The 104,625-nt window shown below is 49.1% G+C and overlaps 1 protein-coding gene across 1 annotated transcript; it reads left to right on the top strand.

Annotated features, from left to right (window-relative positions):
- The first annotated feature begins 17,294 nt into the window (after window positions 1-17,294).
- Window positions 17,295-77,200, top strand: LOC106992529 (uncharacterized). The gene is made up of 8 exons (XM_077956733.1): window positions 17,295-17,448; window positions 19,248-19,373; window positions 34,079-34,215; window positions 34,753-34,894; window positions 71,571-71,713; window positions 75,378-75,613; window positions 75,782-76,096; window positions 76,238-77,200. Exons 3-7 carry the CDS (start codon window positions 34,163-34,165, stop codon window positions 75,904-75,906), a joined length of 699 nt encoding a protein of 232 aa, XP_077812859.1. The 5' UTR covers window positions 17,295-17,448; window positions 19,248-19,373; window positions 34,079-34,162; the 3' UTR covers window positions 75,907-76,096; window positions 76,238-77,200.
- The last annotated feature ends 27,425 nt before the right edge of the window (window positions 77,201-104,625 follow it).

Genomic DNA, 104,625 nt, shown 5'->3' with positions numbered 1-104,625 from the left:
TTCCTGGGAGCAACTTGATCATGATATATTGTTGTATTTATCATTACTGGACTTGGTTTGCTAATCATTTATTTATGATATTGGTATCTATGTTCATGAGTATAATTGACCCATAATTTTCCCTGTTTGTATAATGCTATTTTTGTTTAGTTTTGCTCTCACAGTTACACCAGCCTTCTAGTGAACTAACGTTCTATCTACGCATTGGAATAGTTTGTATAACGAAATTATTTATTCCTTGACTGCTTTTTAGAACTCACCCTAAAGCCATCTGGCATCTGGGCTTGATTTCAATCTCTCTGTCTCTGTCTCTCTCTATAGATTTTTTTTTTTTTGAGACGGAGTCTCGCTCTGTTGCCCAGGCTGGAGTGCAGTGGCGCGATCTCGGCTCACTGCAAGCTCCGCCTCCCGGGTTCACGCCATTCTCCTGCCTCAGCCTCCCGAGTAGCTGGGACTACAGGCGCCCACAACCGCGCCCGGCTAATTTTTTGTATTTTTAGTAGAGACGGGGTTTCACCGTGGTCTCGATCTCCTGACCTTGTGATCCGCCCGCCTCGGCCTCCCAAAGTGCTGGGATTACAGGCGTGAGCCACCGCGCCCGGCCGATTTTTTTTTTAAGCTCAAGCAATCCTCCTGCCTCAACCTCCCAAGTAGCTGGGACTACATGCATACACCATCAGACCTGGATAATTTTTAAACATTTTTTGTAAAGATAGGTTCTTGCTACGTTGCCCAGGCTGGTCTCGATCTCCTGGCTCCAAGTAATCCTTCCACTTCAGCCTCCCAAAGTGCTGGGAGTATAGACAATAGACATCAGCCACTGTACCCAGCCTGTTTTACATTTTTATTGAGTGGCTGCCATGAGCTGACTTTTTAACAAATTAAGAACACAACAAGAAATATTTTCAAAGAAAGGAAATACATCCTCTCCTGAACTCAAGTAAGCCTTATGCTTTGATGAGTCACATCCCTGGGTCCCAAGGTTACTGCATCTTCTAGTTCTGGTTTCTTCATCTCAAGGAACACTTACTTGCATCTGGGGCTCTTCAAGAACTCCCTGGCCGAGAGGACTCTTGGCAATGGTGTATGTTGGGCCTGGTTCATCTGTGTGCCGGGAGGGAGACTGAACCTCAGCATACATGCCAGGAATTTTAGGGCAGGGATCCCCAATTTCCTCCTTTCCTGCATCATCATCTTCCTGCTTGCTATTGGCTCATTCCCACCGCATGCCAATTTGCTGCAATTTCTCCCATCTGGGAAACAGCCTTCTCTGACGCTGCCTCCTCCTCCAGACACTGCCAGGCATAGGGCATATTTGGAGCTGGAGCTGGCAGGGTGGCAGGTGGGTTGGTTGCCTTATAGAGAATGGTGTTGTGGCTGTCACTGGAACATTTTGTGTTTCCTCTTGGCTCTTTGGGGATCTGCAGGCTGCTCCAGGTGAAGCTTGAGTTCCTGAACTGGGGGCAGGGGTGGAAAGGATCACAGCAGGGGAGGCTCAGGCTCTTCAGGCCATTTATTGCCCATGAAAGACTCAGGGGAGCCTGGAGCGTGTCCTCACCTGGTCTCCAGATAGGATCTGACTTCCCCGCTGCTGCCAAGACCTCTGGGGCCCGTGGGAAGTGGGGCTCACCTCCCAGGCACAGTGTTACCTCCTGGGCCCAGAGGAGGTGTGTATTAGGCTGTTCTTGCATTGCTATAAAGCAATACTAGAGACTGGCTAATTTATCAAGAAAAGAAGTCAGATTGGTTCATGGTGCTCTAGGCTGTACAGGAAGCACAGCAGCGTCAGCTTCTGGGGAGGCCTCAGGAAGCTTCCAGTCATGGTGGAAGACAAAAGGAGAGCAGGCATGTTACATCACGGAGTGGGAGCAAGTGAGAGGATGTGTGTGGGGTGCCTCACACTTTACACAACTAGATGATGTGGGAACTCACTCATTATCTTGGGGGCAGCACCAAGGGGATGGTGCTAAACCACTCATGAGAATCCACCCCCATGATCCAATCACCTCCCACCAGGCCCCGCCTCCACTACGGGGATTACAATTCAACTTGAGATGTGGGCAGGGACAATTATCCAACTCTATCAAGGTGCTGATGCAGCCGAGGGGGCCTTTCTGGGACACTCCTTGCCTCGGAGAGACTGAGCCATTGAGGGATGTCAAGTCCTAGATAATCTAGGATTGGCAGAGCAGGAAGGAGGGAGACTCAATTATGTTGACTTCCAGGGGCAGGTAGACAAGGGCCCTTACCACAGGCCACGGACAGCTGCTGTTCTGCTGACCGGCCAGGGCTCCAGGTTAGTCTCCAGAGTGCCAGGGTTCACCGATGTTTCCCCAGTCAGTCGGGCTCAGAGAGCCCAGGCCTCAGGCCCCCGTCTGAGCTGGGAGTGGTATGCAGCAGAAGCACTTTCCCAGGCCCTGCCTGATCTCCCTATCACTGCAGCGTGGCCTCCTGGGCCTCACCTCCCTCCCTTGTCCCGCGGAGACACCTCCTACAAGAAGCCAGGAGAGCAAGAAGGACGTGTGTGTAAAGAGCCCAGTGCGGGTAAGCGCTTGTAAGTGTGGCTCCCAGTCCTGTGCCTCTGCCTGGGATGGTGGCAAGGCAGGCCCTGGCCTTGGTTTAATCATTTGCTAATCAGAGTGAATAATTCAGGTTCTCTTAACCTCCCAGGACTACCGAGAGAAACACATGGCAAAGTGAAGACTGCGTAATCCAGACCCAGGGCCAGCTTGGCCCCCAACCAAGGCATTTCTCCTCTGCTACCTGCTGAGCCCTGGGATCCACTGCCCTCTTTACTGGGATGGCTGCCTTTGGCTGTTAAGGGCTGGCACTTGAGTTGCCTCCCCTGAGGAGCCCCCAGCCCATCTGCTCCAGACAGGACTGGCACAGGCTCTCCCCGTCCCTGCAGCCCCGCGCCCCCGCCACCCCAGAGCTTATCACGTTCTTTTTTGCCATCTTATCTGTCCGCCTGGGCAAGAATGAGGTCTGATTCAGACCTGAATCCTTGGACTCAGCAAGAATTTTTAAACAAATGGATGCACAAATGGCTGGGTGAGAGCCAGTGAGCCGTGAGCGGAGCCCAGCTCAGGGAGGGACAGCAGAGCCACGCTCAGGGCTGGCAGGCCCTCACTGGGTGTGAGGATGCCCTGGGTTTCCAAGCTTCCAATCACACTGGTGTTTAGCTGAGGGCGACCCCAAAAGAAGCCCCAGCCCTGAAGAAAGGTGGGTCCTCAGGTCACACTCAACATCCCTGTGCTGCACTGGGCTCATCTCCTGGGTGTCCTCTTTCTAAGTAGCAATAACTCGCATGGACTGAAGGTTGAGCTGTGAAAACGAAAATGCCTCTCTATTGGTTTTAAGATCATCCCTTGCGTAAGTCACATCACGAGAGCTGCTCTTGGCACAGTCTCTAATTCCTCACTTCTTCGTCCTGCCTCCTGCTCCGTGGGCTTCCTCCCCAGCCATTCTACCAACGACCCTGGCCTCGAACCCCCACCTTGTCAAATCCACGCTCCCCATTCTCTCAGGAGCATCACCCTGGATGACCACACCCATAGCTCCCCTATTTCATGGCCTTTGTAACCCCATTCTGTGTGGCTTCCTGCTTCCTTCTCAGACTCGGTGAGGTGCGTTCCATCTTCCCAAGGTCCTCAAACTCTGTGGGCCCTCATCTTATCTCCCCGGACAGCCCATCCATCACGTGGCCTCCAGCACTGTAGCCTGTGTGTGCCGGGCCCTCCAAGGAGCTCAGGCACTACCTGATCCCATGACTTGGACGTCCAAGAAATCTCCCCAACTCGATGAGGCCTAAACTTAATCACTAATTTTTCCCTTGAAATCTGTTCTTTCCGGGTCTTTCTCAAGTCTGTGTGAGCCACCTCTGTCCACCCAGTTTCTCAATGCCGAATCTTAGAAACTGTCCTGGTTCCTCTTATTCCCTCACTCTCTGCATCCAGCTCATTGGCAAGTCCCACTGGCTCTACTTGCACATGTACCCCCAATCTGTCCACGTCTCCCTCCTTACTGCCCGGGTCCCCCGGAGACGCAAGCTCCCTTAAGTGCAGAGATTTATTTCGCTCACTATTATGGACCGGACCCTGCACCTGGCCGAGTGCCCGCTGCCAGTGAGTTCTAAGTTCCCTGTTGTTGAATGAATGGCTGAGTCTCATTTCCTCTAGCAAGGAGCCCTGCAGAGTAGGAAGAATGGGGGTTATACTCCCTCTTTAGAAATGGGGCACAGAGAGACCTGACGCAGGCCACACCCCAGGTCCTGGGAGGAAGTGGGACTGGGCCCCACTTCCTCTTGGGGCATCCCAGTGTGGCCATTGAGTTATGTCTAAACTAAATGGTGCCCTTCCCTGCCCTTGCCTTCCCTGTCTCAGCACAGGGCACCCCACACCCAGGATTTATTCTTAGCCCAGTCCTCTCCTTCCATACTCATCCCCTGTGGGGGTCACCTGCCTCTGGTTTCTCGGCTCTACTGGCTTTTTCCATCTCTGCAGACATTGCCCTGGTCCCCACCTGTCATTTCTCACCTGGATAGATTACTTTGCTTCTCTAATCCCCTCTCCACAAAGCAGGGTTTATGTGATCTTTTCAAAACTCGAATCAGATCACGTCACTTTCCTACTTAGAACTCTTCAATCTTCTCCTGAGGCCTGATGATAAAATCCCACATCAGACACGGCACTGCTTACCGTGCTCTCAAGACATTCCCTGTGTCTCCCACCTCCACCCCTGCTTGGCTGGCTCACCTCGGTCTCACCTTGCTGGGCCCTCAGACCGGCTTGGGACCCGCCGCTGCCCAGGCCTGGGGGAGCTGCTTCTCCGATGCCTGTGGCTGCGTTGAAGAGCTGTGCCTGTGATTTTGGTATTTGTTTGAGGTGCTGCCGGGCAGTCTCCTCCTATTCCAGTCCCTGAAATTATTGATGCTTCCCAAGTTCTGCCCTTCAGCCTCGACCTCTCCCTGGGCCCTCGGCCTGGATACCTGACTGTTCACTTGAGAGCTCAGCGGGGATGTCCAGCAGGTATCCCAAATGGAACATTTCCGAAAACTTGATTCCTGCTCCCTGCCCATGCCCAGCCACATCTGCTCCTCCCACAGCCAGTGCCAGCCCAGACACCTCAACATACCCCGTCCTCACGCTTGCAGTCAGTTTTCACCCGCGGCTTCCACCTTCCAAACACACCCTGAGTCCCAGGGACCTTCCAAGCACATGTGACACCCAGAGGTTACAACGTTTTCTTTTTCTTTTTTTTGAGATGGAGTCTTGCTCTGTTGCCAGGCTGGAGTGCAGTGGTGAGATCTCGGCTCACTGTAACCTCTGACTCCCTGGTTCAAGTGAGTCTCCTACCTCAGCCTCCCAGTAGCCAGGATTACAGGCATGTGCCACCACACCCAGCTATAATTTTTGTATTTTTAGTAGAGACGGAGTTTCACCGTGTTGGCCAGGCTGGTCTTGAACTCCTGACCTCATGATTCGCCTGCCTCAGCCTCCCAAAGTGCTGGGATTACAGGTGTGAGCCACCGTGCCCGGCTTGTTATAACTTTTTCTAACAACCCCTGTGCCAGGGACTGAAGGCTTGTATCCTCCCAAAATTCATGTGTTGAATTCACCCTAAACCCCAAGTTGTGGGCATTAGGAGTGGGGCCTCTGGGTGAGATTAGGTCATGAGGGTGGAGCCCCTGTAGGATTCCTGACCTTCTAAAACAAGAAGAGACACCAGATTTCTGTCTTTCTGCATGAACCAAGGAAAGGCCAGGTGAGGACCCTGACCATGCTGCCACCCTGATCTCGGACTTCCGGCCTCCAGAGCACGAGAAGGGAGTGTTTTGTGTTTAAGCCACAGTGGTACTTTGTTACAGCAGCCGAAACTGACCAAGACATCCTTCTTCTGTATGGCAGAATTATTATCAGTCATCGTCATGAGATAAAACTAACAATCATGTCCAGAAAAAAAATGCGGAGTGTAAAGTGTCTTAAATTGAACTTTGTATGTATAATCATGCCATGATAAAAGTGAATACTCTTTTCTTTTTTTTGAGACGGAGTTTCGCTCTTGTTGCCCAGGCTGGAGTGCAATGGCGTGATCTCGGCTCACTGCAACCTCCGCTTCCCGGGTTCAAGCGACTCTCCTGCCTTAGTCTCCTGGGTAGATGGGATTATAGGTGCCTACCACCACGCCTGGCTAATTTTTGTATTTTTAGTGGAGATGGGGTTTCACCATGTTGGCCAGGATGGTCTCAATCTCTTGACCTCGTGATCTGCCTGCCTAGGCCTTCCAAAGTGCTGGGATTACAGGCGTGAGCCACCTGGCCTGGCCTAAATTTCATTTTTAAAGACAGTATTTAAAATCAGTAATATTTCATGTATGAACTAATATGTATATTTGTCAAACAAAAAAATGTTATACCTTGAGGTTCACAGTTTTATCACTTTACATATTTTAAACACAAATAAAAATCCCAAGTGGTCCCATAGACTGACAGAATTGAAGTAACTGGTGTTCTGTTTCCTTGTCTTTATTTATTTATTTTTTTATTTTATTTTATTTTTTTTTGAGACAGCGTGTCTTCCTCTGTTGTCCAGGCTGGAGGGCAGTGGTGCAATCACAGCTCATGGCAGCCTCAAATTCCTGGGCTCAAGTGATCCTTCTACCTCAGTCTCCGCTACCATACCTGGATAATTTTTATTTTTTATTTTTGCAGAGATGATGTCTCACTATGCTGCCCAGGCTGAATTGCCACCTCAGCCTCCCAAAGTGTTGAGATTATAGTCATGAACCACCGTGCCTGGCCTTCCCTTGTCTTTATAATTGTGCTGTTAGTGTTTATTTTAAATGTCCTGTTTACTTGAAGTGGTTGGAGACCTGATGAGGCCCATGGTGACTAGCGTGATTCTGAAACCTGTGAACTTTGGTGAGAGCCGGTGCCCATGTGGGGCCACCCGTGCAGCTGGGAGCCCTCTGAATTAACGTGTAAGTAGAACACAATGCTGACGAAAGGAAAAGTGACAGCAGCACAAGCTTGAGGTTCACACTGTGTTATTAGAACTCAACAGTGACTGCCGCAGTGGTAGAAATGAGACAAATGGAACAGTTTTTGCAGAAGGATTTTATCAATGAATATATTATTGTCTGCACATGGTGATATTATGAAACCAGCAACTTTTCATCGGTGTCATTGGTGGTGTAAATTCACTGTGGACCGTGTACCCGTTACTGCCTTCACCTGGGCAGGCCGTCTCTGCACCCTCCCTCCGTGCCTGCCTGTGGGATCTGACTCCTTCTCACCGTCTTTCCTGCTGCTGCGATGGCCCCAGCCCCCACGATGCCTCCCCAGGTTCCTGTCATTGTCACTGTAGTGGGATGAATTGTGTGATTACCCCCCCAACAATTCATATGGTGAAGTCTGAACCCCAGGACGTCAGAATGTGACTGCATTTGGAGATAGGGGCTTTAAAGAGGGGATTAGGCCAGGCGCGGTGGCTCATGCCTGTAATCCCAGCACTTTGGGAGGCCGAGGCGGGCGGATCACAAGGTCAGGAGATCGAGACCACGGTGAAACCCCATCTCTACAAAAAATACAAAAAATTAGCCGGGCGCGGTGGCGGGTGCCTGTAGTCCCAGCTACTTGGGAGGCTGAGGCAGGAGAATGGCAGGAACCCGGGAGGCGGAGCTTGCAGTGAGCCGAGATCGCGCCACTGCACTCCAGCCGGGGGACAGAGCGAGACTCTGTCTCAAAAAAAAAAAAAAAAAAAATAAAGAGGGGCTTAAAGGAAACAAGACCACATGGGTGGGGCCCCGATCCAAGCTGACTAGCGTCCTTCTGAGAAGAGGAGATGAGGACACAGATACCCAGAGGGAAGGCCATGTGAGGAGACGGAAGAATACAGCATCTCCACACCAAGCAGAGAGTCCTGGAAGGAACCAGCCCAGCTGACACCTTGCTCTCTGGCTCTCAGGTTCCAGAACAGAATGACAGGAGTCTCTGTCAGCTGGTGGCATTTGCTGCAGGGTCCTGAGCTGGCCAGTGCATCACCTAGGAGGTTCCCCAGCCTCCCCTGCCTCCCACCAGTCCTTCCTCACCACAGCAGCACCGTGCTTCTCGGCTCCAACCACAGCCCGCTTCTGCAGACCCCTCCAGGGGTCCGCAGTGCCCTGGCAGGAGCCACAGGCCCCACTTGCTCCACTCTGGCCGCTAGCCTGCTCGTGGGCCCCAGGTCTGCCATGCTCCTCAAACACACAGGCCCTCCCATGGCTGGGCCTCTGTCTTTGCTGGTTCCTCAGCGGGAATGCCGGTTCCTTGATGTCCACATAGCCAGCTCCCTCATGGACTTCTTTGTCCCAAAGCCACCCCTCAGTGAGGTCTTAGAGTTCACACCCCCTACCCATGGCCCTGGCTGTCCCCTTCCTACTTACTGCATGGAGTCTCGTTCTCACATGCTTTGTGAGCATCCTGTGTGTGCCGTCGGGTCTCAGCACCTGGACCAGGGCTGAGCACAGAGCGGAGCAGGGCGTGGTTTGGGGACAGTGACTCTCCCAGGATCACTGAGGATGCCAGCCCTGCCCCACTCTTGAGGGTAGGGGGTAGCCTGGAGGCACATTAGCCTCCATCCCCAGGGCCTCGGAGCAGATTTACAAAGACAGCCAGATTGCAGACCTAGCTCCCCAAGGCCTGGCTCTTCCCATAGGAAGTGAGATGGGATTTTGGAGAAGAAAAGTGGAGAAACTTGAGGGGCTGTGGCAAGGATATGGGGTTAGTGAAAGTTTCTAGAAGTTACCCCACCTGTGCAGACATCGGGACACAGGAGAAGATGGAATCTTCACGCCAAACAGAGGCCGGAAGGAACCAGCTCAGTTGGCACGTAGCTGGGATCAGCCAGGTATACCTGAAATCTAGACAGAAGAAAGGCTTTGGGTGGGAGAGGGGCAGGCCTAAGTCACTGCCCACTTCACCTTGGGGCACACAGGGCGGGGCAGAGTGCACAGCCTTTGCCGAGTCACCAGACACACTTCAACACCCGGCCCCAGCCAGGCACCCCGCGGGATTACATCAGCAGCCTCAGTTTCTTTCCCTGTCCCTGGCCTTTTCCTATGCGTCCTCCTTACGGAGACCACACTTCTCCCAGGAGGGGCCTGACCTTTAAGCCCAGGCCATGCTGAATTGCCAGTGGTCTGGATAGGCCCTTTGAAAAGGCAGGCACTTCCAAAGCGTCATTTCAGGGTTCCTGAGAAGGGCTTTGGAGTCAGACGCGTGGGGTCCTTCTGCAGGTGAAGAAGGCAAGTTCTTTCCTTCTGAGCCTCAGCTGTCACCTGGGGAGGGGCACACCGGCCGGGCAGGTACAGGGGAGGGTCAAGGATGGTGCGCACGAAACTCCTATCCTGTGGTCTGTGCTGAGTCAATCTGGGGATGGCACTGTCTACAAAAACAGCGGCAACAGCAGCGATGACAAACAGAGGAGGCAAGTGGGCGTCTCCAGGCCTGGGGTCCTGGCTGTTGGAGACCAGATGACTGAAAAGACCACAGGAACCTGGCACGGCCACCTCCTCCTTCCTGACAGCTGCTGTGCCTGATGCCTCGAGGCCAGTGACAGTGCTGGGGCTCTGAGGACCCCAAGTGACAGGGCTGCTCGCTGACCACACGGCCATTTCCCCTTAAGGACCTGAATACAGCCCAGCTCTAGTCAGCCTCATGAAGGGAGGCAGGAGCCTCCTCTCTGCTGGCTCTCCCCTCCCCAGGAAGGGACCACCCTCCTGCGGGTGCAAGGGACCTTCATTTCACGGGCAGCCTGTCTATGCCCGACAGAGCTTGTGGTCAAAGCGCCTTTCATGAAGGCTGCCATGTGTGTTCAATGTGTCCAGGGCTGTAGGTCTTTAAAATCCTATGAGATAAGGGACTCCTTTTATTAACGTCAGAGCCTGACGGATGGGACAGAGAAGGCCAGAATTCCCTTTGGGAATCTAATTCCATTAGAAGTGAAGAGATTCTCTCTTGCTGGTGATGGGGTGCTCATAAGAATGGGGGGTCTCAACGGAGAACCTAAATAGTTCTGAGGTCCCCTTGACTGATACTTGAAGATGATGATGGCCTGTCCCTGAGGAGCCTGGAGAGACATCAGATCCAGGCCATGGTGATGCGGTGAAGCCCTCTGGGGTTGGGCCCTTGGAGGGCCATGTGGGTGACAAGCATCTCAGCCTGCCTGTCCCAGGCTTAGCTCTGAAGTTCTGTCACCCTAGCACGGTCTGCTCCCCGCAACTCTGCACAATTGTCCACACCACCTGCCACCAGGCTAGCTACAGCCGTGAACATCCCTTCTGCCCTGGCTATGGGTCCATCCCCCACCCCCCACTTTTGATCTTCCTGATGAGATCAGGATGAGGGCTCCAGGGACGGTGTCAATTAGGCCCATGGTCAGGCCCTTGGTGCCCCCTGACCCTGGAGTGCTGCAGGGGGAGAAGGGGAGGGTATGTGTCTCAGGATTTAATGGCTTCTAATAGACCGGAAGGCAGCTGTGCAGCCTCCAGGGAGAGCAGCTCCTCTGCCACGGGTCTGGAGCAGTTGCACAGCAAGTTCTAGATTCCCAGGGGGAAAAGTTGTCATTTAATGATGCCTGGATTAAGGAATTATTTAGTACACTTCTTTGAATCCTAGGTCTATCATTGTGTGTAAAGCTCAGCTTGATGCTCCTCCTAAACGGGGTTTAATGCCACGTGTGCTCTCGTGGAATGCAGTTTTTCCCTAACAAGATGCTTCCCAGATCACCCACACCGTCGACTGTCCCTTTGGTGCAGTTGTGCTGACTGATGTGTGGAATTCCGCCGAGTGAATGAGCCGCATTCTCTTCTGTGTGGCACCTGGGATGTTTCCAGTTTTGTTCTGTGAATGCCGCTATGAACATTATTGTGCACACATACTGGTACACATGTGCCAGAGTTTCCCCGGGATATATACCTAGGGGTGGCACTGCTGGGCCTTAGTTTATGTGTCTGGTGCACATTGATATGCCAATTATTTTCCAACATAGCCGTACCCGTGTGCACTCCCACTAGCCGTGCAGCCGAGGTCCACACCTGCATCCTCTCCCTAGCACCACTTCTCTTTTGACCCATCAGTTTCTGCCAAATGAGTGTAAAATGGAATTTCACTGGGCTTTTGATTTGCGTTTCTCTGACCACTAATGAAGAACGATAACTTTTCTTATGCATATTTCTTCTGTGAAATGCCTGCTTGTGCTGTTTGTGTGTTTTGCTCATTTTTCTTGAGTTTTTTTTTTTAATATGGATTTTTAAGAGTTCTTTATTGATGCCCTCTTCAATCACCTTTTCATCTCCTACTTTAGTTTTGTGCCTGGTTTTTGTTCCACTTGATTTAGGGACTCCCTGTTGAGCTGGGGGAGAAGTTTACCCTCCAGCTTCTGGCTGAAGGAGCCACACAGTGTATATGTGGTATGGGCCCAGGGAGGTGCATCTGGGCTGGCACCTGAAACTTCTCCACCTCCTCAGAGGCTACAGTGAGTGAGGGAAGTCAGCAAGGGAGGCCCTCTGTCAATGCAGAGACTGAGCACCCAGGGCAGACGTCTGCTTCCCTGCCACAGTGTGCCAGGGGTGGGACTCTTATTTTTTTACAAAAACATTTTAATAACTTACAGGTGAAAATTTAGTTAAACAAATATTTTATTATTTTATTTTACTCAGTTAAACAAATATTTATTAAAGTTACGCGTCTATGAGGTTGAAGGTGTGGAAAAGTCCCATAAGGTTTGTCAGGCAAGGTGGCAGTCCCTTGTCCCACCTCGCAGTTTCTGGCTCCCTGGAGGACTCCAGCCTCAGCCGTTCTTTTGATGATGTGTTCATAGCTCTAAGTAAAGTGCTTGCATGGCTAACTTTGACTTTCCGGTTTCTGGTGTTACCCTTTTACTCCCCTCCCTGGAAGGTGAGAAAGTAGGCAATACCGCACACAGATTCCCCACACTTCCAATCCCCCTTTATCAACAACACAGTTACATCCTAATTCTGGGCGGCTTGAGAATACTAGCGTTCCCACACTCCTAGGAAAAGACCCATTATTCTATAGCCATGGCAACAAGCAGCAGCAGAACCGGTTTAAAACTCTTTCAAAAGCCTTAGGAAACATGTTTTATAGCCAACCAATCAGTGTCAGTATCTCACTGAAACTCAGCCAGTCAGGGAATGAACTACTTGACTAAACCCAGGAGGGCCAGCCAATCATCCACATTCTCTTTCACCCAATAACCTTCAAGGGATGGGTGATGGCATCATCTCCCACCCGGTGGTCCACTGATTCCCGCACTCCCAGCTCTGCTGCCTCCGGGAGGCTGCCTGAGCAGCCGTGCTTTCCCTTGCCTGAGTTGGCAATGAGTTGAGCTCTGCTTTTTATTTTGGAGTTGAGGGTGGTCCCATCATCGTTGACAAGATTAACACCCAGTGCTTATATTGTGACTTTGTGACTATGTTAGGGCCTTTCACAGCCAAGCCCATTCCTGCATAACTTTTTGGTTTTACCTGCAGTTGATGATTGCTTTCTATTTTTCGTTTACTTCATTTTATTTTTCTTTCTTGCATAACGTTTTTGTTTTATTCAGAGTGAATAATCATCTGTATATTTTACATTTATCTTTGTTGTGCTTGTCGTTAATTGATCCCCAAACTCCTCTCCTGTTGCTGGCACCCCTTCCTGTTGGAGTAAATTTCCTCTCATGGTGTTCCAGTACATTAGCTGTTCCGTCAATTGCACTGTCCTGCAAAGTCTCCCTGGGAGCCCCTGATCTCCCAGCTGCCCTGGCCGTTCTGGCCCTGCGGCTCAGCCATCGTGGAGTCTATGTTCATTGCTGGACTGGAGACTGTCCTCAGCTCTCTGTCCCACTGGACTTCTGTCCCCTGCAGCCCTGGCAGGATGATGCCAGCCTTGATGACGTCATGCCGTTGATTTGGAAAAGCTCATTTCCTGAAGGGCTGGAAGGAAGGGTGCATGGGAGGGCAATCCGAGGGCCTGCATGTCTGAAAATGTCAGAATTGTTTGGCTGGTGGTACAAGCTGAATTGTGTCCCCCTGCCTCCCAAACTTGCATGTTGAAGTCCTAACTCCAGTACCTCTGAATGTGACTGTATTTAGAGATGGGGCCTTTGGAGGGGTAATTAAGGTAAGATGAGGCTATTATGGTGGGTCCTAATCCTGTCTGACTGGTGTCCTTATACGAAGAGAAGATTAGGACACAGGCCATACAGAGGCATGACCTCCTGGGGACACAGGGAGAAGGTGGCCCTCTATAAGCCAAGGGGAGAGGCTTCAGGAGAAACCAAACCTGCCAACACCTGGATCTCAGATGTCCATCCTCCAGAATTGTGAGAAAATAAATTTCTGTTTAAGCCAGTCTGCAACACTTTGTTACAGCAGCCCTGGCAAACTTATACAGCTGATATAGAATTCTCTGATCAAAATGATTTTTTTAATAGAATTTTGAAGGTATTGCTGTATGTATATATATAGGTTTTCTTAAAACAGATTTTAGAATTACTAACAAGACTCTCTGGCATTGTGATTCCTGGATTATTATATCTAACCCAGGTCAACTTATTTATTTATTTATTTATTTTTTTGAGACCGAGTCTCACTCTGTCGCCCAGGCTGGAGCGCAGTGGCCGGATCTCAGCTCACTGCAAGCTCCGCCTCCCGAGTTTACGCCATTCTCCTGCCTCAGCCTCCAGAGTAGCTGGGACTACAGGCACCCGCCACCTCGCCCGGCTAGTTTTTTGTACTTTTTGTAGAGACAGAGTTTCACCGGGTTAGCCATGATGGTCTCGATCTCCTGACCTCATGATCCGCCCATCTCGGCCTCCCAAAGTGCTGGGATTACAGGCTTGAGCCATCACGCCCGGCGGGTCAACTTATTTTTATGTCTCTCCTGAAAGCTCATAGGATTCTCTGTTTGTCTTCAGTGCTCTGAAGTTTGAAATGTGGCTGGGCGCAGTGGCTCGCATCTGTAATCCCAGCACTTTGGGAGTCTGAGGCAGGAGATCACTTGAGCCCAGAAGTTCGAGAGCAGCTCAGGCAACATAGCAAGGCCTTGTCTTTACAAAAAATCAAAACATTAGCCAGGCATGGTGTGTAGCCCTTTGTAGTCCCAGCTGCACAGGAGGCTGAGGCGGGAGGATTATTTAAGCCCAGGAGTGCAAGGCCTCAGGGAGCCATGATCATGCCACTGCACTCCAGCGTGGGTGACAGAGTGATACCCTATCTCAAAAAAAAAAAAAAAAAAAAAAAAAAGGAAATGTATTGATGTCAATCTTTTCTATCCCAAGTATTTTTGGTTTAAGTTTGCTGCCTCCCACTCCAACCACCAAACTTTTCTCCCCTGGCTCCGTCTAGGCTGTGGAGAACTGCAGCTCTCGGAAACCGAGGCAGGGCTTCAGAGCTGGCAGGAGAGAGTCATGGGGCCTCTCCTGCTAAGTGTGTATGGCCCAGGCTAGGTCCTGGTGATTGCTGTCTCCTGCTGGCATCTGATGAGACATCCAGGTCCTGCCTTGGTCTGTGGTGCCCTGGCACTTGACACGTACTCTGTGTCCTCTCTGCATGGGACCCTCTGTATGGGACCCTGAGACCACAAGCATGCACCTGGCCATGCTGTTGCTCCTCTAGGCACAAGGCACTGAGGAGGCTGACTCAGGCCTTCTCTGCTGCCTCCTGGGGTCTCTACAGGAAATGTTCTCACAGCTCTGGGGTGCCCTGAGCTTGTCTGGTGGTTGAGTCATGCCTACTTTTGCAGCGGTGCTGGGGTGGAGGGCTGAGGGACAGGAGGTCTTCAGTGACCGAAGCTCTGTGGCTCCCCTCCCTGCTCTCCTCCACCTTAGCCCCGGGTCCCATCTGCTCTCTGTTGGGGAAAGAGCAGGTGAGGTGGTACCTTCTGTTTCATGGCTCACGTGGGGACCTTGTCTCTTGAAATTTGCTGAGAGTAGATCTTAAATGTTTTCACTAAAAAAAGGAAGATAACTAAAAAAATTTTGCTGTGCCACAGAATAAAAAGAACAATTGCTGTATGGTTTAATTTATATACAGTTGTAGAAAATGCAAAGTAAGGTATAGTGATAGAAAGCAGCTCAGGGGTTGCCTGGGGACTGGGAGGAGGTAAGAGCCAGGGGCATGTGGAAGCTTTTGGGGACAATGGTTGTGTTCATCGTCTTGATTGTGATGGTGGTATTTCACAGGGGTGTAGTGAAGGATACCAAGATACTTCACCCCAAAATACACTTCTTTGGTATATCTTGAGATGGGCATTCAGAGAGGGCCTGCAGACAGAAGTAGCCCTGCAAAGTTGTCTTTTGTGGGGAGATTTGCATCTCTACAGAAAACCTGTATTGATACAGCTGACTTTATCTGAGCTCTTCCTTTGTCCTGTCTAGGAATGGTTAACCAGGAGTTTGACACCCTTAAAGATCTTAAATAAACATTTACCATCTATTCTCTCTGAGGAGGGCTGCAGCCTGTGAGGCCGCATCTACACAACAAGACCACCTCTGGTAGCCAGGCCTCCTCTTCTCCCACTTCCATTACCTGTTCTTGGCCGTGGCTGGGGCCCCCATTCTTTCTGTAACCTCAAGATGGTATAAAAGCATCAACCATGTGGCCATTTCTTTGAGTTCTTGTATTTTGTGTGACTCCCATGCATGTTAATAAATTTGTGTGCCTTTTCTCCTATTAATATGCCGTTTGTTAGTTTCCTTTCAGTGAACCTTCAGAGAATGAAGGGGCAGTTTCTACTCGGCTTCTACAAAGGATGTGTTAAATTTGTCATCAGACTTCCTAAATCCAGAGGCAATTACATTTATAACCTTTTAGCTTCTTTCATTTTGCTAATATTTCCACATCTCTCTCTTCCTCAATAATGTTCCTATACTGCTATACACAAACATATTTGATCAGTTTAGGCTTTATCTGTAGACTTATTCTGGCAGAAGTTGAGGATTTGAGCTCTCTTACACCTCCACTCTCTTTCATCCACACCCTCCCTGTTTTCCCTAGTACAGGAGTCCTTCCCTTATCAATGGCTTTGTGTCTGAGGTTTCATTTTATCAGTGGTCAACTGTGGTGTGAACATATTCTGTTGCTACTCTTGTGCTTTAGGTCATTATTAAGTAAAATAAGGATTACTTGAAGGCAAGCACTGAAATACCATAACAGCCCATCTGATAAGCAAGATGGCTACTAAGTGACTTAATGGGTGGGCAGCGTCTGCAGCATGGACGTGCTGGGCATAGGGAGGAGGATTCATGTCCTGGGTGCTACTCAGAATGCTGTGCAGTTTAAAACTCACACACTGTTTACCTCTGGGATTTTCCATTTATGTGACAATACCTATGTCATTCACCTCACTTCAATTCATCATGTAGGCATTTTATCATCTCACACGATCACAAGAACGGTTAGCATAGTACAGGAAGATATTTGGAGGGAGAGAGAAGGAGAGCACATTCACATAACTTTTATCACAGTCGATTGTTACGACTTCTCGATTTTATCATCAGTTATTGTTGTTGACGAAGAAAGGTGACTCAGAGCAGTCTAAAGAATGTAAGGTCTGCCGGGCGCGGCGGCTCACGCCTGTAATCCCAGCACTTTGGGAAGCGGAGGTGGGTGGATCGCCTGAGGTCAGGAGTTCAAGACCAGCCTGGCCAACATGGTGAAACCCTGTCTCTACTAAAAATACAAAAATTAGCTAGGTGCGGTAGCACACGCCTGTAATCCCAGCTCCTCGGGCGGGCTGAGGCAGGAGAATCGCTTAAACCTAGGAGGGGGAGGTTGTAGTGAGAGGAGATCACGCCACTGGACTCCAGCCTGGGCGATAGAGCAAGACTGAGTCTCAAAAAAAAAAAAAAAAAAAAAAAAAAAAAAGTAAGGTCTGTAAAACTGATCAGGCCCAGGGAGGCATAAGCATGAGATTTCAGGCACAACCCCTGCACCCAAACCCAGGGTTAATTGTTTAAAGTCATTCTAGTTTCTCTGTTTTCTTCCCTGTAGTTTCCAGACTGGCTGGTAAATTACTGAAAATGTTACCAGTTGCACAATGTAGCCCTCGCCCATTATCTTCATGTTCCTGGAATTTGTGATACAAAAAGCAGCATAGAGCCAATCAATAGGTTATGTCAACTAAAGAACTGCCTGTCCCATCTTTTTTCCTTTAAAACCCCACTGTAACTGCTGCTATCAGAGCATATATTCAGGGAAACTTGAGTCTATGTCCTCTGGGTGGCAGTCCTCAAACTTGTCCCAAATTAACTCTCTACTCATATTAATTTTGCCTCCGTTTCTTCCTTTGGGTCGACATTTCACAGTGACGCCCCCTTGCCACTGGGCACTCTTGGACGTGGCACTCAGTACCAGGATGAACCGATTGAGTTCCTTCGGCTCCAGAGGTTTCCCTGGGCACAAAGAGTGAGTCCTCTTGAATCCAGACCTCACTTCCTTTGAGTTGAGGTCTAGATTTTGTTTTCAAACTCTCTCTTTCTTTTAAAAGTGAGGGCTTTCACTTCTGTCTCTGGACAGGAGATTTGGGTAAAAACCTCTGCAGAGAACTTCTGCCTTTTCTGCCTCTACCTCATGGCAAAAGGTTTGGGTTACAGCATTGGTAGTCTAGCGTAAGTTCTTTCATTGTATTTTTTGGCCTAAAATTGCATAGCACCCTTTAAAAATTGCAGCTGCTTCCCATTATTTGTAATGTGGGCTTGTGTTTTAATTTAATCAATTCCTGCTGGTTTTAAACGGAAAACAACATGAGAGTGAGTTCTCCCACTCCCAAGTTAAGAGACACTGCCTCCCTCCATACTGACTGGGGACTCTAGGTGACTAGAGACTTTATGGAGGTGTTGAAATGTTTGTCCATGATACGTAGCAGCCTTATAGGACCTCCCTTCGAGAAAAATATCTGCAGGGACTTTTGGCTTAGCCAGAAGGTGCACATAAAAGGGCTGGTCACCTGGCACCTTGAGTGCTCTGCTGCCGAAAAGTGATGAGAGATTCCGAGACATGTAAAAAGAGTGAATCCATCCTGGCTAACACGGTGAGACCCCATCTCTACTAAAAATGCAAAAAAATCAGTTGGGTGTGGTAGCATGTGTCTGTAGTCCTAGCTGCTTGGGAGGCTGAGGCAGGAGAATCGCTTGAACCGGGAGGGAGAGGTTGCGATGCGCTGACATCGCACCACTGCACTCCAGCCTGGGCAACAGAGCAAGACTCTGTCTCAAAAAAAAAAAAAAAAAAAAGAATGAATCACGACTTTGAGGAATGGCACTCACAGAGCAGCACACTTCAGCCCAGTACATTGTTCCAGCCTTGGTCACTTTTGAAAGGAAATTTCTAAAATGATGTCAAAGCTGATTGTCAAAGCTGAGTTTTCCCTTAAGGATCATCCCCCGGCCCTCGGAAACACCAGCTGTATTTGTGTAGAACACCTGTGGAGCTCCACCTTGGACCCACGCAACTCAAGCTCACCCCAAGTAGCAATGGCCAAATTGGGGGTCTTTCGACATTTCTAAATTAATATATGTGCACGCACAATGGGAAAATGCAGGTTTTAGAACCAGACGAATGAATGGGAAGCCTACTTTCTGATTGCCCTGACTGCAATCTGGTAATAAGAGATTTGAAAGGATTTTCTAATGAGCTGTATGGTAAGAGCAGGCTTAATTAAAAGCTGATTTTCAAACTATAATTTTTTCCTTTCTTCCTTTTCTCTTTTGGATACTGTTTCTGGGAATTGCTTTTTAGTCCGCGGAATCTGCTTTTCAAATATGTTTGGTCCCTCTGTTTGCTTCCTTTCTTGTTGGCATGATTTTTGCTGACAAAAATGTAAAACTTCATTGGCTTTTAATTTTATTTATTTATTTATCTTGAGACAGAGTCTCCCTCTGTTGCCCAGGTTGAAGGGCAATGGCTCGATCTTGGCTCACTGCAACCTCCGCCTCCCAGGTTCCAGCAATTCTTATGCTCAGCCTCCCAAGTAGCTGGGATTACAGGCACCCGCCACCATGCCTGGCTAATTTTTGTACTTTTAGTAGAGATGGGGTTTCACCATGTTGGCCAGGCTGGTCTCGAACTTCTGACCTCAGGTGATTTGCCCATCTTAGCCTGCCAACATTGGCCTTTTAGAAACCTTAAAATCTCCCCAAATTGGCTCCTCTAGGACTTGGTCTGTTTCCTTCCATTTCTGCTCCTCCTTCCTTTTGCCATATTAGATACCACATGAAGAAATCTGGAGGAGATTTCCAACAGCCCTGAGCCCTCCTGAGGAACACAGGAAAAGTCACCACAGGCCCTTTGCGAGGCCTTTTGCTTTCCTCGTGGAGTCCCAAGAGCAGTGGGTATGTCCCTCTGAGGGCTAAAAGTCTGCCCTCTTTTGCTTTGAGTTACCCGATCTCTTTGGCTTTGTGGGCACCAGGGGTTCCATTGGATTGCTAGAGGGAACGCGGCCTTTGTGTGTGTGACGGCTGGTGAGTGAGCTGTGAGAGCTGCAGTTTTGGAGGTGGTTGCAGCAGTTGCAGTGAATGTATTTACGACACGGATTACTTGTTTCTTTGTGTGTTTAGATAAGAAAAGTGTGGTTTGGATACTTGGACGCTGTGGGAACACTCACCACCGAGGGATAGGACTCCCCCGGGGGCTGGGCTGACGGCAGAGGGGGCTGGTTGGTGTTGGATCGCCCAGCAGTCTCGGGCGAATGTCTTGTAGTGAGGAGCTCTGCGGAAGTGTTGCAGGACCTGGTCCCATCAGGTTTTCCTCATCTGGGGGACATGGGATTCAATGTAAAGTGGGATCCTTGATTTCGGAAGATCTAGATGCTCTGCCTTTCAGCTGGGCCTGCTTTTCACATTTGTAAGTATTAGGCCCTGGGAGCGACACATGCTTTGTGGGCTCTGTTCATTAATGAGCTCTACCCTGAGCTCAGTGGCCCAGTTGGAAAACAAAGACCGAATTAGAAGCTACCTATCTAAATGAAATTGGTCTCCTTATCAATCCTGTGGTGAATACTTATGGTTTTGTGTTCCTGTGGGATTTATTCTTAATCTTTCTCTGACAAAACCAAAACCCTTCTTGAAAATATAAATTCTTTCTCTGTGTTTCAAGACGTTAATTTGTTACCCTGTTTTCTCCAAAACCCAGTAAGGGCTTCAGCCATGTGGGACAGATAAATTTTAATTTGTTCCATTTACAGAGGCACAGTTTAATCCAAGTGTCCTTTTAAACTAGAGAGTTTTACTTGCCTCATGGCTAAAATTTTAAAGTCAAAGCCGTACAATTTTTGTGCCTATCTCTGTTTTTATGTTTACATGTGTACATGTCTGTGTGTATGTTGCCTGCATGGTACCAAACTGACTTATAAGTGCATGAGTACTCACATATCGCGTGCCCAAATGCTTTCAAGTTTACATGACTTTAGCAATCTTCGGTAAATAAAGCTAGCTTAAACATTGTTGGTAAAGCAAAATAGAAATGTCTTCAGAATTGTAGACATTTTTTTGCCCAAGTCTACTGGTGAACAAATAGATACTGTCTCAGCTAGATGTTTTAAGGTTGTAAAACTGTAGCTTCTGTGATACTTTTTATGCTTCTGTGATTTTTTCTGGGAGCTAAAGCTGTGAGGGCAGGCGGCTGGGCTTCCCTGGAGTATTGTGCACATCTTACTGTGCGCTGACATCTTTGGTGTTGAGCCTTTAGATTCTGCGGTTTAGGAGGTGGCCGTGGTGAGAACCGAAGTCATATGGATGTCCACAGTGTCTAGGTCACCAGCTGTGTGGCAGAGCCAAGCCCAACACATCCTTGCTGGCTTCTGCCCCCTGGTCATGCTGGGAGGGATCACGTCCTGCAGGCATGGTCTTCACAGCTCCGTCCTCTGTCCTGGGCTCTGTACCTGATACATAACAATTAAAATTACTTACTTTCTTGGTTTTTCACCAGAAATTACAGTTGCCAAGAGTTAAGACTGTAGCTAATATATATATAATTAAAACTATTAGATGTAAGAAAAACAATTCTATAAGCAGAATGTATATGAAAAGTAGGAGGCCGAGCGCGGTGGCTCACACCTGTAATCCCAGCACTTTAGGAGGCCGAGGGGGCGGATCACGAGGTCAGGAGATCGAAACCATCGTGGCCAACATGGTGAAACCCTGTCTCTACTAAAAACACAAAAATTAGCTGGGTGTGGTGGTGGGTGCCTGTAATCCCAGCTACTTGGGAGACTGATGCAGAAGAATGGCTTGATCCCAGGAGGCAGAGGTTGCAGTGAACTGAGATCACGCCACTGCATTCCAGCCTGGAGACAGGGTGAGACTCCATCTCAAAAAAACAAACAAGCACCCAACAACCAAAAAACAAAAAACAGAAAAGTAGGATATGGTTTTGGTAAGGAAAATTATAAGAAAGACAGAAAATGATAAGAAAGACAGAGAATGTGTTACTTTGTTAAAGAAAAGGTAATTTTGCCTAGTTATTTAAAGGTTGTTTTAAATGGAAGATTTATGGAAATCTTATTTTGTGGTCAAAGCTGATTAGATAGATCTGTTTGTAAGGTTTTATTAAAATTAGGTTTAATATTACTAATACATTAATACAAAGGTTGAGTTTGTTTTTCTTTTGAATAAGATTCTTTTGTAGTATTAATAAGAGATAGTAAAAGATTTTTATACACCTTTCGAGTAAACTGAAAACAAAAAGACCAAATTTCTTTGCCAATTGCATCTTTAACCAGGGCCACATTAAGTTCTATTTCTTCTGGGGGAGGTTCTTTTGAGCTTCACAGCAGCCTGGGAACCCATTTCAGTGTCAAATCCTTCATGCTACTTGTCATTTATGGCCTATTTTTCAGCATTTCTGTTGTGCATGACACCCTCAGTCTTTCAGCCTGGTGGGATATACAAACTAGATGATAAAAATCAGTTGGCACGGGAGGCTGAGATGAGCAGATCACCCGAGGTCGGGAGTTCGAGACCAGCCTGGCCAATATGGTGAAATCCCGTCTCTACGTCTCTACTAGAAATACAAAAATTAGCCAGGCCTGGTGGCACATGCCTGTAATCCCAGCACTTTGGGAGGCTGAGATGAGCAGATCACCTGAGGTCAGGGGTTCGAGACCAACCTGGCCAACATGATGAAACCCCATCTCCACTAAAAATACAAATATTAGCCAGGCCTGGTGGTGCATGCCTGTAATCCCAGCTACTCGGGAGGCTGAGGCAGGAGAATCGCTGGAACCTGGGAGGTGGAGGTTGCAGTGAGCTGAGATCGCACTCCAGCATGGAAGACAGAGTGAGATTCCGTTAAAAAAAAAAAAAAATTAGTTGGCAAGGCTTACAGGGACTTTTAACATTCCCTGGCCTAAGGGTCTTCTGTTGGTGTCACTTAACTTACATGCTTCCCCATTTGGAAAGTGTCAGCTTTCTGTCTTTGGGATAATAACAGGAAAACCCACCCACCTAGATGAAGGAGTGGAACGAGCTCTCCTTAAAGGTGACATTCTTCATTATTGCCAAGGCCTTATAAAGCTTCTGACGAAAACTTCTAAATTAATTAAGGATTATTTTAACAACGAGCTCCCCAGAGACGAAGTCATCAAAGATCATGGCTTCCAATTTTATTCCAATTTTATGTATCGGAAACGCCATGAAATAAAGAACTTCTTTCAACCATTTTGGAAGGTACCATATCAGGTATTGTTAATCAATCCTTGTGCAGTTCAATGGCATGGACTCACAAGTTCACATTCCTCATTTTAAAAGGGCAGCTCTGCCTAAGTGGACATCTTCCATCATCAAGATCTCTAACTGAAGCTGGCCCATGGCCAGGTGCCTTGTGCTTCAGAGCAGGATGAGAAGTGGAAACTTGGTTAGAAAAAATCACTCAAAGGGCAAGGTGGCTGCAAGACGTTGGAAAAACAGATCACTTACAGCATTTGACTGATTACCTTCATGAAAAAGAACTCTTGCAAGTCTGGATTTCAAATGGTTTTGTTAATATTTGTTCTTAGTTGTGTATTTTTGATCCTTAAATTGATCATGCCTTGTATTTCTAGATGTCTAAAGGCAACAACAAAAACTAAAATCATGATGGCTGGATGCTTAGAAATGATCCAACACACCGCTGCTCCTTTGTATGCGATGGCCTGACTGAGATCTCACTGCTCTGTCCCATTGTGTTGACAATCCACTTGGCCTTGAGGCCTCACTAAGTTCTTAAGCTATAGTACCTCTCCTGTTTCCCTCCGACACAGGATTAAATTACTTGGGAATGAAACAAACTTACATTTAAATGTTGGTCATCAGTGCTGTTTCTTTTGAGATGGAGTCTTGCTCTGTCACCAGGCTGGAGTACAGTGGTGCTATCTTGGCTCACTGCAACCTCTGCCTCTTGGGTTTAAGCGACTCTCTTGCTTCAGCCTCCCAAGTAGCTGGGACTATAGGTGCGTGCCACCACACCCAGCTAATTTTTGTATTATTTGTAATTGTAATATGTTGTAATATTTGTAATTTTGCACCCATCCCCAGGGCTAATTTTTAAAATGCATTTTGAGGTTTTAGTAGAGATGGAGTTTCACCATGTTGGCTAAGATGGTCTTGAACTCTTGACCTTGTGATCTGCCCGCCTTGGCCTCCGAAAGTGCTGGGATTACAGGCGTGAGCCACTACGCCCAGACGCCATCAATGCTTTTGTAAGAGAAAGATCTCAGTCAAAAGGGGAAAATGAGGAAGAAAAATGACTCAGAGCAGTCTAAAGAATGTGAGGTCTGCAAAATGTATCAGGCCCAGAGAGACATGAGCGTGAGATTTTAGTCCTGCACCCATCCCCGGGGCTAATTTTTAATATGCATTTTGATTTTTTCTCCCCTGTAGTTTCCAGACTAGCTGAGAAATTATCTATTATGTTACCACAACTTGCACAATGTGATCTCCTGTCACTGTCTTCATGTTCCCGGAATTTGTGATACAAAGAACAATGTGTAGCTAATCAATAGCCTTTGTTCAACTTAGGAATTGCCCTTTCTTTTTCTCTTTAAAATCCCACTTGTAACTGCTGCCAGTTGGAGCATATATTCAGGGCAACTCGAATCTGTCTCCTGAGTTGCAGTCCCCAAACCTATTCCAAAAAAAGGTCTCTACTTATTTTAACTTTACCTCAGTTTCTTCCTTTAGGTTGATATTGGTATTTTTTTCTTTTTTCTTTTTTTTAGACTGAGTCTCGCTCTGTCACCCAGGCTGAAGTGCAGTGGCCGGATCTCTTCTCACTGCAACCTCCACTTCCCGGGTTTAAGCGACTCTCCTGCCTCGGCCTCCTGAGTAGCTGGGATTACAGGCATGCACCACCACATCTGGCTAATTTTTGTATTTTTAGTAGAGATGGGGTTTCACCGTGTTGGCAGGCTGGTCTCGAACTCCTGACCTCAAGTGATCCACATGCCTCGGCCTCCCAAAGTGCTGGGATTACAGGCGTGAGCCACTGTGCCCAGCCCTTGAGTCACTGTGTCTGGCTTAGGTTGACAATGTCAATCACTTATTGTGCCTAATTTATAAATTAAAGTTTATCGTAGGTATATATGTACACAAAAAAACCAGAATATATAGGGTTCAGTATCATCTGCAGTTTCAGGCATCCACTGGGGGTCTTGCAATGTACACTCGGTGGATAAGGTGGGCCTACTATAGTTATCGCCATGTTTTCTCAATGAATTTTCTTGTTTACAGATTATATTATATGATGATGCAAATATTATTCAAAGCAGAGTCATATAATATACTATAGTTGTATACATATTTTTCACTGAAATTAGTAACTGGTTTATCTTTATTTTTCATTTGCTTAGTTTTCTCTGTACTTATTCTTTTTATACTTTTCCATTACCTTTCCATGACAGTTTCCACAAGGTCAATTATATTGGGTGGTCTAATAGTCCTAAGTTATATCCTGGAGGTCTCCAGCCTTCTTTCTGGGCTGATTATTCTCCAGGCCCACTGTGCGACTCTCTTATGGTGAGTTCCTTTACTCCCATCCCTGGACTGCTGGGATGGAGCCCCTGTATCCCAGACCGTAGGTCCCTCTTCCTTGATGTATTCCCTTGGTTGGATATCTCCTCTGTAGTTCCACTAAGGTTGATGGGGGTAGAATATCAGAGGCGGGTGATGGATGGCAGCCCTCGCCGAATCTGTCCTTAGAGCCACCCTACTTCACTGTGGACCGGTTGCCCTCTGGCTTCCAGGGTTGTCCTGTGGGGTCTTCCTTGTCCTTGGTCCTGGAGGTTCCCTTTATATTTCTCCCACGAAGGGTCTCCGGTGTCCTGAATCCTGGGCCTGCCTGTTTCTTGGTTGGCACACATTCTCCAGTATCTTCTGATAAAGGAAGCATGAGATAAATGTTTTAGGACTTTACTTATCTGAAGCTATCTTCATTCTACTCTCACAGATAATAAATAGGTGCCTGGGCATGGAACTCTGGTGGGAAGTAATTATTCTCTAAGAAGGTATTGCTCCCTGGTTTTCTAGCTTCTGTGTGTTTCTGAAAAGTCCAAAGGCGTTGCTCAGTCTCACTCCAGTGTATGGGACCTGCTTTTCTCCTTGCTGAAAACTCGTAGAATCTGATTTTATCTCCGTGATCTAACCTGTCTCAGTGAGGTGACTTAGGCTGGCTCCGTCTTCATGCATTTCGCTGGGTACTCAGCAGACCCCCCAGTGTGGGAATCTTCGGTGCAGGGGTTTTTCTTGTTTATTGATTTCCTTTATTCTGTCTTCTGTGTTTTTTTTTTTTTCAGAACTTTTTTTCCAGTTATTATTTGAATATGCACACTGTCTTGGGTCAGGTTCCCAGAAGCAGACCCTTAGATGAGGTTTGTGTGCAGTGACTTTGAGGGCAATGGGTGAGGGAGTCGGGAAGCAGGGGAGGGAAGAGGTGAGATTTCAGGCAAAGTCCCGTGGAAGGGCCTTCGGTTGGTCCGGCAGGGAACTGGAGTGTGAAAGCTGAAGCTATATACAGTTCAGCGTCTTCCTGCCCTAAGGCAAGGGAGCTGGCTTTTACATTCCTGCAGCTGGCTGTTACTGCCTAAGGCCATCCAGGGGGATCTAGGCTTCCAGCACTTCTAGTCCCAGTGGATACAGGCCAAGTGGCTCTGGTGGCTGGAGAGGAGTCCTGCAGGAAGGTGCAGCTGCAGAGCTGAGAACAGAGCACCCCAACGCTGGGAGAGGGGAGAAAAAGTCGCAGACGAGTGTGGGCATCCAGATAGGTCAGTGATGATGCTGGCTACACAGCCTCACTTCGCAGACGGGTCCTCTATTCAAAACACGGTTTTCTATCCTGCTTTCTGGCTCTTTCTCTCCTTTCTGTGAAATATCCTCAACTTTTTATTATGCCATTGCCTTTATTAATTTAATCTTTTTATTATTCAGTTTTTAATTTCCAGGAGTTCTTTCGTTTTCTGAACATTCTTTTTTAGACCGCCCTTTCTTACTTCCTGGCTGTAATACTTTCTGTGTCTCTTGGAGGCTATGGTTAGTGGTTTTGTTTGCATCTCTCTTTCTGTGTGGGTTCCCTCCAAGTTGCTAGTTCTCTCTCTGTTGATGGACGCTTTCCTCGAATGTCTGATTCCTCTTGACTCAAGAGCAGGAGTGAAACCATTGGCTGGGTGCTGCGAGTGGGCAGGTGGGGCGTGTGGAGCGATCTGGAGGGGAGAGGCTCTTATGAAGACCCTGTGTCTTTATCTTTAGGTCTTGAGTTCCTTTTTCGTCTCCTACCTGAGGGGTAAAAGGTCTGGCTGCCGTGTTCTGGGAGCCAGGAAGGGGAGGCACGCATGCAGACAGCACATGGCCCCGTGCAGGGAAGGGCTCTGGGTGCTCTCTGTGCCTATCCGCCTCACACCCTCTGCTTACCAGTCTTCAAAGGGGAGCCTCCAGTCATCTCCAGGGGGTGCGGGGAGGGGAGGGTGGCGGTAAGGGTAGGGGCGCTTCCCTTGCCAGTTGCGGAGTGGAAGGGGGACTCTCGGTGGTCTCACTACTTCTCCAGCAGTCTCTAGATCTTATCTTCACCCCCTGGCCTTGGTTACAGGAGCTGCTGGTGCTGCTGGTTCTGGGCAATCTGAGGGGTCTGCAGGGTGAATTGCGCTGATTCTTCGATTCCTTCACTGCTGACTCAGGAATTCCTTCTTTCAGTTTACTTCCCACCTTTCCCAGTGTTTGCTATTGCATCTCTCCTGTTTTCCTTGTTCTTGTGGATTTATGGCTTTTAAAAAATGTCCGTACTGTGTTGATTATTTTGGAGTGGGGCATTGGGAGGAGGTGAAATCAGGGGTGCATGCTCAATTAGCCATCTGAAGCCAGTAGCCCTTTGTCTCCTTGTCCTTCAGAGGCCATGTAGTTCCTGGGGGAGCAAGTGGGGCCGTGCCCTGTGTCTGTGGAGTGGCGGAACTCAACTCAGCGGCTCCTGCTCTGTAAGCCAAGCAGGTGTGGACACCGCTGGACCTGTGGGGCGGTGAAAGTGCATGCACCCTGTGCTGGGAGCCACGAGACTGACTGGCCTGTGTGGAAGGGTCCATCCAGCCTAGGGGAGGGAGGGGCGAGAGGATGCTCCAAAGAGTAGGAATGGTTGAGAGGGTTCTGGGGAGGGGGACTGGAGAAGATCAGAGGGATGGCGCCCTGTGCTCGTGGGCCACTGTCCTCATGCATTAATTGGTGTCTGTGTGGCGCCTCGTACCTGGCACATGCTTGTTCTCCTGACTTCCCGTTTCTCACCACAACCTGAGGCTGTTACTGTTACTCCCCTTTTAAAATGAGGCGGTACGGGTCTAGGCAGGAGCATCTACAGAGCTAGAAGGTGGGGAGGGATGCATGCCCAGCTCCTCGAAGGCCTCCTTGATGTGCTTGGGGACAACCTGGAGGCAGAAGCATGACAGTCCCAGGGTGGGTGTATGGGATTGGGGTTTTAGACAATTGTTGAGTTATCTGTATGATTTTAAACACGTTGCCCAACTTCCCTTTGTACATCCCTGTGGTGAGCATTTATTCTTTGGCAAAAGAAACACTCAGAGAGGGGAACAAGTTTGTAAAGAATACAGTGATTCCTGGAGGCCTGCAGGGGCTCATTAAAAACAAGCCATGGTTTCATGACATTCAGTTTCCCTGGGCAGTTATGCTGAGCCTTAAGACCCAGCGCTCTTAAATAAAGTACGCTGTGAGTTCTGAAAAACTCTGGACAACATTTCTAATTATGTTGCCGTGGAAAAAACAGGAACAGGGCACCACATGGCAGGGCGACCGCAATTAGATCGACCCAAAGTAGGCCAGGCTTCTGCACCCACAGCTTGGGCGAGGAGCCACATTGGATTCAGACGCATTTTCTGTACCATGGCTGCAGGGCTCTGTCTGTGACTGTGACAGTTCATTTTAGTCAATGGCCTACATCATGGCAGACGGATGGAAAAACAAGCTGGGAGAGAGACATGCGTTGCTGAATGAACAGCTACCTGAATGGTGACCAGACCAGGAAGGTGAGGCCTTGACGGCACAGAGTAGGTCTGTTGTGCCCACAGGGAGGATGAGCTGGGTTTGCCATGGAGCTCAGACACAGCGGGTATGATGTGAAATGTAAGCTTTCTCAGAGGTTTATGGTACTTAGACTACAGACAGGCTGCTCAGGGCCCCAGAGAAGTTAATCCAAAAAGCCTAGGCTGAATCTTTTTCTTTCATAGTCATTCCTCACTCACTTTCCTACCAGCCCACTCATCCATGTCCCCACTGCCATTTACCCATCTACCCCATCAATGCACCCACTCATCCACCCGCCACCCATCCATCCAACTATCCATCTGTCAATCCACCCAACCATCCATTCACCCATCCATCCATTTACCTACCCATTCATCTACCCATTATCCATCCATGCCTCCATCCTTTCATCCACCCATATATCCATTATCCCCCCATTCATCCATTCACCTATTATCCACCCACCCATCCATCCATCCATCCGCCCATCCATCCACACACCCACCCATCCATCCGTCCACCTATCTATGCACCCATTCATTCATCCATTATCCACCCATTCATCCATTCACCCATTATCCATCCATCCATCCATCCATCCATCCATCCATCCACACATCTATCTATCCATCCACCCACCTATCTATGCACCCATTCATCTATCCATCCATTCACCCACCCACCCACTCATCCATCCATTCACCCACCCACCCACTCATCCATCCACTCACCCACCCACACACCCATCCATCCACTCACCCACTCATCCATCCACTCACCCACCCATCCGTCCATTCACCCACTCACCCACTCACCCGCCTGTTCCACCATCCTCCTGTCCAGCGTCCCAGGCACTGTACTAGGTGCTGGAGAGCTGGCACATGAATCAGACACAACCCCTGCTTTTAAAGAGCTCATAGCCTATTCATGCATTAGAGTGGGGAAAACAAAGGAAAGAGAGAGGGCATTGTAGTGGGAGGTTTCTGGAGTCAAGCGGATTGTGGAAAAGGACAGCCACTGAGGAGTTAAGCAGGAAGTGCCATGGCAAGATTTGAGGGTTAGGACCCTGTCATTAGCAGCTCTGGGCAGGCTCAATTGGAGAAGAGCCATGAGAGGCTCAATGGCTGGCAGTGTGTTTCAGTAGCCTCCAGGAGGGATGACGTGGCCTGGGAAGCAGAAGGGGAAAGGTCAAGGAGGGCCACGGGGCAAGATCAAAGATGTGTAGGATTGGTTGAATATTCCAAAGGTGGAAGCAGAGATCAGTCTGAGGCTCTGGGAAGCACTGCGACCCTGGAGGCCAAAACATCATTATTGCCTGATTATTCCCCAGGCCTGGGGGCCCTTGAATCTTCCTCCTCCCGCTCTCTGTGCCTTTCTCTGCCCACTTTCCCTTTTCTAGAATTGTGAGAGCCAGAAACAGCCAAGGGTCGGGGAGAATAAGTGAATTTCCTGCTTGTAAATCACCTGAGAGCGCCGACCGTTCTTTGCGGTTTCACCCTGACCAGCAGCCATTTATCTGGATAATGCATTTATTTATTGCCACTCCACCATTTTGCATTGAGATATATGTGCAAACCAAAGTGCCAATGATTTGCAAACATCAAAGGTAGGAGAAGAAAATGAAATTGGGCTTATTAGATTATTTGGTATTGAATTCAATGTCTGCAGCTCCTCATTTTTCTCCATCACCCGCCTTTCCTACAGATCAGTTTACAAGACTTTTCCTGGAAATACCACTTAGTATCAAAATCTGTGGGCAGAACCCAGCTGCAGGATCATTCTCCTAGTAAAAGGCGGTGAGATGCTGAGTGGATGGTGCCAGGCTTGCGTCAGGGCGGCTGTGCCGGATGGATCTCCTGCCTCCACCCCTCAGACCCCACAGTGCTGGGGCAGGAGCACAGACACACGCATGCACACACACAGTGATCTGGCCCCAGAAAGCCTCCTGGGCTTGGGGAGATCACAGGGAGAGGCTCTGTGTTCTCAGGAAAGACTCTGGGCATGGCACCTGCCTCTGCCTGTGTGAGGATCAGGGCTACCATCCTCTTGGAGTTGAGGCGTGAGTGGACCAGCCTGAAAGGATGTCCACAATGTGTCTGGAGAGGTGGTCACTGTCCAGCCACCTGTACAGGCAGCCGCCCAGCCTGCAGCATGCTAGCTCCTCTCCTCACTCCGAGGGGCCTCCTCGTCCACTTGGCTGTCCTTTGACCAGGCTCAGCCCCTCACTGTCCTTACCCCTCCCCAGTGGTTTCTCCTCTGCCCCAGGCTTGATCCAGTCATGACATCGCATTATCCCTATTAATTTTTAATCTTTTAAAATTGCTTTCAAAGAAAAGTTTACCCGGCAGGGTAGAACAACTTGGGGACCAGAACATGGAATGTTTAGGCTCGAACTTGCTTTCTCTCCCCAGGCTCCGCCATTCCTGGCGGGACCCTCTCTGGTCTCAGTTTTCTCATCTGTTAACCGGGGTGATTCTTGCCCTGGTTACTTCTCCAGGCACTGGAATCATGTGAGGGAACGGACGTGAAAACACTGTGCTACGTTCCCACACATGCACTCAGCACTTCCCCGGCCTCAGCCCAGTTTCCGTGCTGTGGGACTTGGGGCAGGTTGCTCAGTCTCTCCGGGCTTGGGGTTCCTTGTCTGTAACACTTCCTCCAAGGGGCTGCTCTCAGGAGGGGAGGGAGTACGTTTCACTGTGAGCCCACAGGCTCATGCCTCACTACAGGCCGGCCGCATGCTGAGCCCTCCATAACTGGTGGTGATTATTATGCATTTAAAAAAAGACATGAAAACATGTGGACGTTGCAGGATTGAGGAAACGTGAATACTTTACGAATCAGAAAGGAATTTAGGGAAACTGGGATCCTGAGGGGAAGGGCCCTTTTCTTCCATGTGGAATCTCTTGTCCTGCCTTTGGGGTCAAAGGAGCAAATGAGCTTCAGGAGAGAGACCAGAGGGATTCTTAGGACAAGCACTGCTCGGTAGTCCAGCTGCCCTGTGGAAGTCCCCGCTGCCCTGTGGCCTGTCCCAGTGCTCCCTGCGGTCCTCGGACCTTGCACCCACCCCACCCCGGGGCTGGCGTGACCTCGTTCAGCAACTTAGGGACTGCAGTGAGTGGTGGGTGTGCAGAAGCCATGTCCCTCCTGCCTGCCAGGAGTCTGGGCTGCTGGGCAGCCCCCATGCACCGGCACCTATCCTGTGTCAGCCATTCACCTCCTCCCTGTGCCCCCATAGCCTTCCCTATCCGTCCCTGTCGCCTGCAGGAAGCCAGTCTAATGAGGGCACTGGGCTGCCTGCTGGCGTGGCAAAAACCACACCGTCAGCATTTCTACAGCGTCTCATAAATTCACAGAGAAACTCCCTGCAGACAGAAGCTCAGCAGTGAGGCTGTCTGCTTGGAGACGTGTATCCTCCTGAAATTAGAGTGGAAATCAGTTTCTGAGTGGTCCTCCATCCCACAGCTTCCTTTTGGGAAAGGCTGAAGAGGGACTGAGGAAGGAAGAGGGCAGGGGACAGTCGCTTGGACATCCAGGCTTGCCCTCCCTTCCCACTCCCTTTCGTCTTCCCCTCCTCCTCCCTCTGCCTTCCTCCTCCTTCCCTCTTTCTCATGTAAGGGTCTGGATTACTGTTTAAGAACCTTGAAATACTCTACGAGAGTGAACCCTGGGATTTTGCCCCTGCGAAGTGTCTCAGTTCCTGACATGGCTACACCTAACATTTGTGGCTTTCTTACACATTGCCACTTGGTTCTGGCTGAAAACTTGGAGGTTTTGGCGTCAGAGGGACATGGTTTATATTCCCAATTCTTCCTCTTAGTGGATGTGGGGCCTGGGCACGTTCACATCCGTGCACACAAAAATGCCCAGCACACCGATGGTGCTCAGTGAAACTGTGATGTCACCCTAACTCACGCGTCTCTCTGGAGCTCCTCACGAGCACCTTCCTTTTGGCATAGCAGGGTCATCTGATGTCTGAGGTGGAGCCAAAGATCAACAAAGCTGGACAGTAGTTAAATTGGTGAGAACAGATTTCTTCAGTAACTGCTGACAGTGGGGGAAGAGCTGAGCTCCCTTTCGGCCTGTGCAAAGAAGGGAAGAAGGGCCTTTTGCTGCCTGGTTTCTTCCCTGGGTGGGTTTGTGTTCCTCACAATTGGTAGAGAGCAGTGAGGCAGCCCCTGTTCTTCACAGAGAGGGAGCTCTGCCCTCATGAAAGCCCCCTCCTGCAGAACCCAGGCCTGGGAGCTCCAAGGTCACAGGAGTGTGTGTGTGTGTGTGGCAGGGGCGGGGGTGGGGGGTGGGGGAGAGAGGGCCGTAGAACATTCTGGGTCCTACAGGGTGTGGGGGCTATTGTGGGTGCTGATGAGAGCATGCTGGCTGGGCTGTAGTGGGCACTGTTTGGTCTGGGCTGCCCCACTTTGCTGGTAAGTAGAGCACCACGGAGCTGGTCTGAAGTGCCCTGGAAGCAGGCCTGGGCCTCTCTCTTGGAAGAATACTGTAGGCTGTGCATGGTTCCAGCGTGCCGGGGTCTTTTGGGACCTCTTTGGCAGTTACTTGCCTGGGCCTTTGGAGGTGCGGCCTCCATGAGGGATGAGGGCTCCTCTGCTGTGCCTGCCAGCATTTCCCTGAGTGTTCTCATGGGTCCGATTCTCAATCAGAGAAGCTATTCCCCTTAGCTCTGCTCCTGCCATGCCAGCATCCAAACAGCTGAGGTGTGCAGGGGCAGGGCCAGGCATCTATGCTGGCACAGGAGCTGCCATAGATCGGAGGTGCTGGGATGAGCTTAAGGCTGTGACTGGGCTCATACCTGCTGGCGGATGTGGGTGCCTTCGGAAAGCAGATGTGGCGACCGGGCCTGGAAGAGGGCAGAGCCAGCTGGTTAGAGTGGGGTCCCAGCCACTCAGGGACCAGAGGACCTGGAACAGACTAGGGGCCAGGAGAGCCAGGCTGAGGGGTGAATGCTGGGTGAAGGGACCCTCCCTGCTAGGTTGAACAGGCCTGACCAGGGAGGGCTCAGTCCCTGAGAGTTCAGTTCCTGCAGACCCACCCAGCCCCAGGGTGGCGAGTCTCAGGCTGTAGTCAGGCCAGCAGTCCAGGTTCAGGTTCTCAACGACTGGCAATCCAGAAGGAAGTTCAGAATATCACATGTCAACTAAACACAGCTGGACCAGGATTGGGGAGAAAGGGCCATTTAGGGCTCTGGATTTCCTGATTAACCAGGAATGTCCCCAAACTATTTCAGCTTCTTCCTTGTTAGAGACATTTCCCTGGTTCCCAAGGCCCTTTCTTGCCTCTGCATCCACTAATAGGATGCTCTCCAGACTTTTGAATACAGCCCGGTGGCCACTGCCTGGGCCTCTGGCCACAGGGGGAGGAGGTGGCATCAGACCCACCCCAGGACCTCTGGTAGGACCTTATCACTTGTTATTCCCTCCTCCTCAAAGTGATGGCAGGGAAAATTCTGGATCACTAGTACTCAGGGTATGGGGAGGGAGATTTTCTGAGCATTTGTTAGTTATTTTCTCTTTCTTCTAATTGCTGGGGTACAGGCTGGACCAGGCGTCGCAGGCTCCTTTGCGTGGGCTCCCACTCCGAGGGACAGGCAGCTCCCCGCCTTCCACCAGGTTCCCCTGATGAAAAGGAGGCATGCCTACAGGAGCTGTGCACGTGCAGATGCTGGCTGCAGGTTGGGAGCTTCCCTATCCTGGAGTTTGTTCAGCTGGGAGCCACGTGCCTGCAGATGTCCTGGGTGGAGATGGGAAGTCTCTGATTCCCGGACACCTGCGTAGGAATCCAGACCTACCCCAGGCCTGCTGAATCAGCACCTCCATATTGGTGGGGGGCTGCCCAGCAACTGCACATCCACAATGGCCTTTAGTCTTGGGGGCTGGGATTGGCTGGTGGCAGGCTCTCTCCCAGCCCTGCATGTGTGGCTGGCCTGGGCTGGGCAGCGTGGCCGCTGGGCCTGGTAATGTTCAACCTTGAACCGAGCCCAGTGTGGACACAAGGAGCCCCTCCTTGGCCGCTGTGGGGTGCACAGACGTCAGGGGAGCCACACCTTTCCTGGAGCATGTCTCCCGCGGGGCGCTGGCTGACCCTGCTGGGCCCTCTGCTGGGGCTGGGCTGGCATTGTGCTCCGCCATCTGTCTCTTAAAAACACCATTTCTCTTCAGAGGAAGTGATTTTGCCTTTAACGTCTGGATATTATTGTTGTTTCTTCTAGGGTTCAGCAAGGACCTCCTTCTCTTTCCTCAGCTGCGAGGGCAGTGTCTTGGGGACCGGTAGTCCATGACTGGCTGAGGAGACTGCCCTGGGCCACCTGCCACCATCACTGTGGTTCCCTGTCAGCACCCTGTTGTTCTCAGGTCAGTGGCCTAGGTTTCAGGCCCAGCTCATGCTGGCTGGCTTTGGACTATTCTTCCTCCAGACCTCAGTTTCCCCAGGTGTATGCATCTGCCTGTGTGTGTTCTCAGGATGGAGATGCCTTGGTCTTCTCTGGGAACCCGGCTTGGCTGGCTCTCCAGCCCCCACTGCCCTCCTCAGAGTCTGGTCCCTGCCATCTGAGCCTGGGTCTACTTGGCTGGAGAGGCTTCAATTCCATGGCTGTGGGGTGAAGTGGGTGGCCCAGCATCAGGGCCCCCAGCGGTCAGGCCTCGTTGGCAACGGCACAATTCAGCACCCTTCTCCAGTGCTTGTGATGTGATCTCTTCCAGGAGGCCTCAGACGGGAACCTGCAAGCCCCCCGGGGTGGGTGAGCCGTCGAGACGCCGTCTATATGTGGTTTAGACGGACAGACCCCCAGGAGTCAGGACCGCTTGGTGGCCTGAGGCTTGAGCAGCTACTCCCTGTGTCACCTCAGCTTTCCTGACTCAAACATTGGGATAATAAAAGCGCCTCCCCCAGGAGCAGTAAGATGTCCTACGCCTCTAGACGCCAGCGTCTGGGTCAGGGCCCAGCTTCTTCCTTATTGGTAGCAGGGCCTTTTGTATTTGGGCTGAAATTTCACAAAATCTATCATTCTTACCCCAGCTTGGTTTGACCCGGAGTGGGCAGTGTGGTGGGGTGCAGAGAGTACAGCTCTCAGGACAAAGCTGACCGCGCCCCCAGGCTGGGAGTTTGCTCTGCCCACGTGAGGATCCCCAGGTACTATACACTAGACCCTGTGGCGGGTGCACAAGAAATAGTCACCCAGTGTTTGAACCAATGCCTATATGCTGCTGGTGCCCAAAACAAATGGGTACAAACCAGAAACCAAGATGACCCCAAACCTTCCCAGGCCTTTCCCTGGGCTTCTGCCTGGCCAGCCCCCACTCACCCTGAACTTGCACACTGATCTTTTCACTTGTGAGGCTTAAATCCAGACAGCCCCATCCTACTCTGCGCTGCCAGGGTATCAGTCAGGGAGACCCAGGGACTCCTGAGAGCAAGGAGCAAGCTGTGCCAGGCCCAGCAGGGAGACGGGATCTGGGCAGGCAGGGATGCAGCAGGCTGAGGCCACTCTGCACACCACGCAGAGGGGAGGGGCTTCAGGATCAGGGGGGTGGGGTCGGAGCACCCCCACACTTCCTGAGTGGCTGCCCCCAGAGGCTTTTGTTTAGGTGTCTCCCTCCCCTCCAGCCCCGCCCAAGGAGGGCAGCTGCGGTGCCCCGTACTTGGAATCAGGCACTCTGTACATGGATAGTGCATGAGGCTTAATAACTGCTGCCTGATCTTCTGAGGACAGATGGTTTTAGTGTCTCAAAATCTCCTGGGTCGAATGACTTTTCAAGCCTTCGGATAGGAACGCTAACCTTCTAACCTTGATGGAGGGGCAAATGCAGGGTTTGACTGAGTGACAACATAGGCAGTTTAGTAAGATGCCGTGCCTGGTACTCGTCCTATGCAGAGGAATCAGCGGCTCCCACGGAAGGAACTTGCTCTGTGAGCAGTGTGGAAATATCATGGGAAGCCAACTGAAGTGGGGAGGTGATACGCGATGAGGGTGGAGGGTTCCTGGGCTGGAGTGCACCAGAACCCTTGTTTGTTGATCCTGTTAGTAGTTCTTATGGTGATCTTCGGATGGATGCACTCAGACAGCAGAGACGCAGGAAGGCTTGGCTCCTTCTTGATGAAGTGAAGTGTTGTGGGTGTGTTTCTTTCACTGTGTTGAACAATGGAACACAGTGAACCCTGGGACCTGCTGACAATGACGGGTTACTTCTCTGCACGAGGCAGAGAAGGCATACCTTGGACTCAGGACTGCAGGCGCTGCAGGATGGGGAAGGAGAGGGAAGGAGAGGGATGCCTGTAACAGAAACGGCAGCTGCTCACTGGAACACAGTGCTTAAAGCTCATCCTAACATGGCTTTCTGTTCCAAGAAGGGCGGATACCCTGGAAGTCAGTGTCCCCTGCTATGGCCTGGATGTTTGTGTCCCTAAAAAATCCATATGTTGAGTCCTAACCCCAGTGTGATGGTATCAGGAGGTGGGGCCTTTGGGAAGTGATTAAGGCATTAGGGTGGAGGCTTCATGAATGGGATTAGTGCCCTTATGAAAGAGGCCACAGAGAGACCCCTCGCTCCTTCTGCCATTACAGCTAGAAGGTGCTTTCTGTCAACCAGAAAGTAGGCCCTCACCACACACCATCTGCTGGTGTCTGGATCTTGGACTCCCCAGCCTCCAGAGCTGTGAGAAACACATTTTTGTTGTTTCTAAGCCACCCAGTCTATGGCAGTTTGTTGTAGCAACCAAAATGGACTAAGGCAGGACTTAGTCAAGGCAGGATGCAAGCTAGAATCACATGGGAGTGTTATTGCAATGCAGATTCCCAGGTCCTCTCAGAACTCCTGAACTGAAGCCTCTGGGCAAGGGGATGGGACATTACAGCTTTTAGAAGGTTCCCAGGTGACTCTGGGGCCACCAGCCCAGCACAGCCCACAGACGGACGCTTGAGGTCTCTAGCCAGGATGGACGAATGCCCCAGCAGGCTGAACTTGGGCAAATATGACATTAGTGGTGTTTGACGATGTCACCTCCACTCCCTCAGCTAGTGACCTTGCTGACTAAAAGTAAAGCTAATGTTAACTGAGCACTTACTATGTGCAAGGTCTCTGCAACCCCCTGAGTTAGGAACTATTATCATTCCCAAAATGCAGATGATGGTATTGAGGTACAGAGACGTTTGATTAACCGGTCCAAGGTGCCAGGGATGGAGGGTGGCAAAGCACGTTCAAAGCTGACCTGGCGATCCAGACCCAGCTCCTGCCCCCACTCTGGATTGCCTCTGTAAGTCGGGGTGCCGTGGGGCCTGGGAGGGGCGGGAGCTGCATGGTTTTCTGTGCTCTGCTGTGCCCAGCTGAGCGTCTCTGGACCATTGCTTCCCTCTCCAGGCCCTGGCTCATTATGCCAAGCTGCAGGGCCAGTGAGGGCTGGGGCACACTCCCAGTGGCTGCCCCTCAGGCTGGAGCCGCCCGTTTCCTTTACACCTGGCTTTGTGGAGCCCAGGGAACTAGGCTGATGTCCAGGTAAAGAATTGGGGGCTGGCCGGGCGCGGTGGCTCAAGTCTGTAATCCCAGCACTTTGGGAGGCCGAGACGGGCGGATCACGAGGTCAGGAGATCGAGACCATCCTGGCTAACACGGTGAAACCCCGTCTCTACTAAAAAAAAAAAATACAAAAAACTAGCCGGGCGAGGTGGCGGCACCTATAGTCCCAGCTACTCGGGAGGCTGAGGCAGGAGAATGGCGTGAACCCGGGAGGCGGAGCTTGCAGTGAGCCGAGATCTGGCCACTGCACTCCAGCCTGGGCCACAGAGTGAGACTCCGTCTCAAAAAAAAAAAAAAAAAAAAAAAAAGAATTGGGGGCTGCCTTGGTTTCCCTTTATAGTGTGGGCTCCCACTTCTGAAGAGTAGAAACACCCTTTCTGCTTTTTCATTTCTTAAAACAAGTTTTTAATTGTTTTATCTGATACTGTGCTCATTGTAATACGTTAGAAAAATCAAAAGTGTAATTGCAGAAAACTCACCCACGATTCTTCCATTCACCGTTAATACTACCAAGATTTTCTTTCCAGTATTTTAAAACTTGCTTTCTTGCTTTTCTTAACTGAGCCATACTTTAAATACAATTTTGCATTCTGATTTTAGTTCAGTGTTATATTGGAAACACTTCTGCGCACCTTTAAAACAGCTTTTTGTAAACATTTTTCATCATTTCATAATATTCCATCAATATGCAAATTTATTATTTCACCATTTCCCACATCTGGATTGTTTCAGTTTCATGCTATGACAAGAATGCTTGACGAATATTTTAGTGTGTACGTCTTTACCCACGCCTCTGTGGGATTTTGCAGAAGCAATATCAGTGGGTTATAACAAAGGCTCTTGATACAAATTGCCAAATTGCTTCCCTGAAAACTTGTGCTAACTCATCTTCCTGCCCTTGTGAGTTAATATTTGACCTTAAAGGGACGCTAGAAGTCCTCAGTTATGAAATGACCCTCCAAATTAAATTGGGGCAGACAGAACGTGGAGTCAGCCCATCTCTCCGTGAAGGCGGCCCCTGGGGGACCTTCAGCCTCTATTAAGGGAGCACGTGGTCTGTTGGAATAGGAAGAATAAAACTCCTCTTCAGGCAGATTAGGCAGGTCATATTTGGCTGTTAAGCCTGTTATTTGTAATAGATCTCATTTTAAAAGATCCATTGCCAACATAATGTCAGATAATTTTCCATTGAATTGCCTTTTAGATTTTAATATGTTTCTGCTCAGTCACTTTGAGGAGTTATTTTTTTTAAAAAAATCTTCCTTTTAAAATGTTCCAAGTTTTCCATATCCCCACCCCCTTCCTGTGTCCAGGACAGACTTTTCAATCAACCCAGCATGATTTTCCTGCTAGACCTGGAGACCCCCTCTGAAGCCTTTGCAGTGCTTTACCCCAGGAAGTCATTGCTAATCAAAATAAGCTGGCACGGAAAATGTAAACTCATTTTCTGTCTCCTGTTAACCTCCCCAAATTGCAGCACATCTCACACGATGCTGTAAACGGTGGCTCAGTGGTTTCTCCCCGCCCACTAGTGAGTGGGCTTCCTGAGAGGACATGAGTGAGTGGATGACCACTGAGGGAGGTGAGGAGGCTCTGGGTGATATTTTGAGGTGCAGTCTTCCATTGGTCCATATGGGATCTTTCAGCTCCTCCCTCACCAATGACTACATCATCATCTACTCATGCTTAAGCCCAAGATGGCCTGACCTGGGCTTGAGATGCTTGAGATGCTTATAAAGTCCCTATTTTATACCTTTGAGAACCCATTGCCCGTGACTCCTCTCTTCTATATATAGGCTTTGAGCCATTTTCCAAGGAAAAGCTGGGCAGCTATAGGAGCTAAGGGAAGCTTTGAGGATGTGGAGGCAGTGGGCAGGTGACAGGTGGCCTCCTTTCTGCTCCAGCCCACTCTTCATGGTCCACCTCTGTCCCATCGGGGACCCATTGCCATTGGCAGCGGCGAGTCGGGCTCTGGCTGATGGGATCTCCTGAGGCCCAACAGAGTCACTCTGCACAGGCATGCCGTATCCTCATTGCCAAGATCCTCTTCCTATGTGAACTGTGAGCTTCTTGAGAGCAGAAGCCACACCTGATAACCCAGTTTCTTTCCCGGTGTTGACTCTTTGTAAACTGTGATGATGATTCACTTGTTTCCTCATTCAGCAAATAGCTACGGAGCCCCTCCTAAGAGCAAGGCCTGTTCTAGGTGCTTGGGATTCCCGCTCAGAGGAGTGTACATTCTTGCAGGATGGGGAGAAATTAAACAATCACCATGACGCATTTGTAATTCATGCAGTGTGGTGGAAGGTGATGAAGACGAAGTAAAACAGCCTAAGCAGATTGGAGTGCCGACTGTCATTTTATATAGGGTGACCGAGGTAAGCCTCAATGAGCAGGAGATATTCCAGTGCAGCCTTGAAAGAGCTGGGGGCATTGGCACACACGTGTCTATGGAGAGAATGTTCCAGGCAGAGGAGGCAGCGAGTGCAAGGGCCCTAGGGCAGAGTGGGACACAGTGACGTGGCGAATGGAGGTCACCATGGAGGGACAGGGTCAGAGATGCCTGGGCCCTGCGAGCCTTTGTGAGGACTTGGGCTTTCTCTCTGAGACAGGCAGGAGCCTTGCTGGGATTGGAGGAACAGAGTAGGGAGACAGCTGGGAGGACTATGCTGAGGGCGATGGGAGTGTGAGCTGTGAGGGTGATGGTAAGTGGCTGGATCCTGGATGTAGTTTGGAGGGAGAGCCGGCAGAATTTCCAGGTCGTGGGGTCTCAGAGGAGTTAAAGTTGACTCCAAGATATTGAGGTGAGTAATTGGAAGCCCAGGCGCTGGTCATTGAGGGGAATGGCAAGGCCGTGGGAGGCGTGGGTTTTGGACGAGAGGTGGAAGGACCAGCAGCGAGGCTTGGGCATGCAGGGCTGACGGTGCCCACCAGACCTACAGGAGTGGTCACAGGTGAGCAGGCAGGCTGTGGGTGAGGCTGGTGGATGCACGCAGCCTGTGGAAACTCTCTTCTATCTCCTCTGTGTCCTTGGTGAAGCAGGACCATCACTGCTGAGAGTGAGGATGGGGAGAGATGGGCAGGTGAGACTCAACCTCAACCATCTGTCTGTGTGGATGAAGGCAGGCACCGTGGAGCTTCAGGGGCTCGGGGGAAGCCCACTGCCATGAACTGAGCGGGTGGCCAGTTGCTGGGGTTTGCCTGTCTTTGGATGTGTGTATTTGGCTGTTGCGCAGGTACTGCAGGGGCATGGGGGGAGCTGGGCTTCATCTCCACTGGGCTTTGGTCTCCTGTGTAGGGCAATGTGCAAGGAGGGCCTAAGGTGGCCTCCTTGCAGTTCATTCCCCATGGAGCAGCCGAAGGAATATTTTAAAAATGTACATCAGATGATGACATTCTCTTGTGAAAAACCACTCCAAATCTTCCCATTTCTCTTAGAAAAACATCCAACAGCCAGAGGATGGCCAACAGGGCCCTGCAGGGCTCAGCCCTCACTACCCCCCAACCCCGTTTTCTACCAGACTGTCCTCTCTCACTGCACTCCAGCCATACTGACAGGACCCAGGACCTTTGCATGCATTGTCCTTTCGTCTGGAACAGCCTAGACCCTGCAAGATCTCCCTCAGAGAGGCCCACTCCCTGAAACAGTCCTGAGACTATCTATCGCCTTCCTCGATTGTGTTTTTCCCCATAGTGGTTATCACTTCCTGTTACTATATTATGTATTTATCTATGGTCTCTCTTCCACAATAGAATAGAGGCTCTGTTGGGGCAAGCACCGCTCCCTGTGTCCTGAGGCTTCAACCCATAGCATGCTGCCAATACATGAATCACTTGATAAAAGCCACAAAAATTATCTGCATATGAGTTTAAAGGAAGAAGACTTTAACATCTGAAGGTCAAAGACCTGAATAATAAAAAGCATATCATATTGGATGCAAGACTTTTTTTTTTTTTTTTTGAGACGGAGTGTCACTCTTGTTGCCCAGGCTGGAGTGCAATGGTGCCATCTTGGCTTACCACACCTCTACCTCCTGGGCTCAAGCGATTCTCCTGCCTCAGCCTCCTGAGTAGCTGAGACTACAGGCATGCGCCACCACACCCGGCTAATTTTGTATTTTTAGTAGAGACAGGGTTTCTCCATGTTGGTCAGGCTGGTCTGGAACTCCCGACCTCAGGTGATTTCGCCTGCCTTGACCTCCCAAAGTGCTGGGATTATAGGCGTGAGCCACTGCGCCCGGCCGGAAGACTCTTACAATGAAGACATCAGGTCTCTCTCTATGAATCTATGACTCCAATGCAATCCCAAGGTTCTAATGAACGTCATTCTAAAGTTCTGAGCTAATTCTAAAGTTCACTTTGGGACGGGAGGGAACATGTAAAAACAGCCAGAAAATGTCTTAAAAGGAATATAATAAGGGAGAACTAACCCTACTCTACAAATAGAAAGGTTACAGTAGTTAGAAGTGTGTGTCTGGCACAAGGATAAACAAAAAAAAAGAACATAAACAAATAAATGTCTGGAAAAGAATCCAAGTATATATAAAAATATAGGGCTTGAAGTAGGTGGCGTATCAAACCCATGGAAGAAGAGACTTATTCAACTCAGTGGCCATGCAGAAAAATAAAATAAACAAATAAATAAGTAAACCTGGATCCCTAACTCACCTCAAAACCAAAGCAAGTTACATATGGATCAGACCTTTAGTGCAAAACAAACAAACAAACAAACAAACCAAAAAAACCCTCTCTAAAAACATGAAAAGAAACACCAGATGCCTAAAAATTTAACTTTACATTGAGGAAGGGCTTTTAAAGCAAGACACAAAATCCAGAAGCTTTAAAGGTTTGACCATCTCCACTACAAAATAAAGTTTTGAAACCCCGCTCAAGCAAATAGTTTAAACATCAAACAAAATAATAAAAGATCAAAATTTGAAGGAACGACTGCAGTACTACGATGAATAAAGGGATAATTTACTTGATAATAGGAAACAAATCAAAATCCTAACAGGAAAAGAGACAAACATGTAGAGTCAGGTCACAGAAAAGGCAACACAAATAGCCAGTAAATGTGTGAAAAGTTATTCTACCTCATTCACTAATCTAAAAAATGCAAATTAAAACAAGTGTATCGGAGTTTTAATCTATCAGGTTAGGAAAGGCAAAACTTTGATGATGTGTAGCATTTTTAGTGTGTGGGAGAAAAGTACTTATATTCTACCATTGGGAGGACATTTGGCGCAAATTCTGGGTAAAGCAATTTGGCTGATCTAAAATCTAAAATGCACAGAACATTTCAATCAGTGATTCATTTCCTGGGAATTTACTCTACAGGTATGCCATTGGGAAGAAAAACTCATTTATCGGGATGTTCCCTGCAGAATTTGTGTGGTAGCCCAAGACCAAAAAAGCCTAATTATCCATCAAGAGAGGAACTGTTAATTAAATTAAATCATAGTATTCCTACACAACAGAATGTTGTATAGCCATGGGAAAAAAGATGAGTCAGCTCCAAATATGGCGATATGAACAATCTCCAAGATAGGCTGATAAGGAAGTCAAAGGGCCCAAACTATACACAACATGCTCTCTCCTTGAAAAACTGGCAGGATGGTAGTTTCTTGTGCATATGCTTGCATGAACACAACTCTGCAGGAACCTCTGGACAGAGCCAAACGTCTGTGCGTTAAGAGTGGCCTCTGGTGGGGTCTGGGGGACGGTGGGTCTGGGGTGGGAGTGACCTAATATTAACTTGGAGACCAAGCTCCTCTGAGGGTGGACCAGACATTTTCAAATCCAACACAACTAAGGAGGCTGTAAAGCCGGGTCTTCCCCCGTGAGCCCCTACGCTTCATGCCACCACCAGGCCACCAGCCCAGGGCATTGTCTTGAAATGCCTGCTTGTTTGCAGTCAGAAACCCAGTAGGCCAGGAAGACCTTTGGCTCTGCATGGGGGAAGAAGACAGGAAGCAGAGGGAAGAACATTCTAGAACATTCTAGGCCCAGAGGCAGAAATGTAGAGAAGGATTTTGCCTCTGCTGTTTGCTGGGATCCTGAGTGGTGAGGAGGGGGTGCAGAACACAGGGAACTCCGCTATGGACACTGGTGACACTGCCTTGGTCCCTCTGTGGCAGGCTGTTGCCTACACCAGGGGCCAGGGGAGGAGCACGTCCTCCATTTGGCAGCTTGTGCTGGGCACTGTTCCCTTCACGGGGCGATAGAGGAAATTAGCTTCAGCCCCTTGCAGCAAGGAGCTCACGGTTTGGCAGTGAGAACGCTACAGCGTGGGATGGGCCCGGGCTGGGAGCTCCTCCAAGGCTGGAGCTGGATCTCCCTTGACTAAATTAACTAACAACAAAGGAATGAATGAGCTAGCCAGCCCAGGGAGCTTTGGAGTACCAAGCGGGGGTGTGGAGTCTCACCCGGAGTGGGACCTCAGGCCAGGCCAGAAGGACTTCCTGGAGCAAGAGCTGTGGAAGCTGAGTCAGAGGGGCCGACAACAGGAATTCTCTCTTGAAGCTGATCCCGCTGCCCTGTGACGGGGGCCCAGCCTGCTCCAGCAGACACTGGGCCCCTGAAAGACCACTCAGCCACCCGCCTCCTTATGTCATGGAAAGTGCAGAAAGCACAGTGACTATCTGCCCTGCAACAGACATTTTTTTTTTTTTTCTTTGAGATGAGTCTCACTCTGTCACCTGAGCTGGAGGGCTGGAGTGCAGTGGCATAATCTTGGCTCACTGCAACCTCTGCCTTCCAGGTTCAAGTGATTCTTCTGCCTCAGACTTCTGAGTAGGTGGGACTACAGGAGGGTGTTACCACACCCGGCTGATTTTTGTATTTTTAGTAGAGATGGGGTTTTGCCATGTTGGCCAGGCTGGTCTCGAACTCCTGACCTCAGGTGACCCACCTGCCTTGACCTCCCAAAGTGCTGGGAGTACAGACCTGAGCCACCACACCCGGCTGGACATCTTTCTGAATACAATTGGCCTTCCCTGTTTGCTATTTCTTAGCGCCACCATGCATGGGTGTTTTAAGTGCTTTCTCACTTAGCAGTGATCTGACAAGAAACAGAAGCCGGCTCATTCTCATGACACACATGGATCTCACTGTGCCCCCCACCCAGAGCCGCTGGCTCGAGAGAACTTGAGAAGGCCCGTCAAGCCTTGGGAACAGCACTAGCTAAGGGTCTGGAGTCCTGCCTTCAGGATCCATGTATGGCTTGAACATGACCATGATTGGATGCAGTTTCTCCTAGGGCCAGGACACCTGGGTCTGAGAACCAAGAGGTGGCTGCGTGGAGGGCTCCTTTCTGTGATTGCTAAGGCCCTTCTTGCAATGTCTGCTTCTGGTTCCACAGTCATGGTCCCTGCTTGTTTTCATCAAAGTCTTGGTTCCTAAGGAAGAAATATGACAATTGCCTCTTGGAAGTTAATTCGTGAATGGCACTGGGCTGCTTTGGATCCATGACGTCACTGTCCAGTGAGCAAAGCAGAGAACTTCCACATTGGCTGGGTGCTTGGACCGGGAGAAGAACGTGTCTGGAACACAGGGTGCCTCTTTGTGCTAGTACATGGTAAAAACGAGTGGAAGGATACAGCAATCCAGTATAGGTCATGGTTTAGCTCCTTCAGGAACGAAGGTTTGGGTCACCCTGCCAGGTAATGAACCATGATCAGCCAAGGTGTGGGCTGTGGTGAGGGACATGAAAAGAAGGTTGTCAAGGCCCACCGGGGCTGTAAGAGCTCTGTGTGAAGTCGTCCTTGCTTTATCGTGTATTTGTATATATTTACTCGGTTCTCTCTTATCTCTCTGTCCACTCCTTTCTAATATGAAGCACACGTTACAGGATCTCCAACGGGGGTCATGACTCAGCTGGAAATGAGATGAATGTTCTCCCGAGGGGGATACCTAGTTGACCGAGGGGGATACCTACCTTCCCTTTTTGAGGAGGGATTGAATTTATACTGATGGCGTGAGGGATGGCTGCATTGTGCAAGACACAGCACACTGCTGCTCTGGCTGTTTGGAGGTTTGGTACAGGTGTAGGGATCTGAGGTGGCAAAGGTGTTGGCTGTGCCAGATTGCCTGTTGGTGACTCGGCTTCACTGCCCCACATTCTTTTCTGCATGGCTGCCGGCGAGGAGCCTGTAACTGCCACTTCCTGTAATCTCCTTCCTCAAGGTCTGGGTAGAGTCAGCCAAGGAGGGGCACTCATATGAGATTTGGAAGATGAAGGAGAAAGGGAAGCCAGTGGCAGCTGATGGCAGCTTTTGAGGATCCCCTGTTTGGTGCTATGAGCAGCTGAGATAATTTCTGGTGGCCTCGTTGACCCTTGCACCCCAGCCTTCCAACAGGTGAAAGCTTTGAATTCCACCTGTTAAAACCATTTCCGTTCACAATGGAGATCTCAAGTGGTTTCCATTTTCCTCACCAAACCCTGCCTGATGCTACCCATTTCAGCTGGTGCAGTGTGCTGGGCCACACACACCCAGACTGTGCACATGGGCTAGATGATATTTAGTGGTAATTTCTAGAAAAATTGACATAGGCACTGTTACCTGGCCTGTCTGCAGGGCAGATTTCTCCAGGCAGTGTGGAGTTCCGTGTTCTGATCTGTTTGGCAGACCTGTGTGCCCAGTTAAATGAATTTACAGATGATTTGAACTATGTCTAAACTTTCCTCATAAAATCAACAATCACCTTAAAATGTTTCTGCCCGTAAACTGCAGATTAATGATACTACTACTAATGAAAGCAGATGTGATAGGAAGTACTGGAATGGGCATTGTTCTCCTGGGGCGTCTTTGCGTCCACATGATGGTATGGGAACACTGCTGAGCTACTTAGATTTTATGCATTTGCATCACTAATAAATTTTAAAAATATAATTTTTATTTGGGAGGCTGAGGCGAACAGATCACCTGAGGTCAGGAGTTCAAGACCAGCCTGGCCAACATGATGAAACCCCGTCTCTACTAAAAATACAAAAATTAGACAGTGCAGTGGTAGGCACCTATAATCCCAGCCACTCGGGAGGCTGAGGCAGGAGAATTGCTTGAACCTGGAGGGTGGAGGTTGTAGTGAGCCAAGATGGCACCATTGACCTCCAGCCTGAGTGACAGAGTGAGACTTCGTCTCAAAAAAAAAAAAAAATATATATATATATAAATATATATATATAATATATTATATATAATTTAAAATAGATTTTAAAATAAACAGATCTTTAGATAATTGTGCATAGTGTTCATAGTGTTCTATGTTATAGTGTTAGATGTTATCACATATTAATAGAGAAGCCCACAATAATCTCTCATATATGCATAAGAGCGTGTACCTGTGTGTGCTTTTGCTTGTCCTGGTTGCCTTGAGTGGTGAGTAAGGTGGAGGTGGGAAGAGGTTACTTGGGGAAAGGCTTTTGTTTTCTTTCCATTGTATTTAAAAAATAATAGTTAGCTACATGGATATTATTTTTGAATATCAATTCCATGTTCAGGCACTTTACTGAATTTTCTTAGTTTTCAAATAGTTTTTCAATTGATTCTTCTGGTTCCTCCAGGTATATGAATGATAATAATTTTGCTTTCTTCTTCCCAATTTGTATATCAAACCACCAGACCCAGATTGAATTCTATATCATCAAAGGATAGAATTTGAATGCACGTTTAAGCTCTCCAAGAATTTAGAGAGAAAAGGAAAACTTCAGAATTATTTGATGGAGTCAGCACAAAATTCACACCAAAACCAGACAAAAAGAACACAGAAATAAAAACTCATATCAATTAATGCAAAAACTTGAAATGCAATGTTAGCTAATCAAATCTATAAATAAAATTGAGAAACAATGCAATGCAATCAGGAGAGGCTTATTTCAAAAATGCAAAAGTGTTTTACTATTTGGAAATAATTAGTACTAAAAAAAGATTGGGGACCAGGCGTAGTGACTCACCCCTGTAAACCCAGCACTTTGGGAGGCGTAGGTGATCACTTGAGCCCAGGAGTTCAAGACCTGCCTGGGCAACGTGGCAAAACTCTGTCTCTACAAAAAGCACAAAAATTAGCTGGGCATGGTGGCTCACACCTGTAGTCCCAGCTACTCAGGAGTCTGAGGTGGGAGGACTGCTTGAGCCCCAGAGGTCAAGGCTGCAGTGAGCTGAGATCACACCACTGCACTCCAGTGTGGGTGACAGAGTGAGACCCTGTCTCAAAAAACCCCCCCCAAACCTAGGAAATAATTTCCCATATTAAGGAGTCCTTAGAGGGGGAAAAAACCCATGACGATCTCCATTAAAGCCAAAATGGTATCTGATAAAAGTGTTTAGTCATACCTAAAACAGGAATAGCTAAATACTTCCTTAACGTATCAGGAGAAACAAACTCAAACAAGATACCAGCTTCCTATTGAATAGGGAAATGCTGAGAATATGCCACTAAAGGCAGAAATAAGGCTATTTCCATTACTGTTTCTATAGTGTATAATAGTATTTCTACTACTATTTCCACCACTATTATTTGAGCTTGTGTGGGAAGGACTAACTAGTACAGCTAGAAAATTTAAAAAGAATGAGATATAAAAGCTGGGATGGAGGGAGCAAAATTATCATTATTTTCAGGTGGCTTAATTGTATACCTGAAAAAAGTAGAATTTAGTGAAAACTTACTGGTAAAACAAGGGGATTCAACAAAAATAATGGAATTGAGATATTTTCCTATGGTAACTTATCTACTATTTTTCTACATTCTACATACTTTTTCTTATATTCGAATTGCATAACTCGTATGTTCCTGAAAAGTAATTCATTTCTTCCAGGTTTTATGTGCATTGCATAGATTTGAGCAAAATATGCTTCTATTATGTTTTACAATTTTTTTTTCTGATTCGATTGGAATGATGTGCTTTGAATTCTCCATTTGCCCCTCTCCAATCTGTTTTTCTCCTTTTTCTGCCCCGTTCTGGGCCCCAAGAGGCTGGTGTTTGTGGCTGTGTCACCTGAGCAACCTTGCTGCTGGCTGGCTTCCAGGTGGGCTCCAGGCAGGATGGGGGAGGGGAGCAGAGGGCAGGAGGAAGGGCTCCTTCCAGATCACCCTGCCTGTTGCTCTGCTGGAATTTCCTGCCCTCACCAGGTTTCTTGCTTCTTCATTCCTAGAGTGGGGAGGGCTTGTGGCCGCTGCTGCTCTCTGGGTGCCTCAGGTTCACTCCCTGGTTCCCTTCACCCTGCCCACCATTCTGTAAGCAGGTCGGCCATCAAGGTTGAGGCCCAGCATTTGTAAATGTCCCATAGATATCGAAAAGCAGGTGGCATTCTGTTCGCCGGGCATAATGTGAGATGCAATTATTCAATTTGTTACATGGACCCCCATCCTTAATCTCTTGTCATTGTAGTTGTTTATAGGATTGATTGGTCATAGGCAGAGGGAGGCGAGTCCAATCTGTTTGCTACTGTTGAATTTCTATTTTCTTTGTATTTACTGTAGTTTTTCCTTTTATAATTTGGTGCCCTATTATTGGGCATATATATTTTCCTGACAGTTGGAACTTCATTGTGTAATATAGTCTTTATCATTCGGAAGCGCTTTTCTCCTTTCCACAGTGCCTTCCCTCGGATTGCCTTGACTGATGACCCCCCATCACAGCCCTGGCTTCACTCTGTCTGGCTTTGCCCAGCCATTCACATTCAGGTTCTCAGTGACTTTGCTGAAGATGGATCTCTTTGTTTTCAGCAAACAAATTTTTAAAATGTAATCTTTAAAATGTGAGTTTATTCAATCATACTTGTTGATATATCAAGAAAGTCTGGTCTTCTATCATCTTTTTAATATTACGTTATACTGAGGGATTTTTCCCCTAACGTTATTGAGGTATACTTGATAATTAAAAATTGGATGCATTTAAGGCATACAATTTGATGATTTGATGTATGTATACATTGTGAAATATACGCCACAATCAAGCTAGTTAGTATATTCATCACTTCATATAGTTATGCACGTGTGTGTGTGTGTGTGTGTGTGTGTGTGTGTTACATTTTCTTTGACCGTTCATCCATTGACCAATATTTAGTCGATTCCATATCTTGGTATTGTAAACAATGCTTCAATGAACATGGAAGTCCAGATATCTCTTGAGATACTGATTTCCTTTCCTTTGAATAAATACCCAGAAGTGGGATTGCTGGATGATAAGGTAGTTCTATTTTTAATTTTTTGAAGAATCTCCATACTGTTTTCCACAATGGCTGTACCAATTTTCATTCTCACCAACAATGTAGAAGGGTTTCCTTTTCTCCAAACCCTTGCCAACACTTATTGTCTTTTTTTTTTCAGTAGCCAATATTCTGAATGTTTGTATGTTTAAGATTGCCCATTGCTGAACGTGACTTACTAGGAAGTTTTTGGTCATAGCTTACTTCTGTGAATTTCGAAAACCGATTTCTGTGGTTTTCTGGAATCTGGTGGTATTAGGAGAAACCTAAAGGCAGCCTGATTTCTCTCTAGGTAAGGAACTTTTTTGTGTGTGTGTGGGGGGGTGGAGTGGGGGGCCTGGATGCCTAAAGAATTTCTTCTTTGTCCTAGCAAATGATTTGATGTTGATTTTCCTGTATCATTATCTTCTGAAATATGTGTGTCCATTCAACTTTAGTTATAAATTCTTCCTTTTTTTCAGTAATTTTTTTTCTCATTTGCATTGGATATTTTAATTTCCATTTGGTAGGTTCCCTCATTTAGGGATACCATTTATCCATAAGTTGGATACTAGTTGTTTGCTTTTCATGTCCGCTGATACCTGTTTAATTACTTTAATCATGTTATCTTTTCATTCTGCATTAATTTTGATTATATTCAGTATTTCCTCTATGCCAGAAACTTGGTAATCAGTCATGTCTTTTCTCTTCTGTTTCTAATTTACTTATTAGTTCTGTAAAGGCTCTTTGTTTCCTTAGCTCCTTCATCTCCCCTTGTTATGTCATTCTACCATTTTAATCATCTTTAAAATCTGTAAATCTGCCATAGTGTACAGAGCCCTTCCACATTTATCTCATGTAATCCTTATGACAATTTTAAAGAATAGATATTATCTTCTTGCCTCAGTATTTTACTATAGAAACTTTTCACATACAGGAAAGATGACAGAATTTTACAGTGAACTCCCATCTTCTTAACACCTAAATTCTACAACCAATATTTTATTACACTTGCTTTACTATTTCTCTTTCTTTCTAAATCTCTTTCTTTCCATTCTTCAATCCCTTGCATTTCAAAGTTGCAGACATCAGTATGCTTCCTCCAGATACGCTAGCAGAATCATCTGTTTTTGAGTTCTTTCATTGCCTTTCTGTTCTGTGGAAGATTTTCTTTAACATGAAGCACTCTTGGAATTTTCTACCATTTTTTTGTTCCTTCCCTCTCCATGCAAGGGTTGATTATTCATCTTTTTTTTTTCTTTCCTAGAATGTTTTAATGTTTTATCTATTTATTTTTGTGATCTTATATGAGTTGACTTCAAAAAGTTGGGAGAAAGATAGAACTAAAAGATTAAAATATATAAAATTTATTTCTCAACGTGAGTTTCATCAAGTTCAAGGCATTTTTGTAAGTGATGATACCAGCTATTTAGTTAATCGGTAAAGAACTGAGGATCCTGGGAATTTAACCATATCAGTACAGACTTTTTTACATTGTTAACTGAAGAAAAATGGGTGCCTTTAAATAAATTTTCAGGTTAGGAAGCAAAAAGCAGACAGACGAAGTCAAATCAGGACTACAAAGTGGCTGCCTAGTGATTTCCCACTGAAACACTCACAAAATTGCCATTGTTGGATGAGAAGAATGAACAAGAGCATTGTTGTGGTGGAGGACTCTCTCATGAAGCTTTCCCAGGTGTTTTTCTGCTAAAGCTTTGGCTTTCTCAAAACACTCTCGTAATAAGCAGATGTTATTGTTATTTGGCTTTCTACAAGTCAACATGCAAAATGCCTCGAGCATCCTAAAGAACTGTTTCCAAGTTCTTTGTTCTTGACAAGTCCACTTTGGCTTTGACTGGACCCTTTCCACTTCTTGGTAGCCACTGTTTTGATTGTGTTTTGTCTTCAGGATCATACTGGCAGAGCCATATTTCATCTGTTGCAATTCTTAGAAGAAACGCTTCAGGATCTCGATCCCACTTGTTTAAGATTTCCGTTGGCAACCCTGCTCTTGTCTGCAGCTGATCTTGGTGCAACAGTTTTGGCATCCATTAAGTGGAAAGTTTGCTCAACCTTCAGTTTTCAGTTAGAATTGTGAACTGATTGAGAGGTCTATGGTGTTGGCTATCTGAGCTGTTAATCACCAGCCCTCTTCAATTAGGGCACAAACAAGATTAACTTTTTCCTGGCATGTCGATGTAGATGGTCTGGTGCTGTGGGCTTCATCTTCAACATCATCTCATTCCTTCTTAAAAAGAGTTATTGATTTGTGAACTGCTGATTCCTTTGGAGCATTGTCCTCATAAGCTTTTCCTAAAGCTTCCATGATTTTGTTATTCTTCCACCCAAGTTTCACTGGAAATTTGCTGTTTGTTCTTGCTTCAATTTTAGCAGATTCATATTGCTCTGATGGAGACTCTTGAAATTGTTGTCTTATCTTTCCTAGTTCCCCAAACTAGATTCTGTTCAGACATGTTATAACAAGTTAGTACAAGTTTATTTTGGCACAAAAGAATTTGAAATCCCTGCATAGCTTTTTTTTTTTTTTTTAAATAATACACATTGTCCATCAACTTTTTGAGGACCCCTCCATAGCTATGCCATCTCTTTTCATTTTAATGTACGTAGCTCCATCAAGGCTTCCCATTGGTTGGCTGGGCACGGTGGCTTACACCTGTAATCCCAGCACTTTGGGAGGCTGAGATGGGTGGATCACCTGAGGTCAGGTGTTTGAGACCAGCCTGGCCAACAGGGTGAAACTTCATCTCTACTAAAAAATATAAAAATTAGCTAGGCGTTGTGGTGGGTGCCTGTAATCCCAGCTACTTGGGAGGCTGAGGCAGGAGAATCACTTGAACCCGGGAGGTGGAGGTTGCAGTGAACCGAGATCGTGCCGCTGCATTCCAGCTTGGGCGACAGAGTGAGACTCCTCACACACACGCAAAAAGACTTCCCATTGGTTTCAACATGGTGTGGGAAATGCCTCCTGGCTTCGCTTTGCATCTTATTGGATGTTATTTTTTCTTCCCCTCAGAGTTTCACTTTGAGGGCTAGGCATGTCATGGTTTCCTGTAGCTGGATATGGGGCTTGTGCGGAGGGAGGTGGGGGTGCTGGGCTGTGGTCAGCCCACTCTTAGATCCAATCTGGATCCAAGAATACCTCTGCCCTGCTATTTCATTGGAAAGTTGTTTCCACTAGGGTTCTCTTCTGCTGGAAGACTTTAATTCAAATCAGAGTCCTCCTCTCCCACGGCTCCTCTGCAGGCATGCTGTCTTCAATGTCCACCCCCCTCCACTCTAGGTGTTTTGGAGGGCTCCCCCTGCCCTCTCTGCGGGTCTGTTTCCCACTGTGGGTCTGTAGGGAGCTACACAGAACTGCGCCGAGCCTCACTATGATGACTCCACCTCACTTCAGCTCTCCCTGTTTTTCATCATTACTTTCTGAAATTTATGTTGAGGGTATCTCTACTTCATAATAAGTTGAGCCAAGCTGTATTCACTTAATACTGATCAGATGTGACACAAGCTATTCACAATGGCTGCAGTTAGCAAGGCTGGGTCAAGTCTCTGGCTCACCTCAGCTATCCCAGCGCCTCAGGGCTCCTCGGATGGGCTGGGCTGCTCACTATCCCTCCTTTATCTGAAGAGCCAGGGACAGCGGAGTCAGCCACAGAGCTCCAAATGCAAGACACAAGCCCTTGATCACACTGCCGTCTGCCTCTGTCCTGAGGGGACAGCGTTCCCACCCAGCCCACTTAGGACATTGCTTTGGTATGATGAGCTGTGTGGATCTCACAGTGGGGCCTGTTAAAGAAAGATTTTAAAAAGATTAAAAAACCCTCAGTCCTAGGCTCAGGTATGAGCCTGTCACCCAAGGACAGAAGAAAGACAAATGATCCTCCAGAAAAATGGTCACAGGACATGATCACACATTTCACAGAAGAAAAATACCTAGTGGCTAATACGCATGGAAAAATATGCTCGCTTACCCCAGCTGGGGCTGGGGAGTGCCCATTCATATAGCCACGGGACACCCCTGGACAGGTTGCAGCAGTGACAAGAGGGACGTGGGCTGGGCTAGCACAGGCTGTGCTGCTGGGAGGAGAGGACCTCAGCCTGCCTTGGAGAACAGCCAGGTAAGCCCTGATGAGGCTGAATAAGTACTACTGGAGGGTCTATCACCAGGCACCCTCCCCAGGGCAGCACCTCCATGAGAGGGGAAGATAGGAACAGGTTTCAGGAGCCCTGTTTACAGTAGGGAAATATCTCAATGCCCACTGGGGGGAATTAGATAAATAAATTATGGTATATTCCTATGCACACATTCTAACAGCAATGAAAATAAATGAACTAGATTTACATGTCTCCACTCCAAGAGCACTTAGAGCAACAATGGTGAATGAAGAAAGCATGTTTCCGTGTTATAAATTCAGTGTGACTTGGTGTAAATAGTAATAAGAAAGCATCACTCTGCACTCTTTAGATGCACAACCAGATTAAAGTATTTTCTCAGGACGGGAGGAATGCATGCTAACTTCAGGAGAGGACTTTGCTTGCTGGGAAGGGAGTGGGACAGGGGAGGGGTACAGGGCAAACCTCAACCGTCGCTGCATTATTTTATTTCTTTAAAACTCTCCGAGGCGCCTATGGAAACGTGAAGAGCAGCCGCCCGGGCATCCTGCGTGGAATGAGCAGAAGTGGTGAAGGGTCCTCCTTCCCTGACTGTCGCTCAGTGAGACCCTCTGCTTTGATGCAGGTCACTTTCTGGAAGTCCTGCATGGCGCGAGTGAAAGCTTGGTGGAAAGGCAGCTGTGTAATTTACCTGCACCTGCTGAAATCCAAATGCATCATCCAGGACCAAGTGAATTCAGTAAAGGAGGAGACTCCTACTCAAGCAGGCAATTAGACTTTGAGGACAGAAATAGGAATCTGGGCCTAATGAAGAGAGCTATGTTAGTTTTGCCCTGCAACGCAATTTACGTTTACTTCTTTTTAAGAGAATGTGAATTCATTGCTTGGTTGACATTTATCTTATTTCTCATATTTAGGCGCGAGTGTGATTTCACCCCCGTTGTCCACGGTATGCTGAGCAGCACTCAGTGCAGCAGTGTAACAAGAGTCAGACTCAGCTTCCCGCCGCAGTCTGACCTCCTGCAAGCCTGTTGGTCGTTCTCAGCCTCAGTTTCCCTGATGGTACAATGATGGGTGTCACTAGATAACCTCTAATGCGTGGCCCAGTTCTAGCATTCAGAGGTAAAAACGAACTGCATGCAAGAAGCACCCAGATGTCTAGGAAGTAGTCCCTGCCTTTCTTTTGCCACAGAATAGGCATGAGATAGAATCGAATAGGGATAGAGAAGCTGCACTAAAATTCTTTCATCTCAACAGTTTGCACCTCCTGAATTTCTAGTTGTTTTCTTTAAGAAAATGTGCTGTCAGATACCAGCACTGTTCATTTGTTGATTTTCCACTATGCTTGGCTTCAACAGTATGCTCTGCTTTGTATCAAAAGCCCAGAGACGGGAAGTGCGTTTGTTCTTGGAAAATTGGGAGGTGGATCTATTTATCTACTGATTATGAAAGTTACAGATTCTAACAGAAAATTTGGAAAATACGGAAAAATTTAAAGAAGAGGCTGGTGCTGTGGCTCACGCCTGTAATCCCTGCACTTTGGGAGGACGAGGCAGGCAGATTACCTGAGGTCAGGAATTCGAGACCAGCCTGGCCAACATGGTGAAACCCTGTCTCTACTAAAAATACAAAATCAGCCAGGCGTGATGGTGAGCACCTGTCATCCCAGCTACTCAGGAGTCTGAGGCAGGAGAATCACTTGAACCCGGGAGGTAAAGGTTGCAGTGAGCCAATATTGTGCCATTGCATTCCAGCCTTGGCAAAGAGCAAAACTCCATCTCAAAATAAAAAAAAAAAAGAGAAGAAATCAAAATCACCCAGAGGACAACATCGTTAATACATTATGTACTTTCTTCCAAACTTTTCAATGGGATATATAAATTCAAATATAGAAATCTTAAAATTGCAGAAAACTACAGATATAACAAGCACTTGTATATCTACCACATAGAAGTTCTAACAACTGTTAATATCGATTACATCTCTCGCAAATCTTTTTTGCTTTCTAAGGAATTAAAACATAGTATAGATTTGAGGCCCCCTGGATGCCCGCCACTCCTGCCCCAGGCCCGTCGCAACAGCCAGTCATTCAATGTGTATCTTCTCAGTCTATTTCAGCCTATTCAGTCTATATGGGTGTAACAATGAGTGATTTGGAAGATTGTTTTTTATGCTTCTAAGAATGCATGTAAATGATATTATACTAAAAGTTTTATTCAGCACACCTTTTTGATTAAACATTCTTTTTTTGAGAAATATCAATGGTGCGCACCATTGATTTTTCAGTGATTTTGATTTCTTCTCTCTTTTTTTTTTATATTTTGAGATGGAGTTTTGCTCTTTTTGCCGAGGCTGGAGTGCAATGGCACAATAATGGCTCACTGCAACCTTTGCCTCCCGGGTTCTAGTGATTCTCCTGCCTTAGACTCCTGAGTAGCTGGGATGACAGGTGCGCACCATTGATATTTCTCAAAAAAAAAAAGATCTCTTTCATAAAGATCTAGTGTTTGTTTGTTTGTTTTTTTAAGATGGAGTTTCACTCTTGTTGCCCAGGCTGGAGTGCAGTGGCAAGATCTTGGCTCATTGCAACCTCCGCCTCCCGGGTTCCAGCAATTCTCCTGTCTCAGCCTCCTGAGTAGCTGGGATTACAGGGGCCTGCCACTACACCCGGCTAATTTTTGGTAATTTTAGTAGAGACGGGGTTTCGCCATGTTAGCCAGGCTGGTCTCGAACTCCAGACCTCAGGTGATCTGCCTGCCTCAGCCTCCCAAAGCGCTAGAATTACAGGCATGAGTCACCGCGCCTGGCCAGATCTGGTTTTTATTAACATGCTGGATAGTCTTTCACTGACTGAAAATATTCCATGTTTTATTCATCCATTCTGTGAGTACTGGACATTTGAGTTTATTCCAATATTTTGCTGTTAAAATGGTGCACATGAGGACTCTTCATGCGTATGTCTCTAGTGTAACCTTGAACCTCTCCCCAGAGGGGTAGAATCATTCAGTCACACGGGAGTCACATCTTCAGTTAGTGTGGACATTTTGAGTTACTGGACTGGTCTCTCTCTCTCTTTCTCTGTCTCTGTATGTGTGTATGTATTGTATATGTTTTTACGTTATATTTTTTCAAGAACTATTTCAAAATGAGGATTCCTCTGTATCACTGGTGGTTTTAAAAACATCGTTGTTGCATATGGAATATCATTCCATTATATGATTGCAGCAAACCATTAACTGCACGGTCCAGCGTTGCTCAGGAGTGTCACTGAGCTGTCCTGTATCATGGACCCCGTGACTACCTTTACATTCCCGGAAATCTGTGGCATCTGGGGATTCAGGCTGACCAGGTTTGCCTCTTACAAACTGGGTGACCTTAACAAGTTCCCTTACTTCTAGGAGCCTCCGAATTTCCACCTGGACCAGGGGACCATAGTAATATAGTCAGCTCCTAGGGTTGGGAGGATTACCAAATGCAGGCATATCAACAGCCATCAACACTGTTGATGGTAATTAGGGTTATGACTGAGAACTGTTGAGGATTAAGTTTGCGCTTCCGGACTAGTTTTCTCCTGGAAGCCTTGGAGCTGCAGGCATTCTGTTCAGGGATGTACACAGAGTCTGGTCCAAAGCTTTTAAACTACGAAGTGCTCTGTCATCTCCTGGAGGGTCTCATCAAAATGGAGACTGGGATCAGTAGGTCTGGGTGGGGCCGGAGATCCTGCGTTTTGAGATCCTCTACCTCCAGGCACGGCTCACCTGACGCTGCTGGTCTGAGTATCAAGGCTTTGCAGCATCTTCCCCAGGGCCCTGTCTCTTCCCACAGGCAGCACACGCGTGGGGAGTCAGTTCGTTTTTGCAATTAAGGATAAGTGGGAAAAAGACCTTCTAGCTTAATAAGGTATGTCGTCTTGCCCTGAGATACTAATAAATATTTTCCCTTACTCTGGACCCAGCATTATGGTCTGAATATTTGTGTCCTCCCCAAATTGCTATGTTGAAACCTAACCCCCAGTGTGATGGTGTTAAGAGGTGGGGCCTTTGGAAGGTGAGTGGGTCTTGAGGTAGAGGGCTTTACAAGGTACCCCAGAGACCTCGCCGCTTCTGTCTCTCTACCATGTGAGGGTACAGTGAGAAGTTGAAAGCCTGCAACTCTGAGGAGGGCTCTTCCCGGAACCCGGCCATGCTGGCACCCAGTCTCTTCAGCTGTGAGAAATAAAAGTCTATTGTTTATGAGCCACCCCGCTCACGGCATTTTGTTGCAGCAGGCCAGGCTGAGTCAGACACCCAGAAAACAGTTTCATATTATCTAATGACCTGAAGGCTTTTTGACCACTTATTAAAAACAAAGGAATAAATCTCTCTTAGGAATCTTGGATAACAGATGAAGACTGTGCTAACTGGACATGACAACATCATATAAAAAGCAAGACATTCGGTCAGCTAGAGAATCAACCTCTTGTCTATGCATGCTGGAGGCGGGGAAGGGCAAAGTGAGTTTGCTTCCTTTCTCCCTCCCTCCCCTCCACTCTAGAGAAACTCCACGGCAGAATAACCCTCCTTAAATTGCTGTGTGGCTTCCAGTTGCTGGAGGCAGTGAGGTGTAAAGTGAGTCCCTCCATCTCCTCTCCATCACCTCATGTTCCACAGTCACCCGAAGATCCAGGTGGCCGGAAGACCCCGGGCAGAGCTCTGGCCCCGCCCTAGTGGCCGTCCTCCCACCTGCCCTGCTCCTGCTGGACCCTGTCCCTGAGCTGTTTCTCCTGGTTGTCGACAGCGCACACACAGAGCAGAGGACAGTGCTGCCTGGGGATGGGCACGGCCCCTATGCCACCTGCAGGTTCCCTTCCTCTGAGGCTCCCCACCCGTGGGTGGTCTCCCCTCCTCCTGATTCACTAAGCCTTTGCCTGATCACCTCCTAACACTGCCAGCAGCTCCCAAGCTGTAGACCCACAATTCCCCCAAAGTTGGCTGTGGTACTGCTGGACTCCTTAGCCCTAGGAATCCATCCCTCACTGTCCATGGCTGGCCCTTCACTACCCCCACCACGCTCTCCAGAGCTCCACAGTTCTTCCAGCCTGCCAGCCCTCCAACCTCTGCCTTCTGAGCTGCCCCCAACGCCTGGACCCCGGCCGACTATGGTTTCTTATTCAAGAAGTTCCTATTCTTGTCCTATGCCCAGATGGCCCTCAATCAATGTTTGCCTGGGGAGTAAGCCAGATGAGCACTAATGACTCTGAAATCTGTATTGTTATATCTGACCTCTTTGGCTCTGTGAAATTGAAGAATTCAAACTTAAAGCTGTTGGACTTTTAAATTGTTCTGAGCCTTGAGAGGAATGTGGCTATGCAGCCCGAGTCACACGGCTGCAACTTCTACCTTTTTTCCCCTGTAAATAATAAAGACCAAGACCAAGTAGCCCTCAAGTCACTGCCCCTCCTCAAGCAGCAGTCTGTAACCAATCAATTCCCGCACCCTGTATGTTTGTTTTGTATGGAAAATGTTGCTCCTGCTAAGATTTCCCTGCCTCTGTTTAGGTAAGTGAAACCTTAACTTCACTTTGGGACACTGACCTTATTCGTTCGAAGTTGGGGTCTCCCGGGTGGCCGTCTGCAAGCTTTGTGTTCAAATAAGCTATAGTTAATCATATTTTCTGAACCTCATTATTTGAGGTTGACAGCTTATGTGCTAGTTGGCATCGCTGGGATGTGCCACGAGCAAGCAAGCCAGCCCCAACGCGTCCAAAAGTGATATCATTGTCTTCTTCCTTAATCGGTATGAGTCCAGGGTCCCCATCGCCCAACTGCCCACCCTGCAAATCTGGAATTGTAACTGCCTCTCTCCTGACTGAGTAAGAATTGCCCCTTTTCAATCACATTCCATGTCCCACCAATTTATTTCCACTCAGTTCCTTTCCCTAGGACTCAGCAATGGGGTCCAGGCAAGAATAGTCTGGTGGATGCTGGTTCCCAGGTGCTTGGTCCATGGGGCCAAGACCAGGGCGGGAGTTTCTCTGTTTCAGCCACAGGGCCTCAAGGAAGAGCCGGTACCAGATGCGCACCCTGTTCCAAGCCTCTTTGTGCTGCCGTGTAGGGAGAGGGTGAGTGGATTCCACCCCCATCCGGGTGTCCCAGATGCCTCATTGCCAGCAATAATTTGGCAAGAAAAAATCCAGACTTGCTCTTTAATCTATATTGGAAGCATAATCTATGCTAGACACTTGTGCAAAGTGAGAAACAATAATTCTACCAATTGATATCAAATATTGATCACAAAAGCTGTCTATAAAATATGACACAAAAGAACCTACCATATTCAAACAATAAGATATCAGAAGTGATTACCACAAATAACATGGTCTTAGGGAAGAGCAGCCTTCTCATCTTTTGTGCTGTTAGTGAAGAATGTCCGATGCCTGAGGCAGACAAACAAATAACTCACTCTCTCAAAATTTAAACCCAATATCAGGAGAGGATGAGAGAGGAAATCCCAGACTCCAGCCCTGGACCATTATTGTAAGAAACTTTGGAAATATGAAAAACAATATTTTATCTCTAACTGAGTTGGTGAGAACAATTCCCAAATTTAATGAAGATCAAATAAAGCCACTAATAGCACCATTACTCAAGTCCAGGAAAATAGACAACAGGGTTTGGGGAAGCACTTCAGAGTGCCTGCCGAATAACGCCATTGGAGACAGCCCATCCTCACACCCATGCCCAGGGAACATGCTGTGAATAAAGTAAGGTAGACCACATGGCCTGGGCAAAGGCACCTGCTTTTTTGTTGTTGTTGTTGAGACAGGATCTCACTCTGTCACCCAGGCTGGAGTACAGTGGCACGATCTCAGCTCATTGTAACCTCCGCCTCCTGAGTTCAAGCGATTCTGCTGCCTCAGCAGGGATTACAGGTGCCCGCCACCACACTTGGCTGATTTTTGTACTTTTGGTAGAGACAGGGTTTTGCCATGTTGGCCAGGCTGGTCTTGAACTCCTGACCTCAGGTGATCTACCCACCTTGGCCTCCCAAAGTGCTGGGATTATAGGCATGAACCACTGCACCTAGCTGAGGTGTCTGCGTTTGTTTTTTAATCATTCCCTCATTGCTACTGCTTGGCCAGAGGCTCTGTTATATCTGGTTTTGTGTCTGAGCCATTGAGACAGTGAGGACAGGCACATATCACAGCAGGACCCTTTCCTTTCCACCACAGGAATGGTCTCATCTTGCCCAGGGAGCCTGTTGCACCCAGAGTCTAAAGGGCTGGCTTACTGCAGAGCCCTCTCTTTACATGGCTAGGTGTCCCCAAAGTCCAAGCAAGCAGTTGAGGGGCTGAGGACTTCCAAAGCCTTACCAGGCCAGCCACAAGCCCAGCTGGCCTGACAGGACCAGGGGAGCACTGCCTTAGACCACACACCCCTAACACAAGCCCTAATGCAAGCCTTGGTGCTAACTCCAACTGTTCAAGGCATAGTTCTGTAGTGGGGCATGGCAGCCAGGCTGGGGCAGCAAGCAGACGTGGGTATATGACAGTGGTCTCTGGACAGTATTGCAGGCCACTGTGCTGCTTTCTTTGGGCAGGTCTCCACTTTTACAGCCACATCTCCCTGGCATTGGGGTGGGAACGCTGTTTACTTTGGAACCAGACTACCTGGCTCCACCACACACTCCCGTCCCCTCTGCTTCATCCTCATCCTTGTAATTGACCCCAGAGAGCAACACTCTGCACAGAGGACTTAAATAGAGTTAGAGCTGACTCCTGCTTGTCCTCCAGGACTTGTTTTGAAGCCACCTCCTCTGGGCTGCCTTGTGGTCCACCTTGGCCAGGTGAGGCCTTTTGGCTGCCTGGGCACCACACACCTGCACTCTGAAATGTTCCTGGCAACCATGTGGGCACCTGTCGACCCATTTGTGTCCCTCCCACCATAGGCTCTGTGAGGCCAGTGACCTGCCTCTAGCCACAGAGCTGTGGACAGGGCTTTCAATCAGTCCCTCGCTGCCTCTTCCTGTGTGTCGCTACAGCAGGTGGGTTCTGCGGGAATGGGCTGGGTGCTCACCTTGTGCCTGTCACAGGAACACTGACTGGCAGGCCAGGCCAGGCCAGCTCCCTGGAGCCTTACCGGGGTCAGGCTAGTCTCTTGGCCTCTGAATACAGAGGACTTTAGGACAAACTGCTGGCCAATGACACTGAAAGTCAAGTCTACAGGACCTTGGGTAGGTGACAAAATAAGGAAAGGAGGCAGTTTGATTGGTGTCCCTGGCCACTGGGGATGATCTGGGTGGAAGAGGCCCATCCAGGAGGAGGGTACAGAGGTGTCTGAGCTGCACCTGTGTGGAGGCTGCCTGGAGCAGGCAGAGCTCACAGGTGCCCATTCCCAGGTGAGCTCAGGTAGGGCTTCAGGGCTGGCCTGCAGCCTTTTGGAGGGGCTGTGCAAGGTTACTGTAGAGGGGCTCCACCTCCCTTCTGTTCCCTTGATTTATTTGACTGTCTTTATGACAGTGCCACTCTGTCATATAATTACTGGAGCTTTGTAGCCAGTCTTAAAATCAGGAGTGTTCGTTCTCTTTGTCCTTTTTTTTTTCAAAGTTGTTGTAGATATTCTAAGTCTTTTGCATTTACATATGAATTTTATAATCATTTTGTTATTATGTACAAAAAAATCTGCTTGAGTGGGATTATGTTGAAACTGTAGATGAATTTGGGGAGAACTGACATCCTAATACTATTGAGTCTTCCCACCCAAGAACATGATTATGTCTCCTTTTATTTCTCTCAACAGTGTTTTGTAGTTTCCAAATCTTTCATCAGGTTTATCACATAATTTCGTATTTTGTGATGCTACTTTCACGGTATTTAAATAATTTTAATGTATGATTTTTATTGCTAGCATACAGAAATACAATGTTTTTTTTTTTTTTAATAGGACTCTGTAACCTGCAAGTTTGCTACCCTCACCTATCAGTTTGAGGCATTTTAAGAATCTCCACTGAATTTTCTACATAGATGATCATGGCATCTGTGAATAGAGAATTTTAATTCTTCCTTTCCAACCTGAATGCTTTTCTTTTCTTTCTTTCTTTCTTTCTTTCTTTTTTTTTTGCCTTATTGTATTGTACTGATGAGATCTTTCAGTGCAGTGTTGAGTAGAATAGAAGTGGTGAGCAGACATCTCGCTCCTGGTCTTAGGGGAATATCTTCAGTCTGTCACTATTAAGTATGATGTTTCTGTAGGGTTTTTTTTTTTTTTTTGACATCCTTTATCAGGTTGAAGAAGCTCCCTTCTTTTTATACTTTGCTAAGTGCCTTTGTGAAGAATGGGTGCTGGATTGTCTCAAACATTTTTTCTCTATCAATTGAGATGAAAATATAGTTCTTCTGTTTTAGTTTGTTAATATGGAGATTACATTGGTTGATCTGGGAATGCTAAATGAATCTTGCATTCCTCAGATAAATTTGGCCATGATGTACTGATCTTTTTATACATTGTTGGATTTGATTTACTAAAATTTTGTTAAGAATTTTTATATCTATGTTCACAAGGGATGTTGATCTATAGTTTTATTTTTTTTTTTTGTAATGCCTTTTCCTGACTTTGGAATCAGGTAATAATGGCTTTACATAATCAGTTAAGAAGTATTCTTTCCTCTTTTGTTTTCTGGAATAACTTTTTAGTAGAACTTGTCTTATTTCTTCCTTAAATGTTTGGTAGAATTAGTTAATTTTTCTGGGCCTGGAGTTTTCTCTGTGGAAAACATTTTACTATAATTCTGTTTTCTTAATAGATACAGAGATAGATAGGTTATTTCTTTTTGTGTGAGTTTAGGTAGTTTTTGTTACTTTCAATAAATTTGTCCAGCTCATTTAAATTTTCAAATGTATTGTCATAAATTTGTTTATAATTATACCACTTTCCTAGGGTTTCTGTAGCAAATTACCATAAACTGAGTGGCTTAAAACAACAGAAATCTCATGTTTGTGGAGGTTAGAAGTCCAAAATGAAGGTATGGGCAGGGTTTGTTCCTTCCAGAGGCTCTGAGCAGAACTTGTTCCATACCTTTCTCCTGGTTTCTGGTGGTTTATGGAAATCCTTAGCCTTCTGTGGCTCCTAGGTACTTTAGTCTCTGCTTTCATCTTCATGTGGCATTTTCCCTGTGTGTCTCTCTGTGTCCAAAGTTTCCTGTCTTATAAGGACACCAGTCATTGGATTTAGGATTCATTCCATTCCAGTATAACCTCGTATTAACTTGATTACATCTGCAAAGATCCTATTTACAAAGAATGTCATACTCACAGGTTCCAGATACACACAATTTTTTGGAATTTTATTTAACACAGTACAATAATATTCCTTTATTATCATTTTAATTTATGAATAATGTCCCTTCTCCCATTCGTGATTTTGGTAATTTGTGACTTTCTCTCTTCCTGCTATGTGTTTGATAATATTATTAGTCTTTCCACAGAACTGAATTTTGGTTTTGTTAATTTATATATATATATATAGTTTTCTGTATTTCTCTTATTTCCTTTTTTCTACTTACTTTGGGCTTAATTTTCTTTTGTGTTCTAATTTCTCAAGGTGCTAATCATTGATTTAAGACTCTTCTTATTTTCTGGTATGGGTGTTTATAAAGTGCTACGAATTTTCTGTCAGTACTTCTTAAGTGGCATTCCATAAATTTTGATATATTGTTTTTATTTTCATCAGTTGAAAATTTCTAATTTAACTTTTGACTTATTCTTTGTTTTATGTTATTTAGAATTGTGTTGCTTAGTTTTCAGATATTTGAAATAATTTCAGATGTCTTTCTGCTTTTGATTTCTAACATGATTTATTTGTGGTCAGAGAACAGACTGTATTCCTTGAAACTTCTTAAACTGATACAGATGTGTATGTGTTTTCTGGTCCAGAACACGGTTTATCTGAGTAAATGTTCTGAGTATGCTTCAGAAGAACGTGTACAGGAAATGTTCGGAGTGTGCTTGAGAAGAACGTGTACAGGAAATGATCTGAGTGCCTTTGAGAAGAACGTGTACAGGGAATGATCTGAGTGCGTTTGAGAAGAACGTGTACAGGAAATGATCTGAGTGCGTTTGAGAAGAACGTATACAGGGAATGATCTGAGTGCGTTTGAGAAGAACGTGTACAGGGAATGATCTGAGTGCGTTTGAGAAGAACGTGTACAGGGAATGTTCGGAGCGTGCTTGAGAAGAACGTGTACAGGAAATGTTCGGAGCGTGCTTGAGAAGAACGTGTACAGGGAATGATCTGAGTGCGTTTGAGAAGAACGTGTACAGGGAATGATCTGAGTGCGTTTGAGAAGAACGTGTACAGGGAATGATCTGAGTGCGTTTGAGAAGAACGTGTACAGGGAATGATCTGAGTGCGTTTGAGAAGAACGTGTACAGGAAATGTTCAGAGTGCGCTTGAGAAGAACGTGTACAGGGAATGATCTGAGTGCGTTTGAGAAGAAGGTGTACAGGGAACGATCTGAGTGCGTTTGAGAAGAACGTGTACAGGGAATGATCTGAGTGCGTTTGAGAAGAACGTGTACAGGAAATGTTGGGAGTGTGCTTGAGAAGAACGTGTACAGGGAATGATCTGAGTGCGTTTGAGAAGAACGTGTACAGGGAATGATCTGAGTGCGTTTGAGAAGAACGTGTACAGGAAATGTTCGGAGTGTGCTTGAGAAGAACGTGTACAGGAAATGATCTGAGTGCGTTTGAGAAGAACGTGTACAGGGAATGATCTGAGTGCGTTTGAGAAGAACGTGTACAGGAAATGATCTGAGTGCGTTTGAGAAGAACGTGTACAGGGAATGATCTGAGTGCGTTTGAGAAGAACGTGTACAGGAAATGTTCGGAGTGTGCTTGAGAAGAACGTGTACAGGAAATGTTCGGAGTGTGCTTGAGAAGAACGTGTACAGGGAATGATCTGAGTGCGTTTGAGAAGAACGTGTACAGGAAATGATCTGAGTGCGTTTGAGAAGAACGTGTACAGGGAATGATCTGAGTGCGTTTGAGAAGAACGTGTACAGGAAATGTTCGGAGTGTGCTTGAGAAGAACGTGTACAGGAAATGATCTGAGTGCGTTTGAGAAGAACGTGTACAGGAAACGTTCGGAGTGTGCTTGAGAAGAACGTGTACAGGGAACGATCTGAGTGCGTTTGAGAAGAACGTGTACAGGAAGCGATCTGAGTGCGTTTGAGAAGAACGTGTACAGGAAACGTTCGGAGTGTGCTTGAGAAGAACGTGTACAGGAAACGATCTGAGTGCGTTTGAGAAGAACGTGTACAGGAAGCGATCTGAGTGCGTTTGAGAAGAACGTGTACAGGGAATGTTCCGAATGTGCTTGAGAGGAACGTATCCGGGAAATGTTGGGAGTGTGCGTGAGAGGAATGTGTGCAGGGAATGTTCGGAGTGTGGTTGAGAAGAATATGTATAGGAAATGTTTGGAGTGTGCTTGAGTGGAATGTGGTGTATTCTGCTTTTCTTGCATGGAGCATCCTGTTAGTAGCGTTTGGGTCAGCTTGGTTGACAGCGTGGTTCAAATCATCAACGTTTTTACTAATTTTCGTTCTGCTTAATTGATCAGTTATTGAGAAAGGAGTGTTGTAATGTCTAACTATAACTGTAGGTTTATCTATTGCTCCTTGCAGTTCTATCAGTTTTTCATTTATGTAACTTTGGAACTCTGCTATGAAGGCAAAAATGGGTATGACTTTTATGTTTTTGTGATGAGATTACCACTGTATTATTATAAGATAAACTTTCTAGCCCATAGTAATGTAGATATTTTTGCCCTGAGACCTATTTTATCTGATACTAATATAGTCACTCCAGATTTCTTTTTCTTAGTGTCTGTAGCATGGCATATCTTTTTTTCTGTCCTTTTAACTTATTTGTGTCTTTACTTAAAGCATATCTCTTATAGGCAGCATATTGTTAGGTATTGATTTTTTATTCAATCTGACAATATCTGCCATTTAATTGGGGGTATTTAAGCCGTTTATATATCATGTGATTATTGACATTGTTAAGTTTAAATCTGTTTTATGTTGGTCCCATCCATTCTTGGTCTCTTTTACCTCTTTCTCTGCCTTCTTTGGGATATATTAAATATTCTAAAAAGTAATTTTGTTGTCTACTATTTTGGCTTTGTTTTGTTATTTTTGTGGTTGCTTTAAGTTTTATAGTGTACAGTCATACATCACTTAGCAACAGAGAGATGTTCTGAGAAATGCATCATTAGGCGATTTTATCATTGTGTGAACATCATAGAGTGTACTTACACAAACATAGGTGAGAGAATCTACTACACACCTACCCCTAGGCTATATGGTAGAGCCTATTGCTCCCAGGCCACAAATCTGTACAGCAGGTTACTATACTGAATACCATAGGCAATTGTAATACAACGGTGAGCATTTATCTAAACAGGTGTAAACATAGATAAGGTACAGTTAAAATACTGTAAGGATAAAAAATGATACATCTGTATAGGGGACTGACCATGGACGGAGCTTCCAGAGCTACAAGTTGTGCTGGGTGTGTCAGTGAGTGAGTGCTGAGTGAATGTGAAGGCCTGGGACATTACTCTACGCTACTGTAGGCTTTATAAACACTCTACACTTAGGCTATACTACATTTATAAAAATGTTTTTTCTTTTTCCAATAATAAACTAACTTTAGCTTACTGTAACTTTTTTCCTGTATAAACTTTTTAATTTTAATATTAAATTTTAAAGTTAATTTAACACTTTTGTAATGTATAATGTATTTACTTAAAACACAAATGCATCATACAGCTGTATAAAAATATCTTTTTCTTTATATCCTTATTCTATAAGCTATTGTCTTTTTTCTTTTCTTTCTTTTTTTTTTTTTTTTTTGCTTTTGAAACTGTTTTGTTAAAAGCGAAGACACAAACACACACATTGGCCTAGATCTACGCAGGCTAGGCTTTGGGATTATTAAGACATCAGTAGGTGATAGGAATTTCCCAGCTCCATTATAATCTTATGAGACCCCATCATATATATGGTCTATCATTGACCGGGACATTCTCATGCTGTCCATGACTGTACACTTTTGACTTATGGTCTGTATTTGCACAAGCCTGAGAGTCTGTGCCTCTTAAAATGTTGTGCCCTTGTGCTTCTCATGCCTCATCCTAGTTCTGGCTCTGGTTTGTATGTCCTTACCTGTTAATTCTAACAGCTGTGTCAGTTGTGGGCCAGTTTTGAGTGACTGGTTGAACTACTCATTGTCACTTCTATTTTCTTGTTTCTGTGCATACCCGCTGATTTTTGTGAGTTTTACATTGTTAGGTGCTGGATATTTTTGTACTCCTACACATAGTCTTGAGCTTTGTTTGGGGACACAGTTAAGTACTTGGAAACAGTTTGATCCTTTTGGGCCTTGACTTTGAGATTTGTTAGGAGCATTGATCATTTTAAGCCCGGTGTTTCCCATGACTAAGGCCCCACGAATCTTGTGGTTTTCAGGAGGGTTGGTGGGCCCAGGCACTATTCCCAGCCTTGTTACCTTGTTGATGGGAACGGTTACCTCTGATTCTTCGGAGTGTTACTGTCCCTGGCCTCTCGTGGTTTACTCTGAAGTGTGCGCTGATCAGGTCTCAGCTGAAGACTTGCAGCGGATCCTCTCTGAGGAGTTTTCTTCCTAAGCAGCTCTCTCCCTCTCAGCACTCTGTTCTGTGGACTCTGGAGGCCTTAGATGTCTTGGGCTCTCAGCTCATCTCTGCAACAGGGAGTCTGCCAGGCTCCTCCTGAACGTACTGTCCGTGGGTTTTGGCCTGGAAATCCTCAGGATAACAAACTGGGGCAATTTGAGGGCTCACCTCATTTCTCCCATCTTTCAGTGATCGTGATCCTTTGTTGCTGTTTTAGTCTCTTTCTGTTGCTTTAAAGCAATACCTGAGGCTGGTATTTATAACGAAAAGAGGTTTACTTGGCTGACAGTTCTGCAGGCTATACAAGAAGCATGGAGCCAGCATCTGCTTCTGGTGAGGACCTCAAGCCGTTTCCACTCATGGTGGAGCAGGTGTCACATGGAGAGAAAAGAAGGAAGACAAAAACGTGGGGAAGGAGGTGCCAGGCTCTTTCTAGCAACCAGCTCTCTTGGAAACTAATGGAATGAGAACTCATTAGTTTGCTGCTAGGGCAGCACCAGGCTGTTTATGAGGGACCAGCCTCCACAAGCCGCACGTCTCCCACTCAGCCCCCGCTCCAACATTGGGCATCACATTTTAACATGAGATTTGGAGGGTACAGATGTCCAGACTGTACTAGTTGCCTTAAGTATGGCGTCTTCCAAGTCTTTGTTTCATTTATTTGTTCAGCTTTATTTATTTATTTATTTGAGATGGAGTTTCACTCTTGTCGCCCAGACTGGAGTGCAGTGGCGTGATCTTGGCTCACTGTAACCTCCTCCTCCCGGGTTCAAGAGATTCTCCTGCCTCAGCCCCCTGAGTGGCTGGGATTACAGGTGCCTGTCATCACACCCGGCTAATTTTTGTATTTTTAGTAGAGTCGGGGTTTCGCCATGTTGGCCAGGCTAGTGTCGAACTCCTGACCTCAGGTGATCCACCTGTCTCGGCCTCCCAAAGTGCTGGGATTACAGGCATGAGCCACCGCACCCGGCACAGTTTTTATTGTTGTTTCGTTTCGGGAGAAAGGGTAAAGCAGTCCTTATTACCTAATCTTGGCATTAACAGAGGTCCCTGTTCTGCCCATTTTAAAGCCTGGTTTTAAGCATACACACCACTGAGGGGAGCTTCCTGAGAAATTCAAGCTCTCGTTCTCTTCAGTTTGTCTCAGCAGAAATATACGCTCAGCTTCAAAAGCCCTTTAAACTCTTAGTTCGTTCCTTGGAAGTCAGAACATCATTCTTCCACTGAGATTTCAAATTTTCTTTTACCTTTAGTGCAATTAATTTGTCAATGAGTCGTTAAAAATTTCAACTAGTGGTTTCACCACACACGAATAAAAAGTATCGCTTTGGTAAATGTTATATTTGCAAACTGTAAATACATTTAACTGCTCACTTCTGGCACACACACACACAGTGCCTCATATTTATATCTGTTGAAGAAGAGAATGAAAAGCACACTGAATTTTGAATAAGACAGAAGTGGCTTTCTTGAATCCAGCCCTGTAAATCAAGCTTCTCTTTCCTCTCAGCCCCTACTTAGTAAGCATTAAATGAGATATGTGAAGTGCAGGGACATTTAGTAGGTGTTGACAGCCCTCTTCTCCCTTCTGCTAGGTGGAGGCTAAAGTGACTCTGTCTCAGGAGCGGATCTGCCATGTTGACTTCTGATGAACTCTAATTCTGAGAACGCCTCTAAGATTTCCAGTTTACCTATCGTTCCTTGTATTAGTGCATGTGTACTTACCGTAAACGCTGCCCTTAGGCCCAAACGACCTTAATGTTATCATGGAAGTTACTGGCTATGACGTACACAGCATTCTTGTCTTTTCCTGGAAGGTCACCGTGATAGTGCCTGTAAGCCCTTTTCCTTTACTACAGAAGCCGAGGCCTGGGGGGTGGTGACAGCGTGGAGATCCACCTGTGTTGCGGCTGCCCAAGACCACGCTTCTGTCCATAAGTTCCCCAGTAAATCCTCCTCTCCCGGCAAACTGGATTTGCCTGTCTGTACTTCGGTTTCCGGGCTCCTTCTGCATTTGGCGTCAGTCTGTGTATATGGCCCTTTCTCGAAACATTCCCCATCCTCACTGGAAGCTACCCCCTTTCTCCTATTTTATATAATTTCTTTTGGCTGAAATAAGTAAGCCACAAACAATGGGAAATCTGTTTTTTGTTTTTTTTTTCCCCTGAAATACACTGAAATCCCTTGGTGGATGCACACTGGGTAGATAGAGGAGCAACATCCTATAGTCAGTATTTGGGGCAGCATTTCACCATGTTCAGGGAACACACTTCCTCCAGTGGTGGGTCTGCCTCCCCAGCACGGTTATGGAGTCACAGCTCCTCAGAGCAGCAAAGATCGCGAGGGAGTCAAGGGATGGAGCAGCCCCAGCTCCCTGCTGGGCTGGAGGAGGGGTGAGTGGGCACAGCCTGGGGAGGGAAAGTGGCTTGACTGGGGTTCTGGGCTGGTGGGGTGAGGCTGGATTTCAGGCTTGTCTCTCCTGGTCCTCAATGCGGTGCTTGCTCTTACACAGTGGCGAGTTCTGCCCTTACGGAGACGCTACGCACAACTGATGAGGAATTCTCAGCATCATTTGGGGCTCGTCCGGAATGTGACTCAAGCATACCCTTTCGAAAGCCTGGTGTTATGGACTGCCTGTGCGTCCCCCCAAAATGTGTAAGTCTTAATCCTCAGTGCAACGGTCTTTGCAGGTGGGGTCCGTGGGAGGTAATTAGGTCATGAGGGTGGAGTCCTCATGAATGAGATTAGTGTCCTCATGAGAAGAGGCGTGAGTGAGAGCATCTCTTGCTCTCTCTCTCCCTCTTGCTCCCTCTCTCTACCACGTGGGGCCACAACAAGAAGTCAGCTGTCTGAAAGCTGGAAAGAGGACCCTCACTAGGAGCCGGATCTACCAGCATCTTGACGGTGGGCTTCCAGCCTCCAGAACTGTGCGCAAACAACCTCCGCTGTTTAAGCCGCCCAGGCTGTGGTGTTTCGTGAGCTGACTGAGACCTAGTAAAAAGTTGGGGTGCCATGCAATAAGCAGAGTCCTTGCCTTGGCCCGCCTGGCTCCCACCAGGCCAGGCAAGCATCCACACTTCCACCCATCCCTCTTTACAGAGGGGCTGTTTATCTGAGTAGCCACAGTGTTCTAGGCCCTGGGGATGGAGCAGTGACCAAAACAGACAAAACTCCCAGCCCTCAGGGAGCTGAGCGCTGTTAGAGGAGTTAGAGGCAGATAGGATGGTAGGAAAACTCCACGTCCTCGTTGTGTTGGTATCAGAAGGTGGTGAGTGTACTGGGGAAAATACAGCAGAGAGGGCCTGGGAATGTAGTGGGGCCTCGGGCCCTCACTGACCTGGATCCTACCTCTCCCTGGCTCGAGCCTCCCTGGTTACCCCATGGTCTCTCCCTGATGCATGGGAGCCTTTTCTGGTATGTAATCCCCGCACAGGGATGCTCAAGATGGGCTCTGGGAGAAGGGTGAGCAGACAGTGGCAATGCCAGGAAGGGAAGAGTTTCTGGGGCTGTCTCATCAGTGCTGCTGGGCATGGATGGAGGATTGGGAGGACAGGGGGCAGTCCTGGGCTTCCTCACAGGAGAATGTCCTGGAGGGTGTCACACACAGACTCCTCAGCCTTCAGGAAAGGGCCTCCTGCCTGGGTTCCACCGCATGCATCGGATGGAAGGAATCCCTTTCTCTGGCAGGTGCAGGCTCAGAGGCACAAGCTGGGGCTTGGGCTCCGTGGCTGGTTGGTGGTGTTCCTGCATCGCAGCTCCTGCCACGCGGCAGTGATGCCGAGTCCTCCCTGCTCCTCAGGGATTCCTGGAAAGCTGCAACCTGGTTGCAACAAAGCGTGGATGCCAGTGTCACCCACCACTAGCTTTGTCACCTCCATCCTCAATTACCTACCAGCAGGAAATCCTGCCTTCCTCCCCTGTTGCTGGGGCCTGGCACGAGGTGGTCCATTCTCTGGCTCATCCATTCCGTAGGTGCTGAGCATCTCGGATGTGCCATCTCTGAGCGGGCAAGCCCCTGCACTGCACGTGCCAGACATGCTGGAGCCTGTGGGCTGTGGCCAGCCATCCTCATTTGCGATGGAGAGATGAGTGGGAGGGGTAGGGGCTCTGCGAGGGCACCAAGGGGAGGTGGCTTAATAGTCCCTGGAAGTCAGATATGCTTCAGATGGGAAAAGGAGGGGAGAAGCCATTCCAGGCGGGGGCTGCCCCGTGAGTGCTTGGGGAGTGGGGGCACGACAGGGAGAGGTACAGGGACCTGTGGCCACAGCGGATGCTGGATGTGGCTGCAGAGATGCTGGTGGGCCAGGCCACGCAGGCTGGTGGGAGGAGAGAAGAGAGTTCTTTCCAGGACAGCTGGGGATATCTCTTCATTATTCTTTTGCTCAAAATAGAATTGTCTTTTGAAATCAGATTTGACAGGCAGCCCAGGCACTTTGCCTGCGCTGTCTGGAGGAACTGGCTTTCTCGCCTACAGATGATACGTTTTTCCCTTCCAGAGGAAGAGGGAGTAGCATTCTGCTGGTTTTAGAGAACGTGGGAGTGAGGAGGGAGAAGGGCAAGCCATGGATTTAGAAGGGTGAGGCAGGGCAGAGTGCAGTGGAGGAGGCTGGGATGAAAGTCAAGGGTGACCTGAAGCCAGTGCCATTCCCTGTTAGAAACCAGAACCCATATTGCTGGTGGGTGGGCAAGGGCTCACTTCCATGACACTGGGCACTGTGCTCACAGCACCTGCCTCTGGGGCCTCCCCGGCGGGTGAGGGGGGCATGCAGGCTTGGGGGCCTCCCAGGAGTCCCCGGGATGCAGCCCCACAGAGCAGGGCCCTGGCTGACAAGACGGTCTGGCCCAAGCCCCTGATTCTCAGAGGAACAGGCATCTGCTGCTGTGTCGACAAGACGAGAATCCACTGGGAGCTCTGGGGGAAGAAGGAAAAGTGGAGTGATGGAGGAGATGGGGGTGTGGGGACCCGGGGGAGCGAGGGGATGAGGGGTACTCAGAGATAACAAGAGAGGGGCCAGAAGCCAGAGAACAGGGCCAGGACCTGGCTCGGCCACTGCCGCCCTTAGTTTCCCGACCCGGAAGAGTGGGTTGTGCAGACCCTTCCTGCCTGGCTTAGGTAGTCGGTGGAGCTAGGGGCAGGCCCTGTGCTGCATGGTGCCCTCTGCAGCTCTCTGTCCCTCTGCCTTCCTTTAAGCCACCTGTCCCTGTCCACTCTACCTCCTAGGCTGGGTCTGGTTGTATCTGGTCTACCCCCAATTTGCCCTTGTACGTGTCACGAGGCCGGGCCCACAGTGCACACATAATACCTGTGCAGTGAATGGATGAATGGATCAACACAACAGTGAAAAATCTTTGGGGAAACCTTTAACAAAAGGCAGGATGAGGATTCTTTCCACACACGGAGAATTGAACATAGGCACGTCCTGTCTCCTGTCAAAATGTCATTTAAGTAACAGTGCAGGAGTTAAAAGGGTATAAACTCAGAAGCACAAAAAGAGCAGGGAGGACACATATTAGACACAAGAATATACCCAAAGGAATAGAAATCATTCTACCATAAAGACACATGGAGGTATACGTTCATTGCAGCACTATTCACAATAGCAAAGACGTGAAATCAACCTAAATCCCCCTCAAGTGTAGACTGGATAAAGAAAATGTAGTACATATACACGATGGAATACTACACAGCCATGAAAAAGAACAAGATCTTGTCCTTGGTGGAAAGGATGAATTTGGAGGCCATTGTCCTAAGTGAACTAATGCAGGACCAGAACACCAAACACTGCATGTTCTCATTTATAAGTCGGAGCTAAACATTCACACTGAGTAGATACAGACACAAAGAGGAGGCCAGTGTACACTGGGGCCTGCTTCTTGGGTGGAGAATGGTGGGAGGGTGAGAATTGAAAAGCCACCTATTGAATACTACGTTTATTACTTGGGTGATGAAATAATCTGTACAGCAACCCCCCACGATACACCATTTACCCAATAACCAACCCGCACATGTACCCCTGAACCTAAAATGTAAGTTAAAAAAAGTTCAGAAAATTTTGAAAACCTGAAAGTGGAAGATAAATAGTAAAGGACTTTGCAAACCTGAGAAAGCTGAAAGCTAAGATCTATGAATTGATACAAAACCCAGAAAGGCTCAGGAATTGAAGGCGCCAGGTGCCCAGAGCAGAGGGATTGGGGTTGGCTTGGAAACTGGAGAAGTGGACACTAGCTTTCAGGGAAAACCCACCCAGATTCAAGCCCTGAAAATGAAGCTGGCCTAACTGGCTCCGTGGCCTGTGTTTGTGCTTCTCCTACTCTACAGAGACAGGCTGGGATTTCTGAGCCCTCTGCAGGCTCAGGGGGAAGGGCAGATTCTGGAGAAGAAGGCCCCAGCAGCAGGAGCAATCCCAGCCGCAGAGCCAGACTCCTGTAGTCAGGCCTGGCCCACGTCCGGCCGATCAGCGCATGGCTGGAGGACCGCACATCTGGCTGTGACGGTGGCTGCCTTCCTTTCGTTTCTACTCCAGCAACCCAGCCCCAGGAACAGCTGCATGGGAGGTAAATGGAAACTTTGTGGACAGAGTCCAGTGGTCACCCAGGGCTGGCGACGCTTCTGCCTTTAAGGTGTCCTGGGCACCCGAGCAGCTGTGGGCTACGGCTTATACTTTCCCTGACTGCGATGGCTTTATGGGATGTGAGACACAGGTCATTCACCTTTTACCCCAGTCATGCAGCTAATCACCAGAGCATTTCACCGCCTCAGCCGTGGCTGCAAAACACTGAGCCGATTATGGAAAGGGCAGAACACGAATGCTCTTGTGGAATTTTCAGTAGAGATAAGCATTTGCTGAGATTGAGTGTGATGTGAACTCAGCGCCCTCTCCATCTTACTGTGTGACCTGAAGCCCAATGACCCGGTCCCTGGGTGGACCCTGTCCCTGGTGGACCCTGCCCGTCGGTGGCCCCTTCCAGGCAGGCCATTGGTCTTCGTGCACTCGGTCAGCTGTGGCTGGTACCTGTCCTCCTCAGGCCCCCTCTCAGGTAAGACAAGGTGTGGGACCTGGGGCTGGCGGAAGCCAGGATCCCTGGCCCTGGAATGGTCGGCGGTGAGGGTCTCGTGGAGCTCATCCCACCGCGGCAGCTCAGAAAGATGAAGCAGCTCTCCCATTTGTGTCCCCCCAGCACACAAACCTGGTGTCAGTGGCTCCAAGGCCCAGGAGGAGCTCCAAAAGCCACACACTGAGAAGATGTGTCATGGCCAAGTCCCACAGGGAGGCTGTGGTGGACTCCGGGCTGCCAACAGGGCCTGGCCCTGCGTTCTGCCAGGGGCTCTCGGCATGCCCCATGGGACCCCCACGGATGACCGTAGGACCTGACGGCCCCTCCAGGTTTCCAGAAGGAAGAAAACAGGATCTTGGGTGTTGGCGGTGGGTCCCAGGAATCTCCTCTCAGTGAAGCCATCTCGTTCTTCCAAGGGCTCAGGTCCAAAGCCCGGAGCCTTTTGGCCTTCCTCTCCCCTCACTCCCCATCAGCATATACAGCCAGGACTGGGCCTCTGCTCCCTCCTGCCTTCCCCACTCACCCATGGGCCAAGCGTCCAGCTTCTCGCCTGGATGACCTTGGGGCCTCCCTCCTGTCAGATTACACCTGCTACACCCGAGTCACGTCAGGTCCCACCTGTGCTCATGGTCCCCAGCCCTCCTTTTTGCCTTTTCCTGATTGTTTTTCTCCATTGCACTTGTTCGTAGCTGGCCTGGCTTATATTTCCTGGTTCATTTGCATTTTGAGTCTACCCCGCTGCACGGTGAATATGTGAGCAGTGTTTTGTTTGTTTTGTCAACAGCTATATCCTCAGTGCCTACAGGGTCCCCAGCATGGAGCTCTGCTGAACATGTTGATGTAGCGACACAGCCAGAGCTCCAGGCAGAGACCCCGTGGGTGGTGGTGTGCGCTCGGTGGCACCTGTGAGGTCACCTACGATGGCAGCCATGCAGTCCAGACCGTGGGAGCTCCACGGCCCAGCCGTACACAGCGAGTAATGGCAACCCTAGCTTCTTACCACCCGCCACGCACCTTTTAGATTCAAGCATGGGCTCGGGGTCCTTGGCCTCAATATTCTTATCTATTAAATGGGATAATGACACACCTCCCTCAGTAATAGTAATGTGGATGGACAGATCTCCAAAGTGGATGGGACAGCGGGACCAGCACACCTCTGTCCCCAGGTGTCACTGCCCTGTGGGATTTCTCTTTTGGATCCCTGAGCCAAGTGCTCTGGGTCATAAGTATCCCAGAGGTCTCCGCTCCTGAATTCAGCAGAGGCAGGGTGGGATGTGCAAAATCAGCTTCCTGCAGGCCCTTCTCTGGCCTCATCTGACCTTCCCAGCATGGCTGTCAGGAAAGTAAGAGTGCAAAGGGCTGGCATCTCTGTCTCATGCCCTGTGAGGCCGGTTGGTCTTCCCCACCTTCGACCTTCAGAGGACCAGGGAGCAGCTGGTGTTAGGGGACTCCTCCCTCAGCCGTTGGCATGCTGGGGGGCTGGGGTTCAAGCCCGCACTGCCCTCCTGGGAGCTGGGCCGCCTTCCTTTCCCTACTGATGGTGGAGCAGAGCTGCAGCTGCTTTTCAGGAGGGCATGTCAGGGCATGTAGGCATCTGACCTTTCCGGCAGCCACTTCCTTCCCATCACTCAGCCGCACTTGCAGGCTGCCCTGTCTCAGAGAGGAGGAAATGAGGGTGGAGAGCTCTGAGGCCTGAGCCTCTGCGGACCTAGCCTGGCAGGAAGAGTCTGGAGGGTTTGCAGTACGGGTACTTGCCCAGGAAGGGCCCGGCAGGCTCCACCTCCTTGGTGACCTATGGGCAGGCTCACTAGGGACCCTCCTGATGGCGGGGCACCGCTGGGTGGTGGGACGTCCCACACCCCGACAAAGTGAGTGTGGCCGGGATGGCCTTCTCTAAGAGGGGCTGTCACCTTTTCACCCTGCTCTGTTCTTGGGACAAATGCAGCCCTGTTCTCCAAGCTTGATGGCCTGGGTTTTGTATGGGCTGCACCGGGATTGTGCGGCTGTGACGAGGGGCCTTTTAGCTCCCTGGTCCAGAGTCAGACAGTCCTGACCGGAATCCCTCTGGACGGGGCAGCCACTGGGTGATGCAGGCAGGCAGGCCCTTCCTGTGCCAGTGGTTAAATGTCCTTCTATGATCAGCCGCAAGCCATGGGCTCTGCTCCTATAGCCTTGTGATGCCCAGAGCAGACTTCTGGGGATTCAAAGCATCCCGGATGCGTTTCTTCTACAAAGGGTAGAGAGAAAGTCTGGGGTAGAGTGGGCCCAGGCCGGGAGCCCTGAGCAGCCCTGAGGAATCAGGAGGCAGGGAGGGAGTGAAACTGGGCTCCAGACCAGGCTCATCTGGGCTCGGCTCCTAGGATGTCTTCTCCAGCCTTGCAGCCTGCTGCTATGGTGCTCCTGCTCTGGTTCCTTCGGCAACCACTTAATGACCTGCCACTGGGCCCTCGGTGAGCCTAGTCAGTGAGGGAGATGGAGCCGGGGTTGTGCTATTCAGGGGAGGCTACGCTAGAAGATGCAGTGGCAGGCCTCAGTCTAGCCTCAGGGATCTCCAGTGGAAGCAGGTCAAGGAGGTCTCCTGGAGGCACTGACCCTGGCCAGCCCAGAGCACTGGCAGCAGTGGTGCAAGCCCAGGAGAGGAGGCAGAACAAGGCCCAGAAGTGCAACCTGTGTGTGTGTCAGCAATGTTGGGCAACGAGGTAGGGCAGCGTGGAGTTGGGAGATGAGACATGTCACACAGGGGCCTGGGTAGTGTGTTAATGAGTTTAAACTTTCTCTTGCAGAGGGGGGCTGTAGAGGAGCTTCAAGCTGGGGAGTGATATGGTCAGATTTGGATTTGACACCTGAAGGAGCGTGGATTGCAGGGAGGTTGGCTGGAGGCATGGAAACTGAGAAGGAGACGGGGCAGCCAGCTTAGCAAAGTGAACAGTGGCTCAGCAATGGGGAGGGAGTAACCAGAGGGGTGGAGAGCTACTTGGGAGGCACTCAGGGCTGCGGTGTGGTCCTTGATTAGACATGGAGGACAGACCAAAGGGAGGAGTCCTTTACAGCAGCTGTGGGAATAGAGGACATTAGAAGCCACCTAGCTTAGCCAACCTGGAGAAGTCTTCCCTGGGTGGGGCCCAGGATGGCCACGTGGGGTGGCCAAAGGCTCTGGGGCCTGCTGGCTTAGAGCATCCTTGAGCTATAAGCCTGGCAGGCAAAGTGCTTAAATATTTATCACAAACAGAAATTGATGTTAGAGAACTAAATTCTCAAAAAGGAAGTTGAAAGGAAAGGGAGGGTGGGACCTCTGAATCCCAATTTGTAGCATGCGGCCTCTGCATATTTCATTAACTCCTCAGAGTGTGGCAGGCCCAGATGTTCAGGATGTGAGGAGGTTCTGCTAGTCACACTCCGGTGCTCCGCCCCTGCAGCAGCTCATTATTCCGGGGCTGTGTAAGGAAGGTCAGAGGCAAGAATGCTCGAAAAAGGAAGAGTGAATAAAATTGTGATGGACGGGGAAGGACTTGTGTCAAGCTGCTGAGGGAATAAGAAGAATGAGAAGTGAGTTGACATTTGAAATGAAAACCAGGAAAAGGCAGCAGGGTGTTTAGAAAGAGCACTGACTTTGAATTAAGCCAGACCTCATCCATTCACCAGCTCTGAGAACTTCAGGAAATTTCTTGATATCTCTGGATTTTACAAGGTACAGATAATATGATCTATAAGCATCATCACCATAATCATCATTATCACCATCATTATCATCACCACCACCATCATCACCATCAACACTACCACCACTATCATTATCACCACCTTTGTAATCACTATCATGTACCATCACCACGCCATCATCACATCACTATCACCATCACTGCCATTATCACCATCTCCATAATCATTATCATCACCACCATCACTATCACCACCATCACCATCACTGTCATTATCATCATCTCCATAATCATTATCATCACCACCATCACTATCACCACCATCACCATCACTGTCATTATCACCATCTCCATAATCATTATCATCACCATCATCACTACCACCACCATCACTATCACCACCATCACCATCACTGTCAATATCACTATCTCCATAATCATTATCGTCACCATCACTATCACCACCATCACCATCACTGTCGATATCACTATCTCCATAAACATTATCATCACCACCATCACTATCATCACCATCACTGTCATTATCACCATCTCCATATTCATTGTTACCATCATCACATCATCATCACCATCACTGTCATTATCACTATCTCCATTATCATTATCATCACCACCATCACTATCATCACCATCACTGTGATTATCACTATCTCCATAATCATTATCATCACCATCATCACTACCACCACCATCACTATCACCACCATCACCATCACTGTCAATATCACTATCTCCATAATCATTATCATCACCACCATCACTATCATCACCATCACTATCACCACCATCACCATCACTGTCATTATCACTATCTTCATAATCATTATCATCACCACCATCACTATCATCACCGTCACCGTCACTGTCATCATCACCATCTCCATAATCATTATCATCACCATCATCACCGTCACTATCACCACCATCACCATCACTGTCATTATCACCATCTCCATAATCATTGTCACCATTGTCACATCATCATCACCGTCACTGTCATTATCACTATCTCCATAATCATTATCATCACCACCATCACTATCATCACCATCACCGTCACCGTCATTATCACCATCTCCATAATCATTATCGTCACCATCATCACATGATCATCACCGTCACTATCACCACCATCACCATCACTGTCATTATCACCATCTCCATAATCATTATCATCATTACCATCACTATCACCACCATCACCATCACTGTCATTATCACCATCTCCATAATCATTATCATCACCACCATCATCATCACTGTCATTATCACCTTCTTCATAATTATTATCATCACCACCATCATTATCACCACCATCACCATCACTGTCATTATCACCATCTCCATAATCATTATCATCACCACCATCACTATCATCACCGTCACCATCACTGTCATCATCACCATCTCCATAATCATTATCATCACCATCATCACTGTCACTATCACCACCATCAACATCACTGTCATTATCACCATTTTCATAATCATTGTCCCATCGTCACATCATCATCACTGTCACTGTCATTATCACTATCTCCATAATCATTATCATCACCACCATCACTATCCTCACCATCACTGTCACTGTCATTATCACCATCTCCATAATCATTATCGTCACCATCATCACATCATCATCACCATCACTATCAGCACCATCACCATCACTGTCATTATCACCATCTCCATAATCATTACCGTCACCATCATCACATCATCATCACCATCACTATCACCATCACTATCATTATTGCCATCTCTATAATTATTATCATCACCATCATCGTTCCTATCACCACCATCACCTCATTACATCATCATCATTATCATCATGCTCATCACCTCATCATCACAATGATGGTTATTATCACTATCATCATTATTATAATTTTCATCACGTTGAAAACTTACTATGTGCCTGACATATTAATCAATCTATTCCTCAAAACAGCTGTGTCATTATAGAATATTATCATGCCCATTTCACAGTTGAGGAAACTGATGCATAACAAATTAGGCCCAAGTTGACCAAGAGCCAGTAAATGGCAGAGTGCTTCTGCCTGTCAGCACAGGCATCTCCGGGATTGAGGGTCATTGTGAACATTAAGTGCATGTGCACCCAGTGATGCTTGTAAATTGCTGGCTGGAAGCAGGGCTTATTACATGGAAATTCTTGCTGCCTATGCTTTTGTTGTTGAAGAGCAGCTGTGTTCCAGTCTTGTCAAGGGGTGGTGAAAGTCAGGTTCAGCCCTGTGAAGCATGAACAAAGTCCAAAGACGTTTTTCAGACCCTTGTGTGTGCCGGTCAATGTGCAGGTAGACACTGGGCTGTGAGGTGCTTGAGCCCAGCACCAAGAAACGTGTCTTCATGACTCTGCAGCGAGGTCCAGGAGATGCTTCATCTGCTGGGGCAGGTGGAGACTCCTGCCTGCTGCAAAGTAAGCCACGGACTGGTGGTTGCTATATCACCTCCACGGGACAAAGCCAAAGAGACAAGAGCTTGAGCTTGGTCAGCAGCTACAGCAGTGTCAGCAGAGGCCAAAGGCCTGGCAGCTTCCGCTCAGGTGCCCAGTTGGGTGTTCAGCAGCCACGCCCAGGCCCTGCGTTGATCAGCAGAAATGGCTTTAATCAGAGAATTGGTCTTTGACATTTTGAGAGCACCTGGCTAATGGATTTGAGTGCATTTTGATTACTTTAATAAAGCACACTCAACAGAATGCATTTTAAGGGCAGAAGGAAGGAGGGAGGACCCTTGCAATTATTCCACCCCACTGCATAATTTATTTCATATGCTATAGAGTCACCTCTGGTATTTGGAAGTCTTCTATTGTGCTTTTGGCAAGGGGAAAACAGGCAGAAAAGGGAGACTTTTTTTCTTATTGGGTTAAGTAGTCTTATCCACCTGATTAAAGGAGCCCACATTTATTGTCAAAAACCCAAGTTAGAGTCTCACTTCCCAAAGTTTAGCCATTTGTTAATATTTTATAAATATTTTCCTGTCTTAACATTGTTATTAAAAAAGGAAAGAGGAGAAATGGCAGCAATTTAGGATTAAGAAGTGTTTGGGGGAAGAAGGAGCCCTCGGGGAGGCGTGGGAGGGTGTGAGCTGTCATGGAGAGAGGATTGTTTTGTGGTCTTATAAATGTGGGTGAAAGCCCCTCCTTGTCTGTAACTTTGACAACTACAGAGTTGCTGTGTCTCAGTCTCTTATCTTTAGTGTGGAGACCAGTGTCTGGCTCTAGGGTTTGTGTGAGGTGAAAGGAGACGTGCTAGTGGAAGCCGTGCAGATGCTTTAGTGAATGCGCAGTACTCGCTCAGTCCCTTCCCTCCCCCTTTCTGCCTCTGCCGAGCCACAGCTGCATAGCTGCAAGAGGCCTGGACACTCTGGACCACACAGAGAGACATATTGTTCCCATGGTGATACCTAGAATCAATTAATTGCCCAGCATGGGTGCATGTTCCATACATGTGCAGGCATGCTCATGAGGATGCACACACACGTGCCTGCAAAGTTGTCCACATGCAACTTTGGTATGTATGGGGTGTATGAAGATGCACATGTGCACATCTGTGAGGATGCACACACATGCTCATGAAGATGCACACATGTACATGCCATGAGGATGCACACACACTCTTTTGAGAATGCACACATGTACATGCCTGCAAGGATGCACACACACTCCTGAGAATGCACACATGTACATGCCTGTGAGGATGCACACACACACACTCTTGAGAATGCACACATGTACACACCTGCAAGGATGCACACACACTCCTGAGAATGCACACATGTACATGCCTGTGAGGATGCACACACACGCTCTTGAGAATGCACACGTGTACATGCCTGCAAGGATGCACACACACTCCTGAGAATGCACACATGTACATGCCTGTGAGGATGCACACACACACTCACGAGAATGCACACATGTACATGACTGCGACAATGCACACACGCTCATGAGAATGCACACATGTACATGTCTGTAAGGATGCACACACACGCTCTTGAGAATTCACACATGTACATGCCTGTGAGGATGCACACACACACTCATGAGAATGCACACGTGCACATGCAACGAGGATGCACACACACGCTCTTGAGAATGCACACATGTACATGCCTGCGAGGATGCACACACGCTCATGAGAAGGCACACATATACTTGCCTGAGAGGGTGCACACATGTTCTTGAGAATGCACACATGTCCCTGCCTGCGAGGATGCACACATGCTCATGAGAAGGCACACACGAGCACATGCCTGTGAGGATGCACACACACAGGTGCCCCTGAGGATGTGTGCACACAGATAAGGGGTGGTGCTGTAGAAGCAGCTAAGGAGGGCCAGAGGACCCTGCAGACCAGGCCAGGAAGCATCCCCGAGGGAGTGAGCCTGTCCGGCGTGTGCACGCCCTCGCTGCTGTGGGAGCTGTTTGCTGTGGCATCCAGACCCTGCACTCGGCCTAGTTTCCTGTGGGAGCTTTTGAGGAGGGGAAGCTCCACCACCATCGTCGGTCCCCCTGGGGGAAACCAGAGGCAGTACTGCAGACCAAAGAGGGGACTCTCGCTGCCACCAGGTGAGTAGGGGGCTGAGGCAGCTGCTCTCTGCCCGTCTGAGGCTGTCCACCTTGGCAAGCACAGTCAGCTGCAAAAGCCCTGCAAGGCTCGGAGACAGCATGTGCGACCCTGGGGCCCATGCATGTGGACCGGCTGAGTGCTGCCGCTCTGAGAGACACTTGGAATACAATGATCCTGGCACTTGGAGGGTCCACAGAAGGGTGTGTTCGAGGCTCAGTGTCTGGCTCCCAGGGGCCCTGGACACTGGGCTTCCAGACTCAGAGAAAACCTGAGGCCTGAGTGTGCCAGGTACGTGGTATGTTCTTGTCTGTCTGCAGGGCCCGTCTGAGAGGGCGGCAGTGCCAGTACTCCCTCTGGGATGTGACAGGGAGGCACACTCACTTCTGGCATTCATTCATTCATTCATTCCATAGGTATTGTGTGAAGACCCTTCCTTTCCGGCACGGTGTGACGGGCTGGGGGCAAGGGAGCGTGGAAGGGACAGGGGTCCCTTTATGTTCCTCCCCTTGGCCCCAGGCTGGCTGGGGCCACTGTGACCAAGAGAGAGCAGAGGGCAGGAAGCCGGACACTACAGAGGACTTAGAGCACAGCAGGGGGATAAGATTGGCCCCATGCCCTGGTGCCGGGGGCTCTGTCCACCCTGCCCTGCCAGACTTGCTCCTGACATGTCTGGCTGAACTCAGTGGGTTCTGATGTTCCAACACCACCATCCTCTCACAGCAGGGAAGCTGAGGCCCAGGGAGCCGAGGGGCCGGTCTGGTGCCCATCTTGGAGCCGGTGTTGGGATAGAATAATTCTCCCTCCACCTTAGGCCTCAAATGTGAGGAACGTGCAGATTTAAAATGTAAGAAATTTAAAAATCAAGACATGTGGATTAAAAGGTGAGCTGTGGAGAGGGTGGCATGGCTGTCTCAGGGGCGTCTGGGCTGGTGAGAACATGGGGATTGCTGTGGGGGCCGAACAGCCAGGAGAAGTGGGTGGGTGTCCGCCTACCTCCAGGACCTGCCTCTGGCCTCAGCAGACAAGGCGGCAGGTGGGTGGGTGGGGTCAGGGTTCAAAGCCCAGCCTCCACAGGTGCTATTTCCCGAGGTGTGCTCACCTCAGTCCATTTCTGGAACAGGGAGAGGGACATTGGCGGGAAGGAGGTCCCAGGACTGTTTTACAGATGTCAGGCAGGTGGAACTGCTAGGTTGCCGTTCACAGACCGAGACACAGATGTGGACTGTACCCAACGCCTGCCCTGTGGCCGCCATGGCCAGCACGTTGCTGAGCTTCCCAGGCCGCAGAGTGAGGGGCCAAAGCCCAGAAGAGCCAAGCTTCTGGCCTGACACAGCGGAGGAGGCCCAGGGCCCGGTTGGTCTGCCTGGGACCTTGCCGCGGAGCCGGTCTGCAGCCGGGGACGCAGCCTGCACAGCACGGTTGGAAGCCAACCTGCCAGGAAGCTTCAGGAATGGGAGGCTGGGCAGCTTTTGTTAACTGGAATCGCTGTGTCCATTTTTGGAAGAAAGAAAACAGCCACCACCCATCTTGTGCTTGTGTTGTCTCCCAGTGATCCTCACTGGGCTGAAGCAGACGGCCCTGAGGCCTGAGGATCTCACCCACACTGGCTGTAAAGTCTGAGGGATCCAGGACAAAATGAAAAAGCAGGGACCCTTGTTCAAAAACTTACAAATTTCAAGACGGTGACAGCACAGCAAGGAACCACCTGTGGGCCCTTCTGAGCACACGGCCCTGGGTGACTGCACGGGTCTCCCATTGTGACGTCAGCCCTGACCTCCCCGTTTCCTCTGTGTCTTCCTGCTTGTGACATGTGGTGCACAGAGTGAGTGGCCTGCACACCCCAGGCCCGGGCTACAGCGCCTGCCTTTGGCACGCAGCCATCCGCCCATGTTCAGGCCCATGTGGCTGGTCTAGCTCAACCTGCGGGTGAAGCCTGCTGTGAGGGTTTCAGAGACTGCCTTTCAGGAGGGCTCCGGACCCCAGTGATTCTGGGGAACCAGGGGTAGTCCCTGGAGCAGGGGAGTGTAAGGGAACAGGAAAGGACTGCCCGCTGGGGTGCATGTGGCTATTCTGTTGACCTCTCTGAGCCTCAGTGTCCTTGCCTGGGCCACGCCACAGCCCCCTCTCTCAGGATGGTTGAGACACCTGATGCCTGGACAGCTACATCCCCGCTTGTCCACTGCCCAGCCCAGGGCTCTGCACACATGGTGGGTAGCATGTAGCCCTCTTCTCTCTCCCTGGATGAGAAATAGCTTGGATCAGATGTGACAGGGAAGTAGGTAGACTAAAATAAATCAAAACGAACTTGGTTTTGAGGGTTTAGGGGACACTCAAGGCAGGATTATGGCTGCATCTCAGGTCCAGCCCAGCAGGACCACGAAGGTCTCTTCCCTCACCCTTCTTCTCATTCCTGCACAGGCTCCTTCCTGCTCTGGTCCTCACAAGGGACGTGGCAGGCAGCACCTGAGAGTCGCCCCTCACAGCCCAGGCACCCAGGGAGGTTGGTCCAGGTCCCACGCCAGAGCCCAAGGAAGGCACGTGGAGCCCAGCTGGGGCGAGGGACAGAGGTCCCGGAGAGGGTGCCGGTGGATTCTCCAAAGGGAGGCCTCTCCTGCCTTGTCCATTCCATTCAGAGACACCACATACATGCGTTGTTTTGGTCTGTGTTCCAAATCTCTGTTTGAAGGACATTTGGAAACTCTGCAAAAGTATAAAGGGAAAATAGAAATCACCTGTAACCCATCCACTCAGAGATAACCTCTGTTACATCCTGATGAGTCTCTTTCTTTCCTTTGTAAACAGTCAGTCTCTCTCTCTCTCTCTCTCTCTCTCTCTCTGTCTCTTTTTGGCAGAGTCTCACTCTGTCGCCAGGATGGAGTGCAGTGGCGCGATCTCAGATCACTGCAATCTCCGCCTCCTGAGTTCAAGCGATTCTCCTGCCTCAGTTCTCAAGTAGCTGGGATTATAGGTGTGCGCCACCACACCCAGCTATTTTTTTGTATTTTTTAGTAGAGACGGGGTCTCACCATGTTGGCCAGGATGGTCTCGATCTCCTGATCCTGTGATCCGCCCGTCTTGGCCTCCCAAAGTGCTGGGATTACAGGCGTGAGCCACCGCGCCCTGCCAAGAATCAGTCTTTTAAGACAAGTACGGTTGGCCCTCCTTATCCGTGGGTTCCGCATCTATGGATTCAACCAACCGCAGACAAAAAATATCAGGAAAAAGCAATGAAAACAACAATACGACAATAAAATAATACAAATAAAAATGCAATAGAACAACCATTTACATAGCATTTCCATTGTATCTGGTATTACAAGTAATCTAGACATGATTTAAAGAACTTGGAAGGGTAGGTGTAGGTTACATGCAAATACTATGCCATTTCGTATCAGGGACTTGGGCATCCCTGGATTTTGGTATCCTCGGGGGTCCCACGTCCTATCCCTGTGGATACCGAGGGATGTCTGTGGTTCTATTTCCCTAGCTGAGGAGAAAAGGAATTATCATGCGCTGAAAGAAGGTGCCCACCCTAGCTCGTCCTGAGCACAGGCCGTGCCATCCTCTGCCCACCTGCAGGAGGCGGCCAGCGTAGGGATCGAGGGTTCCTGCCAGTGCGGACCCCACTCCAGCACCAACTATGAGCACTTGGGCAGCTTACCTAACCTCTTTATGCCTCAGTTTCTTCACCTGAATGGGGGTATTAACAGTTCTCGCTTCCCAGAAGTATGGTTAGGGCCAGGGAAGTTAGTCCTGTACCTTCTTTGCCAGACTTGGGCCTGGATCATAGTGCATAGTTACTTGGTGGACGGAGGTGATTGTACGGTTGTGCCAGGTGCAGGTGTCCATCAGGGTCAGTGTCCCCTGGCTGCTGTTGAGGATGTGTGCATAGCTGCCCCTTCTCCAGGACTGCTGGAGCAAGCACTGTCATGCCTGGGAGGTTATGCCCCTGCCCCTGAGCTGCACACAGCCCCCTGCTGTCTGCTGATCCCAGAGAACAGCTTCCCACCCAGGAGAGACCAACCCCTCAGAGCAGTCTGTCCTCAAGCCCAGAGCCTCCCCAGGCCTGGCGGGTGGAGACCGGCCTCACCTGAGCTCACGCCTTGCTGGGCTCTTCCCTGCCTGTGCTGCTTCTGCTCTGTCTCATGGTGCTTCCTGAAAAGCTCACTGTCAATACACCTTGGGCCTGCAGATCTCAGCCCCGGGCTCTGCTTCTAGGGAATCCAATCTAAGGGCTGTATTAATTTTCTATCACTGTTGTGACAAATTGCTGCCAACCTGAAACAACTTGAAACAGCACAGATTTGCTCTCCCACCATCCTGGGGCCAGAGGGGCTGAAACGAGGCTCAGTGGCTGCAAAGAAGTCAGCAGGGCTGGTTTCCTCTGGGACTCAAGGGGAGCCTTCTCTGGCTTTCTCAGTTCCAGAGGCCACCCCCGTTCCCAGGCTCTGGGTCTCGGGAGTCCCGGGTACACTTGGATGCAGAGAATGTGTGCTGGGGAGGCCTTTCTCGGCCCTGCGGGGTGCACATCAGGCCCCAGAGGCCCCTCAAAGGAACGGGGACGGGGCCCTCTGGCAAGTGTGGCCAGGCTTTCCTGGTGAGTGTGCACGCCCTCAGGTGTAGAAATGATTTCCTGGTGAGTGTGCACGCCCTCAAGTGTGGAAATGATTTCCTGGTGAGTGTGCACGCCCTCAGGTGTGGCCAGGCTTTCCTGGTGAGTGTGCACGCCCTCAGGTGTGGGGAGGCTTTCCTGGTGAGTATGCACGCCCTCAGGTGTGGCCAGGCTTTCCTGGTGAGTGTGCACGCCCTCAGGTGTAGAAATGATTTCCTGGTGAGTGTGCACGCCCTCAAGTGTGGAAATGATTTCCTGGTGAGTGTGCACGCCCTCAGGTGTAGAAATGATTTCCTGGTGAGTGTGCACGCCCTCAGGTGTGGAAATGATTTCCTGGTGAGTGTGCACGCCCTCAGGTGTGGAATCGCTTTCCTGGTGAGTGTGCACGCCCTCAGGTGTGGAGAGGCTTTCCTGGTGAGTGTGCACGCCCTCAGGTGTGGCCAGGCTTTCCTGGTGAGTGTGCACGCCCTCAGGTGTGGCCAGGCTTTCCTGGTGAGTGTGCACGCCCTCAGGTGTGGAAATGATTTCCTGGTGAGTGTGCACGCCCTCAGGTGTGGAATCGCTTTCCTGGTGAGTGTGCACGCCCTCAGGTGTGGGGAGGCTTTCCTGGTAAGTGTGCACGCCCTCAGGTGTGGCCAGGCTTTCCTGCTGAGTGTGCACGCCCTCAGGTGTGGCCAGGCTTTCCTGGTGAATGTGCATGCCCTCAGGTGTGGGGAGGCTTTCCTGGTGAGTGTGCACGCCCTCAGGTGTGGGGAGGCTTTCCTGGTGAGTGTGCACGCCCTCAGGTGTGGAAATGATTTCCTGGTGAGTGTGCACGCCCTCAGGTGTGGAATCGCTTTCCTGGTGAGTGTGCACGCCCTCAGGTGTGGAATCGCTTTCCTGGTGAGTGTGCACGCCCTCAGGTGTGGGGAGGCTTTCCTGGTGAGTGTGCAAGCCCTCAGGTGTGGAGAGGCTTTCCTGGTGAGTGTGCACGCCCTCAGGTGTGGCCAGGCTTTCCTGCTGAGTGTGCACGCCCTCAGGTGTAGAAATGATTTCCTGGTGAGTGTGCACGCCCTCAGGTGTGGAAATGATTTCCTGGTGAGTGTGCACGCCCTCAAGTGTGGAAATGATTTCCTGGTGAGTGTGCACGCCCTCAGGTGTGGAATCGCTTTCCTGGTGAGTGTGCACGCCCTCAGGTGTGGAATCGCTTTTCTGGTGAGTGTGCACGCCCTCAGGTGTGGAAATGATTTCCTGGTGAGTGTGCACGCCCTCAAGTGTGGAAATGATTTCCTGGTGAGTGTGCACGCCCTCAGGTGTGGAATCGCTTTCCTGGTGAGTGTGCACGCCCTCAGGTGTGGAATCGCTTTCCTGGTGAGTGTGCACGCCCTCAGGTGTGGGGAGGCTTTCCTGGTGAGTGTGCACGCCCTCAGGTGTGGAGAGGCTTTCCTGGTGAGTGTGCACGCCCTCAGGTGTGGCCAGGCTTTCCTGCTGAGTGTGCACGCCCTCAGGTGTAGAAATGATTTCCTGGTGAGTGTGCATGCCCTCAAGTGTGGAAATGATTTCCTGGTGAGTGTGCACGCCCTCAGGTGTAGAAATGATTTCCTGGTGAGTGTGCACGCCCTCAGGTGTAGAAATGATTTCCTGGTGAGTGTGCACGCCCTCAGGTGTGGAAATGATTTCCTGGTGAGTGTGCACGCCCTCAGGTGTGGGGAGGCTTTCCTGGTGAGTGTGCACGCCCTCAGGTGTGGAGAGGCTTTCCTGGTGAGTGTGCACGCCCTCAGGCGTGGAAATGATTTCCTGGTGAGTGTGCACGCCCTCAGGTGTTGAAACCTGCTGGTTCTTGACAGCTCCCTCCATCTTCAAAGCAGATCCCTTCAACCTCTGCTTCTGTCCTGCATCTCCTCTGGCTCCTCTGTGCCCCTCTGATGAGGACGCTTATGATTATATTGGGTTATTTCCTTAAGCCCATTAATTTTCCCATCCAAGATCCTTTGACTTTATCACACCTGCAGAGTCCCTTTTGCCATGGAAGGTGGCATTCTTAGGTTCTGTTGTCCTAGTCTCAGATTAGCATGTGGGTATCTTTGAGGTCATTACACAGACTCCTACGAAAGTTGTGAAAATCCTCCTTCTCCCAGGCCAGCACAGCCAGATCCCTCTTCCTGAGCAGGGACAGCATGGGAGTCCAGGAGGGGCAGAGGGTGCCAGGCCTGGTGCAGGAGTTCAGGTGGGATGGCTGGAGCTGCACCCACCCTCTTCCTCCTCCACAGCAAATGCCAAGTCAGACCTGCCCCTCTTCTGCCCCAACCCTCCAGCAGCTCCCACTTCTCTTGGAAACCCCAGACCCAGGCTCGCACCTGCTTTGACCACACTGGCCTCTTGTTTCCTGAACGTGCTGAGCAGGCTCCTGCCCGGAGACTTTGCACTCACTGCTCCCTCTGCCCAGACAGCCTTCCCCAGACACACTGTATACTCCTTTCCAGGATCAGCTCAAGTTTACACGGTCCAGGTCCTCCTTGGCCAGCCTCTCTGAATAAGCCCTCCTACCCCAGTCCTGAACGCCTACTAACTGCTTTGTTTTCCTTCTTGACAGTTCATTGCAACGGACATGTATTTATTTGGTTATTTGCTTTGCTTCTGTCTCATCCCAGGAGAATATATGCTGCTGATGGCGGACACTTTATACCTCCAGGGGCTAAAACAGTGCAAGGCTTGGTAAACATCAAATGCATGCCGGAGCGAATGAAGGAAGGAAGGAATGTCACAGACTTCTGGAAAAGCTCCTAAAACGTGAGGTCCAATATCAGCCGAGTTGGATAAGAGGGTCTGGCTGGACTTCCTCTTTAGGTTGTTGGGCTTCAGGTTGTTCTTTGCTTCTCTGGAGCTCGCAGTTTGCTGGGCCCCGTGCAGGTGGCTGAGGCTCCTTCTGAAATTGACTGAAGAGTGCAGGAAGTGAGGGCTGTGGCCGCCCACTCAGGGCGAGGGAGTGGGCTTTTGAAACCCGGCCTCATCAGCACCTCTACTGCACCACTCCCTCCTCGGGCATACTGAGCTCGCTAATGCTGTTGGGATCCAAAGGAAAAAAGCAGTCTGTAAATAAGCTCTCTCAGACTTAAAATTAAATTCTACATTTTCCTGAGCTCATGGGAATTGACACTGCCATTAGGCTGTAATTTGTTTCTCAAAATTCTTCTATTTTAAGAAATTAAGCAGGAGGAGCGGAGGGTGGAAAATGAGCGGGAGGGAGAGGCACTGGGGGAAATGAGGACACCCCAAAGGCAGACAGACTGGGGGGCGGGGATGCGCTGTGGGGGCGGGGGAGGTGAGAGACAGCCCGAAGCCTGCGTGTTCTGTTCCTTCTCCTCCCATGGTTGCCGCAGCGATTTCTCAGCTGAGAATACCTTTGCCTGCCAGCCCGTGTGGAGGCCTGGCAAAGCCCGGGCACTGACAGCGGCACTGGGGAGAGGACTTTTTCAGCCAGGCATGGAGTCCCAGGTCACTCTGGCACGCCCCGGGGGTGCAGAGCAATCATCCCTGGCCCTGAGGGCACCAAGTCCAGGAGCCTGGCACAGCACAGCCCTTTCCACTCAGAGTCCTGCCTAAAAACCAGCAGTGCCCTGGGGCTGGGGAGTCCCGGGTGCACCCGGGTGCATGGGAATGTGTGCTGGGGAGGTCTTTGGCAGCCCAGCGCGGGGGCCCGTCCTGCCCCACAGCCCCTCCCAAGGAATGGTGGGGCGGGGCCTCGAGTGAGTGTGGCCAGGCTTTCCTGGTGAGAGTACACACCCTCAGGTGTGGAAAACTGCTGGTTCTTGACAGCTCCCATATTCTGCCCTGGAAACAGACCCGCTATTCCCAGTTAATCTTACTTCCACGAATAAGGATGATAAGGGGCACTTGGAGCTGGCGCCTGCTGATGAATTGACACTACATTGCTGACTGATGGAGGAGGCAAGGAATGAGCCCTGAGCGTTATATATGGGCAAATGGCTGTCTCAAGGGAGATCAGCCAGTGCAAAGGCCCTGAGGCTTGTCTCAGGAGCAGTGAGGAAGCCAGAGTGAAGTCCTGGGGAGGGGGCAGGAGAAGTGCAGGCCTTGTAGGCAGCCTGGGGACGTGGGCCCCACTCTGAGAGAGATGGCAACTCCCGTGTGTAGACCCAGCAGGGTGCTGGTCTGGCCTGCCTTATAGAATGATCACTCTGGCCGTTGTGGTGCGGGAGACACTCTGTGTGGAGAGTCGAAGCATGGACACGCGTTCGGAGGCAGGAGATGAGGGCGGGTGTGGACCAGCTGGCAGCAGGACAGCGCTGAAGAAGGGGTTGGATCTGGGTCTATGGTATTGGAAGGGCAGAGCCCCCAGATTTGCTGATGGAGGAATGAGTGTGGACCACAGAGCTTCGGTGGAGGCAGCAGGTGGCAGAGCGCTGTAGGACATGGGGGTAGTAGTGGCAATGCAAGTCCTGCCTGCCCCAGTTGCCAAGAGTGAGTGGGGAGAAGGAGGGCTTGCCTGCTCCTGGGAGACCAAGCCAAGCCACCCTGTTTTCAGTTCTCATGTCTAGGTTGACAGAGCCCCCTGGGAGCTTGAAGCCTTGCGTGTTGAGGATTTAGGAACTCACAGCTCTAAGACCTGCTCCCCTTGTGGCTGTTCTCAGTTCCTCAGACCGCCCCTTGTGGTCTCAGACCAAGTCCCGGAGCCTTCCTGGTCACTGTTTTGCCGTAAGCAGGTTGCTAGGCTGCACTCAGGGGCGCTGAGGACACTGGCTCTCCCCGCACCTCCTCAGCTTAACCTGTCTGCACCCACGGCTAGATCTGTCTTCACCCAGGAGTGCAGCTCCTGTGATGTTGGTACACACATACGTTCAAAAGTTGAGAACAAATGCCTGGCCTTTGCCTCCCCTGGACGCTTCCAGTTCTATGCTGGGATGGTTGTCCCTTCTCTGTGGCCCCCGCTGGGCCCTCTGCAGGTCAGTGGCAGGGGAGCTTGGGTGCCAGGCAGGCAGAACCCCCTTTCACTCTGATGATTGCTCAGATCACACCACACTCTGCTTGACTTTCTTTCACCTTTGGACCATGCCTTTCTTCTAAGTTTTTTTCTTAGCCTCTGGTGCTTTTTTTTTTTTTTTCTTAGATGGAGTCTCACTCTATTGCCCAGGCTGGAGTGCAGTGGCACAATCTCAGCTCACTGCAACCTCCGCCTCCTGGGTTAAGGCGATTCTCCTGTCTCAGCCTCCCAAGTAGCTGGGATTACAGGTGCCCACCACCAAGCCCTGCTAATTTAGTAGAGATGGGGTTTCACTATGTCGGCCAGGCTGGTCTCTAATGCCTGACCTCAGGTGACCCGTCCACCTCAGCCACCCAAAGTGCTGGGATTACAGGCGTGAGCCACCACTCCCGGCCGCTTCTGGTGCTGTTTAATTGTTATTGTTATATTGTCCCAGCTGACTTTTTGCATTCTGTCTTTGTTACATCCCCCAGGAGTTTTCAAGATTTCTGTAGCTTTTCTAGGGACTCTCTAAAAGCCCCCACATTCTCTGAAAGTTCTCTACATCCTCTAAAAACTCTGCCTCTGTCCTCCGTCCCTTCCTGGGGCCTGTCCTCAGACCGTAGCTGCCCTCCTGGAACTACTGTTACCGGTCTCTGGATTGGAGCCATTGTTACCTCATCCCGTGTCTTGTTTCCTGATGTTCCCTCTCACTTTGCTGGAATCTATTAACAACTGCTTTCTAAGGAAGGGAGCCTTAGGGTTATTGTTTTCATCCTGTGTTTCTATAAAAGGGTTCGTCGTGCCCTCACATTTCTGCCAGCTGCCCTCGCCAGGCACTGTAGTGCCACAGAAACCCTCCTGCCCGGAACCTCGCGGCGTCCTGTGTCACCTCCCAGGGTCTGGGTGGCCGACATCTGGCTGTGCTGCTTGTGTCTGTATGAGGGATGGGTTCTTTTGTCCAAAAGAATTATTTTTTCCTTCCACTCCAGCAAGTTCTCCTGTGTTGCTTTTTGGATAAATTTTCCTGCTTCCGTTTTGTTTGATCTTTTGTTTCTGAAACTCTTGTTGGTCAGTTGTTAGATTGTTCCCCTGTAGGGTTTATCATTATTTCACTAATGGTCCTGTCTATATTCTGAGACATTTTCTTGTTTTTAATCTTCCCGTCTCTCTATTGAGCTGGTTGTTTTGGCGTTGGGCATTAAGTTTGTAAGAGGATTTTCCTGTTCTCCGATATTTTGTTTTTTATGGCTGCCTGTTTTGGAGGCTTTCCTTCTTTTCTTCAATCTCCCTAGAATACCAACTGGACATTTTTCTCTCTCTTTTAAGAGTGGTTGAGGCCGTGTGCGGTGGCTCACGCCTGTAATCCCAGCACTTTGGGAGGCCAAGGCGGGCAGATCACCTGAGGTCGGGAGTTGGAGACCAGCCTGACCAACATGGAGAAACCCCATCTTTACTAAAAATGCAAAATTAGCTGGGCATGGTGGGGCATGCTTGTAATCTCAGCTACTTGGGAGACTGAGGCAGGAGAATCACTTGAACCTGGGAGGCGGAGGTTGCGGTGAGTGGAGATTGCACCACTGCACTCCAGCCTGGGCAAGAAGAGTGAAACTCAGTCGGAAAAAAAAAAAAAAAAAAGTGATTGGAAGAGATCTCATGACTAAATTACATCTATTTCTTTGAGATAGTTTCCCTTTCTCTTCAGGCCTTTCTTCAGAGTGGTGACCCTGGGAACCTGCCCAGATTTGGGGCTGAGATACACAAACTATCTGGGGGCTCTGGTTTTGGGGACAGGCAGGTCAGAAATCCCTGTAGGTGCTGCTGGCCAGGATTCCAGGGCATTTCAGAATTCTGAGGTCTGTATTCTGGGAGAGCCAGTCTGCTCCTGGGCCTTGCTAGCCTGTTACTTCTTAGCCTGTTACAGTGCTTGGCAAGATCGTCCGGCTTTGGCCTTGAGACCATGCCTGGGTCCGGACTCTCTTGTGCACCAGGGTGGGGTGGGAGTGGGGATAAAGAGAATGACTTTCAGAGCACAAACCTGAGCTCCTCCTCCCAGGTTAAACCTCTGCAGGTCCCCTGGGGGTGGCCGAGCCTGACTCCCTGTACGTCTCTGTTTCTGCTGCAGTAGTGCAGGCTTTCTACATCAAGACAGGAGCTGCTTCTAGCATTGAAAGAAAAACAAAACAAACAAGCAAAATGCCTCTTTAACCCTCCCTTCCTTTCCGAGACTTTGCCTGTTGCTGCTCCTTTTTACTGCAAAACTCCGAGAAGCAGCTCTCCTGTCACTGTCCAGTCCTCCCAGCCACTCCCTCAGGCTCAGCCCCACCTCCCCATGGAGCCCGTCTCTCCAAGGCCCCCTCGTGGCAGGGTGGTCACTCTCTGGCCACTCTCCTCTCAGTGCTCTGCCCGCCTTCATGATCCCCCGGGCTGCCTCCTCTCCTGGCCTCTGTGTCTTCCTGGCCTGGGAATGTTGGGGGCCCAAGGCTGTGTCCTGCTCCTCTTCTCTCCCCCGTCTCTAGGGTCTCCTTCAAGCCCGTGATTTTAAGAGCAAGGACACACTGAAACCACCAGAGTCTGTCCCCAGCCTGGAGCTGTCCCCTGAGCCCCAGAGCCGGCATCTAACTTGGATGTCTCTGGACGTCTATGACATCACCTGCCCTCCTCCCACCCTTCCCTAACTCAGCAGAGTGCAGGCTCCTTACAGCGGCCCAGGAGGGTCCTGGGAGCTGCTCTGGATGGACGCCTCTCTTTCTCTGTGTGTGCATCTGTGTCTGTATCCCTCTCTGTGCCTCCACCTCTGTCTCTGTCTCTTTTTCTCTCTCATACTTTACATCTGCCTCCAACCCATCAGCAAATCCTAGCAGCCTCTTTGTTGGGACTGAGTCCAGAACTCCCTCCCTCCGCCTTCACTGTCACCATCTGATCCGAGCCACTGCCACCACTCCCCTGGGCTGCCGTGGAACCTAACCAGGCCACTGCTTCCTCACTGCTCTGCGCAGGGACTTCTACTGCGTCTCTGACACTCTCTGGCACCCCTGCTCACATGTCTGCCTGCATGCCCCAGGCCTGGGCGAGGCAGGGACCACCTCTTGCTCACTGGCACCCAGCTCCTAGGTCGACGCACCCAGGGCAGGGGCACAGGCGACGCTTACTCCATGAGAGGCTGCCGCACCCTCACTTCCAGGTGGGCAGAAGAGCTGGCTGCCTCCCCCACACCACTCTTTCTTGCTGCAAGAACCCCCATCCTGTTCAGGTATCAGGATGGACAGTGTCCTCAGGGAAGCTGAGCCCCCAGGCAGAAGGGAGTTTCATGATTGGTTCACATCAATCAATAATCCTGTTTCTCTGTCAGGAGCCCCTGTAGTGGTGGGCATGTCACTCAGTTCTGATTGATGAGGCCTGAGGGGAAGTTGGCTGGGGGCTTCTGGGAAAACGTTCTGTCCCCTCATAAAACAACCGAGCTTCACAGGAAGGAGCTCTTTCTGTCACTTCCTGCCTTTCTTCCTGTTTCCTGTGATGGCGGCCCTGACCCAAGAGCCTAGGGTCACTCACTTCCAGTTTTCTTGACAAAACCCAACAAATATTCTAAATGGTGACTGTTACTCTTCTGTCACTTGTACCCCAATACACCCTGAGTGTGCTGCCCCTCACGCCCACTCCAGGCTGAGCTGGAAAGAAGAAGGGGCTCATGGTCTCATTTAAATTCCAACCCTGCCCTTGCTGGGGGTGTTTGAAAGCTACAGGCACAACAGGAAATTCTCTGCTGGGCGTGGGGATGAGGTTGCCTTGCCATGGGCACATGGGAGGAGTGTTTTGAACCTTTCTCCCCAAACACAGTAGAAGTCTGGGCACAGAGCAGTGAGGAAGCAGTGGCCTCGTTAGGTTCCACAGCAGCCCAGGGGAGTGGTGGCAGTGGCTCGGATCAGATGGTGGCAGTGAAGACGGAGGGAGGGAGTTCTGGACTCAGTCCCAACAAAGAGGCTGCTAGGATTTGCTGATGGGTTGGAGGCAGATGTAAAGTATGAGAGAGAAAAAGAGACAGAGGTGGAAGCACAGAGAGAGATACAGACACAGATGCACACACAGAGAAAGAGAGGAGTGTTTTGAACCTTTCTCCCCAGGAGAGCAGGGGAGAGGCAGGAGAGAAGAGGCTCTGCCGCCGTGGTCCGTCTGAGAGACTTCAGGCCACGAGTGTGCGGGGGCTGCAGGGTGGACTCCCCAGGCCTGAGGGAAAGCCTGCTGCAGGGAGGCCTGTCGGGGTTGTGGTATGCACCTGTCTGTGTGTGTAGGTCAAGGGAAGGGGCTGATGTTTCATTCATGGGCAAGCGATGATTATGGGTTAGCTGCAAGTCAGAAATGAGAGAAAGAATTCAGTGGGAGGGGCCGGTCAGGGGTAGAGGGGCCAAGCACTGAGAAAGCCCCTTGAGTTTCCCAGAAATATCAAGGAGGCATTGGATGGTCAATTGCACTTGGTATGGGTCCAGACAGTCTCCAGAAGGAAGTGCCCGGGAACCCCGAGCTGATGTGGTGTCACTCCTGGACCCTCCTTCTGTTCCATCAGAGTGCTTTTGGCTGGACGTCATGTGGCAGGCAGAACAATGCCCCCAGAGATACCCACACTCCAATTCCGGAAACCTGTGAATATCTTACTTTCAGGCGGACTTTCGCAGTTGCGATTAAGTTAAGGCCCTCACAGTGGAGAGAGCATCCTGAATTATCCAAGTGGGTTCAATCTGATCACACAAGTCCTTAAACAAGTGGAAGAAGTGGAAGACGGAAGAGGAGGGTCAGAGAGGTGCAACCTGTAAAGGACTCAGTTTGCTGAAGACGGAGGAGGCGCCATGAGCCAAGGGTGGGGCAGCCTCTGGAAGCTTGACAACCACCAAGAAAATGGGGACCTCCGTCCTACCTCCACAAAGAAATGGATTCTGCCCTGGAGGGTACAGAACCAACCCTGCCAATGCCTTGATTTAGGTCCAGTGGGACAAGACCAGTTCAACTGTGTTTTTTTTAAGCCGCTGAAGTGGTGGTGATTCATTGCAGGAGTGTACAATAAAGGGTTAATTCTGCAGGGGTGAGTTGCCCAAACCCTGGCCTTTCCAGAAGTCTGCAGAGCTGGCCCTTTCCTGGTTCCTGAGGGGTAACTTCTGAGCCTGGGAATGTCTGCTTGAGAAGAGGGTCTTTGTGTATCTTTGCAGATGTGAGGCTGTGGGCCACACAGAATCCCTGCTAACAGTGTGATTTGTGGCGATCTGAGCCGTCCAGGGCTTTCCAGCGCCACCATAGCTGAGTGCTGCAGGCTGGGCTTCAACAGCAGAAGCTCACTTCCTTACAGTTCTGGAGGCCGCAGGCCTAAGGTAGAGGTGTGGGCAGGGTAGTTTCTCCTGAGGGCTCTCTCCTCGGCCCGGAGGTGGCTGCCTCTCCTCACGTGGCCTTCCTTCTGTGTCTCTGTCCTCACCTCTTCTTCTTGTAAGAACATAGCGTTCTGGATTAGGACCTGCCCACACGATCCGTTTTACCTTCATCGTCTCTTTAAAGTCCTTCTCTCCACACACGGTCCCATTCTGAGACACTGGAGTTAGGGCTTCAGCATGGGGACAATTCAGCCCACAGTGATGACGAAGGCCTGTTTTTGTTTGCCTGGGATCCTGAGCTGTGCTGAATATTGTTTGGCCTCTGGGGCTTTGGGACAGTAGCGGAGGTCAGTCATAGGGGTTCCCAGTGCCTAGGTGACTGACCCCACCGGAACCCTGGATGGGCACACTTCACACATGCAGTCACGCATGGCAACTGGAGAACCCAGCACTGCCCATGGAATTCCTGGCCTTTCCTGGACCCTGCCCTAGGCACCCTTTTCCTTTGCGGATCTACATCTCTTGTCCTTTCACTGTAATACACCAGAGCTGTGGGTGTTACCAGCTTTTCAGAGTTCTGTGAGTCCTTCTAGAAAGGCATTGACTGAAAGAGTTCGTGGGGACCCCAGTACACGCAGCAATGATAAATAAATGCATATAGCAAAGAAAACCAAACCCACGGGACCCAGGCTGCTGTGGGAAAACTGGTCACGGATTAAAGTGCTATGTTTCCCGGTGCATGTGGGCCTGTGCCTTCCCTGGCATGTGCAGAGGCGGCACTGAAGAAGGCGTCCGGCATTGCGACAGATATGGTGGTGGTTTCCTGACTGGTGGGAAGTGCTCTGCCACACCCCTGGGACGAGCTAATTTCTGCTCTGCTTTTCTTTTAGGAAAATATGTTCTTTTAAAAAAAGAAAACAACCCCATCAAAAAGTGGGCGAAGGATATGAACAGACACTTCTCAAAAGAAGACATTTATGCAGCCAACAAATGCATGAATAAAAGCTCATCATCAATGGTCATCAGAGAAATACAAATCAAAACCACAATGAGATACCATCTCACACTAGTTAGAATGGTGATCATTAAAAAGTCAGGAAACAACAGATGCTGGAGAGGATGTGGAGAAATAGGAACACTTTTACACTGTTGGTGGGAGTGCAAATTAGTTCAACCATTGTGGAAGACAGTGTGGCGATTCCTCAAGGATTTGGAACTAGAAATACCACTTGACCTAGCCATCCCATTACTGGGTATATACCCAAAGGATTAAAAATCATGCTACTATAAAGACACACACACATATGTTTATTGCAGCACTATTCACAATAGCAAAGACTTGGAACCAATCCAAATGTCCATCAATGACAGACTGGATTAAGAAAGTGTGGCACATATACACCATGGAATACTATGCAGCCATAAAAAAGGATGAGTTCATGTCCTTTGCAGGGACATGGATGAAACTGGAAACCATCATTCTCAGCAAACTAACACAGGAACAGAAAACCAAACACCACATGTTCTCACTCATAAGGGAGTTGAACAGTGAGAACGCATGGACACAGGGAGGGGAACATCACACACTGGGGTGTATCGGGGAGTGGGGGGCTGGTGGATGGATAGCATTAGGAGAAACACCTAATGTAAATGACGAGTTGATGGGTGCAGCAAACCAACATGGCACATGTATACCTATGTATCAAACCTGCACGTTGTGCACATGTACCCTAGAACTTAAAGTATAATAATAATAATAATAATAAAAGAAAATATGTTCTTTAAAAGTCTTAAAACCAACTCTGTGAGGAGGGCCCAGTGCCCCTGTTCCTGGGGAGCCTCAAAGCTCAGTGGGCACTGGCATAATTATTGCCCAGGGTTGTCCTGCCTCATCGAGGGACCCTGGAGTTGCCATCCTGCTGCCTGCTGCCTCTTAGCAGTTCCCGGAAGCAGTGGCTCCTCTCACTAATTTCTGGGTCAGACCTGGCCAGGGTGAACCATGTGTGAGCCGAGATGCTTCTTTGCGATGAGCTCATGTGTGACAGAAGATGCCACGTGGGAGATGACCTGGCGCTGCTGTCCTGCTGCCCCTTGGCCTTGTGCCATTCCCAACATCTGGCCCTTCCCGCACCAGGCCTTTTGCTACCCTGGCCTTTTCTTTCCTTCCTTCTCCTAATTGGTGTGTGTGGCCCCCTTTGCTCTGTTGCACACAAGAACTGTGGCTCTGACTCATTGCTGATGGCAGGGGTCTGGGGCTTTCCAGGTATCATGCAAATAGGTTATGAAAACACGTCAAAGTGAACACCTACAAACCAAGGTGATAACTGCAGAAGAAATAGGATAACACTGGTATGGTTTGGATCTGTGTCCCCACCCAAATCTCATGTCAAATGGTAATCCCCAATGTTGGGGGAGGGACCTGGTGAGAGGCGATTGGATCATGGGGGCAAATTTCTCCCTTGCTGTTCTCACGAGATCTGGTTGTTTGAAAGTGTGTGGCACTTCTCCCTTCGCTCTCCTGTTCCACTGCGGTAAGACAGTCTGGTTTTCCGTTTGTTTCCATTATGATTGTAAGTTTCCTGAGGCTCCCCGACTGTACTTGCTGTACAGCCTGCAGAACTGTGAAATCAATTAAACCTCTTTTCTTCGTAAATTACCCAATCTCAGGTAGTTCTTTATAGCAGTGTGGGAATGGACTAATACAATCACTTTGTGGATACTGTATGTGGGCAAAGAGACAACAGGAAGGTGCCGGACCTCAAGAAGATTCTGGCCTTGTGAGCTGCAGCCACGCAGGATACATGCATGAAGGGGGTGCACCATGCGAGGTTCTGGTTTGCTTCGTCCCACTAATCACAAAGGCGGTAAGGGGGACAGTGCAGAGGGCCTCAGTGCTGGGTGAAGGCAGAGCCTGCACCGATGGGGCTGAGGTGGAATTTGGCTAGGGTTTGTTATCAGCCAGACGAGATCACCAATAGCAGCCTCCGTGCTAAGGGTTGCAGATACTGGGGAAATGGATGGAAGCAAGTTGCACCCCCTCTGCCCAGGGTGTGTGCTGAGCCCTGCCACATCCCGCACCTGAGCTGTTCTGTGCTTCCTGCTGAGGGAGAGCACTCACCCTAGCATCAATGGAAGGCTGGGGGACTGAGCACAGGGGAGTGGCCATGCCCTGGCCACCCCTCCCTTCCTTGCCCAGCATGCACCGTCTACATGCTGCTCCCAGTGTGGCCACGCTGGGCTGACTCCCTGAAAGATGCTGGGCTGGGTGGTGCTCTGAGACTGGGGTGGGGAGGCAAGCCTGTCGTATGTCAGGCATGTGAGAAGTGACGGCCCAAATTCAGAGAGGAAAGGCGGGGACAATTTGAGATGGGGGAAGGAGCTGGTGAATGTCCCTTTCTATTGGAGCCTCCTTGCCTTGCTCTGCCACCTTTTATATTGTGGGGATTGGGTGGTAGGACTGTGCTCATGGCTTCTTGGAGAGCCCTCCTCGCCAGGGCGGGAGCCCTCCAGCTGGAGGGAGTAACATTCTGGGAGTGTCCAGGGACTGTGCTGGGGCCCTTGCTCGACTGGCCCAATTCAGCTCCCACAGGATCACTTGAGGGAGGTCCGCAGGCTCATTTGAACAACCAGGGAGCTCAGACAGTTACTCTGCTACGGATAGTAGGAAGTGGAGCTGGGGTTCCAACCGGGACTCCAGAGCCTTCATTTGCACTTGTAATGCTGCCCGTGGGAAACAGCTTTCTCCAGAAGTCAAGGGCACCCAGTGCCCACGGAGGGTGGCATCTGCGAGAACACCCCTGCAGGTCTGAGCGCTGCCTGCCCCTGACAGACCTACCCTGATGCCCAGGGCCTATGGCCGGGTCCTCCCTACACAGTTCGTTGGCATGGGGTCATTTGCGGTCTGTGTGGAGCTGAAGCTCCTGTCTGGGTGCCTGCTTTGGTTTGTAAGTTTGTCCCCTCCAAACCTCGTGTTGACATTCGATCCCAATATTGGAGCTGGCACCTGATGGGAGGTGTTTGGTTCATGGAGGTGGATCCGTCATGAATAGATGAATGTCCCCTCTCAGGGTTGGGGCAAGTGAATTCTTGCTCTGTTGCTTTCCACTGAGAGCTGGCTGTTGAAAAGAACCTGGCACCTCCCGTCTCTCTTGCTTCCTCTCTCGCCACGTGATCACTACATACACCCGTTCCCCTTCACCTTCTGCCAGGAGTGGAAGCAGCCTGAGGCCCTCCCCAAGTGCAGATGCTCAATCTCAAACTTGCCAACCATCAGAATCATGAGCCAAATAAATATTTGTTCTTTACAAATTACTCTGGCTCGAGTATTCCTTTACAGCAACACAAAATCGACTTAGCGCCTCACCAAGTACAACCCCCAATACCACAGCCCCAAGCCCTCAAAATGTTCCAGGCCCACAGGAAGACAGCTGTACACTTAAACCCCAGCAGCCTGGCAGAGTCCCCCACTTCTTGGGTCCAATGCTCTATGGGAGGCTGTGTCCCAGCATCCTTAATTTTATTGCCTGCCTGTGCTGGGCCCTCTGTCTTTGCTGGATCCTAGCCTGATATCTGCTGCCCAAGGCCTCACTGTCCTGCACCATGGTCTTCCCTGTAGCCCATTCCTGGGCCTGGCTGTGGAGGGCAGTGAATCTGCTGGGTGTGGCCAGTCTTCTGCCTTCAATTTCTCCCCCTGGATTCTAACTTTGTGGAGGGAGCCACAGGACCCACCTTGCATGACAGTACCCCAGGTGCACAGGGCAGTCAGCAGGGCCAATGTGTGGCCACATGCATGTGCACATGCACACACACAAATGCCCACACAATACACATACATGCAACACAATGCACACATACACACAAGGACATAATGGAAACAAATGGGAAGCCAGACTGTCTTACCGCGGTGGAACAGGAGAGCGAAGGGAGAAGTGCCACACACTTTCAAACAACCAGATCTCGTGAGAACTCACTCACTATTGTGAGAACAGCAAGGGAGAAACTTGCCCCCATGATCCAATCGCCTCTCACCAGGTCCCTCCCCCAACATTGGGGATTACCATTTGACATGAGATTTGGGTGGGGACACAGATCCAAACCATACCAGTGTTATCCTATTTCTTCTGCAGTTATCACCTTGGTTTGTAGGTGTTCACTTTGACGTGTTTTCATATCCTATTTGCATGATACCTGGAAAGCCCCAGACCCCTGCCATCAGCAATGAGTCAGAGCCACAGTTCTTGGGTGCAACAGAGCAAAGGGGGCCACACACACCAATTAGGAGAAGGAAGGAAAGAAAAGGCCAGGGTAGCAAAA

Source organism: Macaca mulatta, chromosome 12 (assembly GCF_049350105.2).
Source record: "Macaca mulatta isolate MMU2019108-1 chromosome 12, T2T-MMU8v2.0, whole genome shotgun sequence".
Taxonomy (NCBI): Eukaryota; Metazoa; Chordata; class Mammalia; order Primates; family Cercopithecidae; genus Macaca; species Macaca mulatta.
The sequence above is the reverse complement of the archived record's forward strand: the minus strand, read 5'-3'. Positions and strand labels throughout refer to the sequence as shown.

Excerpts from the sequence above, each read along its gene's own strand:
- LOC106992529 (XM_077956733.1), top strand. The coding sequence starts at position 34,163 with ATGAAAAGGAGGCATGCCTACAGGAGCTGTGCACGTGCAGATGCTGGC. Across the intron at positions 34,895-71,570 it reads CAGCACCCTGTTGTTCTCAG|TGGCGAGTTCTGCCCTTACG; the intron begins GTCAGTGGCCTA and ends GCTCTTACACAG. Across the intron at positions 75,614-75,781 it reads CAGGAACAGCTGCATGGGAG|TCATGCAGCTAATCACCAGA; the intron begins GTAAATGGAAAC and ends CTTTTACCCCAG.